The following is a 144,179-nucleotide window of genomic DNA, read 5'->3' on the forward strand; positions in this document are numbered from 1 at the left end:
AGTAAAGATGTATGGGCACAATTCAGTCAAAGCTAAGCTCTTTGAATTCCCATAGATTTAAATTAGAGTGGTTTGCTGCTCGATTCTGTATGTGTTTACTCCTACTGTGTGTAGGCATGTGTTACTCCTACTTTATATTTAAGTACTATTGTATGCATACCAGTCCTACTGATTTCAGTGGGAATTATCCCAGGTAACGTTGCATAGAATTCTAGCCTTAACTAAAACTACTTACTAGAACATTGAAATGCATTGGTCTTCAAATTTAGCTGGATAGTGCCTTGTGTTGTCATGTCTTGTTTGATTTTTTTCAGTTTGGAGCTTGGAAAGGATTAATTATCAGCAAAAATTATCACTCTTTTTTGCTCTTTTTTCAAAATCATCATGGATCTAAAAATTATGAACATAAGACTCTAGTATCCAGCAGGGCTGTTCTTATGTATGTCGTTGTGTGAGTCAAAAGCTGTGACAGCACATCAGATTCCCCCAGGAGGGGAATGTACTTGTTTACTTATTATGTGTAACATAAGGACTAACCAAACTGCAGAAGTGGCAAGGATTCTGAGAAACTACAAGCAGAGCCAGCAATGTGTTCAACAGAACAAACTTCCAATATGCTCCATTTTTGCACAGCAAATGGGTGTGGAGCAATAACAAAGATGTCTGACAAAGCAAATTCACTGATACTACATTGCCTCTGAGTTTTGCCTGGTGAGCAGTTACAAGGTAAATTGGGAGGTTCCTGCTCACTCAAAAAAATCCATGGGATCTTGAGGGAAACAGGAAAAGTGCTAATATTTATTTTATTTTATTTTATTTTTATACCACCCTTCCAAAATGGCTCAGGTGGTTTACAATTAAAACAGAAACTGTTAAAACCAATAACAATTAAAACAGAAATATAAATATAAACATTAATTAACAATTCAAACATCATAAAAAACAATTAAACAATCAGAACAATTAAAACCCTGAAAACCAGGTTACAATATTAAAACAAAAAACCCTGGAAGGCCAGGCCAAACAGATAGGTTTTAAGGGCTCTCCTGAAGGTCAACAAAGAGTTAAGATTGTGGATTTCTGTTGGGAGTGTATTCCACAGCCCAGGAGCAGCTACAGAGAAGGCCCGCCTCTGAGTCACCACCAAATGAACCAGTAGTAACTGGAGACCTCCTGAGATGACCATAACGTGTGGTGGGGAACATGTAGAAGAAGTAGAAGAATAAAATTTCCCAGAGTCGGGGAAGGTGGGTGTCCACATAATACTACCTGAGATCCTTTGAAAACATGAATGTGGATAAATAGCTTTGCTGTGCTATGGGTGTCATCTGACTATTGGTATCATTTCATGTGCTCTTGAGAATCCAGGGGCTGATAAAGATATTTCCAAGGCAGTGGGCCAAACTGATAACACATGAGGCTGGTTTTGACACCGAATATAGTCTAAAGTAAAGTTTTGAAGTCACTTTGGAGTAGTGGTGTGCATGGTTCGGTTCGGGGGCCATTGGGAAAGCCGCCGGACTGGTCCAGAATTCTGGTGGTTCGGAAGGGTGGGGGGTGTCTCTTTAAAGGGTGGTGGTAGTACCGCGCGCTCCGCCAGCTCTTCTTCATTTAAGGCATTGACGGACAATGACTGGGGCAGGGGCGGCAGGGAGGAACTCTGCTGCCCCAAGAAGATTCTTAAAAGCACCAGCGCCGGAGGGGGAAGAGCGGCGGCGGGGGGGGGGAAGTACTACCACCACCCCCTTAAAGAGACACCCCTGCAAGTGCCGGACCACTTCTGGTACTCTCCAAGTACTTCTGCCGGACCATGCACACCACTACTTTGGAGGAGCCTGTTTTGGGAAAAAATATCCAAGGGCTTTGGGGAAAAACAAAAATAGTTTAATAAGGCAAGAAATCCATCTCAGGGGAAGTTTTGCACCGCCCTAATCGGCACTGAAAAAGATGGTGTCTTTGGAATAGTTCACAGAGAAGCCTGCGTGAGCCTCTTGTTGCCACAGCTACTGTCTCTGATAATAGCTACTGCCCACCAGACAGCCCTCCTAAAAAGTGCTGCTACAGCTGCATCTTTCCTTTGCTGTTTCCCTCTTCTCCGCTCCCTTAAATAATCCAGGCACTGAGGAGAGTAGGCAAGCACTGCTAGCAGCACTGTTTTAAAAAAAAAAAGGAGTCAGGCCTCTCTGTGTGGCCATAACAACTGTCAAGGGCCTGTAACTGCTAGAGTTAGCCAGAGGCTTGTATACTTGTAGAGGCTGTTTGACAGGCTCCTCTGTGAATCCACTCTTAGAATAGGCATTAATTCTTTTCCCACCGCTGCCAGATAATATTCCCCTTCAGAACCTAGTTAGTGTTTAGTGTCATAATTTAATCCAAGTTCACATTCCATATTCAGTAAAACGGTTTCTCTTCAACAGTGGGATGAACTGATTCCATTCCTTCCACTCGAAGAGCACCAGGGGGAAAAAATATAATTGAACTACAGAAATTACAGTTCTGTAATCACTCTTCCATCTGAACTATCTCAGCTGTTTAATAATGCAAGATTCACACTATAGCATCCACTGCAGATCTGTGGCCAGAGGCTGTGAAACGTTACCGAAAATAAGTCATGTCTGTATCAAGGGACACCTTTTGTTCAAAATAACAAAAAAAGAGGATGCATTGTATCTACAGGTTGTCTCATAATCGCTTGAAGAGCTAGCCAACAAATCTTCTCCACACTGACAGGTACTGAGGCCAATCACACGAGCAGCCCTGCCCGGACTTGTGCAACCCTACTGGCATTTGGCTGCTCATGTGAAGAGCTGGGATTGTGGCTGCCCCCGGTGCTGCCCCACTGACTAGCCCAGGAAGCCCGTGCCCTTCTCCTGGGGATCCTAGCCGTGTGTCTGCTCCAGCTGCGCGCAGCCCGAGCAGACAAAGAGCCAGGTGCATAGAGTGCCCAGCTTGAGGGGGAATCCCACAATGCACCCTGCTCCTCACATGGTGCATGATGGGATTTCTAGAGGGCAGCGTATCCCTGGCCTTCAGAGCACTGTACCACTCACTGCAGCAGTGATTGTGTGCACAGTGCTGTGGCATGGCCAAGGGTTCCAGGAGATCATGTGGGGGAAGGTAAGTATGCTCTGTCCTCCCCCCAACCCTCTCTAGCCACCATGGATTTTGGTCAGGTGAACACCCTTACTGTGTTCAAACACTAAGAGGACATTTTCTGATCGCTAATCTAGAATAGTCATTTCTCGACCTCTGAGAAATATCATTCTGTGATTTGATCCTAAGTGAAGGCAACCACCAGAGACGCAAAGGAAGGTCTGGCTCTTGTGATTTATAACATGGGACATAGGAAGCTGCCTTATACTGAGTCAAACCTTTGGTCCAACTAGCTCAGTATTGTCTACACAGACTGGCAGAGGCTTCTCCAAGACTGCAGGTCTCTCTCATCCCTATCTTGGAGATGCCAGGGAGGAAAGTTGGAACTTTCTGTATGCAAGCATGCAGATGCTCTTCCCAGAGCGGCCCCACCCCCCAAGGGGATATCTTACAGTGCTCACATGTATTCTCCCATTCAAATGAAAACCAGGGCAGACCCTACTTAGCAAAGGGGACAATTCATGCTAGCTACCACAAGACCAGCTCTCTCTTTATTTATTTGAAATACTGAGAAACTACTTTTCTCAGGTGCAAGGCAGCTTACAGTACATAGAAATATCAGAAAATAAATGAAAATGAGAATTAGATCCCAAAACAATAAGACCATAACAAATCACAAAAAAACAATTAGACCCCACCCAAAGAGAAAGCAGTTCCCTAAAAGCCCCCTGAAAAAGTTGCATCTTACAAGGAATGGTATAAGGAACCCTGTGGAATGATATAACAGAGGAATTTAACAGGAATATAACAGACCATCATTGGGAAGACATTCCAGAACCTCTGGGCTCTTGCAAGGAAGAGGCTGTTGATGGTCCATTATCCTCATTAAATGAGATGAAACCATCAACAGCCGGCAGCAGACCTCCCTTTTTTTCAGGGGACTTTTCAGAAGCTGCTTTGATTTTCTTTCTCTTGTGGGGGAGGTATGCTGAGATTTTTGTGACTTGTTATTGTTTTGGGATCTAATTTTCATTTTTGGTTGTTTTCTGATATTCCCATGTAAGCTGCTTTGCACCTGAGAAAAGTAGCGTGAGTATCATAACCCCACACTGGTTAAAATGCTCACAGAGGGAGAGATAATCTCTTATACATGCTGATCCTAAGTCATGATGTCTTATAAGTACAAGCACCAGGATCCTGTATGAATTGAACCCAGAAGAGCACAGACCTTCAGTGGAACTGTGTTCCCCTCATTCATCAGCTGAGGCATTTTGCATCACCTGGAAGAGTATGCTGAGAGTGTCTTCAAGGGCAGCCCTACATTAAAGTCAACAAGCCTTGAGACTCCAAAAGTGTGGATAAACAGCATGGTGAGAGAGCTAGGGGCCAGGGCCAGTGTAATGAATGCAGCAGATAAACCGAACTCCTGGGCACTGCTGCTAATAGGAGGACCCCCAAGCTCAGAACCTGCTCTAATGTAGCATTTCCTCTTCCTTGGGAGTACTGGGATTGCTCACAAACATAAACTCCATTGTGTCTGGATTCTGTTTTGGTTTTTTTAGGCTCATTCATTTGCCCAGGGCTTTTAGACACTGTTCCAAGCTGAAATGCCCACCCTTTGATGCTTAGATAATGAACTAAAGCGCTGTGTGTCATCAGCATATTGATGAAGCCCCATTCCCAAGCTCCAGATGTTCACTCCTTGCAGCTTCATAGAGATAATCAGCAATGATACAGAGCCCTGAGGGACACCACAACAAGTCAATATTCATGGTGTTGAATTGCCTCCACAATGACCACATTCTGAATGTAATCAAATAAAAGTGATTTAAATTATTGGCCAGGCCAGTCTCCCCAACCAGATGATCTAAAAGAAGGATTTAAGATATCCAAGCTGTTAGGCTGTCTAACAGAATCCACAGGAGTTCTGTCAACACAGACACAGCTCATCTGCCAGAGTCACTAACTCAGTTTCCGATCCATAATCATGTCGAAACATTGATTTTAAATGACTGAAGAAAGCGGTTACATCCAGAAAAGATTGAAATAGCTCTGCTACCACATGCTTGATCACCATTCCTAAACCGCAGTCTAAAACATTAGGAAAATGTGAGCTGCAGCCTACTAATGGTGGAAGCAGGTATAGAAACTGAACTCCAACGGAACCCCAAATGCAATGCTGAAAAGGGATCTTATATACATGTTGCGTGAAGCTGAATTACATATTTCATTGTGCTAATTTATAATATTAGGAACAAAATGGTGCTTGGGTTAATTGTGGATACTCCTTAGTACCCCGTCCCACCTTGAAAGCAGAAACAATGGAGTGCAGGTCTTGGGAAAGGAAAAGAGAAAGGCAACCAATCTCTCTTTCTTTCTCCCCGCCCCGGACCTATCGGATGAACTGCTGGCTGTCCGTTGCAGACCTCATTAGAAGGTCTCTGGGAACTGAGCTGTCATTGGGCTGAGTCCTCTGAGATAGGATTGCTAAGTACTATGCTAGGACCCTGTTCTACAATTTCCATTTATTGAAATCAGAAAGGGGTGGATTTTTCCTTCCCTGAAGAAATCTCTATTGGGAAAGGAAGACTGAGAGCACAGGGGTGTATGGAGCTAAAATTGAATAAGCCTGGTGGGGACAAATGTCCTGGGGGGGGGAGGGGACCCCCACCAGGTGGTTGGGTGATGGCTCGTCCATTGCTCTGAAGAAGAAAGCAGTAGGGCAGGGGGCCCATCTTCACTGTTTGTCCTAGGGCCTACTCCAACCTTGCTATGCCCCTGGTTAAGCAACCTTAGGTGGTAGGCTTCTGATATAGGTATTGGCTGAAATCACAGTGGGCAGCCCTTTCCTTCCTTGCTGAAACCCTTGTTGAGAAAATGAAACCTTGAGCAACTGTAGCAGCTGGGATCCTACTCTGTGATTCCTATTGGCTAAACCTCTGAAGACCCAATTACAGAGACCTCCTGCCACCACCTGTTGGACTTGCTTTGCTGCAATATTGGGCTGGTTCGGATGATACTTTACCACAATTAGAAGGGTGACTTACTGCGAGTGCACCCATTGTGATATCTTTGAGATGTCCACCTGCATGTCCCTTTATTATTTATGGACGGGCTGCTCCTTTTAATGGCTGCTCCACATGTGCTCCAAATACTAGTTTAAATTAGCATTTGGAGCCCTAGTAGAGCTACATTGCCTTTGTTTCCGGATTGTCTGCTTGATTTAGGTGGATGATCCATATAATTATTTGAAGCAGTTATCCTGCAGTACAAGACAGTACTGATGACTTGCTGGAGAAGAGAGAAGGCACTTCCTGATATGCTGTTCAAATTAAACTTGCTTTCTTCTGGAATCTTTCTAAGGCTGGTATCAATTTTGAAGACATGCTGTATTCTTTTCTCTCTGCCAGTGCCTGCAAACGTTCCTTTATTACTTGGCCCAAGAGACCAAAAGCGAAGATGAGTACAGCTTTTTGGAAAGGTTTCCTTTAACAGAGTATAGTTCAACCCGTGCAAGCAACAGACTGATGGAATTCAAAATTGTTCTCAGTGCTATATATTGTTGTCACATCAAAGCAAAGGAGGTGACAAAAAAAATTAGAGTCTGAAGCAATTGCATCTCAAAGACAGGCAAATCCAGTCAGATTGTTATAAATTATGAAAAGGTATATACTGTGTGAGTATGATGCCTCAAACCCTCATCTGGCATACTATGTACAGAATGTGTAATGAAATGAAAACACTCTTTAAATTATGAAGCAAATCAATCAGTTCCAACTCTGCTTTGACTACAAAAAGAAGGATCAAAACATTTTTGATTTTATTATCTGAACAAGGTGATGCACTTCTGTAGCTGAAAAGTATGGCTATGATTCCCCAGAACATTCTCTTTCACAAGTGCCCTTGAAATGAAAAGGAGCAGCGAAAGAGCCCTCCCCTGCGATTGCACAGCTCCCATAGGGAGATTATGTAGAACTTCCCAGTAGATTGTGCCTACAAAAGCAGTGTGTAAGAATCACTGCTGCTATAAAAGTAGGGACCACAAACCTAACCCTGTTTACATAACTGGGAAGTTGATGGGAGCTACAGGATTCATTGATGCCAGTGAAACTCCCAGTCTGGATGGGAACTTCTCTGCCTCGGCCCAGCTATCACAATGCCAGGATGCTTCAAATGCCTCACATATGCATGGGAGGCTCTGAGGTCTCCTGCAACCTGCTCCTATCCTACTGTGGTAGGGACTCTCTCTGATACCCCTACAGTTCTGGCAGGAAATCTGTGAACTGGGTTTGGAGGTGGCAGTGAAATAACTAAAAATGCTCTAGAGGCAAAAGGCCAGGCCAGTTCAGAATGAGCCATTCTAAAAACAGACCATTAGCAACAGACCCATTGACATTTCAGACATCTAGCAGATACCTTCTTAATCTGTTTTTAACAGACCAATTACAAATTGGACTCAAAGTAGTCTACCCATCCATTGGCATATGGGTGCAATTGCTACGAGTTTAGGGTGCTTAGAGATTATGATGAGACACAGAGGGAAAAGATGGTCTTTTAGTTATCTTACAGGTATATTAATGGGCTGCTGCTTTATTGATTTCAGTTCCCTCCTGATGTCTCTTGACTTGGATTTCAGCTTCCATGCCTAATGCAGTGGGAACTGGCTCCTTTAATTCCTTTCTCTGATGCAGAAACTATTGATTCCCACCTTTTGTGGGAGATGTGGATGCATTTGTAATAAAATGAAGACACTCATTTAATTGTGAAACAAACCAGTCACTTCTGACTTGTGCTTTGACTATAAAAAGAAGTATCAACATATTTTCACTGAAGCCGGAGATAGTTCCTACCTGCTCTAATGTTCCCATACAGTACCCCCACTGGCTTATGAGACGAGATTTTGGATCCCCTAAAGGAGCAATCGTCCTATCATCATTATAAATCAACAGCTGATTATAACAATAGAAGTCATGCATTGTCCTAGTAGGTATATTGCCTGCTATACAAGACAACAAAGAGTTTCTTCTTGCCTACTATGCTAGTGGAATACTGAACATATCAAACCAGGACATGAAATTTAATTAGAAGAATCTTGATAACAACAACAGCCACCAGAACGAATACCAGCTGTTCGGAGTATCATAAAATAGGTGGCTTCTGCCAGCAGACTCTGTGCCACTTCTCTAGACAGCAGCAGGCCACCCATCACCCTACCATGGAAGGCCTGCAGAGGAAGGAAAGTGAAATGGCACTAAATTGCTTTCCTCATCTTCTATCGCCTTTTCTGCCAGAAAAGATTTGAAGAAAGAGATTTTAAGAAAAAGAAAAGGTGAAGTCATTCACCTCACCTACCCAGGTTTGGTGTCCTACCCAGGTTTGGAAGCTGTGTGCACTCCCAGTTTTTTGGTTGTGTGGGAGCAAACTACTAGGTAGGAGGAGAGAGAAGTGATTGTGTGGAATCAAGGTATGAGGAAAAGCTGTCCTACCTAGATTTTCCTCCTACCTTGATTCCATACAATCACTTCTCCCTCCTCCTACCTAGTTGTTTTTCTCCCACACAACCAAAACTGGGAGTGCATACAGCTCCCAAACCTGGGTAGGAAATTTGTCCTACCCAGTTTTTGGCTGTAAGATTGACTTCACTGTGTGCTTAAGAACATAAGAACAGCCCTGCTGGATCAGGCCCGGGGCAAGAATAGAAAGAAAGAAAGAAAAAGAGAAAGGAGAGGGAAAGGATAGGCCTTTTTAAAGAATAAAATCACACCCTTCTCTCCTTTCATCATTTGATTTAGCTCAGGCCTAGAAATGATGACCTTTTAAAAATTTGTAATGCCATTTAGTGCTCTGCCTCAGGCAACAAAATATTGTGGGTTGGCAGTATTGCTGCTGTTTTCTGCCAAATGCCTTATGGTCATGTTAGACCGTAAATAAGTCCTTTGGGTTGGTAAAACTGATCTTCCAAGTAGTGAGGTAAATCTGGTCTTGTACGGGGTCATGCTCCTTCTGAAAGACAAAGTCCACAACATGGGGTTGTTTCTGGACCTGACGCTGTCCTTAGAGGCAGAGGTGGCAGCAGTGTGCAGAGGAGCCTTTTATCAGCTATGGCTGGTATGCCAGCTGTGACCCTACTTGGAGAAGTCAGACATGACTCAGTTACTCATGCTTTGGTAACATCCAGATTGGACTACTGCAATGCACTCTACGTGGGACTGCCCTTGAAGACGTTGGAAGCTTCAGCTGGTCCAGAATGCTGTTGCAAGGAAGCTCATGAATGCAAGTTGCTTCATGAGTGTCACACCCAGTGGCGGACTGGGTTTAAAAATATTGGTTTCCAGAAGACAAAGGGGGCCCACCCACAACTATAAGGCTATCATTTACTTTTTATAAGAAATAAATAAAATTTTCAAAAATACATAAGTGGAAAAAAGGTACAATTAATTTTTGTGTGAAATAAATGTATATATTTTAGTAATTACAGTGTACATATATTGTACATATTACTGGCAGTATAGAGTACAGATTGGTATAATTGAATTTTAATTTTTTTTAAAAATGGTGGCTATTTTTAAATAGTTTGCTTGTACTGAACATTTTACACATTAACAGGTAGTTCAAAAGCATATTTCATGCAGTCTACTATATTAAGAGCAACTAGCCGACCCCTCACAGAGCATCTGTGTGCTCTTTGGGGCCAGCGGTTACCTCCCCCCCGCCCCAGTCTCTGCTTCCGGTCCTAGCCACCTCTCCTCCCCACTGCCACTTCTGCCCCCCCCTTTCTTTCCCCCCTCCTGGGCCTTGCCTCTGCGGCCCGGCCTGCCACCTCTGGCCTCCATGGCTGAGCCATGGCTGCAGCAACCAATCCTCCTGGGTGCGCCTCAGCCAATCAGGGCGTCCGCCATCAGCCAATCAGCTGGGCTCTGGGACACACATTCCAAAGCACACCCAGGAGAATTAATATAATAGAAGATAGTTTGAGTTCACTAGATGATTGTGCGAATCTGTCAATAATTGCTTCTGCATCCAATTCATCTAACAATTCCTTTTCAGTGGATAGCAACATGTATGATTCCAAGTTCTCCTCAGACAGTGAATTTCTTAGCCTTGTCTTTATGATCTTTAGCTTTGAAAATGTCCTCTCACATTGGACTTGAGTAACTGATAGTGTGCAGATGACTTTATAAAGTTCATAAAGATTATCATACGCCTGGTCATGAAGTCTGTTGGATGCCAGAATTTTTAGTACACACGATGGGCAAGTGCTACAAATTGTACACTTGTTGCAACTGGAATCCATATTCTCACCATCATTAAGCATTAGCTTTAATACATCAAAGTTCAAAGCAAAAGAAAACACTTGACCTGTTTTCCCTGTAAGGCACTTACACTGTAAGGCACAAGGGCACATGAGACATCAATGCCCAAAATACAACAAAGAAAAACCACAACTCAGCTAAAACAGTGAACTTCATTAACAGGGCTGAGAAAAGTCAAGCCACTGAACAAAGCTCCCCAGAGAACCCTGTCTCAGAGGGGACTTCACTTCCGGAAGGCCCAGCCAGGGTGTTACAGATTTGGAAGGTGCAGGAGGAATTGAACAGGGATTGTATGGAACCTGTGGGAGTGAATGATGAAGAAGAGGTGGTGGGCTGGAGGGGCAGAAGTCACCCTTATTAAGCCTGATCTGGTGCAAAAGGAGCAGTACTTGCCAGGCAGGACTTATAAGATCCAGGGATAAGAAGTAGGCCTCAGGCTTCTGAAGAGTAGACAGCACCTACAGAGCCCCAGCCCAGAGCAAACGATCCCAGAGACATCAATGCAGACAGTTTACTGCAAGGGGAGCATGCTGCAGAATTCCTTGCTGAACAAAAGCAGGATGAATCCTTGAAGGGATTGTGGCAGGAAGCAGTGAGGACCTCCGCGCAAGATGTCACCATAGAGCAGCCGTGCCTGTACAAGGTAATGGAGCAGACACTGTACCGGGTTGCAAGATTATAATTTTGACATAGTACATATAAAAGGGAAGGAGAACATCGTGGCTAATGCACTCTCCAGAAGGTTTACCTAAAGTTCAGGTAATGGGACGTGATGTCCATAAAATGTATTTCTGAATATAACTATGATATGTGTATTGATATTTCAAAGGTGATAACAAGTGTTTATTAACTGTTATAAGTGTAACTGGTAAAAGAAAAAGGTAAAGTATTAAATGTACTGTATATTAAAAACCACATGCTTCACCCATTGCCTAGGAGAGGTTTGGTTAAACCTCCCCTGAAGCAATGAGAGAAAGGGTGGGACATGTGACGGATCCCACAAATGGGAGTGAAAAGTAAAACCAGAAAAATGTTCTGTCTGTGTGTCACCCAGCAGAACCTGCCCAGAAAGTGTTAATGGCAGGCAGAATCAGAATCTGTGACTAGCAGCCAGAGACGGGGCGAGTCTGGAAGAGATACATCAGGCAAGTTCTGGAGTGAAAGAGAGAGTAATAATAGTAATAACAGTAATAATATTGAAACTTCTATTATATTTTCAAACTACTAAAAGGTCATTAACATTTTTAACATATTGTCTGATGTTTAAGGGGGCCTACTTCATCAGGGGCCCGCAGGGCCCACTTGCCATCAGGCAAGCTGACACCCTGGCCAGTCCGCCACTGGTCACACTCATCCTGTGGCAGCTTCATTGGTTACCTGTCTGCTTCTGGTCTAGATTCAAAGTGCTGGTCTTCAAAGTGCTGGTCTTTAAAGCTCTACATGGCGGGGCTGGGGTACCTGTTGGAGCGCATTTGCCCATACAAACCTGCTAGGGCTCTCCGTTCATCACCTCAGGCCCTGCTCATGGCCCCACCACTAACAGAGATCTGGCTGGCAGGGACTAGAGACAGGGCCTTTTCAGTTGTGGCCCCTTGGCTTTGGAATGCCCTCCCAAAGAGCTTTGCCATGCTCCCACTCTCAGTGTTTTAAAAAAACTATTAAAAGCACATCTTTTAAAAGAGGCTTGTATATACTTTATCTGCTGCTTAAATCTGGTAGGTTCTTTAGCTTTTATAGTTCTCATTTTTTTTAAGCTTTTAAAACAAAGTTTAATTTGAAACTTCTTAAAAATGTAATTTTAATTGTCATTCTCACTTGGGCTTTTAAGTTGTTTAACTTAACATGTTTAATTTTATTAGTCTCTTATTTTACATGGTATCTGTTTTATTAAAGTTGTGAGCCACCCCAGGCAGTAGTGTACTGGAGAAGCGGAGTATAAATATTGTAAATAAATAAATAAATAAATTTTCAACACAAGTTTCACTGCAGTTTACATAACAAAAGGAAAGAGAAAATGGTTCCTGTCCCAAAGGGACAAACACAAAGGAAACATAAGCAAATAGTTACTGGGACACTGTGCTGAGCTGAACTTGTACTCAGTTGTACTCCCCCTGCTAAATATAAAGCGTCATCTCTTTAAAAGAGGCAAAGGTGCCTCTTTACCTAGTTAGGAAGGCTCTGGGAACTCTGCAGCCTGGAGAGAGAGGAAGCTGATCATAGCAAAAATCCAGAGGTTTCCAGCTTTAAAACCATTCCTTCCAGAGACTCATGCCTTCCTTGCCTGTATGACGATAACTCCACAGCGAAAAAGCAACAGCTTAAAGTCAATAACACTGCTATTTGATCCCTTCATGTCTATATGATAAAAATAATCTTGAAAGATAGGTGCCATATATCTCTGAATATGAGATGTGAGACAAACAAAATGGGAAGGATATCATCTTATGTCCTTGTTTGTGACTTTACCAGACTTAGCCACTCGTTGGAAATGGAAGGTTAGACTAGTGACCTTGGACTGATACAGCAGACAATTCTTACATACTTATAATTTTTGCTGCAGTGCCCATAATGCAATTAAGCTGAAGATCTCGATATCTCTCTCTCTCTCTCTCTCTCATTTGTACACCATCCCACACTTCCTTCTCTGGGTGGTTTACAGGTTTACAGCAAAATAAAACAAATTAAAACCTTCAAACAATTTAAAACCACACGTCTAGTTAAAAAGCTTGGGTGAATGAATGATTCTTTAAACTTTCTGGATGGAATGTCTTTTCTTGGAATAAATTTTTTCTTGGTTTTTGTTCATCAAATGTAATTGCCTTGGGGATCTATCTATCTATCTAATCAGTTGATCTTAGTTACCATATTGTAAATAAAAAAATGACATCTGTATAAAGAAATGCCAAAGCAGTTAAACTGAAGTAAAGAAAAGATTTTCTGGAAATGGTAATATGCCACAGTGTGTGTGTGTGTGTGTGTGTGTGAGAGAGAGAGAGAGAGAGAGAGAGAGAGAGAGAGAGAGATCGAGATCTTGTAATTCAATGTTATTCAAGGGTTTAAATATTTATTCAACACCCTTTGCCCATGTTTGTCATTCTATTACTTTTTAAAAGTTAGAACCAATGCTAATAATAGGGCTTTGGTCAGATGATCAGCTGCTTGTGATTGGCTGTTGCTTTCTGCTGCATATACTTTACTGTTGTGTACTGTCTGTAAGAACCAAGCCAGAAGGCCTCAGGATGACACACAACAGTTTCAGAAGCCTGTGTGAGTGGTTGATCCTGTATGGTCTCAAGGGCCTAAACAGTATTACCTCCAGATGGACTAGAAATTAAACACTGTCGCCCGCTTAGTTGTGATTCTCCTCCACCCCAATCTGAGTTTTATGAACTGGACTTTTCCAGTGAGTTGTAAGCAATATATAGTTGACTAATATTTATAATATCTAATGTATTCATGCAAAACAGATACATATACATTCTCCACACATAATGGTATTTTATTTATTTATTTATTACACTTTTATACCGCCCCACACTCGTGTCTCTGGGCAGTTCACAATGATAAAACAGTTAAAAACACATATAAAAACACATAAAAACAATTAAAAACCTAACAATTTAAAAATCAATCACAGAATTAAAAAAAACCTATACATTATTAAGAAGCTGAAAAGGCCTGAGTAAAAAGATGGGTTTTTAAATATTTTTTAAAAATTGTCAGAGATAGGGAGGATCGGGAGCGCATTCCATAGTCCCGGGTCAGCAACCGAGAAGGCCCGTCTCTGTCTGGCTGCCAGACAAACTGGTGGCAATTGTAGACGGACCTCCAGAGACGACTGCAATGGATGGTGGGGCTCATAATGAAGACGTTCTCTCAAGTACCCTGGGCCTTCATGCTACATGCATATTTCCCTATATAGAAGTAATATGTGTGAGGGATGGGGGCTGTTGGGATTTCAAACACAGGCCCAGCACAGTGCCCTCCTCATACATCTATCCCTTACTAGACTTCAGCCTCCCACACTCAGTCAAGTTGTGAGGGAAATCCTTCTTGCCCAGCCACCTTCCCAGTTTTGAAGTGTGGTACATGCTCCTGACTCCTCCTTCCATTCCCAGGAGGTCTCCTGCTTTGGTAGCTGGATTGCACTCTGGGCTCATCACTTCACTCACAGTTTGCTGGCTTTGCTGTCATGAAGATAGTCTTGCCCAATGGGCTCATCTGCCCTTTGGTCTTGGTGGATCAGAGGCTCGCTCCACACAATGTACATGTAGGAAAATTTTCATGTGTGATAGCAGCCCTCTTATTTCTGCAAATGTCAGGAGCACAGAACATATCATCAGGGGCGTAACGAGGCTGTAGTGGGCCCAGAGACAAAATTTTTAAATGGGCCCCTCGCTGACACACACACACACACACACTTCACAATATATAGTCATGTGACTTGCCTCTGGGGGCCTCCTTGAGGCGTGGGGGCCCCCAGGCAGCTGCCTCCCCTTGCCTAATAGTAGTTACGCCCCTGCATATCATATATGTACATAAGACAGAGCACTTAGGAGAAGCAGAAAGGAGGGAAATTGAAAGTTCACTAATCAGGAACTGATAAACTATTGTGTGAGTGCTGTTTCTTCCCTTCTTAAATATATTGGCTCAGTTTGGGGATAATTTTGATGCTTTTGGAATATTTTTTGCACACATCCTTGGAGATCTTAACACGATTCATTTTCTTTTATCCAGAAATATGCTTGACAGATACTAGGGTCTGTGGTTTTGGTTTTTTAAAAAATGGAACATCCTATATGTGAAAACTAATCTGATTTTGATCTAACAAGGTAAAATAAAATTGTCTCAAAGTCTTGACAATCTCCCCCGCCCCAGCACACACACACCGTTGATCTTTGCACAGCTTATTAGAATCATACCCATGGGATACTGGGGGATGGAACCTTTCCCCTGTTTATTCCTGGATGTGATCCACAATCTTACACACATGCGTTTACACACACACACAAATACACATTCACACTCCATCATCATCACCACCCCCAATGAATTTACAATTGATTTACTTTTTTCATACTATCTGAAGGACCACTTGCTCCCATAGGGATCTGTTAGGGATCTGTTGTCAGGCCTGCCTAATGAGAACGGGGCCTTTTCAATGGTAGCACCACAGCTCTGGAATGTGACTTTTAGAGAGAGGTGATTGGATCCTTTTTTAAAACTGCTTTTAAATGACAATTAAAAACTCATTTTATTTCACAAGGCTGTTTAGATTGTCTTCATTTTTGTCAACTAAGAGCATTTCTAAACAACAATTTGAAGCACGTTTGGTGCTGATTTCAATGGATAATGTTGCTGCCTGTATAAATGCAGATATCCTCACATTTCTGCCACAATTGGCCCCCAAATCTGCACTAAAGGTAGAGCAAAAAAATTCACTTTTTTGGTGTTGAATGCTCCGCAGAACTTCCTTCTCCTGCTGCCGGCCACTTCAAGCACGCGCACTCTCTCTCTCTCTCTCTCTCTTCCCCTTCCACTGCCATTGTGGGTGTCACACAAACTATGAGTGTTCTCTCTGTCTTCCCTTCTTCTTTCCCCCCTCCTCATTCCCTGGACTCCCTGCGTGCTCTCTTTTCCCTCCTCCTCTCCCTTCTTTGCTGAGGCTGCACTCCTTGGTTTCTTCCTCCTGCCACTGCTGCCGGAAGAGCAAGATAGGCAAGTCAGGTGTTGACCCAGAGCAGAGGGGGCTAGTGCCAGCCTAAAGAAAAATGCATATACAGCCTACACTCATTCTGGATTAAAGAGTCTGGGGACCCATTGATTCTGCTGCAACAAACGCTCTTGTTTAGAACTGTAGTTTGTTTTTATGCTGCTGCTTTTATAAACTTTCAGCATTGTCCATTTTAGATTATGTTCTTTTTTAAATGTTATTGTTAGCCACTTTGGGCTGCATTTGCAGCAAACACAGGATAGAAATCCCCTAAAATGATAAATAAAAATAAATAAATATCATCAGTAACACAGCTACTGTGTATGGCCATTCCTGTTTCCTTTTTGGCTTTTTATGGCACTTCCATATTCATTGTAAGCTGTTCATCCTTGATAGCCAGTCGCTTTCATTTATGTTTTCCTTTTTAGTCTGCTATTTGGAAATGTTAACTAATGATGAGAAACCCTCAAAAGGTTAGAGAGGGTTGGTTCAATTTGGATTAGCACTCACAGGTCTGTGTGATTTTATCTGAAGAAGCGCTGTAACATTTTGCTGTAAATATCATGAGAAAACCTGCTCTTCTGAGATTTCCAGCTAAATGTTTCAGAATCAAGAGTTTCTCAGTAACCTTTATATAATCTTCTACACTATTAGATATTTATCTGAAAAAAAAATCCAACATCTAAATCGTTTGAGCTTTGCATTTTCCTTCTAGCACTAATGAGCTTTTGACAACTTAAGCCACAGTTACTAAAATGTAAACAGTTTCCTGAACGCTTGCCTGTGGGCTTCCCAGAGACATCTGATGGGTCACTGTGTGAAACAGGATGCTGGACTAGATAGGCCTTGGGCCTGATCCAGCAGGGCTGTTCTTATGTGTAGGGATATGCAGAATGTTTCTTTGGTGAAATGTTTTGACTCGAAATGAGCTGTTTAGAGTGTTTCAGGCTCAAAACAGAATATCTTGAAATAAAGTGCCTGTTTTGAGATCAGAGCAGAAGAACTCCATTTTGACTGAAATGTTTCAATGTTCCCAGCACCATTTTGGAGGCCTGTTTTCCCCTTGCTGATTGGTTTTCTTGCACTGGCTTCTGATCTCCTTGCTTCTTGGTTGGCTTGTTATCATACAAATCAAGTGTTGTCATGGGCAACTGTTGGGTGACACAAAAGGAGAGAATTTCAAAATGTATTCAAAGGTATTGGGAGGCAGCGAGAGCCCTTATAGTGTGCCTCTCTTGAAGAAGAGGATACACCAGGATAGGAGGAAGGAAGGTTTGATTTTGATTTTCTTTTCTCAGCACTGAGTATAATTTGAGGTGTTATTCCTGCTGTAACTTTTTGGTTTTGCTAGATCTCAGATTGCCAAAGGCAGAACTTGGGTGCCTTCCTTCCTTGAGTTGTGGTTTGTTTCATTTGTGAGATAGTGTATTGTGGCAAAAAAATGGACAGTGGAATCTCATTACAGATTGCTGTGATGAGCTTCATCTCTGGTCTTGAGACTAACTTGTGCTTCACTCACTGTTCTGGTCTGCTCTGCTCTTCAATCTGCATTGCAAGGTGTAAATCAAAATGTGGCTGAAGTTGCTCTAGTTTAGCTTATGGCTATGCTTGTTGCTGCTAAGTAAGGGTGCCACTGTGGCATCCGTTGCAATGCTAGGAAGTAATGTAAGGAGTCATAATTGTGTGTGAGAGAGCAACTTGTGTCAGTGATGTTACTGCATTGCTGTGGCTGGCAGTAGATTCTGTGTCAGTGGTTTTTCTTTTTTAAAGCCATTTGGACTGTGTTTGAAATGTGTGTTCTGTGTTGGGAAGAATTTGCTTTTTACTGTGTGCTTCTGCAGTGTTTTTCAATGCAGTGTTGCAAAATGCATTGCAAATTGCAATGCAAAACTGTTCCTGCCAGGGACACTAAAGTGGGTTGTGTGGTAGGGCATGATGGGTGCTACCTATCACCCAACCAAAAAAGAAATGGGCAATCAATTTTTTTAACCCTTTCCCCAAACTTCCATAGGATCCTATGGGTTGGCTGATAGGTAGAACCCATCATACCCTACCTCGTAACCCACTTTGGTGTCCCTAGGAGCCACCCATGGGGAAGAATGGGGTGTTTCAAGTTTCCCCATTGTTCCCTATGGCCAAAACACTAGAAACGTTTTGAGTTGTTTCATCAAAACAGCCAGCTTGGCTGCTGTTTTTGTTTTTGTTTGTGTGTGTGTGTTTTTTTAAGTTTTGGCCGTTTGTGTTTCATTTCAAGCTTGAAACAGAATGCAAAATCCGTTTTGTGCACATACCTACTATTGTGTGCTACACATCTTCAATTTGTGAAGCCTGCATTAACTGAGAGCAAGCAGAGGGGAAGCAGCTTATCAGACAATACTGATTGCAAAGTGTATTTTATACTCCCCATATGATTCATGTTGTTTTGCAGTATTCCCTCATAGATTGCTTTTGTCTTTGTTAATTGAAATTTCTTTGCTATTTAGCTCTACCAAAGACAAATTCCCACTTAATATTTTGTACTTGGCTATGGATACACTAATATAAAATCCACTTGCCTTTTGTTAAGTATGAAGAGAACTTGTGTTTAAAATTTGATGACTGTCCTTTAAAAATTTATAGAGACATGCACCACATTTTATACATGTGCCCTTCAGACTTGAAGCATACATATTTTGTACCTAAGCATCTGTACCTCAGTATTTGGCCCTAACTGTGCACCCGTCCAGGTCCAAACATATATGTCCCACATGTTGCTCCTCAAAGCAAAATAATTAGAAATCCTTATCACTTTCTTATTATATCAGGGGCAGAAACAATATGAACTCCCATCCCATCTGTGATGGGTGTATCACAGCTTCCTGTGCCCCTCGGCAAAAACAGAGCCAAAATAATACATCTGCCACTCTCCATCAAAGATGTGCAGCATTTATTTTCACATAGTAGCATTTGCAGTAACGATTGCTGAAGAAGTTTTAGTGGCAGAGAAAGAACTGCTTGAGGTAGAAGAGCTTGTGCAAGAGGTAGTACCATGTGTTGCGCAATAATCGGCTAACGTGCAAGGTGGTGCTACTGGTTGTGCAACCTCTTCAGCTAGCACAAGAACTAGCACTACTTCCTTCCACCATGCCCTTATGCCAGAGCAGAGGTAGGCAAGCTTGGCTCTCCAGATGTTGTTGAACTACAACTCCCATCATCCCCAGTGCAATAAATTGTGGTTCAACAACAGCTCTGCTCGAGCAACAAATTGTATGCTAGAACAAGGCTAGTTTAGATGTTGCTAAATGTTTTGGGTAGGCTGTCCACAGATTTATAATGAAAAAGTGAGCTTGTAATTTATTGTGTTCTTTTGGCTTCTTAGTTTTGGAAAGTCTGCATATTTGATGTTAGAGGTAGAAAGAGTGAGGCAGACTCTAATAACAGCACTTGCTCCCTATGCTATGCTGTGTAGGAGGATGAGAAGGCTTTTTCTTCTTTAAACCAAACACTGATTATAAAAACATGACAGGGAAATGTTGTGATAACGGGCAAAACTGTCACTCTTTCTATTTCTGCTGGCAACAGGCGCTGGATGTCTCTTTGGAAACTTGTTTTACTTGCACTCCCAGCAATGAAGCTGATATTTGAATTTTTATTTTTTTATTAAAAAAAATCAATAGAATCAGATAATTGTAGGTAAAATATATTTTAAAAAATGAGATCAGTCTCTTTCTGCATTGTTTCTAGGCCAGTATCCTACCCTACCTATGACCCCATTCTATGTAGTACCATTCCAGCATCTGCTGCAACCTGGTGAGTGTGTTCCTTTGTGAGAAGAAATTGTTTCTAAAAAGCTACATTTTGCAGATATATAAATGTGCATGTATTTATTTCTTTATTAAAAGTCTTTGGTTTAATTAATCTATAATTATCTATCTCTATATTTATAACGCTTTGGTGAGACATGGGACATGGCTATGTGGAACATTGGAGGTGCCTGAGGAGGAGGTGGGACGAGTGACAGAGCAGGGCGGAGCAAGGCGGCTGCCTCATTAAATGCAGCCCCACAAATAGGGACACACACCCACACCCTGCTTGCCCTTCCACTCCCCCTTTGAGGTAAGACTGGTTCCAACAGTGGCTGCGGTGGCTCCCTTTGTTCAGGGAAGGCTCCCAGAGAACACCGGCCCCCCCCATGCCCCAAGCAGCTCCTCGACTCTTGCTGCTGCACTCCAGAGGCGACACAGCCTTGGGAAGGGCGCCTCGGTGGCAGTTCCCTACCTGATGTTAGAGAGAAATGAAAAAAGAAGGCGGGGGGAAGAGAGAGGAAAGGAAAGAGAGAGAGAAAGAAAGGAGAGGAAGAGAGAAAGAAAGAAGGGAGAGGAAGAAAGAGTGGGGGGAGAGAGAGAGAGAGCCTTCAGACTGTGTGAAAGTTTGAGGACAGGGAGGAATGTTGAGTCATGTCAGATGTTAACCGAAAGGACAGGCTTCATCGCCCCACAGGTTGTCTGAGGACATCTCCTTCCTCCAGTTTTTAGTCATGGTCATCTTAATATAGGTCTCTCATGAGTAAGATGATTTGACTCACTAGCTATTGTATCAGCAAATCAAGAGATTGAAATATATATAAAGAAATTTATGACACTGGGCAATACAGCAGGGGGTGTGGCAGAGGGCAAGGAGTGCAATAAAGTACTAGTTGCTCAGATGCATGGGTAAAGCTAGTATAGATTAATTTATTAAAACTATTTACATTTATTCTTATTGTAGATTAATTTATTAAAAGTCTTTGCATCAACTACAAAATCAGGGCGATTATTTTTTAAAAAATATTCTTTTTAATACAAGAACTTCAAAAAATTTTCAACGGCAGGTGCCATCTCTGAAGGCTCTTTCTTCCTTCCTTTCCCCACATGAATGAGGAGATGCTTAGTCTAAGATAGTGCTTGCTGCAAAACATGCATGGGTCACCTAAAAACAAAGGAAGGGTACTTTCCTAGTGCTGTGCTGCATGAGCACTTTTGTTGGAAGTTCATGTGTTTGGGGGGCTCAAAGAGTATTTGGGGTTTGAAACCCGATCACTTTCATGGTGTGATCCACAACAGTTTTGATAATTTGGGAGGCAAGGGTGAGTGACTTATCTGTGGTTGCTGCAGAGGCATTTTCTTGGCTTTGGATGAAAAGGCTACCATCTTTGTGAACAGTGGCAGCAGTTCTAGGAGCACCAGCGCTTGTCTTTCTAATGACCTGACTATGCCATGCCATGGAATGATGCTCCATCATGACATAGTATCATTCCCACTGCATTCCAAAAGGGGGTGGGAGGCAGCTTTCTGTACTCATCGGTGGCCACCATTTTTCCCCTACCAGAAATGCTCCAGGGAATTATGCTACAACATTGATTAAATATAATTATACAACGTTTGTATAATTTTATGCAACAGTTGTTTTATACTTTTATTTTATACTATTTATATAATATTTTACAACTTTTGTGTTATAAATGCAGCTTTAAGGTAATATTTGAAGTGGAGGTATGTGAGTGGACAAAACATTTCCCATGTGACTAGTATGCCGGAAGGGAGAAGGGCATGTGTGCTCATGGTATGCATTAGTCTGATTGCATGTGCTCAGGCACTTCTGGTTGCATGTGCTCAGGCTATTGGACAAGTATCATTCAAACCAGCTCTAGAACTGTCCAGCAAAACAACAAAAGGAAAAACCAACCACAATCCCTCAAGTAGGGGTGTGCAAACCAGTTTGACTTGAACCAGACTGCACCCAGTTTGAACAGATTCATCCCAAACCAGTTTGGGGCAATGCTTGTAAAGGGGAATTTACTGAGCATGACCCTTTACAAGCTAAGAGGGATTTCCAAAGGGCCAGGGGGTGAGAGGGGAACTTACCTTCCTGGCTGCAGCAAGTTGTTAGCAGCGGGGGCTCCTCTACCCCCCCCCCAAATTTGGGCATCCCCCTCTGCTTGTAAATGGGAATCCTCAGTGAATTCCCCTTTACAAGCATTGCTCTGAACAGGTTCTGACCAGTTCTGTTCAAACTGGAGCCAGTCAGGTTCAAACTCAGACCAGTCAAAACTCCGTGGCTCTGTGCACAGTTGAACTTTTGAGCTTCCATGCAGTAACTGCAGAGCTCAAAGCAGGCCTCAGCGCACACATGGAGGCCATTAGAATAGATAGCCTAGTGCTCTTGTGCAAGAGCACCAGTTTCTCTTGTGCTATCTAGTGACTTCTGCATGTGCCTGGAGGCCTGCTGTGAGCTCTGCAGTTACCGCACAGAGGCTCAAACTGGGCCACTGTCACAGGCCTGCTATTGGGGAGGCTGGTGGGAGGTTTAGAGGAGCCCCCCCCCCACTGTCCCGCCACCACGGTCTCACCACTGCCAGGAATGTAAGTTCCTCTTTTGGGAACCCTCCCCCTCAAACTTGTTCGGCCTGGTTTAGCTGGAACTGGACCTGGTCAGGTCAGTTTGAATTTAATTCAAATTCAAACCGTACTGGCCATCCCAGTTCTGTGCACATCCCTACCCTCAAGGGTTCTGAAGGTTTGCGGGGAAAGGGCCATATAGGCCTCCCTAGAAAGGGCGTTCCACCAAGTCATTGCTCACATAGAAAACGTATTGTTTCTTATAGAAACCCACTGAACTTCACTCAGCAGTGGAACATGGAACAGCCTCAGAGGTTGGCTGGAACCTGGGTGTTCATGGTAGGCCGCCTTTGGACATAGCATGGAACCTCAGGTAGATGAACTTTTTGTTAATATGTGAGCCCGGGAATGTTTCCCCAGATGATTGTTGAACCGCGGAGTCGCAGCCTCCAGCTTGTGGGTAGAGGGCCCCTCCCTGCTCTGCTAAGGCTGCATCCCAGCAAGTTCTGTAGTGCTTGCACTGCTAGACTGTGGGCAAGGCATCAGGATGTTGGTAGAGCAGCAAACATTTGCCACAATCTTCAAGGGGGTGTGCCCAGTATGATCATGCCTTTTCAACATCGATCAGCTGCCCTTGGCGGGGAATTGAAATCCATTCCTAACACCACTCACGCCACTATCCTTGCAAGGGCCCCACACAATCCCCCAAAGTAAGGGGTGTTTGCTAATTCACCAGAAACAGTACCATTAACAGTCCATGGCTGCATGTTTGCACCAAGAGGAAAGGGCTGGGCCTCCCTTCCCCTAAAAACTGATACAAAAAACAGAACAGAAGTACTTAGAATCTCCCACCAACTCTATACCGCTGGTGGGAGCAGCACTGTCCATGGGAACCAATAATACAGGCACTGCCCAGGCATCCAGAGAAATCAATGCCCTGCTGACCAACCACACTCCACACCTTAGAAAGGATGTCTTGCTGGGCAGTTGCTCAGGTGCATTGTTAATGAAGGGGTTCCTTGTGCATATGCCCTCTCAGAAGCTGTCAAAACATCTTGTATGGAAACTGCAATTAAAGGTCCTGCATGCCAGGCAACGTACCAAGATGTGCACTGCAAGTTGCTCAGTTAACACAAGCAAATGGACAGATACAGACAGGAGATTTGTGGGGATACATGTTTCTTTCTTTAAATGACTGGAGAATAGGAAAGTTTCCACGGACAAGATTTCTGCAGGTTTCTGCACCGGGTCAGCACATTGGTATTTCTGCTCAGCAATGTGGTGTCACTCCCCTGGTATGTGTGATCTTTGTTGGGGGAAAACTGAGTTGCCCAGTTCCTGGTGTCAATAGGTGTTTGTGCACATACTTCAGTAGCCCTTTATTGCCCCAAATGTACTTCAAGGAATATTTCTGGAAGACTAGTAGCAAAATATGCCAAAAATATACCAGGTTTTAATACCTATTTCTAATTATAATGAAAAGTGGCTCAGATGGAACTCCTTCTCTAAAGCTCTGAAATACAGTAAACACTATTTCTCTATCTCCCCCTCTCTGTCTTTCAAGGTCTTCAAAGGAAAGAAACCACATATAATCTTATCAGATCCCAGAGATGAAAAATCTTTGACATTTTCTTCCTTGGCTTTTGGCAAGGACAGGATAAAGAAGCAAAAAGATAGAATAATAGAAGCAGTTCTGTGTCTGCATCTGTATTTTGCAAAAGGAAAAAAAAGACTTCAAGAAGTTAAGGGTTGGTGGTGATAAACATTTCCAGCAGCTCTGTACCGTTTATTAACTTTGCCTTTTCTGATAAGATCAGAACATTACAGCAAGAAACTGGAAAGATATTTCTTGAAGCAAGGAGAAAAATCTAATCAGTGGTTACTATCACATTACTGCCATTACTGAGATGGCATGTTTTGATTTCAGAAACTCATATGAACTTTGGTTGTCTTCTGAATGTTTCAGAGGCAATAGTAAAATCAGGGACTAATATCTGGTGTGGCCAGGTACTACTGTATATAATTAGTGCAGATTATTATATTGCCTTGTAGCTGTTGCAGACTTCTGTGACTGTGTCCCAGTACTTAACTAAAGGATAGACAGAGCTAGGGATTAAGCGGAGTGAGGTCTCCTTCCATTTTCCCACTCCTGTCACAAGGAAATCCCAGCGTCTTCTGAAAGCATGAATTCCTTACAAATTTGTGTTGCTCTTTTCATAGTATTAGAGCCAGTTCAGACATTGGAGAAAGCATATGGTGCAGTTGTCATGGTAGTACAGCACCTCCCCAGATAACACAGGGGAGTTATATATTTGAATATGTGCCCCATGTCAAAGGCTCCCTGCAGGGGCATCATTAGGGGTGGCACATGGGGCACAGGCTCCCAGTGAATTTCTCAGGAAGGGAGTGCAGCATGGAGACACCTGTACAGCGCATGGAGGAGAGCTCTTAGCTTCACCTAGCTCTCTGCTACTTCTACCTTCATCGGTGCTTTATTATAATATTAGAGAGTTTTTAAAATATGCATAATTATATGGGGGGGGGAGATTCTCAGATGTGATTGACTGCAATTCCCAGCATCCTCAGCTGCAATGACCTTTGGCTGGGGCTTGTCGGAGTTGTAGTCCACCACATCTGGGAATCTCTTTTGCAGGGAACACTGTGAGGGGTATGATTATGTTTAAATATCAAAAAGGGGCTGTGGACCCAAGGCCTGGACCTTTTAAGACCCTAGCAATACCCCTGGCTCCTGAAACATACAAAGCTATACATGAAGAAGGTTTCTGTTTTCTAACGATACCAAATATTCTGCTCAGCTTCTAAATCAGCTCCCAGATAAATGATAATGGCTGAATTCATACATGATCCATAGTGGAGAAACTTGAATGCTCTCAGGGTCTCACCACAGCTACAATGTCACGTGTCCCATTTGTGTACTAATTTGTAAACTCCTTTGCCTCTTATTGAGGTCTACAGAAGACAATCTGATCCCACACCACAAATCCAAACGGCATCATTATGGCTATACACATGGAGTATGCTAAATTAGCATATCTCATTTGTATGATTTGTAACAGGTGTCTTATCCACTTTACCAGCCAAGTATCAGAGGCAATTAAGAGTGGCGCCATAGAAAAGCTTCCTATCTTCTTTCTTCCCCCACTTCAGTTTCAGATCATCAAACATGTTTATACTAGCTCGGTTTCTCAATGAAACAGAAATAAATGCTGGAAAAAGAAGAGCCTCCCATTGCCTCTACTTGTCCATTTGTTTCACATTGCCATCTCTAGTCCTACTTGTTTGGCTAACGTAAGGAGAAAACGTGCTTGAGAGCATACAATATACTAATAAAATTATCCTGATATTCTATTAAGAATCCAAGTTAAAAATGTCTAGCAAATGTTTAGTGCATAACCACAAAGAGGAGGTGGAAGCTCCGAAGCAGACACCCCATTCCAACTCAGAAATGAGGGGTTACACATGCAAGGCTAAACCAAGAAAACTGGCTACTTTCTCTTGCACAGTAAATCCATGAGATTGGAGTAAAGTTCACAGGTGTCCATCTTGGCTCCAGTGAGGCAAGGGAGCCTGGGTAGGTAGCTGGGCAAGCAGGCAAGCAGGTAGCAGCTTGAGCTCTAGCCAAGTGGAGTTTGAGAAGGAAGCCACTGCACCAGCCCAAACGGACAGGCTAGGATGAGAACCAGGAGCTCTGCCCCTTCCTGGAACTGTAAAATGACCCTGACTTCAGACAACTGTTTGAATTAGTTTTCCTCTGCTTGCAAGTACACCCATTGGGGGATAGGCCTCGGGCTGCTAGGCAGGTAATTCACCTCTGGTGCTGGAGTTCTGCTTGGGCCCTGAGTTGTCTCTGCTTCTGGAGCTGGTAAGGTGGGCTGTTAAGGTGGGTTCCCAGCAATGGGATCTGAGTCTCAATGTGGGGTGTTGGGTCCTCAGCATCTCCAGATTTTGCTGGAAAGAAGACAGGCTGTTGGTGGAGTGGGCTCTAGTGGGTACACATTTGTGGGACCTGGGGGGACTCCCATTGGGGCTGAAGGTCTTGGCTGTCACAGTCCTCCTTCTCCTACATGACAGCCTTGTCAGAGCTCAGGAGGGTCCTGACGAGAGGACTGTGAGAACTATTAGAGCAATGTGCAGAGCTCAAACAACTGCAGCAACAATTTAGAGAAACATTTCCCTCACAGCTGAGATGCAGTTGACTGAATATCTATGGAAAGAGTGCATAAGGTACTTGCATTTTTCAGATGAGAGGCATGTTAAATAATACTTTGCAAAGGGAAACAAACAGGATTGTAATTGGTGTCTGCCAATTGGCTGAAAAGGCCCTCAGAGAATGACACTTTGTGCAAGCTGAAGATGGGTAACATTAATTATATAACATATTGGGATTGTGTAAAGAAGCAAAGAGATACCATGTCATAACATGTACCGTTTCAGAGAATGCATGGCCGAGCAAAATCACTGTTATAATTAGCGAGGAAGGATGAGCAGAAAGTTACATTCCTGCTCCTTCATTTGGCAATATAAAGGGTAGGATTGTTTTGGTCTAAGACCATAAATAAAATTTGAACTTGAACTTGAAAGGGTAGGAATGTGACACTTCATTGATGCTTCTTGCCTTGATCAGTCATACCATTTCTTTTTTCATTTGCCAAAACAAAAAGTGGATAGGAAAAAGGATATGGATTACATTTTATAGGTTTTATCAGGAAACCTATAATGGTTTTAAGCTTACCTTTCTGTTCCCTGTATGGGAGCATATAAGTACACAGATTCTATTTTGGTCAGCTTTACAATTCAGATGATAAACATTGTTAACAAAAATGATTAAAGGTGAAAGGAAGAAGCAAAAATTAAAACAGACTATTGGCTTTTTTAAAAAAATGATGAAAAATGACGATAATGTGGATGGCCCTCCCACATCAATACGACTCAGCTTATTGATTGTTCCTCAATGGGTTGACTAGGGTGATGAATTGGCCACAGCAAACAAATAAGGGAGGAGAATGGGTGTGCATGTCTCCCCCAAAAGCCAGTGCACCACCTCTTAATTACATAGGGGGACAGTGCAACTGAACAGGACATGTGCAATTACAAAGTGACACACCTGCTCCAGGTAGAGGGAGATCTGCCCCACACTTCTCTTCCACTTATTCATGGTGGTCAGTTCAGAATATGTTTGAAACTGACCCATAACTGATTGTAGAACCTGCTAAGTAATGTGAGTAAAAAGTACAAATACTGTGACACATACCATATATAAAGGTTGGGAAAATGTGTATTTCAGAATCCATGGCTGTTTTTCTTAAGAGTTAAGTTCAATTTTCCGGTGATTCTAAAATAAACAAATGACAATCACGCTCTGTCTTGAATCAGTGCACACTCATCACCAAGGAGGGGAAATGACTGATTCTTCTTCATAAATCAAAGCTCAGCTTCATTGCATTCTTTACCCTCAGGAGCTCATTAGTTGCTATGGAGAACCTCTACACAAATATTGTATATGCAGCAATCCAGGACTGTAGCTAACCAAAAACTCCAGGACAAATCAAACACTTCAGTGCAGATCGGAAGGAAATTCTAGATTGGCTTGATTGATAACTTAATATCATGTGCACAAACATGACATTTTAAAGAAGGCTCATGGGAAACTCATTTTGCAGGTGACATCTGCTGTTACTGGTTGGAAATGTTATTTATATTAGAGAGCTTGGAGGGGGGATTTCTTTATCTACCCCAGCTGCAGCTAACGTGCACAGGTAAGGAGAGCACTGCTAATTAATATTGTCTGGAGATGCTGAGACACTGTGTTACCTAATTACTCCCATGGTCCCATGGAATCCGTCAGGGCACGTGGGGAGTGTGATGTCCCTCCTTTGGGCTTCCTCTTTCCCATGACAGGGATGCAGGTGAGACAGAACTGGGCCTTTCGGTTCCTGGAGGAGCTGAACAAGTGGGGCAGAGGGGGCTGCCCGGAACAATGCCAGTAGGGCCACCATGTCAGCGGAAATAAGCAGGAAGTGAGACCTGGGAGGGGTCAGGTTTAGAGTGGGCTTTAAGCCCTATCAGCTCTGTACCGGAGCATTTAAAGCCAAGGCAGCCAATGATAAGAGCTGCTTTTGGGAAAGGGGGCTGGAGCTCTTGGAGAGGGAGCCAGCCAGAAGTAGCAAGCCAGTAGGAGGACTGGGGTGATTAAGCAACCCCCTCCACTGGACAACTCTGAGGCTGCCATTAGCCTGGAACCTGAGTCTAGAAAAGGGACTGGAGCAAATCCGTTTCCTTATGGAAAGGGACAGGATACATTGAGGTGGGTCTCACGATCGGCGAGACCCGCCATAACGGGGTTTGCGGGGAGAGTGGGCTTAGCCCACTCTCCCTGCAGACGATCCCTGTTGCAGCCCTGGGCGGCCGGCTTGGCTGCCCATGCAACTGCCGGCTCCATCACAGAGCCAGCCGGGGCTGTGGGGATTGGGGGCTGCATGGCCTCCGGAAGTTCCAGCATGTTCTGCATGAGCACGCAGAGCATGCTGGAGAGACCCCCGAGCTGGGAGGCTGCTTTTTAGCTTCCGGGTCAGGGGTCTCTCCATGAGTTGCCGCAGCATGGAGCCGCGTCATGGCAACACCTGATCCGAAAGCCCGGGTTAGTGGAGTTAAAAAAAACTCTAGTGAAAGCCCGGGTTAGCGAGCGCTTTGCTAACCTGGGCTTAGGGGAGGGGTAGTTAAGTGGGTGACCCACTTAAGAGAAACCGGGCTCATCTGTGAGCCCGGTGGGTCTCATGGTCTGGCAAAATTGGGCTAGGCTCCCTTAGCCCAATTTTGGCAGACCGTGAGAATAGCCTCATTGAGTTAAAGTTCTAAATAAAGTAGTTTATTTAAGAAATCCATCAGGGAGATAGATAAGGCCTATCTATTATTCCTTCCTACTAACTATGTATAGGAAGAGGGGAGGGAAAGGAAGGAAATCTCTCTCTCCATGTGAGAGAATGTAATCTGAGACTATCAGTCTAACAAAAGGGGATGTAGAGTAGAGAAAATGTAGTCAGAGGTGAGCAAGATAGCCTTGCTATCTACCTCTACCCCTAGTTCCCCTGGTGGTCAATAGGGTTGCTGGTGCTAAGAGGTGATGCTCTCAGGAGCTGCATCTCCAACAATCTATGCAAATAACCAGCATATAAAAATGCTGACAATAATACACACCAACCTTGGTTGAATTACAGAATAAACTAAACAGAGGTGTCAAACATAACATCCAGGGGTCTTATCAGACTATTTAAAGGTCCTCAATGTGCCTCTCAACATCATAAAGAGCACCTTCCTTATGAGGCAAGGCTACAGCATCTGGGGCTTTTTAGTTTGGAAAAGAAGTTATTATGGGGAAACATGATCGAAGTGTATAAAATTATGCATGGAGTAGAGAGAGTGGACAGAAAGAATTTTTTCTCCTTCTCTCACAACAATGGAACCAGGGGTCATTCCATGAAACTGAAGGCCAGGAATTTTAGGACAGACAAAAGGAAGTACTTTTTCACACAATGCGTAATTAATTCTCTGCCATGGGATGTGTGATGGCCACTAGCTTGGATGGCTTTAAAAAGGGCTTAGGCAAATTCATGGAGGACAGATCTATCAATGGCTACTAGTCTAGTGGCTATAGGCCACCTCCAGCCTCAGAGGCAAGATGCCTATAAATACCAGTTACAGGGGAGCAACAGTAAGAGAGAGAGAGCATGCCTTCAGCTCTTGCCTGTGGGCTTCTCAGGGGCATCTGGTGGGTCACTGTGTGAAACAGGATGTTAGACTGGATGGGCCTTGGGCCTGATCCAGCAGGGCCGTTCTTCTGTACATTTCCAGATGTACAGAATGATTCTGCACTGAATCATTTTCAAGACGAGGAAACTGCAACCTTTATTACATGCATTATCTGTGAATACATAAGGTTTTTAAAATAACCAATAACTTTTATCAGATGTTCAAAAACCAAAGACAGATTGAAAAATAACTTAAAGAGAAAGAAGATTTTCAAGATTAAAAAGGATAAATGTATATTGGTCCAAAGCTGACACAAAAGCATTCATGTAGTTAAAAGGTTTAATATTGTAATTAAAAGACTATAAACACATTCAAATTACAACCCACCAAGCACTGTTTTTGTAAAGATATTGTAGAAACTGGCATTGTCCTTCAACAGAGGTGAGTGAGTGCATGGAACATTTTTTAAAGGGGGGAAGGAAAAGGGATGAATACTCTGTGAGATTTACTTTATCACCTGTGGAGCAGATTGAATAAAAAGTGATTGAGCAGATGGACCAGATGTGTGTGTTGGGGAATGGGTGGGTGAATTTGGGGGCATATTAAGGTAATTGAAACTGAAATTGAAATTTCTAAAAAAGCCACCCCTCTGGCAGTGTCACTGCAGGAGGGAAATATCCGCAACACAGTTCAGCTGCTGGGCACCATCAGGGGCAGTGGGGGACCAAACAAGCTGTGTAGACCTACTAGTTTGACCTCGATGGCACCCAGCACTGAGGAAATTATCCAGGTGGTGGTTCTGCTTCTCTTCAGCCCTGCCACTCTGGAGAACATCTATCAGGAGAATATCTATCAGCCAGTTGGTTTTCTTGCACTGTATGCTCTTGGGGGAAGTGGTGGAACATCATTTCTGTGCAATCACTGGTGCTCTCTTCCACCCAATGATGCCAGTGATGGGAAAGATAACTGGGCAGATGAGCCACAGTGATGGCACTGAATGAGAAGCACATCTGTCAGTTGGTTAACGTTTTCAGCGTTGGGCACTATTGGAGAGAGGAACAGGAAAACTCTGGGCATGCCAGGTATGCCTGCTGGTCTCCCACTGTCCCTAACAATGGCTGGTGCCGGAAAGCCAGCTCGGCACCACTGGCGGGTAGAAAGCAGCATGTGCTATGTGGGACAAGGCTAGTGCACCATTGGGAGGACCAGCACAGGGCTTTGCCTGCAGTTACCCCACTATCTGACACCAGCTGTGGGCGTGTCAGCTGCTGTCTGTTTGGACCATTAGCTGACCTATATCCTCAGCTTAAAAAAAAAAAAGGAAAGAGGGAAAAATGCTTCTAGCCCTCTTACAAGCTAAGCTAGGAAGCAAAATATGCAGGCAGTATTCTACCCAATTACTTAGTGTGAAATTAGCCTTCTCCTGCCTTCATGGTTTTTAACCAAGGAGAAAAGTCAGTTATGATTGATATTTAGGGAAGCACACTATCGATAGAGAAAAAGAAAAGAGACTAGAATAACACGCCATTATCTAGGGAAGGACTTTCTGGTTCATTTTGAAGCAATGTTTTTGTTGTTTTTCCTGAGGCAGAAGTAACAGTCACCCATAACAAATAAAGGAGAAATTCAGGACTTGGGTGCAGTTGTAATTGGACAGCAGCTTAGCCATATAGGCTGAGCGGGGGAGGACTGAGGAAGAGAGGAGTATGACAACCAATTCTAATATTTGGTGATTTATTTATTTATTTTAGGAATAAGGGAAGCTCTTAAGATTCAGAAGTTTACAATGTCTCCTAGTTATCAGAATGATTTCTGCACTCTTGAAAAAATGTCTAGCATCTTTACTTTACTCCACCATCAAATTCATTCCTGCTCATTTAAATGTATTTCTGCTTTTATTTAGCTGGCTGGATGAGGCCTGCAGCCTTGCTCGACCAGCTGCCACCACCCAATCATGTTTTTATTGCAGCTCTCCAGCTGCTGCTACCTTTCTTTCCTCCCTCCTGCCATGTCCTCCCTCTACAGAACAGTTTTGTCAGGGGCGTATCTAGGGTGGGGCAAGCAGGGCACATGCCCTGGGCGCCACTTGAAGACGGGTGCCATTTTGTAAAATTATTTTTTTTTAAAGGCTGCAGAAAACAAAATGGCCACCACACATGCTCAGATGGCTTCTGTGAGGCCCTAGGCCATGCCAGGCCTTGCAGAGGTCATTTGAGCATGTATGGTGGCCATTTTGTTTTCAGCGGCCATTTTTTAAAAAAAGATTATTTTTAAAAATGGCCACCGCACATGCTCAAATGGTCCCTGCGAGGCCTTAGAGGCCAGCGGGGGGATGGCAGACCCCCCACAGCCTTTAGAAAGCCCCCCACAGCCTTTAGGAAGCCCCCTGAAGTAATTTTTTTTAAAAAAAATAATATAATATAAGACACTGTACACATATTCAGATTGGTACTATGTACAGAGAATCAGGGCTTGTGAATAATGAGCTGAAGTTTATGAGCTAGGATTGTATTCATTTGCTCTTACTTTGCTTCTTGTGATGTGAGTTAAATGTGATGTCTTAATAATATGGATATTAATGGTGAGTTTGTCTTTCAATCAGTGTGAGATCTGTAGTATTAAGGCTCACTGTGAGTTTCTTGCTCTTTTTCTCTCATTTTAACTGTCTTTCTGAAATACTAGAATATATTCCAAGCAGTGACACAGTTTACTCTGCATATCCTTTAATTATTTTCAGAGTATCTGGGAAAAGTCAAATTCTCCATTGATTTTTAAAACTTCTGTAATGGTGATGCTACAGTGCATAGTAGAGAATTAGACAGGCACTTCTGTTTAGTTTTCCAAGTACACCTCCAAATAGTATTTGGGTATTTCATGAGCCCCAGCATACTGAAATTTGTAGTTCTCCAGCATTTTTTGGTCTAGCTACGCTCACTGCTAAATAGTTTTTGAAATATTAAAAGATTAACAAGCTTGACCTGTATTTTTGAGCTGATATTATGGTAAAGTTATCTGAAAGATGAGTGTGAGATGTTTGTACAGGGGGCACAATTTCAGTGTTTGCCCTAGGTGCTATTTTCCCTAGATACACCTCTGAGTTCTGTGCATGTTTGCTTAGAAGTAAGGTCTGTCCAAAAGTTCTAGAGGCAGTCTACAGTACCAATGCTCTGAAAGAGTCTGTAACTTTGAGCTGCCTTCATCATGCTTCTGCTTCATTTTGCCAGTCATCTCAATTCTGCCTACAAGCCCTTCTGATTGCAGACGTGTTATCGGCTGTGTTTACAATGTGGATGAGTTCTAGTTAAGCTAATATGTACTGGTCTGGATCATTATGTTGTGAGGCAGTATATGCTTCAGTGCCAGTTAACTTTTTGTTGGAAGAAAAGGCACTTTGCACTTTGCAAATTACCACTTGCAGCTGGCCACTCTCAAACACAGTGGAAAGCTATTTTAAACTAATGCTAAGTCTTGAGTGCTGAGCCTCAGGTCCCCTTGCCTGCTTCCTGCACACTTGAGAAAACTGGCCTCCTGACTCTTTCCTGAAGAATCAGGCCCATATCACCTGATAGAGGGTGAGTCTATAGCCAGTTTTTCTGTGAAGAGAAGGCAGGGGCTTAGAGGCTATTGAGCAAGGGGAGATGATTGTCCCCAGGCCCCAAGGGTCTGCCCCCCCAAGGCTCCCCCTCCCCCTCGGCCAGAGTGCCCCCTTTCCCCCTCCTGCACCTAGCAGTGAGCAAAGTGCTCGCTGGCTGGGAGCGTGAGGCATTCCCTTCTCCTCTCCAGCCAGCTTTTCACACTGGCTGGGGAGGGATGGACTCTCCTCTTCCCACCGGGCATTGGCCTCTCCCTTGCATCTGATGTCAGATGCAAGAGGGTGCAGTCAGTGAGAGAACGGGGCTGTGAAGCCCCAGCACAGCTTCATTTCCTCATTTCCCCTCTCAGTGGTTGGTGGAATTGCTGAAAGGGAACTCCTTCCCAGGGAAAGGATTCCACCAACCGCTGACAGGGGAAATGAAACTATGCCACGGCTGTGACAAGTTCTCTGTACTGACCCTGCTCCCCCTGCATCTGACATCAATGTAGGGGGTGTGGCTTGGGGTGTTAAATTAAGGTTAAATTAATAACTTTGCTTTGCACATGGAAAAGAACACTCAGGGGGCAGGGGAGCTGCTGGTTAGACTTTGTCCCTCGCAAAGTTCCCTACTCCCCTGAGAGAAGGACTTTAAATTGGCTTTTAAAAAATTTGGGTAGGGCCTAGGTGAAGAAATAACTGCTTTTGTTCTTTAAAATGGTGTTGTGTTGTAGCAGCAAATGAGTGGTTGGTTTTGTGTTTTAGAGCCCAGACCAATGGAATTACAATGGTTTATGTCATGTGAATGTGAGTTTTATGTCATGTGCATTTTGACCCTTAAATGCTAAAACTAGATTTCTCACCTAGCCTTAAGTATTTGGAGATGTGAAACCTTTTGCTACCTTATTAATACTATAAGTGATTAACAAACAAGAAAATATTATTTTGTTTTTCTAATTTTAGATAGAAATTTAATTAATGAAAACCAGGTAGAATTGACAGTTTGGCAACATATTCAAAGGAATTAACTTTTGGGGTGAAAATTATAGATGTAGTACCCAGGACTCTGCTGTGTGGAGAATGTGATCTTCTAACCTATTTTAGTTTGTTACTCCTGATCTAAACTGTCAACTAAAAAGCAATATAAATTATGCTACCTAATGTTAGCATGAAATACCTCAGTATCAGTTTGTAACAGGGGCTTGAAATTAAACAGCAACAAAACTTCTATGAAAATAGTTTGCCTTTAGTTACTATGACCTTTCTCCTAACTTTCAACCTCATTTGCATGAAGCAAGCTTATTTTATTGATATATATTTCAAAGGTTTCCCACTAGCCAAGCAGCTCAACATATGGAGTGCTAAATTCCAATAATTTCAAGGCAAGCCCAAGTCTGAACTCTCCACAGTCCAATTAGAACTAAATGCTAATCATGCTAAGCCCAACTGTTCAACACAAGAATTGTAATCATTTTTGTAGACGAATAGTACAATCAGATTAGCCACAATGACTTTTTGCAAAATTAATAACCCCCTTCTGAAAAGGCGGTTATTTTTATAAAGATGGTTCTTTTTATGGGTGTGTGTGTGTGATGGTTTTCATTGTTTAACTGATTTTAAAGTTTTAAATGTGATTTTTTAAAAATGGGGTTTTACTGTATTATAACTTTTATAAACCACGTTGGGATGCCTTATGAAGGTGGTATAAAAACTGAAGAAACACGTAAACAAATAATAGTTCTAGCATGAGCTAGAACTATATACCGCAATGGGTAAACACAGGAGGTTTTGTCATGACAAACAATGAATCCACTCTCAATTGCTACCAGAGAATCTACTCTCAGAACACCTCAGAAACAACAAAACACAGTACCCCATGGGCTTGTGGGTATGGGAGTGATTGGCACCCTATGTACACTACACCACTGCTTGCTACCCACCGCTCTGGGCCACCCCGGTGCCCATTGGGGCACTACCACCTGGCCCACTCTTCTGCCCCCAAAACCCCCTTTCTACCCCAAATTTGCCCCAAAGACGTCAACTTCAAAACTCCTTTAAAAATCAGTCCTTTGCCCAATTCCTTTGAAATATGGGTGGTAGCTTCCTTGCACCCATTGGGCACTACAACCCACCACACCCTGCTCTGGGCCACCCTGGTGCCCACCACATGGAGCTATAAGGTTGTTGAAATCCCCATTATTCCCTAAAGGAAAAAGCTTAAAGACACATAAACTTCAAAAATTCTTTTAAAATCACCCTTTTGCCCAATTTCTTTGAAATTTGGGTGGTAGCTTCCACCCATTGGGCACTACCACCACCCCACTCTTTTGGCCCCAGGACCCTTTTTTATCCAAATCAATTCAGATTCAAACAATCTGAACATCCCTAGCATTTCCACTCAGGGTTTTAGTATTTCTCAGGTCCACCTCATATATTATCTTGATAATGTGGCTGTCACAAGGAGCTCAGACTGGATAGGTCCCTTCCTGTATAGTTAGCTGCCTGTATAAAACACTGCCTTGTGGCCTGGACCAACTTTAACCATGTCAGGGGCAGCATTTGGGGAGGGGAAGGGTTGACATTAAAATCAGTCTGCATCGCACAAGTGGTCAGTGATGGAGAAAGGTACTTGTGCAGCTTGGATTCCAAATCCTAGTAGTAACCATACAACTAAGATACAATAAGACAGCCCATGCAGCAGGCCTCAGTCTTCACAACCTGGCCAGACAACCATGAAAGGCCAGACAACTGTTGTGAACAAGTTCTGTTTGCCCACCCCCTCCTACTCTTCTCTTCAAAAGAGAGGGAGAAAGAGCGAACAAGCCTGTCCCCAACAAGCCAAAACACTGGCTAGTTTCTTTTCATTGTTGATGTCATGTGCAATCTGGATTTGGAGAGGGAAAGAGATGTCACACAATTCTATATTTTAACAAGCTTTATTTCTGGCAATTGGTTACTTAGTCAATAATATGAATCAATCAATGCAAGCAAATCAATCAGTTTCCCAGTGTAGTGTAGACTAATCAGTTGCAACTAAAATAGTTCCTTCAGCTATAATTGGTGTGGTGTGTGCGTTATCTTTGCAGCTGCTCTAGCTAAGCAAAAACATTCCAAAACATCAATGCAAGCTGGAAGAGGGAGAAAGAAAAGCAACTGGAGAAGGAGAGGGGTGGACAAGGAGGGGGAATGCCAGTTCAGGCTAGAGCGAAACAGTAGAAAGAGAGTGAAAGAGGGAGGAGGGGTGAGCATGTGTGTGTCTGAGAGCTGGATCACAGAGAGGCTGACAGGCAATGACAGAGAGTGAAATAATCACTGGAGATTGGGGAAAGGAGGGGGAAAGAAGGTGAAGGGGGTATTGAGCAGAGATCGAGTTAGACAGAGGGAGCAGGACCATAGACAGTGTTTGCTGTTGGAGAGTCATAATGGCCAAGTTCCTGTAGGTCAGTTTCGAGGTGGACGATCTAGAGTACAAGGCTAAGGTGGTTCAGGTAGAGTAAATGGATTAGGAATGGAAGTCCTTCCAATCTCGGGGATTGGAACAACTTCCAGTTGATCAAGAGGAGATCCCCTTGCCCAAATTCCGCAGCCTTGGCAACATGGGCAAGGGTAGACGGCCTGCTTGCTAGGCACGGGTTGTCTTCACAGGACAAGGGTCACATGCTACTCCTCCTCTTGGAGTGTGAGCATGTCTTCCCTCCAGGGTCCCCTGGTTTGTTGCCTTGTTGGTTCCTGTAACGATCAGCCAATACCAGCCTTTCATTTCCTCTTAAGAGTGAACTGGAAGTGTACCCTGTCCTGAATGGCAGGCTAGGGATCAGCCACTCAGCACATTGTGGGCGGGACCTTGAGGACCATGAGAGAGGAAGAAAAGGGTTTCTTTGTTCAGAAGGAGCTAGGCAGGAGATGAGAGAGGATGGGTGGAAGGCTTAGTGATCAGCAAGGGAGTTTTGCTGCCTCATGGTTAACAGCTAGCCTTGAGAATTCTCTCATGGAAGGACATCTGCAAATCCTCGAGAGACAGTATTGCATGAAGATTGAATTCTCTCCTGGAGTTTGGGATGAGTTCAAGGGGGAAGGAAGCCAGGGCTATTGGCTTCTGAGGGTTTAGCCAGGGAACAGTTTGTTAGTTACCTCGTGTGGTTACTTTCTTTTGGTGTGTTTTGCAAATCCTTACAATTGTTCTAAGTTTATTTGTAACGTAGAAATGCTAAACCTGTGCCCAAGTCCATCCAGGGCACTGCAAAGTCTCTGTGATCTAAAGGGGCATTTAAAGGTTCCTATATCCCTGTTCTTTGCAGCTGGGATGCTTTTTGAAGTATTCTTGCAACTACTGAATGTTTCTTTTACCTATAACTAAGAGCTGAGAAAGCCTCAGGCGGAAGCAGTTTGTGGTATTTTGAATAACGCTTTTCTCTTTTTGTTCTTTGTATTTTACCTGCCTTTGAGTGAATTTTTAACTCACGAAAAGGGGTTTTACTCTGGTGCAAACATGCCTCAAGTTTGATTGCTCAGCAACTCACTACCACGTTTTCTCACCACGTGGATGCTGCACGTGGAGGGCTTTTTGTACTTTCCACTGGCAAAGAGAAGGAGTGTTTCCCTGGAATTTTGCCCACACTGGGGGTGGGTGGGTGATAAACTCTGTAAAAAAAAGTGGGCATGGTGGCAGCACTACTGAAGAAGTAGTTTAAGTTCAAAGGAACAGCACTTGTTGAGGAAACATGAATGATTCAGCATTTTTCTCCCCCCGCCCCCATGTGGGCTTGCTTTGAAACAAAGGCTGGGTTAAATTCATTACAGTTCCATATTGAGGGGCTTCCCTCTTTTTATACCTTAACAGGTCCCTTAATCTGAATCTTGTATCAGAGGTAGACGTATTATTTTCTTCATGTCTCCAGTAGAAGTGTCAACAGTCTCTCTTGACTGGATGCTCTCTGCCCATATTTGATCAGAGGATCTGGACGCCCAGGCTGTATCCTGACACTGTTTACTGAATTGAACAGAACTGTGTCTTGAACAGAACTGTGTCATCCCTGTCTGTCTCAAGAGTGACAGGCCTGTGGTCAGCTTAAGGCAGACTTAGGGTGCCAAGAAAGTGTTAGTAAGATAAGATGCTTAGAATTCGGCAATTAATTCATGTGTATATGATGTACCCCTAAAATATGCAGGTACAGTTATCTATGTGTTTCTTCCTTAAGGCCTTCTAAATGTGATTACTCTGAACATTTGTAGTTTCAAAAGTGGATAGCATTATTCACTTAGCATAGCACAATGCATAAACATATTTTAGAGAAGAGATGGGCAACTTCTCCCCCTCTGTCAAGCCTTGAACAGAGAATAAAAAATTTCATTCAGCTTCCAGTGCTCAGCAAAGTTACATTCACCCTTCAATTACTGATTGACCTCTCAAATATGGCAGGCCCAGACACTGGCCTAAGCTTTGCCTTTTGAGCTGGGCTGAATTCGGCAAGGGTGCTCACAGCACAACCATGAAATGTACAATTAGGTTATTTTCACCCTAGTTGTAAATTTCCATAATGGTTTTCAATGAAGCCTGTTGGTTTGCACTGACTGAATACTTCTGTGCATTTGCCTGTGTCCATGAAGTATCCTACTTTGGACACATGAAATGTAAGTACAGAGTGGTATATGATTGTAAATTAATAATTATTACTGCTTATGTAAAAGTTGAGTATGCTTTGAATTTGACAGCTTGGATCTCTATATCATACTTTGTTTCAAACTATTTTGCCCTCTCTCCTTCCCTTGCACTCATTTAATTTAAAGTTCAAATTCTTCTTGAAGAAGTTAATGTATCAAGTAAAAGATGATGCCAGAATCCCAGGTGGACCGCAGTGACACAATATAGTACAGGAATCCCACAATTTTATTTTGTTTTTTTTTACAAATCTTCTATGTTCTCATAAGGGCTAACCTAATTAATATACAACTGGAATTCAAACCCCCTCCCCCCCAAGACTGGCCAAAAATCATTTAGTTGTATGCATGTTGCCAGGCAATAGATTTAAATAATTTAATGCTGTGAAGATGAGACATATGGCCTGCTAGGCTCATTAGCCCATCAAATATGGCTCCCTACACACTCCATACTGTGGATAGGAATATTCAGTTCATTTGCTGTTAGGAGGGTCGCTTTAGGAATAATTTGTGGTTTTTACCTCTCCAAACAATTGAGAAGCCAGGATCCAATTAGAGAATAATTCAGTTGTATTTCTTTTCCTCCACTAAGAAGGAACATCGGAATTGCCTCAAGCTGCAAATGCTGGAAGTAAATAATATTATAATTGTACCCCACATTTCAATTAGAAACATGGAGCAGCTTCCCCCCATCACTCCTTCTCAGTTGGTCATCATAGTTGGCAGCTGTCCTCTGAGCCAGCGGACAACAAGGGGGCCACAGCTGACACCGAGCGCTGCTATCTTTGTTAGGCCTTGTGCAAATTTCAGACACATATGAAGCCTAGGAAACAGTAACGATACATTCTTGCTCTCTTTTTCCCCGGGTAACTTCCAGGAAGGCAGCCAATATGCACGGGGGTGGCGGGTGGTATTATTATGGTGAATTATGAGTGGTGTTTTTAAATGCCCTGCTTGTTCCTCAGAAGGGAGACAGTAGGGAGGAGATATGACCCCTGGACTGAACAGCCAGCTCTTCTGCAGCCACAATTCCAGGCTCTGCTAAGGCTTTGAGTCACATTGCTTGCCTGCCTTCCCTCCCCTTTTGAGGGCAGACTCAATTCATGGGATGGCTGGGAGAAAAAAAATGGTCAAACTGCCATGAAGAAACAGGTTAAGCAAACTTCTTGCTTCGCAGGGCCTTTGAGGACTTCAGAAGCTTAGTGATACCTCAAGCCGCATTCTATTATGAGGCACTCATAGAGAATCCTGCCATATGCAATAATTTTATTTCTGTAGTCTCAGTAATATTTTATGTTTGTAGGTGCCTAAGATTTCTTCTTTGCTCACTATCTAGTTAGACATAATTAATGGCTGAAACTCTTGTAAAGCCAGGAAGCCTTTTCTCATTTTCATCTGAGGTTGTCAAATTTCATTTTGGAAATGGATGGTACTCAAGTCTAATTTGCTTCAGATTCCTTGTCCTGAACTTTCTTAACTCTGCTGTTTATAGGAACTCATAAAAATGTGTCTAGCGTAAGACAGTCTTTATCAGACTACTATTTCCCATTTAATGGGTGCACATTGCCATTTCAGTTGCCACGTTAAGTAATGAATCATTGTGATCAGAATTTTCTTTGCCTGATAGAGATAATTTCTGAAATGGGAATACAAATGTTCATGCTCTTATGCTTCCATATAAGGAAGGCAGGATGGCATCGGGGCCCACTGCTGATTTCTGAGACCTCTTTTGTGACCATATGCTTCATGTGGTATATGCTTCATATACCGCCCTGAGCCATTTTTGGAAGGGCAGTATAGAAATGAAATGAAATGAAATGAAATGAATGAATGAATGAATCAATCAATCAATGCGGGGGTGCTAGAGTGACACATTTGGGGCTCACTCAGGTAAGAGGGGACCCATGGAAATCAAATATGTGAAGTGCCTCCTGAAAACTGGAGCCGTTCCTGTGTGTGGAGTGGCAGCAGTGCTCTTAACCCTGGACTTCCAGGACAAAGTCCAGGGCCTCCACACCCCCTGGGGGCCCCCAAATCATCTTTAGCCTGTCCCAGGTGGTGTGGGTGCCACACTGCGCTGCCAGCCAACGCCCACTGGATGGCCAAGCATGACTGTAATCTGTGTCGGGTGACTGAGCGTGACCTCTGTTTTAGAGACAACGTGGGGGAGTGGGGGGGGGGAAATATGTGGGATGGGAATATGTTAAGTTGCGTGTTGAAATGTTTCTGCTAATGCATATTTGCACATATGTTCCTATTTTATATTCTTACATGCTTCTGAGTTCAGTTGCTGTTTGTTCCCTAAACAACCCATGCGTTAAAAATACTGCATGTGTCATGCTGTGTGTGTGTGTGTGTGTGTAGGGGGATGATGCAGCAGGGGAGGGGAGGGGGGCCCTCCAAACGCCTTTCAGTCCAGGCTCCAAAATTACCTAGGTGCATCTCTGGTTACAGTATGTGTTAAGGCTGTTGAAACCAGGACCTGGAAGAAACTGTAGGTTCTCCAGGTCACAACCAGGTGAGGCAGCTCTGGCTTCTTTCCCTTTCCTCCTCCAGGTTTTTTGTTTGTTTTTTTTGGCTCCATCCCCCACTTGCTGGAGAGCATATTTGGAGTCTTGCTCAGCACAAATGTGGGAAGAGGTGGATGAGAAAGCAGGGGGAAGCAGACATAATAGAAGAAGCTGTGCCTGACTCTGCTCCAATTCAGCAGTGAAAATTGTATTGCAAAATACAAGTGGAATAGTTTGGTTGCAGTATGGCAACTCTATTGTTTGTCTGATTTTATTTATTTTAGGAATTTCTATCCTGTCTTGCACATGGGCCTTTTTTGCATAAATAACAACAATAGCACTAATAATGAGTATAATAACAATAAAAGATTACAAGCAATAACAAATGAACCAGCAGATTAAAAACATCAGTGAGCCAGTAACTCAAAACTCTCAGAACAGCAATCAATGCAGGGGAAGGGTGGTCATCTGAAAAGCCGTCATCAACCATTAAAGGTTTGAGGGAAGAGGATGAACTTTGCCTGGCATCTAAGATAAGGTGGCATCAAGAAAACAAACCTAGAGAGGGAGTTTCACAATTTGGACATCCTAAAAGCCATCTCTTTGGTAGTCAGCCACCCACCTAACCCCTGAACTCTAGTGATCTCCATGGATAGGTCATGGCAGGGGTGTTAGGGATGTGCACAGAACCGGTTTGGAGACCCTTTATGGGCCCCCGAACCGATACAAATGACCGGCTGTTCTGCCGGTTCGAAGGTCAGGAGGATGACTTTAAGGTCTTGTCCTCTCGTCAGACTGGAAGCGGAAGTACCCGGCGCATATGTGCACATCGGCACGTGTGCACGCACTTTGCATATGTGCATGACATGTGCGAGAGTGAGCACAACTTGCATATGCACACCAGGTGCATCTGCTTACTTCCAGTCCGATGTGGGGATGGGGTGGCAGGGATGTATGCCGCCACCCCGCCGAACTGGTTTACAATGGAACGCCGGCGAGGGCTAAGTGGCAGGAGTGGGAGGTGCACCCTTCCGTTAAAGGCCCTTAAAGCCACCCCCCACCTTCGAACTTCCCCGCACCAGTTCCGTGCACATCCCTAAGGGGAATAGGGAACACAACAGGAGGATGTAGTCCTGCTGGCAGCTCCCCCACTGCCTGTGACTGTCAAGCACGCACGTGCCCACTCCCTGCATCTGGCATCAAATGCAGGGGGCATGGTCGGTACCAGGGATGGGGCCATTCGGCCCCTACAGAGCTTTTCCAGTCAGTAGTTCATTGAATCTCTGACTGGGAGCTCCTTTCCCTGCCTGCTTAGGAGGTAGGGAATCACTGACTGGGAAAGCTCTGCAGAGACCAATCGGCCCCATCCCTGGTCCTGGTCATGCCCCCTGCATCTGATGTGGCCACTGCCCCGGGAGAGGGTCTGTTCAAACCCTCTCCCATCCTCCCCAGTCAGTGTTTCATTGAAACGCTAGCTGTCTGGGCTCCCCCTCCCCCGCCCAGCCAGCATTTCAGTGAAACACCAGCGGAGAGGGGCATGCCTCACGCTCCCAGCCAGTGAACACTATGTTTGCTGGCTGGGTACAGGGTCAAGGTGAGTACAGGGGCAAAGTGGTGCCCTGGCTGAGGGCGAAGAGGTGCCTCGGTGGCCTCCACAGACCCTGACAGCTAGTGTACGGTCATCTTCCCTTGCTCCATGGTCCCTACACCCTTGGGGCATGGTAAAAAGTAGACCTCTGGATACCACAAGAGGAGAAATGCAGGGTCCTGGTTGACCACACTGAGCTGCCCGCTGGCTAGTGGGAGGGAGCTGTACATCATTGCTTTGAATAGTCCCTCCATCCTTGCCCGCTGTACCCAGAGCAGCAAAGTTGTGCCTAGATAACTAGATAACTCTTTAACAAACAGGACAGTGTTTCTTTTAAACATCAGTCTAATTAAATCTGTTTTTACATCCAACTTTAGACGGTTTGTCACAATCAAGGTCAGAGTAATTATGTAACAATTATGTTAGAATTAGAAGCAGATACTGTGGCTTCTATTCTTTAATTGGTAAGGGAATGTAGAACCCAAATTTTAATATTTATAGTCTCTTTCTTATTCACACCTTGCATTCACCTGACAATGCTTTAATTATTGTCACCTGCTACTCTTTGCATATTGTATTTATTTTTACTGTGCAATCAATGTTCATCTACAGAGCTGAGAGATATATTGAGAAAATCTGCTTGGATGCAGCTGAGAGCTACTAAACAGAGAACTACAAGATTTTGATTTCCAAGTGGAATAAATGTGGGTGAGTATATTCTAAAGCACTATTATTTACGGCAATATGTAAAGAGGGAGGGCTGATGATATTTCTCTATATTGAAAGGAAGGAAGGAAGGAAGGAAGGGAAGGAAGAAGGAAGGAAGGAAGGAAGGAGAAAGCAAGCTTTGCATGGTAAACTGATTTGCTCATCAAAATATACTCATACTGGTATATAAAACCAATATTACTTTTCTCTGTTTAACGGGCTTGAACAACAGCCTTATTCTGCTGCTGCACAAGAGCAATAAAATTATATGTTCTCTGCTAAAAACAAACTTTGAAATCCTGGAAGCACTAAAAGGGAGCTATCAAATGCCTTAATGCAGATTATGGTAAATCAGCCCAGCTGCTTTAGTCATGAGTATCAGATTTGTTTACACTCCCAAGTTCACTGAAAGGGAAAATAATGCATTTTGGTGGAAGAAAACTTGTAGCTCATGCAACATTAGACACGTCTGGAATAAATTTCATTTGACACAGCTACCTCATATTGGCATAGCCCAGTGTGAAATCTGCCCACCGTATTAATAATCAAAGGAAATGCAGATATGTTCAAAGCAAATCAGGTTTGCAAGTTACTTCCAGCAACAAAGCGTCCATAAGCCAACCAGATGCTGCAGAATGAATTATTCAGAAAAAGGAGTTTTGACTTAATTCTGTGAAATTACATTTTAGATTCTATATGAAGCAAAGGCACTGGATTTGCAATGAGAAAACAAGAAAAACAAATCAGTGTTTCTATCCTCAACTCATTTCATTGGCTGGCCTTTCCTGAAAAGGTCAGAGTTTGCTGTGTTTTGGATTGTGGCATCATTACAAATCTTTACTCATTTGTATGATTCAATATGATAAATAGACAGTGGTCATAATCCAGATAAAGTGTCTAACAAGGCATAATCTAGCACATCAAGACCATTCTATTCATAATGTACATATCACAAGAAACCCAAGCCTTTCAGATTGCAAATAGCACAATGGTTTCAGATCACACACACTGGACCACATAGTGAGGATTACAGGTTTCACAGTCGAGTTGAAATTATGATCCATAGGTTGTCTGCCTTCACTGCTTTTTCTTGATTTGCACCTGAAGATATTTATGAATACCACCTAATGGCACAGTGGGGAAGCAACTTGCCTAGGCAGCAAGAGGCTGTCAGTTCAAATCCCCGCTGGTATGTTTCCCAGACAATGGGAAACACCTATATCGGGCAGCAGCAATATCGGAAGGTGCTGAAAAGTATCATCTCATACTGCACAGGAGGAGGCAATGGTAAAACCCTACTGTATTCTACCAAGAAAACCACATGGCTCTGTGGTTGCCAGGAGTTGTGCAGTTCTCATATCATGCAGTCCTCTGTTTGATTTTGGGCTATCTAGTGTAAATAAAAGCAAAAAAAAAAAGTAGATGAGGACTCAGCCAAAACCAAACAGGTCTATCCTCAAATTTCTCCTTGCTGTTATTGACTGGCAAAGTATTTATTAGATTTGGTATATTCAACTGATACTTTTTAATAACAGGAAAAATGCCGTTCATTCCTTATGGTTCTAGTGCTTGTAAAGCACATAGTCTAGTTATATTAGTTTCTATAGATGGATCACAGGAATGTTTATCTCCCCTGTCAGTGGGTTCCTTCGAGTAAGGGAAATCCAGAATTAACCGAATGAACTTGCTTACTGTTGTGCTTTTGAGAACTATTTACAGATATTGAGGCCATTCTTGCTACCAGCCCTACCCGGGTAGGAAAGCTGTAGCCTGGTTAAGGCTAGTCATGAGGAGCACCAGGGTCACTCCCAATCCCAGCACACCTCCTACCTCACACCCGGTCTGTATGGAAGCTGGGGCTCCTGTCAGAGCTGGGGAAAGGAGCAGCCCTGCAGTGGGAAATCCTCCAAATGTGTGTGGTGGGATCCCAGGAGGCCTGGTTCCCTTCCCTTCCCTCCCAGCTTGCTGTGCCACTTGTCACCCCTGTGGTCAAGTGGGTGGTGGAGCCCTAGTCAGGCTCAGGATCATCTGGGGGAGAGGTAGCGCCTGCCTTCTCCCCGACCCTCCCTAACTAAAGAAGGTATGCTTGTGAATGAGATTATTGCGTTTTATTTATGAACCTATACATTGACCTTCAGACCTTCATTTTATTTTATAGCATCGTGTTATTATGTAGTATGTTCTATGCATTTTGCATATAGAGGGGATTTTTTGTGTGTGCAATATTTCATCACCATTTATTGTCGTTATCAATAGTCTTATAGACTATGAATAAAATTCTGTTGTGCTCTGTTTGGTTTTTCATGTTTCTTTCTTGGATGGTAATGATGGTAAACTACTTCTTGTTTTAAAGCATTCCAGCTCACACGCTGTGGGTAACAATCATGTAACACTCAGTTGCACAAATGATTTTTCATATTTTCTCCTTTTAATCTAAAGCAGCCATGGGAATGCTGTTCTTTCTCATCTGGAGAGGAAGATGCTTATGCTTTCTTTGAGATCTATTCCCCAAGTTACCCATCCAGCTGCTTTTCTCAATGTGGAAGAAAAGAGATAGCTATCACCCTCTATTTCCCAACATTTCTTGTGATCAAGTGAGAGTGCTATCTTAACTTTACTAAATGTGTGCTAAACTAATACAATACAAAAAAGCATGTCAAGAGCCATTATCAATGGTTGTTCAACAACCATTGAATTCCCATCTAACTATCTACATTTTTAAGCTCGCTGGACAGCCACAAGGACTAGAAAATTGTCTTCATATGAACATCAAAAACCTACATTTTGCAGAATGCCATCTTTTATGCCAGATACTGCATGCAAATCTAGAAACTGGCAGAATGCACACAACTATCATTATGGAGAGTGTTGAGCACTCATAAACAACTGTCTTCATGGTACTATTATGGTTCTGTGTGTCCAGAAGGCCTTGAGTCTTTAGTGGAAGATTGCAATGTGTGTTTTTTTTTAAATTTCAAACCATCTGTTTTCACTAGAAAACCAGAAGTTACCATCTTTCAACTGGAAAATCATGTTAATGATTTTCATATGAAATGTCTATTTGATATGAACATATCAGTAGCAGAAGAGGCAAAGTATTGGGACATATTAGTAGGAATGTACCAAGGTTGCTATGTGAAGCTACTGGCAGTACTTGCCAACTATCTGAGACTATCCTGGATCAAGATTTCCCACAAAAGAAATCCTATATGAGCCAATAGCTACCTAGAGAGATGGTCGTTGGCTTCTGGGATTGCTATTCAATGAATAGGAATGCTAAACATTTCTGGGAGCAGAACAAAGGAGCCCATCACAGCCCATGCTTGGTACATTCTTTCATGTGTTGAGGGCACATGAAGTTTGATATATTAACCACATTTCAACATTGCTGGCTGGATATGGATTTGGACAATATGAAACAGGACATAACTATCCTTTGATTTACCTTGATAGCCACGCGATTATGAGGTCTCCCTTGCTGGTGGTGGTGGTGGGCTTTTTTTTAAGATAGGAAGAACCAGTAAATCTGGCAAGAAATTTCTGAAGGAAAACAGAATGTTTTGAGATTTCCATTCAGGTGTCATACAAGTGTTATAGGTTAGGGTGAAACAGCTTGATTTGGGAGATTCTTTATCTGATCTCCCAATTATTTCTTCACTTTAAAGAAGGCATGGAGTCTAGTATTGATCAGAGCTATGGTAATTATGGTAATGTTGAATCCTTCCCACTCCATAGGGGGATAGATCCATGTCAAAATGGCCCTTGCACTCAATTAACTGAGCGGATATCCAGAAACATGTAGGCGCGTGCACATACATACGCCTTATAGGGAACACTGGTACCTATCCTGATCCAGGCTGCATCATTTTCCTTTCCTTGATTAAATAATTACCCAAATCTGCTATTAGTCCCACAATGGAAAAACTTTCTGTTTTCCCCTGCAAGTCTAATAGCAACTTGGATGTGGGAATAGGATTTTGATCAGAGAAACAGTGATCTAAACAGTCTTTCTCTAGCACTACTAAGTGTGTGCTAGGGAAGTCGAAAGTGTGCCATCAAGTAAATTTTGACTCCTGGCACCCACATAGCCCTGTGGTTGTCTTTGGTAGAATACAGGAGGGGTTTACCATTGCCATCTCCTGTGCAGTATGAGATGATGCCAGTCAGTATCTTCCTATATTGCTGCTGCCCGATACTGGTGTTTCCCATAGTCTGGGAAACATACCAGCAGGGATTCGAACCAGCAACCTCTGGCTTGCTAATCAAGTCATTTCCTCACTGTGCCATTAGGTGGCTACTTGGATCAAAATATGAACTTCCTCACAGGTTCTTTAAAATCAGCACAAAAAGTAGGGAGAACCAATAATGGATCCCCATATCGCACATCTATTTTAATACTCGGGATTGTTGGCAGGATTCTATTCTGACACAAACAGAAGCTGTATGGAAGAATTTATATTTTTATTACCAGCCACCATAAGTATGTCTTATCACTGAAAGGTGGGAAATATATGTAAAAATAAATAAAATGAAGGATTCCGGAAAAATAAATTTGAAGTGGTTACAATCTTTGTTTGCACTGAGGGAGCTGAGCACTTAAATTTTCTGAATCAAAGAGAAATGGAATTGATCATGCAATTCCCAGACAAGAAGTACCTTCTCCTTAGCTAAGTTTTAATGAACTAGATTCTCAATTATTAAACTCTGCTGTGATCTAAATTCAGATGTGATCTAAATTCACAATAAAAATGATAAAGCATTTTGTGTAGGGCTGCCGTATGGAAAAGAGGGCAGGTTTCCTGTGCCTTTAATAGATACACAGAAGAAGGAATATTGGTCCATACCTATTAAGAGGTGGGCCACTGCATTCTATACTAGTTGAAGTGTCCAAACTTTCTTTAAAGGGAGTCCCCTGTAGAGCACAGGGACATACTTTCTGTCTCTAATTCTGAGGCCATCTAAGGAATGACTGACAGCATCCAGGTGTCCAGCAACAGTCATAGCCACTGTATCATCCAACGCTGCTAAAAGGTATTCTGGGCCATAGCTGTAGGGGAAGCATGGCAGTTCAGTCCCCAAATAGCAAAGCAAAACCAGTTTGGTAAGAAAGCAGCAAAGCAAGAGATCTTGACTTGAGACAGTTCTTTAGTGTTGAAGAACTACAATGATTTATTTAAAGAAAAGGTTACAAATAAATGTGAAAAAGCCTGCAGCTTAATTTCAGTTGTAGCCTATGATTGAAGAGAGAGACCAAAACAAACAGCCATCCCTGGAGAGAAAAAATGGAGACAAACACTGGAAGAAAAAAGAGGGGAGGAGTCCAGCACTATTATCAATGACCCTAACCCCCACCCCACCAGTGGCCACTATGACAAATTGCAGCTGAGAGCTGATACTGCCAGGGTCCTAGCTCCAACAATAGCTGCCACTCCGGAACCCATGAGCCATGCTGGGCCCAAGCTATAGACCTGGTTTATAGGGTATGATTCCAGCCAGGATCAACAATCCTTCTGTGGTGAAGTGCAAGAACTTCAGCCTGGGGTACTATCACAGGGGTAAAAAAGCTTTCAAGTTCTGAACTTGCCCTACCCATCCAAGCTGGCAATTGGCTCCTTCTCAACAGGAAGGGCTATAAAGTCCTTCCTGTTTGGTCTAGGGCTTTGCCTGACAACTTTGTCTCCTAACTTTGTCTCCTAAGTTCTGATATGTTTTTGATGTATGTATCTCCTAGCCTGACTCCTAAGGTTTGGTTCCTGGCTTACTTCTTCTAGACTTCTGGCTTGGTTTCTTGGTCCTGAATTGTGGGTTCACTTCTTATCCCCCCCCCCACACAATCCTGACTTCTGATTCCTGACTCTCCTGTTGTTGCTGCCTGTGGCCCAGCCCGGACACCAGATAATCTAGTCTCCCACCATCATCAGTTCTGTGTTGTCTGGATTGAAGTTGTTTATTCACCCTCATCCAGTACAACATACATGATTTCAGGCACAAATCATATACAGCTCTTTGCTTATTTGGCCTAACTTTGGCTCAGGTTATATTTTGTAATCGGAGATTTGTTTTGTTTTATTTAAAAATATGGATTTAATATATTTATATTTCAGCATTTCACTTTGCTTTTTGTGCTCACCAGCTGACCTGCCATCATGGTTCCAGTGTTTGGTTTTTAAGACAAGCACTGCTGGAACCATGAGCCATGCAGGGGAGAACATAAGCACAGCCCTGCTGGATCAGGCACAAGGCCCATCTAGTCCAGCATCCTGTTTCACACAGTGGCCCACCAGATGCCTCTGGGGAGCTCACAGGCAAGAGGTATGTGCATGCCCTCTCTCCTGCTGTTGCTCCCCTGCAAATGATATTGAGAGGCATCATGCCTCTGAGGCTGGAGATGGCCTACAGCCATTGATAGTAGCCATTGATAGACCTGTCCTCCATGAATCTGGCTAAGCCCCTTTTAAAGCCATCAAAGCTGGTGGCCATCACCACATTCCATGGCAAAGAATTCCACAGATTAATTATGCGCTGTGTGAAGAAGTACTTCCTCCTCTTGTCAGTCCTAATTTCCCTAACCTTCAGTTACTTGGGGTGGTCCCTGGTTCTAGTGTTGTGAGAAAGGGAGAAAAATTTCTCTCTGTCCAGCCTTTCTGCTGCATGCATCATTTTATACACTTCGATCATGTCTCCCCTTAGTCACCTCATTTCCAAGGTAAAGACCCACAAATGCTGAAGCCTAGTCTCATAAGGAAGGTGCTCCAGACCCCTGATCATTTTGGTTGCCCTCTTCTGCACTTTTTCCAGTTCTGCAATATCCTTCTTAAGATAAAGTGACCAAAGCTGTACGCACTACTCCAGATGTGGCCGCACCATAGATTTGTATAAGGGCATTATAATATTAGCCGTTTTATTTTCAATCCCCCTCCTAATGATTCCTAGCATGGAATGAGCCTTTTTCACAGCTGCAGTGCACTGAGACGGCACTTCCAATGAGCTGTCCACCATAACTAAAAGATCTCTCTCCTGGTCAGTCACCGACAGCTCAGATCCCATCAGAGTATATGTGAAGTTGGGGTTTTTTACCCCAATGTGCATCACTTTACACTTGTTTACATTGAACCACATTTGCCATTTTGTCGCCCAGTCCCCCAGTTTGGAGAGGTTTTTTGGGAATTCTTCACAATTCATTGTGGATTTCACTACCCTAAATAGTTTAGTGTCATCTGCAAATTTGCCCACTCCACTGGTCACCCCAACTTCTAGCTCGTTTATGAACAAGTTAAAGAGCATGGGTCCCAGTAGCGATCCCTATGGGACCCCTCTTCCTACCTCCCTCCATTGTGAAAACTGTTCATTTATTCCTACTCTCTGTTTCCTGTCCTTCAACTAGTTACCGATCGACACATGAACCTGTCCCCTTATCCCATGACTGCTAAGTTTACTCAAGAGCCTTTTGTGGGGAACTTTATGAAAAGCTTTTTGGAAGTCCAGGTATACTATGTCAACTGGATCACCTTGATCCACATGCCTGTTGAGACTCTCAAAGAACTCCACAAGGTTAGTGAGGCAAGACTTTCCCTTACAGAAGCCATCCTGGTTCTCCTTTAACAAGACCTTTTCTTCTATATGCTTAACAATTTTGTCCTTAAGTATGCTTTCCATCAATTTACCTGGCACAGAACTTAAGCTGACGGACTTGTAATTTCCTGGATCCCCCGGATCCCTTTTTGAAAATTGGAGGCACATTGGCTACTTTCCAGTCCTCTGGTACAGAGCCTGATTGTAGAAACAAGTTATATATTTTTGCAAGGAGATCGGCAATTTCACATTTGAGTTCCATCAGAACTCTTGGGTGGATGCCATCTGGCCCTGGCGATTTGTTAATTTTTAGCTTTTCAAGACAGTCTTCCCTTGTCACCTCAAATTAGCCCAGTTCCTCAACCGCTAAACCTGAAGCTCAATTGTTTCTCAATGCAACTCACCAAGAAGGTACTCAATTCACTGGGACTAGCGGCATGATCTGAGAGGCTATGAGTATAGCCTCTCTTTTAAGTATGTCTGAATAAGACTGTTATGTTCAGCACATCTAGAGTAATACTTCTTATCTGAACCCTGCATTTAAAGAGACCTCTACCCAGATTCACTTTTGAAATGAATGTACACACAGTCATTTGCAGAAAAGCATGAACAGGTGAAACTCGGAAAATTAGAATATCGTGCAAAAGTCCATTAATTTCAGTAATGCAAATTAAAAGGTGAAACTGATATATGAGACAGACGCATTACATGCAAAGCGAGATAAGTCAAGCCTTAATTTGTTATAATTGTGATGATCATGGCGTACAGCTCATGAAAACCCCAAATCCACAATCCCAGAAAATTAGAATATTACATGGAACCAAGAAGACAAGGATTGTAGAATAGAACAATATCGGACCTCTGAAAAGTATACAGTGTACTGTGCTTGATTGGCCAGCAAACTCGCCTGACCTGACCCCATAGAGAATCTACAGGGCATTGCCAAGAGAAGGATGAGAGACATGAGACCAAACAATGCGGAAGAGCTGCATTGCCACTAATGAAGCATCCTGGTCTTCCATAACAGCTCATCAGTGCCACAGGCTGATAGCATCCATGCCACGCCGCATTGAGGCAGTAATTGCTGCAAAAGGGGCCCAAACCAAGTACTGAATACATATGCATGCTTATACTTTTCAGAGGTCATTTGACTGACAGACTGATTGACTGCCCTTCCAAAATGGCTCAAAATGGTAGTTTACAACAGAATAAAAACAATTAAAATCAATTAACAATTAAAATAAAAATTATAAAAACAGAATAAAACAAATTAAACATTCAAACAGTTAAAAACCCTGGAAAACCAGGGCAAACATTTAAAACAATTTACAATGGTTTAAAAACCCTGGAAGGCCAGGGCAAACAGAGAGGTTTTAAGGGCTCTCCTGAAAGACAGTAATGAACTCAAATTACGGATTTCTGCCGGGAGTGCATTCCACAGCCCAGTAGCAGCTACAGAAAAGGCCCACCTCTGAGTTGCCACCAGATGTGCTGGTTGTAAATGAAGATGGACCTCCTCAGATGACCTTAAAATGTGGTGGGAATCATGCAGAAGAAGGCACTCTCTAAGATAACCCGGACCTAAACCGTTCAGGGCTTTAAAGGTAATAACCAGCACTTTTTATTTTGCCCAGAAACATAACGACAGCCAGTGCAGCTGGTTCAAAATAGGCATAATATGGCCTATTCGAGTTGCCCCGGAGACCAGCCTTGCTGCTGTATTTTGAACTAACTGAAGTTTCCGAACTACGTACAAAGGCAACCCTATATAGAACGCATTGCGATAGTCAAGCCTGGAGGTTACCAGCTGATGCACAACTGTTTTGAGGGCATCCTCTTCAAGGAATGGATGCAGCTGTCGAATCAGCTGAAGCTGATAGAAAGCACTCCTGGCCGTGGTCTGCACCTGAGATACCAGGGTGAGGCCTGGGTCCAGGAATACTCCCAAGCTGCGCACCTGCTCCTTCTGTGGGAATGTAACCCCATCCAGCACAGGAAGATCTAACTCACCCCTCAGAGTCTGAGCCCCCACAAGGAGCACCTCCATCTTGCTTGGATTCAGCTTCAATTTGTTATCCCCTGTCCAGCCCATTGCTGCCTGTAGGCAGGCATTTAGAGAATGAGTGCCATTTCCTGAAGATGAAAAGGAGAAGTAGATTTGGGGGTCATTAATATACTGATAACACTCAGCACCAAACCTCATGACTTCACCCAGCAGTTTCATGTAGATATTGAAAAGCATTGGTGACAGAATGGAACCCTGAGGGACTCCATATAACAGCTCCTGTTTTGAGGAGCAACTGTCACCAAGCTCCACCATCTGGAATCTAACTGAGAGATAGGAGCAGAACCACTGCAAAGCAGTGCTCCCTATCCCCAACTCCCTCAGGCAATCCAGAAGGATACCATGGTCGATGTTATCGAATGCCACCCAGAGATCCAGAAGAACCAGCAGAGTCACACTCCCTCTGTCGGTTCCCAGTAAAGGTAATCCATCAGGCCAACCAAGGTCGTCTCAACCTCATAGCCAGCTCTAAAGCCAGTCTGAAATGGGTCTAGATAATAACCCATTTCAATCCATTTATGACCAATGGATTATAATGATGGGATTATAATGATGGCATGAAGATTTTACACCTTGAGGTCATTCACACATTGGGTGGGTGGGTCAGTGGGCAGATGGGGGCGGGGTGGCTGGTTAAACTTATCTTTCCCCCAGATGAGTGAGTGCATGTTTCTGAGAACATGCTTCCCGTAGATCCATGCTGCACACATCATGGATCCATGCTGCACACAGCATGGCACTCCAGAGGCTGGGATGATGTGCCTTGGCCTCTGGATATCCCACAATGCATTGCACAATATGCTCAATTCATTGGAGGGTTCCTCCAGCAGTTGGGCGCTCTAGGCGCCTGTCTCTGTGTCTGCTGTGTGCCTCAGTGAGCACACAATCCCAGAGCCTGGGTTAAGGGCTTGCTCGAGTTCTTAACTCCAGCTGGCGGGGTGTATGGCCCGGGGCAAATCAGCCAGTATGGGGGCCCCTTCCAATTAATTCTAATGGGGGTTAATAGAGCGGGGCCCTGGGTGGTTGCCCTGCTTGCCATACCCTAAGGACAGCCTTGCAGGCACATCCTAACCCAGGCTGGGCTTCTGTTCTCATGAATATCCTGAGTTAGGGTGCATGTGAGAACAGCTTCCTTATCTTAATGATTCCAGCACTGTGTCTGTAAAATGTTTCTGGGAGTTAGGGTAGCAGCTATATTATTCAAGATAAAGAACTAAATACACATATACAATACTTGCTTAAATAAAGTAAGCTACTGAAGTTAATCGAGTTGTTCCAATAGTTTGAGTATAGTTGCTCAATCGGTTATTATCAAGGAGAAGCAAAGCTACTCTGCAGCTTTGCAGATGATTATACAAATTCTGATAGTGCTGGATAAAGTGCACTTGTTCTTTGCAAATATTTAAAAATGTCTGCAGTGAATGAAGATTAGGGAATAGACAAATACAAAGAGAAGAAAAGGGAAGTGCGTAGAGATGAAAGTGGCATAAATGAGAATGCAAGAGATGGTCTGCCAGTGAACTTCATTGGCTGAGTACTGATTTTGATCTATATTTAATCTATATTTAATAGATTTTTATCCTGCTTTTCAGGCACAATGTCTCACAAAACACTCACCAAAAAGGATAATGCTCAATAGCCAAAATAATAAAATAATAATAATAATAACTAGACAAGTGTGCTGCATTAATAATGAACAGAGGAAAAATAAGAAAAACAGAAGGAATAGAACTGCCCAATGGAAGCAACATCAGTAACCTGGAAGAGAAAAAACATTACAAATACGTGGGTATTCTCCCGGCTGATAACATTGCACACGCTGAAGTTAAAAGAAAAATTGGAAGTGAATACATCAGGAGAGTTAGAAAAATCCTAAAGTCCAAACTCAATGGTGGGAACACCTTACAAGCCATAAACACCTGGGCTATACCTATTATCAGATACAGTGCAGGAATCATAGACTGGACTCAGGCAGAGCTAGAGACGCTAGAACGTAAGACCAGGAAAATCATGACCATCAATGGTCATTATGCTCTGCACCCCCGCAGTGATGTAGATAGGCTCTACCTCCCTCGCAGCTCAGGTGGAAGAGGAATGCTGCAAGTCCATCAAACAGTAGAGGAGAAGAAAAGAGGCCTTGAAGACAGGACAGTGAAGAAGACAGTGAAGGACAGTAAAGGACAGTGAAGAAGATGCACTTAAAATGGTCAATAACAAGCAACTTTTCAACACCAATGAAACAAAGCAGGACTACAAGAAAGAACAAGTCAAGAACCAAGCAGAAAAATTGAAAAATAAGCCACTACATGGTCAATATTTGCACAAAATAAGTGGAAAATCAGACATCACCAAGACCTGGCAATGGCTTAAGAATGGCAACTTGGGGTTATATCTGCAGTCAACAGAGAATTTGTGTTGCTTCATTTCAAAACAGCTTGAGCCACAACTCCCTGCCTGTTTATCTTTGTAGATGAGCTTTAAGCATGGAGCAATATTGTCATGATTCTATTTTTCAAGCGGGGGCCACTTTGGCAAACAACAACAACAAAAACCTTCAATGTAAGATCCATTTCCCACTGTGCTGTCCTCCACAGTGCCCTCTCTTAAGAGCTCTAAAGGGAAAGCACTGGGAAGGCCATACTTCCTAGCACTTTGTTCATACCTTCCAAGATGATGCAGGGGCTCAAGAGCAGTGTTCCCTCTAACAGGGATTCCCAGATGTTGTTGACTCCAACTCCCATAATCCCCCCACAAAAGTCATCACAGCTGGGGATTATGGGAGTTGCGGTCAACAACATCTGGGAATCCCTGTTAGAGGAAATACTACTCAAGAGGGCTCTGTTTCTCTTAAAAGGATCCTCTGGCCAGTGCTGGGCACTGCACAGTGGGAATGGTTGTCTCTTCATAGTGCCAGGTGACTCTGTAGCAATTCAGCTTTGGCCAAAGCTTCAAACAAGCCTAATAAACAATTAGTCAGGGCTGCACTTAGGGTCGGCCCTTCCAATGAAGACTGCTGATATAAGCAATACCACTACCAATAGGTGGTGCTGGTCCATGTTCTTACTGTAGTTAAGGGTCTGTATCTTATCTTACCTGCTTGTTGTTAGTTGGTAAAGATTTTCCTTCCAAGCACAGATCTGTGCTGGTGGCCTGGGTTATGTGTTACTGGCCAATTCCTAATACAGTTTGGTCTTTCCACCGAGTCTTACAACAATATATTAAGCTGCTTAGTTGTTAATGATTCACAAATCCCTTTGACTCCAGCTCCTGATTTACTGCACATGAGTTTCATGGACATAACCAAAGGTCAAGGGCAATGTCTGTGGTTTTCGCACCCAGTTTTAAATTTTCATTTTGTTTATAATGAACCTGAATACCTCAAAAGCCAAGGTCAGCATCTCAATGATTGATTAGAAGGTTAAAATAGACAGTATCAGCAGATGGAGGGAAAGAAAAAGCTGCAGGGCTGAGCTGCGCTAGGACATGAACTCCCCACAAATACAAAAGACACCTCACTGGGGATAATGCACTTTAGTGATGAAGATCAATGATGTGCATCTGAATGCTATTAGCCATCCTCTGACAATCCATCTTGGATGCATGTATAGATAGTGCAAGCTATTAACTCCTGGAGTGCAGCTTTGCTTGCCCATTAGAACTCAACACAAAGGCTTTTGTTCCATCTTCCACGGGACTGTATTTTATAAAAATTGTTAGCAATTTAACTGATCGAGCTTGGCAGAGTTGGGCGACACTCATTCTCCTTACAAAGAGCAGACCACAGAGGTCTCATGTATGTCATAATGCTCTATACATACATAAAGTAATCATGGAATGTTATTGGAACCTGCCTGATGTGTGAGCTCTTATTGGTATTTGCAGACATAATCACAATAGCAGAGGCCAGACATACAGCCTTGGGCTAGCATAGCATAAGGAGGGTTATGGTACCATGGACATGTGAATCTTTAGGTTGTTTTTCTTGAAACATTACTCAAGATATATAAGAAGGTGCTAGAACTGAGCAGGGGCAGAGGTGCACCTAGGTAATGTTGGAGCCTGGACCTAAAGGCCTTTGGAGCGCGCGCGCACACACACACACACACACGCACACACACACACACACACACACTGTGACACACACAGAATTTTTAACATGTGGGTTCTTAAGGGCACAAACAGCAACTGAACTCACAGAAATGTAAGAATATAAAAGAGGTATACCCACCAGATGCCACTGGAAGCCACAGGCAGGAGTTGAGGGTATGCCCTCTCTCCTGCTGTTACTCCCCTGCAACTGGTACTCAGAGGCATCCTGCCTTTGAGGCTGGAGGTGGCCCACAGCCATCCAAATAGTAGGCGATGATAGACCTTTCCTCCATGAAGTTATCCAAACCCCTCTTAAAGCTACCCAGGGTGTTGGCTGTCACAACATCTTGTGGGAGAGAATTCCACAAGTTGATTATGAGTTGTGTGAAAAAGTACTTCTGTTTGTTGGTCCTAGATTTCCTGGCAATCAATTTCATGGGATGACCCCTGGTCCTAGTGTTATGTGAGAGGGAGAAGAATTTATCTCTCTCCACTTTCTCCACACCATGCATGATTTTATAGACCTCTATCATGTCTCCCCACGGTCGTCTTTTTTCTAAAGTAAAAAGCCCCAGGTGTTGTAGCCTTGTCTCATAAGAAAGTTCCTCTAGGCCCCAATCATCTTGATTGCCCTCTTCTGCATCTTTTCCAGTTTTACAATGTCCTTTTTTAGATGTGGTGACCAGAATTGTATGCAGTACTCCAGGTGTGGCCGCACCATAGTTTTGTTTAAGGGCATTATAATATTATGATCCCTAGCATGGAATTGGAATTTTTCACAGCTGCCGCACAGTGAGTCGACACGTTCAACAAGCTGTGCACCATGACCCCAAGATCCCTCTCCTGGTCAGTCACTGACAGCTCAGATCCCATCAGCGTATATATGAAGTTGGGGTTCTTCGTCCCAATGTGTATCACTTTACACTTGCCAACATTGAACCTCATTTGCCAATTTGTTGCCCACTCACTCAGTTTGGAGAGATACTTTTGGAGCTCCTCACAATCGGTTTTGGATTTCACTACCCGAAAGAGTTTGGTATCATCTGCAAATTTGGCCACCTCGCTGCTTACCCCTGCTTCTAGATAATGTATGAATAAATTAAAAAGCACCGGTCCCTGTACAGATCCTTGGGGGACCCCACTTCTTACTTCCCTCCATTGTGAAAACTCTCCATTTATACCTACCCTCTGTTTCCTGTCTTTCAACCAGTTAGCAATCCACACATGTTCTTGTCCCCTTATCCCATGACTACTAAGTTTCCTCAGGAGTCTTTGATGAGGAACTTTGTCAAAAGCTTTTTGGAAGTCCAGGTATACTGTGTCAACTGGATCACTTTGATCCACACACTTGTTGAAATATGCATTAACAGAAACATTTCAACATGCAACTTAACATATTCCTATCCCACATATTTCTTTCCCCACTCTCTGCTCTATCTCTAAAGCACCTGGCACAGGTCACAAACACATTTGGCTACCTGGCACAGTGCAAGCTGGTGGCGTGTGGCGAGCACACCACCCAGGACAGACTCAAAAGGATTTGGGGGTCCCTAGAGGGTGTAGAGGCCCTGGACTTCAGCCCCGAAGTCCAGGGGTAAGAGCACCTCTGACCAGGACCACACAACAGTGATAGCCAGTGCTCATTGATGTAAACACAAACCTTTCCAAATTACCTTGCATCTATTTTTTTCAGTACATGCAGGCAAATTATTATTTTTTCATGACTTCATGGTTACTGCCTCTGAAGCACTTAGTGTTGCCTTTTGTCAGTGATATGGAAGGGCAAAGGTTTTATTTATGATGCAGCCCATGTGCTTTCACATGTAAGCATTCAATAACCCCTAGTCATGTTAAAGTGTACTTGCATATGCATTGATCCATTTACGTTTGTTAGCATGCCAGAGGCACCTCCTGGCTCATCAGTCACTAGTATGCTAACATTACTGTATAGTACATGAAAATAGGCCAGAGCATGTGATAAGTGCATGTAAACATGACTGGGCAGAGATGAAATGCGTATATGGGCTTTTCTTATGGCCCATGTCCCGTACAAGTTACTGACAGAAAAGCGAATGTTCAGTTACAGCTGTAGGGTATATATAACCATAATTCACTTTATGTATTTTGCAGATTGGTAAGTTTCTGAGTTTTGGTGAATTAGTCTCTGAAAGCTGTAAACCTCCAGACTTCTAAGTTCCTTTAATGTCCTAGAAATCAATAGTTTCCCCCCAAAAGGGTTTGCTGCCAGAACATCATCTTAAACCATGAAAATGAACAGTGTGCTAAATCTGTTTCATAGGCAACATAAACATTCACCTTAGAAAGCAAAAGTGCTTTCAAAATAATTTACTTGGAATTTACCTCCAAGTAAGTTTGTCTAGGATTGAAGTAACTGACACAGAGGCTGCATTCGCACTAACGCAGAAGTGCAATTGAATAGGCCCGTGGTCCCAAAGACATTATGTCCAAATGTGGGGAGCCACAGTCGGGCGCAGTGATGAAATTGAGGGTTCAGGATTGGAACTCCAATTTGAACTCTTGGGTTGTAATGAGTTTCATCACCACAACCCAAAGTTCCAGGCAGCCTGTAGTATGTCCGGATTCAGAACTGCAGGCTGCTGGCCCTGGAACTGGAGTTGAAGGAGGAAGCTCCTCCCTCAACTCCAGCGTGATTCGCTGTGTCCTTCTGTAAAGAAGGAAGCCTGCACAGGAAGCTCTCCCACTTCTCTGCAGTCTCACTGACTGCAGAGACACAACTCTCCTGAATGTTCAAATTTGGACAGGAGAGTGGGGGTGGGGCAGTGGGTGGGAGGGGACATGGACCTGCAGGTCCATTGGGCCCCCAATTCCATGTTACATGTGAATGTGGTCACTAACAAAGAGAGAGAGAGAGAGAGAGAGAGAGATTTGCTAGACTTTTGTGATATATAGAGCAGCTAGAATGTGTCACTATTGTACGGCCAGCCCACCAAAGAAAATGCAAAGTTTATTCATTACAAACTGTGCTTGATCTGTCCATGCAAACAAATTGTCTAAGAGTACTGGTGCCTAGTTGACTGTTGGCTAGGTATCAGTACACTCACAGACATTTCAGTTGGGAGGACACAGTATAGTTTCTATACCATTTTATTTAGTGTGCATGTTTGTAACATATTTGCACATTCTAACTAATCCCAATATCACAAACGCTTAATTAATAGCTTCAATTTTTTTTGTATGTTGTTTGTCTACAAGGAATGGATAGTTTCCCAAATATGACCTCTTATTAGACTTTGAACTTAGTGCTGTGCATCTGTAATTCTCATATGGAAACAGGTTTCTGTATAATGACTCACACTCTGAATTGTAAGTGGCTAAAATGACTCTTGTATTCAGCAAGTAGCCCTTGGTCCTGTGCCTAATCTAGAAATCAACGCCTTCTTTCCTGTTGAAGAGGAAGAAAGAAGTTCTCTTCCACCCTCCACCTAATCATCTCCTTGGGAAGGGGAAATAAGAGAGCAATCATCAAGTGTTACAAATATCTGTATTCTGAGTTAGTTATTTTTATAATAAATCTGTATCCCACTTTTCAAGTATAATGCCTTGAAAGACAGTGAAAAACACAATCAATCGCAGTATATGCAATAAAGCATTTACAATGCTTTAAACTGAATATATATATATACACACACACACACACACACGCATACGCATCCCAGATAAGCAGATTCTAAGAGCAAAGGCAATTACAATACAACACAATTTAAAAAGATACTAGGCTTGTACACACAACCACCAGCAGGGTAGGAGAAGCACTCAGCCAAGAAGGCTCCTGATATCTGGTTGTGTGCTTGCAAACATTAAGGTAGGAGGTGAGAAGAATGATTGTGTGCAAGCCTGTAGCTGAGTAGGATGAGTTAGCCCTATCCAGATGTTGTCCCCAACGTTTTACTGAGGTAGGAGGAAAAGCTGTCCTATCCAGCTATCACCTTACACAAAATCATTCCTTCCACTTCTTATTGTAATGCTAGAAAGCAATGACCAAAAATTGGGAGCATACCTAGCTCTCTTACCCAGGCTGGATGCTTCTCCTACCTGGCTGGCAGTTGTGTGAACAAGTGTATTAAGAACTATACAGGGGGTATAAAATATATTCCTGCTAAAATACCCCTGCTAACTTTGCAAAGAGGCACCTTTTAACGTGGTGATTCTCTATATTTAGCAGGGGGAGAGTAACTGGCCCTATCCACCCCCAGCACAGTACCTCCAGTTACTGTTGCTGGTGTCTATCTTATGTTTCTTTTTAGATTGTGAACTCTTCGGGGACAGGGAGCCATCTTATTTATTTGTTATTTCTCTGTGTAAACTGCCCTGAGCCATTTTTGGAAGGGCGGTATAGAAATCAAGTGAATGAATGAATGAATGAATTCATCTGAAACCTTCATGGCAGGAAAGGGTCTTCAGAACATGTCAGAGTATCAGAGTTCAGAGTTATTTACTCTAACATGTTCTGAAGACCCTTCCCTTCCATGTTAGAGTATTACCAGAGATTAAGCCTAACATTTCTCCCCAGGGAGGGCTTTCCTGAGGTGCGGCTACCACCGAGAAAGCCCTGTCTCTTGTCACCACCATATGAATTGGGGATAATGGCAAACCAGTGGACAGAGCTTGTGAAGAAGATCTAACAGCCCAGGCAGGTTCTTATGGGAATGATGCAATAATGGCTGCTTTTAGTATGTTAGTAAATATTAAACACACACATGCATATCTGTGTTCTGATTGTATATACCTATCAATCTAAAAAACCTGTTGTTATGTTGATGGTTATTTCTTTAATATCCTTGAAAGAGAACCCTTAAAAATACCCAGGTTGTATCCTGAAGGTTCTGGTTCTGAAGCCAATGGAAGTCCTATGGGGGAATCTTATTAGTTGAGGTTTATCCATGTAGATGACCTCCCCACTCATCCCCGCCCAGAAATCTTCCAGAAATCTGACTTATGCTTTTGGTTCATCTACATAGATGATGGGTATTCTGTTCAACTCCAGAGCCAAAGTGGCACCTTCTCACACACAAAAAGGGCTAACTGCTCAGAGTAGGAAGAGTATCTATAATATTTTTTTAAAATTGTATCGCATTTTATTATTAAGCACAGACATATCACATTATTCAGAATTGTGATGGAAGAGAAAAGTAGGAAGGTCTCTGTTCTCCAGCATCTGAGGAGCACCATAGCCATTTTTTAAGTAAAGCAGGATAGAAGTAGCAGTGCTTTAATTGCCATAGTGATATTTGCAGAGCAATTCCTTCTCCCCCGCCGCCCCCCAGCTCCACTACTGCAGGACTCTTAAACTTTGATGAGCATGTACTTATCTGCCTGTGTGAATGGACAACACTTACAGCTCCCCACATTCCAGCAGGTTGGGCCATTTCTGCAAATTACCTTGAACATAATGCCTTAAATAAAGATATTAAAAGAAAAGAGCATTCATGTGCTGCATGAATTCAGAAAAACCAATATCTTTCCCTGTAATTTTCTTAAAGAAAAATTCCCAATCCTATGCATATTTACTTGGAAGTAAGTCTCCAATTAAATGTAGCTTACAGCCATGTAAGAACATATAGGATTGCACTTAGTAATGCATTGGGGTTTTTCCCCCCTCAACTAGTACTGAATTATTTATTTGGAATTTGCAAAACAGCTCATAGTACCTGATCTGAAAGGCCAAGGAAGGGGACATCATAATAAGTATAGTAGAACTCAATTTGTCAACACTGCTTCCTGTATGTGACCTTGTAACATTAAGCTAATCTTTGTGTCTTACTGTTTTGTATGTACACTCATTTTTCAAGGCCAGCCAAAAAGGTCAACATTAGACTTACCCTGTACAATAGTGCAGTTGATATAAAACTGTACAAATGTAATTCTCTCTCTTCCATCCATCTCATATTTTATCCATCTCTCTGCCTCTTCTTTCGGTATCAATTTTTAAAAATTTTAAAATTTAAATGTGTTATTAATGTGTTTTTATCTATTATGATTGTATCTTTCTATGAATTTTAAATGTGTTATGTTTTATGTTTTTAATTCTGTACACCGCCTAGAGATTTTTATACTAGACAGAATATTGAATGAATGAATGAATGAATGAATAAATAAATAAATAAATAAATAAATAGGTTGTTTCAATTAAAGCAGAAGCCTGTAATAAATCCAAATCAGATACCAAGGTTTTCTGTTGTAATAACTGGGAGAATGGTTTTATCTGCTTCCTTTTGCAGGCAACTCCTCACAGCCTGATGGTCAGGCCAGATACACAAATCCAAAACTCCTATGGCCAGAGGAAACAAGGGCCATTTTTTAATTTGGTAAAATAATAATGTCTGGGGGACCATACTGCCATCTGGCTGCACTTAATGGATTATTTAGCACTTAGGAGAGGAGAGCTGGTCTTGTGGTAGCAAGCATGACTTGTCCCCATAGCTAAGCAGGGTCTGCCCTGGTTGCATATGAAGGGAAGACTAGCAGTGTGAGCACTGTAAGATATTCCCCTCAGGGGATGGAGCTGCTCTGGGAAGAGCAGAAGGTTTCAAGTTCCCTCCCTGGCTTCTCCAAGCTAGGGCTGAGAGAGATTCCTGCCTGCAACCTTGGAGAAGCTGCTGCCAGTCTGTGAAGACAATACTGAGCTAGATAGACCAATGGTCTGACTCAGTATTTGGCAGTTTCCTATGTTCCACTTGTTAAAGAGGCTCCATTTGACTTTCCATTCATCCCCACCCCCACCCCCGCTTGCCCAGCAATGGATTTTGCCCTTTAAACTGCCCTTTGGAACAGGTGCAGGAGGTTTATATAGTGTATGTCGTTTGTTGTACACCATGGCTATCATGACATTTTCTTCTTTGGCCCTAAAGATCAGGGATCTGCAGATCCCAAATAAATCATTCAGTACCAGTTGAGAAAAACAAATTTTATTTATGTTTGTGCTCACAGAAACAGAGCCTAAAATGATAAACTGTTGCTATAAAAGATAATTCCTAATACACACTGTAACAATGTAACAAAGTTACATTTTACAGAGCGGATTTTCATTTAGTGATCATTAATCTCAAAGCTGTAGTGAACAGTATAATTAGAGAAGGGATGAACCATGCCCTTTATATTACAAATGAATCTGCAGAATAATCCTCTATATTTCATTCTTTTCCATTTTCACGAGAATCATCTGGGATTTCTGGGTTTTTATGAGACTTTTACAAAGTGTACGCTAATGGCATCTTTGCATTTTTTTGACATGAGAACAGATTTCATGCTTGCATGAATTCTGTCCCATTCTGCTTTGTTGAACAAAATGATTATAGACTTTTATATACCATATCAGAGGTTTACAAAGTGCCAGGTTTCATTCAGAAACAAATTCCAACAGATGGGTTTTGCTTGCATGTCCATCTTGCTGCCAATCAACAAGTGGACATTTAACAAAGTTTCCCTTGTAAGCAGATATCAATCTTTAACACACGGTTGTGGAATCCAAAGCATTGACTGGTACTTCTTGGACAGAGCATTCTCTGGCACTTGGCAAAACTATATTTGCAGAAGTGTCATTTGGTAAAGTTTTCATGGGACTGTATTACTTCATAATATAAGTGGGTGATGACATTCACCATTTAAAACATCCTTACAGATATAAAATGAGCATGTTGGGGTCAATGTTAGGTTAGAACCCCTCTTTGCGGAATGCCAGCTTTTCGCAAGCAAGGAGACAATGGTGTGTGGGAGGATTCGAACATGTGATCTTACACTTGAAGTAGTACAATTCAGGAAAGTACATAGCCAGTTAAAACAAATTGCTTGCCTTTTGTCAGCCCTGGGGCAAGATTTCTGTAGCCCCTGGCCTGCCTACACCAGGATGCTGCTCCTTTCCCCTGCTGTTGCTCTTGTGAGACAAAGAAGAGCCTCCTAGTGGGTGGAGCTAATAATCTGCCCAGATGGGATAGGAAGGGAGGGAAAGGATCACAGAAGCAGAAAGGCTAGAAGGATGTATCGCCCGAACTTCTGGTAGAAACTGAAAGTCCACCTCTGGTGCAAAGAGATAGAAAAGGTCTAGAGTAGCCCACTGTTTGAACTCATGGGTTCAGTATACTTTTTTATTTGCTACCCTGTGGCAAGAGTGAGTTTACCATTGAGAGGGAGTGGGTGACAGGAGACTCCTGGGCATCAGCAGCCCATGTGCAGCTGCACCACCAACCCATATTGTAGCTATGCACCTGAGGCACAATAGTTGTTCAAAAAGAAAACTCTTTTGGTGCATGCACACCATTTTTTCATTAATTTCTTGTTGAACAGTTCTTGTACCTGATCATCAACCTCTTTTTGAACTTATGATGCAGTATGTCATCACTCAGAGAGGGCTGTCATCTGAATGTGAAACTCTAGTAAAACAAAAAAATCAGATGGTCTCTCTGGATCCTGGTTTATGAACAGGAGAAGAAGAGATGCTGTACTAGGTCGTGAAATCTGCTGGCAGTGGCACTGCTTTCCATATATAATGTGCAGTTTTAGGAAGAAGCATAGTGCTGGATGTCCAATTTCACCTAGCCTATTATTCTTTCAGTCACAGCAAAATGAAAAGTACATAAGGCAAATCTATTCAGTTTTAATCCAAATGTTTTTGAGCCAGCAAGTTTATGGTTGGCCATGATTTCTGAACATCTGGGGCAGGCAGAGCAGCTCCTTGATTCTCTGCTTTGCAAAGGCTGCTAATAATCAATACTCATTTTGTGATACATTTACAGAAACATGCATTCTGCTCCCTAGATTTGTACTGAGTCAGGTAAGGAATTTTAGTATTATTATATTTAAGCAACAATGACATGGAATGAAATAATAACCCAGACTTTGGAGAGAAAACAGAGCCCCCTCAGGAATTCTTTGTTGAAATTCGCAGCCTTTCTTTTGCTCAGATGAGGCAGCCTCACAAAACCTTTGATAGTTGCAATTTGTGATATAGACCTGCTAGTCCTGAAGAGTTTGGAATAACAGCAAGAATAAAAGCATGGCTGGTGCATTCCTTTCACCTTCATAGATGCCATTTGGAATTTGCTGTTAGATTTTCACATTTCCTGTGCCTTCCTCTCTAATTCTCAGATTGAAAACGCATAGATACTAGAAATGACAAATGACATCTTTGCTTGCTTCTGCACAAAAGCAGAACAGAAAAAGCTTGCTGCAGACTAATTATCCAAAAATAAGTTTTGGGTTGCAGCAGACATGAGGAAGAGCTGCACAAAATAATGAGCAGCTATAGTCCTCCGTGAACTGAGAACTCAGAGCAAACCTAAGGGCTTTATATCCTGAAGGCTCAGTACTTATGCATGCATTAGGAATCTTCCCACAAGCCATAACATCTTCCCACAGCAAAGCCATAACAACCATTTAAATTGTCTTCCCCAAACAGCTCTGTTGCTGCATCAGTATATTGTAAAGAGACTATAAACAGGGAAGAAAGGTAAGCACTTCTTTACATGGTTTCTTTTCGCTCCCTCTGTACCCGTATCTAATAAAAGAAGGAAAGCAGGAATAAATAAATATTCAGACTGCATTCCTGGAGGCTCAGCTCTGGCCTTTCTGACCAGACTTGCCTGGCTCTGCACTCTCATGGAAATAAAAGTTCAGAACTCTTCGTGATAGAGGATAGTTGTGCAGATAACATTAAATGAAGTTCCATTGTAATTTGCCAAGGCCCAAGGGAAAGATGTCTAAATGAATTTTAAAAAATAAGAATAAATAAGAATTTTTTCATCCCAATGCTAATTTTAGATATTTTTTTTATTTTTTTTAAATAGCATTCAAACTCTTTCTTTTTTGTATTTTCACTGACATTTGACTTTATTTATTTTTGGAAGAAAAAAATTGTCCAGATTTGTAAAGTTTGTGATCATTTATTCCTGTCATTATTTTTATTTATCTATTCCCCACCCGCCACTCCTATCCCCACTGCTGCCACTTTTTGTTAAGGGTTTTGTGAATTTTGAAAGGCATTTGATGAATCACAGAGGCTGCTTAATACTAATAGCGATGATCTTTGTATTGTTGAAACTGGCTTATTTCAGTACCAGCTGCTGGCTTTATGATGCCAAGTTTGTTTCTATTAGCAGAAGAAAACTGTACACATAAAGAATAAGGGAGACATAGACTAGGATTGGCCTGGACAGTTCAGGAACCGGACATCCTGTCCAGGATGCAGGAGAAGTGTTTTATTTATTTATTTATTTATTTATTTATTTATTTATTTAAATTGCTTAATTTCTGTACTGCCTTTCATAATTCATCTCAAGGCGGTATGTTGACCTGTTGACCTGACATTTCAAATTTGAATGGTAAGACTGCTTTAACGAATCTCACCAAGTTTTCGGGTGCTCCTCTCCAGGCACAGTAGCCACATCGTGCCAATATTTAAAAGCCCCATATTCTTATCCTTTTTCTGGTGGCACTGCAGCCTTCTGGCTAGGTTGGTTCTCTATATTAAATTAAAGGGGGGGGGGATTTGGTTTATAGCATGGCTGTCAAGAAGAGCCCACCAGCTATTGTTGGCCTACACGTCCCATCATCCTGGGCTACTGGTCACAGTGACTGGGGATAATGGGAGCTGTAGGCTAACAACAGCTGGAGGGCTGCAGTTTGACACCCCTGGTTAATAGGGATAGTGATGGGTGTAGCAGTTCCAACTGAGCTCCAAAAAGCTAGTAAATTTGATGGCCCAAGATGTTAACTCCATGGGAGTATGAGATCTCATGTCCAGTCTTCTGAGTTATTGTACTGGCCTACAAAATCATGACCACAGGAACTTGGCTAGGTCCTCCATACTCCAGTGCACTACCTGTGTGGGCTTGTGACAACAGCAAAAGCTGGGGATTGGTATATACAGCTATATTTAAGAAGAATTTGGTGACGTGCCTCTCAGCATATTGCGAGTGCTGTTACCTCAGAAGACAGCAACTACGATCAGCACAATTAGTAAAAGAGGACCAGATAAAGGATGGATGTGTGTAGTGGTGGCTGCTTCTTCTTGAGGCTGGGGTGGGGGAAGGAGGGGTGCCAGGGTAACCATAGGCGGCGCTAATAGTAGGCAGGCCCAACCCTAAGTTAAAAAGAAGTGAATCATCAGCCCATGGTTTTCTCCATCTGTACAGTTCTTTACTTGTCTCAGTCAAAATCTCCATCATTCACACCAACACTCAGCAGCTGGCTATTTAGTACTTAATTCACCCCTTGGCTGGCTGTGAGTAAAGGAATCCTGCCTTTAGAGTGGTTCATGGTAGGCGTCAGTGTGGAAAGTAGCAATGCGCTCTTTCTTTCAAGTCTCCATGCCTCTTCTTCCCCTCAGTAGCTCCATCCCTTCTTCTATCAGCATTGCCTCCACTTCTGCCCCTCCTTGCAATCTCAGCCCTCTCCTCCTCACCCCTTGCAGGATTAGGCTAAGAAGATCAACTGAAGTGGAGAGAAGCAGGGCTGGATTAATACATGCTGAGACCCTAAGCTATGTCAAGCTTTAAAGGCCCCATAACATTACAAAATGGGTCAGAAGTCCCACCCCAGCATGTCATTCACTCCAGTCCCCCCGCCCCGTGCCCCACTTGCCCCACTGTTCATGGTTACAGCACCGATCATCGGAAGAGGCAAGTGCTTCCTGTAACCATAATGGTGGATGTTGGTCTAAACCGGGTCCTGGTCTAATAAAATCTCAATATACTTTACAGTTATGAATGAATGAATAAATGAATGAATCTTTTTTACGGTCAGTGACTCATAACAGAAACATAACAATACAATTCGTTCGACAGAATACATAAGGGGGTGTGTGTCATTCTAATACCATTTACTCAAACAGTTTAGATCTAATCTTGACTGCTGATGCACAAAGTCTAGCCACGTTAAGTGTTATACATTCACTACAGTCTGCTAACAGAAAAGAAACATACTCATCCTCAGTTCTACCAGGGATATTCAATAAAAGAGGGTAAATCAGTTCAGAACAAATATCCTTATAAAACAAACAATACAGCAAAACATGAGTCACTGTTTCTACACTTGGCCACAAGGACAAATCTGATTGTTAATGGGAGTTTTCTTATATCTGCCCTCTACTACAGCTGATGGTAGTACATTAAATTGTGCAAGGGAGAAGGCTCTTCTCTGAGACTTGGTAACTAAATTAAATAAATATTGAGCAGGTTCTGGATAATTTGTGGAGCTACCTAAGAAATTACCTACAGAAATTTGTGCAAGATCACTTCATTTTTCAATATCTGCTATACGCTGCTTAATAAACCTCTTAGCATTATCAGGACCCAAAGATCTTAATAGCTGCACTGAGAGACCATACTTGCCTAGCATATCATGTATGCGATCTCCCCAAGTAGATCTGAAACTATCTTCCAGCACGAGGGAGGACAGACCTTTAGGGAAAAACACGATTTTACACCAAAAATTTAATACACACCTCCAGGTTTTGGCCTCTACTCTTATTAGGCCAGCCTAAAGTCGCAAAATAACATTTGATACACAGTGAGACACAGAGAATAAGGAACGCACAAACTTAGATTCAACCAGCTCCCTTGGCCGATTGTGGACTACAAATCGCAATGTCATACAACAACTGCGCAAGAACTTTGGCTTCATATATCTTAACTGCCACAGGAATACTTTACAGTTATTTCTACACAGATTTATAAACTCAATATGAGAAATAATTGTTTTACCCATACAAGTATAATTTTTTCTTATCAGAATAATAATGTATGTTTTTGAGGCTTTCCCCACTTTTCCCTTGTTTTTCAACCCGATTATGTAGAACTAGAAATTCAGTTTTTTCCCCTTCTTTTTTCTTTTGGTATTCAGAGGCCCCTCAGAATGTGAGGCCCTAAACTGCAGCTTACTTAGCTTGTACCTACATCTGGCACTTTGGGTTGGGGGAAGGTTTTGAATCTTGAGTGCCTGTTTGCCGGTAGCTCCTGCATACACTAGGGATGTGCAAACAGGTTCGACGTTGAACTATGGTTGTTTCGACTGTTTGTTTCGGGGTCGAAACAAACACCTCCTGTTGGGGGTGACCACACAGGGGCCAATTATGCAGGTGTGGTGGCCTCCAAAATGGCCACCACACCGGAGGGGGAAGGAAATTGTCTTGCAAATTGTCTCTCTTTCCCATAGGCAAAGGGGGAAAGAGAAGAGTTTCCTGTGCCTAAGAGTGGGTATAGAGATGGAGCATCCTCGTGGAACCTGGGTCTATCTGTGTAGGAATGTTTTATGTGTGAGTGTCTGCTCTGTGCTTGCAAAACTCCTGAACTCTGCAAAAAAAGCAAAAGCGTGAGGGAAGCTGGAAGATGGGAGAAAATGCCTTCCATCCAAGCACTCAGCTATTATTATTATTATTATTATTATTATTATTATTATTATTATTATTATTTTACATTTATATCCCACTCTTTTCTCCAAGGAGCCCAGAGCGGTGTACTACATACTTGAGTTTCTTTTTCACAACAACCCTGTGAAGTAGGTTAGGCTGAGAGAGAAGTGACTGGCCCAGAGTCACCCAGCTAGTTTCATGGCTGAATGGGGATTTGAACTCGGGTCTCCCCGGTCCTAGTCCAGCACTCTAACCATTACATCTCTATGCCAGGAGAGACTGCAAGGGGGAGAGAGAGAGAGGTGAGGGAGTAATCTTTTCTTCAGTCACATTTATTGCAACACTGCAAGAGCAAAAAACAGCTCCAACTTCTTGCCTGCTTTTCTGAATGGTGAATCCTCTTTCCCACCCAGCCCCTCAGTTGCATTAAAAACCAAATAAAAAAATAAAAAAAAATCCCAAGGGCTCCCCCTCCTACTAAAAAGAAAAGAAATCACCTTTTTCAAAAACAGCTTTACATTCTTCAAATTCAGTTGCTTAAATATTAGATCCTTTAGAGACAGAGGGTGTAGTGGGTAAAGAAATATGTGGATATGTGGGATTGGGATATGTTAAGTTGTGTGTCGAAACATTTCTGGAAGTGCATATTTGCATATATATACTTGTTTTGTATTATTACATTCTTGTGAGTTCATTTGCTGTTTGTGCCCTCAAAAACCCAGGTGTTAAAAATACTGCATGTGTCGTGTGTGTGTGTGTGTGTGTGTGTGTGTGTGTGTGTGTGTGTGTGTAGAGGGATAATGCTTAATTTGCCACAGGGCGCAGGGGCCTCCAACAGGTTGTGTGTGTGTGTCCTCCAAAGGCCTTTAGGTCCAGGCTCCAAAATTATCTAGGTGCACCACTGAGCACGAGGCTTTGGAATATAGGAATATAGGAAGCTCTTCCTAGGGTTCCTACCTGTTCTGAACTCATGTGTTCACTGCGGCTATGTTCAGCACCAGTGGACACAGCGACAGGCACCTAAAGTGCCCATCTCTGGGGGAATCCCTCAATGCACTGCACATGTCACGTGGTGCATTGTGGGATATCCGGAGGCTGGGACACGTTGTCCGGGCCTCTGGAGCTCTGTGCTATACCACGCATTTAGTCAGGCCCTCATCTGGGGGGGAAGGTGAGTTGCATGCACCTGCCTTCTGCCCACCTTCCTTCCTTATGTTAATCTGTCAATATACTGTCAGAAATGTCCCATGCATACCTCTTACACTTTTACTCTGACAATAACTTAGCGCACCAGATACCTTTCTGAGATTCCTTAAAGAGAGAGTGAGAGGTGTGAATGATGATTACAATTTCACACATTCACAAAGGAATTACCCGGGTAAAAACAATAGCTGTTTCTTGGGAAGTAAAGTGATAAGTTTTTGCTGTGAAATTCACATTTCTTTTTCTTAGAGAGGGAGCAAAAAAGCTTAAGGTGTGTGAATTAAGCAAACTAAAAATAACTGGATGTGCTATTTATTCCATGAATTGTTTTTAAGTGGCTTTGCATGCATCATCCACTAGTCATATTATCCGTCGTATTTATTTAAATGCCAACAGTCTGATTTATCCTTAGATTGCTTTGTGCAGGGCAGTAATATACTGCAATGATAGCTATAGAAAGATTTTGAATTTCAGAATGTGAATGACTTCAGTCTAGTGATTTCATCAGCTGAAACACTTGGCCAATAAATAGTATTTTAACTTTATGAACTTGCTGTGATGGCCAATTACTAAGAAATATCTTATGGTGCTTTCTCAGGTTTTTTTTTAAAATTGACAATTGCTTCACTGTCGCTATGGGTATAAGGCATTTATCATTTGATATCTTAGACATTTTGTCTGCTATCCATGCTTGGAAAATGTATTTCATCACAGAGCTGTCCAGCCAAATGGATGGTATTTCTCTGCACTAAATTTATGGTTCAATTACAATCAATCTTATACTATCAGCTCCCAGTGCATGTATACAATTAATAGCAACAAAATGGAGAATCATCACTTTGGTTGCCACACTGCAAAAAGAAGAAATATTAAATCAATGTGCCATCTTAACAGACAATTGGCTTCAGCATATGATCTTATGCTGAACTGCAATTTTCACCTGTACAAGACAGGTACAATAGGGAAAAGTATTATTCTTAATGGTAAATGAATAATTTATTGTAGCTTTGCAAGTTCTGCAGCTAACATCTACAAAGAGCTTGCAGAAGCGGAAGGTTAAATGTTGCTTTTTCTAGCATAAGCTCAGGAATTTGAATTGATCGAAGGCTAGTCCAATTATGAAGTCAATGGGACTGACCTCCAAATACTTCTTTTCTCAGAAAATGTCTCCACAGCGTAAAAAAAACCCCAAAACATTTGTATTTTCCCCTGCAAAACAATTCTTGCAAAAATATTCACTTATTCTTTTACACTGCCCTCTTTTTCCTCTTTCTCACTTGACTGCATTTGCCCTCATCTGATTGGCTGCTAAATGTAATAATGCCATTCTGTTAATTGGCTTCGATTGGCTGGGATCATCCTTATGACCAATTTAGGAAGAAGAAAGAAATAATTGGTAACCAGGAGAAGGAGGAAAATGATAGGAAAGCAACAGCAAATAGGAGAAGCATAGGACTGAAGAGGACTGTAAAGGTGAATATTCTCAGTATCAAATCGTCTTCGGGGAAATATTTCTATCTTCCTGAAACTGTCCTATTGAGCTCAAAAATCAAAATGAGATAATCTTCAGTAGTGCCCTAGAATTCAAGACCTACCTGCCGCCCCCAATTGCTTTTTGTATGAATACAGTGGAATGACTGAAATGTGCAATAATTCACAGGAGGAATTTCCACAAGTGCTCAAGAAAGTTGATATCTGTAGAATCCAGAGGAAAGAGTTGTGGTATGCAAGAAAAAGACAGTGGAGTTGAATCAGGAATAATAACAGTTTAATGAGAGAGATATTATTTACCGAGAACCAAGTGCCAGCTGTTTTTTAGTGCTCTTGCTGCTGGCAGGGGCAGATTAAATTTTTTGCCACCACAAGGCAAAAAAGATTTGCCCTCCCGGCTTAAGGGCTTGTGGTGGGGGCGGGGGGATCAGGGCAAGTTAAATCTTTTTAAAAAACTTTTTTCAACCACCACTGCATGGCTGGGATGGTAGCAGAGATGGGGGACAGCTGGCGGGGTGCGGACACTTGCGGAGGTGAGGGGAGACCGAGGCAGAGCAGATGGAGGCAGTGGCAAGAGTTCTTTCCCTGAGCCCGCCTGTCACCCAAATGACAGGTTGGGCTGTTTTCGGCCCATTTCAGGGCTCTCTGCGCACACGCATGCCTTACCTGGAAGATTCAGGCAGAAAGTTTGTTTGACCAGAAAATGTGATTGAAATTTATTTTCGTTTTTGTGATTGCCCTCTGCAAATGGGAGTTTGCCTCAGGAGTAAGTTAGCTTTTGAAAGACGGAAGCCAGAAGGAGAAAAACAAGTGATCGGTTTCAGCCTGATACTAGTTTTTAATCATTTATTGTGAGTAACATGTAACATGCCTATATGAAGCTATGTGTTCTGGGCAAATGCAAAATCTTTTTCGCTTACCAATGAATAACCATTGTCAAGCACTTCTCCTCTAGGCAGGAATCATTCCCCTTTTTGTGTTCCCAAAATAAATGGAGCTGATTTGAATGTTCCAATCAAAAACTTGAAAAACCTTGAGGGCGGTTTTCTCATGTGTTTGATGAAACATTCAAATCAACCAGGACAAGGCTCCCATCATTTGCAGCTGGGAATCATGACTCAAGAAAGCCCCCTAAACAGGGTTATCTTAATGCTCAATTAAAACATTTGAATCAGTCTGAACCAGGATAAGCCCTGTTGTCAGTGCCAAGACTGCAAATAGATAAGAATCCTGGGAACCTGCAGAGTGCTTTGTCCTCAGGAATCATAGTCCTCAGGAATCATACTTTGTACTCAGGAAGCATATTCCTGAGGATAAAGCAGAGTGCTTTGTCCTCAGGAATCATAGGAATCTACTTGGCTCACAGGAACCATACTCACCTACCAACTTGTTATGTATGTATGTATGTATGTATGTATGTATATACCACCCTTCCTAAAGTGGTTCAGAGCAGTTTACACTAAAACAAAAAATACATAACAATTAAAATAAAAAAACAAAGTAAAAAGAGATTAAAATTACAATTAAAACTAGATATCATTAAAAGCCCAGTTAAAAAGATGTGTCTTTAAGGCTCCCCTGAAGGCCTCCAAGTAACCCTAACAATCTCAAACAGCTCTGCTGGACAAAAACTTGCAGACACAATTGGTTGATTGATTAAGTGCCATCAAGTTGGTGTCGACTCATAGTGAACACAAAGATAGATTCTCTCCAGGATGATCTGTTTTCAACTTGGCCTTTTAGGTCTCTCAGTGGTGCAGTCATTGCTGTCGTAATCGAGTCCATCTGCCTTGCTGCTGGTTGTCCTCTTCTTCTCTTTCCTCTAACTTTCCCCAGCATTATGGACTTCTCAAGGGAGCTGGGTTTTCACATAATGTGTCCGAAGTATGATAGTTTGAGCCTGGTCATTTGTGCCTCGAGTGAAAATTCTGGATTGATTTGTTCTATGATCCACTTGTTTGTTTTCCTGGCTGTCCATGGTATCCTCAAAAGTCTTCTCCAGCACCAAAGTTCAAAAATGTCAATACTTTTCCAATCCTGCTTCTTGAAAGTCCAGCTTTTGCATCAATAAAGTGTCACAGGAAAAACCATTGTCCAAACAATTCTAATCTTTGTTATAGACACGTCTTGACATCTAAATATCCTTTCCAAGGCCTGCATTGCAACCCTACTAAGTGCTAGTCTGCAGCATATTTACAAATCTCTTCCTTGGATCCTCCTCCTCATTATGGGATGATTTCCTAGGATAGAGAAGGAATGTGTAGAATTCCGCCATTTATCGTTTTAGTAACTAAAGCACTGGTTAATTGCCATCTTCCTTCCCTGCCATGTCTTTCTGCAATATGGCTTTGAATCTTATCCCCGCCTACCCCCAGTTCTTCCAAATATTTAGAAATGTTTCAGTTACCAACCACGTCACTGGATAAATAATTCCTATTGACACTAATAAGGTCACAGTTTCATGTTTGTGACAAGGGCAGCTCCTCCATGAGGCGAACTGAGGCAATTGCCCCAGTTGTTCCTTTGTGGGGCTTTGGGGGGGGGGTGGCAGCAGAATGTGCTCCATCACTTCCTTCCTCCCACCCAGGTAGTTGATGGCCCAGGTGGGCTGAAGCCGACATAACCGCACCCTGTTTCCCAAGCCCAGGTGCTGCTCTTAGAATTTGTCACTGCGCACCCAGCAGGAGGATCCCAGGCTTCTCCACGCTGTTTTGGTAGCCAGTGGCAGCAGCAGTCTCTGACCCTTAATTCCAAGCAAGGACCAAAGGATGTCACTGCCACCATCTCAAAATAGCTCAGAGAAGCCTGGGCAACCTCCTGCTGGGTGTGCAGCAGTGGCGACATGTACTGAAAATGGCACCCAGGCGTAGGATGTGAAATGGAGCCAATGAGTCAAAAAGGTTAAGTCAGCTCTGGTCCTATGGTGGGGCCAGTGATGGGAGGAAGTGACTTTTTTGTTGATGGCCTCAGGCACAAGCAAGCATGGGGCACTAGCTTGTGAAGTACAAAAATTTTAATCATAGGTTTTTGCTGTTTCACACCAACTAACAATGTGTATAGTGTATAGTTAGGTCCTTCACCATAACACTTCTGGCTCTTGACTTGTATAGCTTCCTATAAAGCCGTACAATCACTCAGTTGTGAGAAATGCCTACATCCCATAATGTAAGGATTATTTGGCCTCACTCACTCAACGGTATGGAGCATTTGACCTCACTGTCTCAGTAGTAAGCGTTATTTGACCTAAGTCACTCAGTAGTTACAAATGTGCTACACAAAACCTACAACAATGATTCCTGGCTGAAAGGATGGCATTTATAAATCTCAAAACCAAACAGCTTTAAATTCCTTCTTTCCAGAAAACATTCTTGCCAGATTGTTTAGGTCTCTCTTGTTTTGAATTACTTTCTCTTTCACTTGGATGGCCCCAAAACTCTAGTATCTTTCTTTTTACAGGAGAAGTTCATAACATTCGATTTTATTGATTCCATCCATATTTGACAAAAATGCATTAGAATCTAGGGCTAAGGAGCCTTCAGGGTTTTAGACCCGATTCACATTCTTCTTCCAACACAAAAATTAATCTCCATGTGGCCCTCGATCCCCCCCACCCCTGCCAGCTCCGTGACGGAGCCGACAGTCGTGTGGGTGGCCAATATGGCTGCCCATCTATGAGCGGCTGCTTGTCTTTGGGGAAAGCGGGTTAAGCCCGCTCTCCCTGCAATTTGCCCCAAAGCCCTTCTCACTGATTGTGAGAAGAACTTCAACCTGTTCACCTATTTTCAGTTAGCAGCTCCAACTCATAAAATTATTGTGTGAGAGTTTTAGAAGATAAAACTGGCCATGAAAGAGTTGAAATGTATATGGAAACAGAGCTTTGGATCAGATGGACCTTGCCTAATGAGTAGAATAAAGACACAGACACAGACAGACAGACACACACACACATACACACTTACTTGTTGCTATCTGATGCATTTGGACAATCCATATTGTCCCTCAACAAGTGCTGAAAACATGGGGGAGGGGGAACCTTTGCAGAGGGGGAACATAGTGCCAGTGGGGGAGGGGGAACCTTTGCAGACCTCCCCCCACAGCCTTTAGGAAGCCCCCGGAAAGGGCTACTGTACAGGTAATTAAAAAAAATTAATATAATATAATATAAGTCACTGTACACATATTCAAATTGACACTATGTACAGAGAATCAGGGCTTGTGAATACTGAGCTGAAGCTTATGAGCTAGGATTGTATTCATTTGCTCTTACTTTGCTTCTTGTGATCAGTGAGTTAAATGTGATGTCTTAATAATATGGATATTAATGGAGTTTGTCTTTGAATCAGTGTGAAATCCTTAGTATTAAGGCCACTGGGAGTTTCTTTCTCTCATTTTAACTGTCTTTCTGAAATACTAGAATATATTCCAAGCAGTGACACAGTTTACTCTGCATATCCTTTAATTATTTTCAGAGTATCTGGGAAAAGTCAAATTTTCCATTTATTTTTAAAATGTATGTAATAGTGATGCTACAATGCATAGTAGAGAATTAGACAGGAACTTCTGTTTAGTTTGCCAAGTACACCTCCACATAGTATTTGGGTATTTCATGAGCCCTAGCATACTGAAATTTGTCATTTTCCAGCATTTTTTGGTCTGGCTACATCCACTGCTAAATAGTTTTTGAAATATTATTATTATTATTATTATTACATTTATATCCCACTCTTCCTCCAAGGAGCCCAGAGCGGTGTACTACATACTTGAGTTTCTTTTTCACAACAACCCTGTGAAATAGGTTAGGCTGAAAGAGAAGTGACTGGCCCAGAGTCACCCAGCTAGTTTCATGGCTGAATGGAGATTTGAACCCGGGTCTCCCCGGTCCTAGTCCAGCACTCTAACCACTACACCATGCTGGCTCTCTCTTTTAAAATATTAAAAGATTAACGAGCTTGACTTATATTTTTCAGCTGATATTATGGTAAAGTTATCTGAAAGATAGGTGTCAGATGTTTGGACAGGGGGCGCAATTTCAGTGCTTGCCCAAGGCACTATTTTCCCTAGATACGTCTCTGCACTTGCTTGCTGAACAGCCATTTACAATATTTCTGTTAGCTGGTTATAGCATACAGTATATGAGTATGCAAATAGTTGTGAGAGGAGGTGAGGTATTGGTCTACTATCTCCTACTTTGGATAGCTTTAGTGTGTTTTCTCCCACTGTAATTCCTAGAGGGAAATGGTATTTTGGGGCTTTTTCCCAAGTAAAAAGTCAGACAATCCAAAACAGTCTTCCCTTTCCTCTCGGCTTTCCAATGGTCCCTTTCACACTGCACCAAATTAGGCTACAAAGTCTTGCAAAATGTGTGTATTCAACATCACAATGCTTTACAAAGTCCATAAAATATTCCACAAATCTTGCATCAAATACAGTATTGCAGAGCAAGACCAAGTACCACTAGGTCAAATTTAGACTTACAAATCACAAGTCTGCTTTCACTAGAGTAATAAAAAAAACATTAGTTATGCGCCTAGTATATAATTACCTAGATAGACATTTTATCTTTCAGTTAATTGATTTTTCCATATTTGTGCTTAATGCTTTGTTTAACACAGCTTTCCCAATGAATATATTGATCTGCTATTCTGAAACACTGAGGACCAGTAAGTACAGCCACTTATATGCATATTTAATTGTACATGAAAGAGGCCTACCGATTATGTAAGCAATATAACATGGTGAGGGAACCTGCATCAACTTCTGAGAGCAAAGATTTCTCTTTCTGGAAAATTACTTCTCTTATGGAAGTTGATTGACTGTGTGTGTATATATGTCTGTTCCCTCTGGTTACCCTGCTTGTGAAGGCAGACCACTCTCTTGAGCTGTTCAATGCTGCTTTAAAAATTTTTTTTAACTGCTCTGCTTTGTTGCTGTTGTTTTATTACTGTTTTTATGTTTATGCTGATTTTTTAAATTTTAATGTTCCTGGCTCACATCCTGACCAGTGCTGTGGAGGTGCTGCATGTAAGCACAGCGTTTGCACAGGAAGTCACGGGTTGGGGGAGCACAACCCTCAGGAACAATATTTAAACAAGTGGATAGGGTGTCTGGAGGAAGGCAAGAGACACAAATGTCAGTCCCCCTCCACACCCAGTCCGCTGCACAAAGAGGCCTTCAGCACAAGGACACGGAAGGCTTCTTGCAGACCCACAGCCCTACATCCATCTCTGAGAAGCTGTGGAACATGTTAGCGGAAATGTTTAGGATCAGGATATCAGACAGGTAAAACATAACCAGACTCAAACAAGCCACAGATTATCAACAAGCAGTTTAATCAGGAAAATTATCTCTTTGAAGCAAACTACACGTCCAACTCTTCAAGTATTTTTTCAGCTTTAAGGATTGCACCTCAGGGCACAAGCCTGGGCAGTGGAGCCCTGCACACTCTCTGGAGGGTGGCCCCCTGCCACCCAGCACTCCTGACACCGAGTCCCTGTCAGCGGCAGCCAGCCACAACTCACACTTGGCTGGGGACAGGGAGGACTCACGTCCCCATCCCTGGCTAAGCACAATGGGGATGGAGAGAAGCTGAGTGCATATTGTGGTTGGCTGTTGCCACTGGCTGGACAAGACTTGGCATTGGGTGGATTTGGAGGTGTGTGATTGGCAGGGGCTCCTCAAGGGATGGGTGTGTATGTATGTATGTATGTATGTATGTATGTATGTATGTATGTATGTATTTCCTTCCCTCCCTCCCTTCCCCCTTCCCTCCCTCCGTGTTCTCTCTCCCTCCCTCTCTCTTATATTTCCCCCTCTCTTCCCTCTTCCCTCCCTTCCACCCCCTATACCCCCTCTCTTCCCCTCCCCTCCCTCCCTCCTCTTTGTTTTATTTTCTCTCCCATCTTTCTTTCATCTGCCCATAACCCTCCTTCATGTATGTATGCTTGGCAGGAAAGTTGCCCTACCAAAAAACCCAAAAGCCTTTATACCTCCAGTGCCTCCATAAGACATTGGGTCCAGACTCTGGAATAGCCTAGGTTCACCACTGAGTACATTATAAACTGAGAAGTGAGAATACAAGAAAATGATAATTTGGTTATATGGTGAATCCTCTGGATATTATTAGCAGTTCCCAAACTACTTATTCCAGAAGTGAGGTCTTGCTAAGTATTTCCCACTAAGGCTAATGGACCAGCACCGACTGAAGTATTAGACACTGGGAACAAAGTTTATTCTAGTTAGAACATAAGAACAGCCCTGCTGAATCAGGCCCAAGGCCTATCTAGTCCAGCATCTGGTTTAACATCCTGGCCCACCAGATACCTCTGAGAAGCTCACAGGCAATTGCTGAGGGCATGCCCTCTCTCCTGCTGTTGCTTCCCTGCAATTGGTATTTAGAGGCATCTTTCATCTGAGGCTTAAGTTGGCAAACAGCCACCAAGGAGTACCCATTGATAGACCTGTCTAAAAAGCCCCTTTTAAAGCCACCCAAGTTAATGGCCACATCCCGTGGCAGAGAATTCCATAGATTAATTATGCACTGTGTGGAAAAAGTACTTCCTTTTGTCAGTCCTAAATTTCCCAGCTTTCAGTTTCATGAGATGACCCCCGGTCCTAGTGTTGTGAGAGGGGAAGAAAAAAATTCTCTCTATCCACTCTCTCAACACCATGCATCATTTTATACACCTCTATCATGTATCTCCATAGGTGAGACTTTTCCAAACTAAAAAGCCCCAGATGCTGTAGCATTGCCTCATAGGAGTGGGACAACATCCCTCCTGGGTTGTGTGCAAACCTGGTGGCCAACTACGTCTGACCTCTATGATTGCCAACAAGGGTTTTGCCACCAAGTACTAAGACATCTTTTGTGAAGGGATCAAATACTTATTTCCCTCACTACAATGCAAATCCATCCCTGACTTTTGGGCACTGGGCTTTTGAGGGTTTGTTTGTTGTTATTCTGTCTCTCACAGCTACAATAAACCTACCATTCCAATTATAGCCTGGTCATTTCTGTGTCAGAGGGCAAACGGACAAAATCAGCAGGGGATCAAATACTTATTTCCCTCACTGTAGATGTGGAAGCATGATGATTCCTGGGAGTACAGAGCCCCATGTTCAAGCCACTCAGAGATAGCTACGTCAGCCACCGAGAGAAGCCACTGAGAGGAGAGTTAGTCTTGTGACAGCAAGCATGACTTGTCCCCTTAGCTAAGCAGGGTCCACCCTGGTTGCATATGAATGGGAGACTTGGTGTGTGAGCACTGTAAGATATTCCCCTCAGGGGATGGAGCCGTTCTGGGAATGAGCAGAAGGTTCCAAGTTCCCTCCCTGGCTTCTCCAAGATAGGACACAGAGAGATTCCTGCCTGCAACCTTGAAGAAGCTGTTGCAAGTCTGTGAAGACAATACTGAGCTAGATGGACCTATGCTCTGACTCAGTATATGGCAGCTTCATATGTTCTTCCTGTGCATATCTCCACACTGGTGGATGGGTTGGCAGGGCCCAGTGTTTGACTGTGGCTTTGTGGTGGTCACAAAGCAGTTGCCCGAGTGTCCATCCCCGCAGCTCTCCTGTGTGGCGCATCCTCCCTTGCTCCCCTTAATCTGCCACTCTGCACAAACCACGGGCTTGTGCCCTGCTGCCGTTGTTGACCATCCATGAGTAACAGCTGGCCCTGCCACAGCACTTCCTTGCCCAGTTTGTTCTAGTTCCCCACAGACGGTTCTTCTCATTAGCGATATTTAGGGAGCGTACATCCACCCTGCCTTCCCGCCCCTTGCTTGTTAAAAAATAGAACCTTGCTGCTCTGAAATCTGTTCAGGGGTCTGCCTTCATACCCCTCAAATGGTCCCCCCGCCCAGCAACTGGCATGGAGTGGACCTTTCCAGCCATTATAAATTCCTGGGCAGGGACCATCGTTCCAGTGTATGTAGATGAGCTACTGCAGGGCACCCTGGATGCAGGTAGAATGCATTTCCAGCCATCCCTGCCAAGCTGCAGGGCGGTGCTGGGCAGAGAAACCTGTGCATATGTGCTGTGAGGCAACCTGGTTGCCAGGTGAGTGGTTGTGATCCTGATGTCTGACACCCCCCAAGACTGGGAAAGGTGTTGATGGGGTACCCTTCCCAGGGCTTGCAGGGACATAGTATCCCGCCTGTGTGCCACCACGGCCTGTCACTCTCATGAGAGATCAGTCCTGGTCTGTAAAGGCAGGCACTATATGGAGGCCACACAAGCATCACATGAGAGTTCTGGTCACTTCCCTCAATGGTTCTTCTCATGAGTATGAGTTAGGGAACAAACACCCCCCTTCGGAAGGGGCTGGGCTCCTCTTCCCCACTCTTTTTTGTTGTTGTTAAAAAACAGAATGGACCCCCCCAGAAACCTCCCAACCCTCCTCCCCTGTTTGGACCTGAAAGGATCCGGAAGGCATCCAGTTGCCCCCATGCCCTATCCCTGGCAAGTGCACGGTGCAGCTGGAGGGATGAATCAAGCCATGAACCTTTCTGACCATTCAGGACTCCTGGCTCCCAGACCACACTGTTGCCATATGCAGACCTGCAGGTGCAGAGGTGAACAGGAGAAGGGAGCCCCACCCGCTCTCTGGACAGTGTTGCAGTGGGTGGTTGCTGCTCCAGGGGGCTGGAAAGGGTACACACATGCACAAGGACATTCGTGTAGAAAGGGGACACGGTGTCACGGCAGCTTGCCCGTGGTTCCCAAGACTAGGACTGTGTTCCTTGGAATAGCAGTCCCCCTGGCCATGAGCCAGAAACTATCCTCACTCTGTTCAGAGCACTCATGGCCTGACGTGCTCGTGAGTGAGGTGTTAGGTGGAGAAGGGGGAGTGTTTTGCTGTCTGGCATCATGGCAGATTTGCCAGGCCAGCTGATTTCTCTCCTCTACACTCTGATGATCCCTCTCATGAGATGTCTGGGGGTATCCCCTTGGCCTGTCACTCTCATGCCTGGACACTGAGCCCTGGGTTGGGCGGAGGTTTCCTTGAAGAAAGATCTCAGCTGACCCAAGGCTCTCCTCAATTACCTGTAGGGATGTGCAAACCAGTTTGAATTTGAACCAGCCAGCATTGCAGTGTATTTAGATGTGGAGTAGAGAGCCCCATGTTCAAGCAACCCAGAGACGTCTGTGTTCACCACCAGGGCCAGCGGATAGTGTGCACATTTTCACATTGGTTGGTGGGTTGTCAAGGTGCAGGGTCTGACAGTGGCTTGGCAGCGGTCCCCAAGACCAGGAAAGCATATGTCCGAGTGCCTGTCCCTGCAAATTTCCTGCATGGAGCATCCTCCCTTGCTCCCCCTATTCTGCCACTCTCGTGAGAGAGCATCCCGTGGGATAATGGGCCAATATTGCATTCTAGTCCAGGCACAGCACACCCTCGTACTGTCTGCATCGGTACTGAACAGTTGGTTCCGCTCATGAGTTAGATTTAGGAAGCAAACATCCCCCCTGGAAGGGGCTGGGGCCCCCTTCTCCACCCTCTCTGTGTGAAGAATAATACTTGGCAACTGCAGCTTCCCTTCTTGGGCCTGCCTTGGGGCTCCTCCCAGCGCCATGATGGGGTGCTTGTGCTTGTGAACAACTGCGCCTGTTGCCCCCAGGAGGCTGAGCAACTTGACAGGTTTGGCCAGTCCAGGATGGGGTATGTTGGCTTCCATGTAGCCTGGCAACTCCATAGCCGCTTGGCTAGCAGAAGGGGCAGGGCTGGTTTTCTGAGCAGCTGCCAGCAAGAAGTGCCAAAAACCTGGAGCAGCCACGTCCTTGGGTGGGTCTGTACTGCCACCTCTATGATTGGAATTATGAACTGGGCACTTAACTGTGGTTAGGGACATGTCAGGGCTCAGGTGTAAGGCTTCCATGGCATAACCTCAGTTATCGGCGGTGAACCATGGGGAAAATCTCAGGTTCAAATTGGAGTTAGTCAGGGCAGAGTTATCTTTTTAGGCTTGACTGGAGTTTTCTTTCTTCGGGCAAACTGCAGTTACAAACACAGTTGGCTTTAACTGCAGTTAAAATGTACATCCGAACTGGGCCTACGTCAACCAGATCACCTTTATCTACATGCCTGGTGACAATCCCAAAGAACTCCAAAAGGTTAGTCAGGCAAGACTTGCCCTTGTAGAAGCCATGCTGGTTCTCCTTCAACAAGGCCTGTTCTTCTATATGCTTAACAATTTTGTCCTTAATTTACCAGGCACATCCATTGACCCAGCACAGAAGCGAAACTAAACAGCCTGTAGTTTTCCAGATTCCCCCTGGATCCTTTTTTGAAAACTGGTGTTACATTAGCTACTTTCTAGTTCTCTGGTACAGAGCCTGATTGTCAGGACAAGTTATATTTTTGCTAGGAGATCAGCAATTTCACATTTGAGTTACTTCAGAATTCTTGGGTGGGTGCCATCTGGCCGTGTAAGTAAGTATGTATGTTTTACTAAGTATTGGTGTATGACCGCAATAAAGGACTGACTGGCTGTGGCGATCTGTTAATTTTTCGTTTTTCAAGACAGAACATCCTCTTTCATCACCGCAAATTGGCCAAGTTCTTCAGCATCTGAGCCTGAGAAGCTCAGTTCTGCAGAGGGTATATGGTCAGTATTGTCCGCTGTGAAGACAGATGCAAAGAACTCATTCAACTTCTCTGCAATCTGCTTATCCTCCATAATAATCTCTTCCATGCCCTCATCATCTAAGGGTCCAGCCTCCTCCCTGGAAGGTTTTCTGCTTCTGATATGTTTAAAGAAGTTTTTGTTATTCCCCTTGACACTTCTAGCAATATGCTGCTCCTCAAACTCTCTCTTTGAATCCTTTATTGTCTCCTTGTATTTCCTTTGCCAGAGTTTATGTTCTTTTCAATCTTCATTTGGGCAGGGCTTCTATTTCCTGAAGGAAGTCTTCTTTCCTTTTATTGCTCCCCTGACTATTTTTTAGCCCTATTGACATCCTCCTGAACTTGGTGGTACCTTTCCTCCCTCTTGGTGTAGAAGTTACAACTGAGTTTCTATTATTGTGGTTTTAAATAAGTCCCATGCTTTCTGGAGTGATTTGACCCTCCTGACTTTCCCTTTCAGCTTCCTTTTTACCAGTCCCCTCATTTTTGAGGTTTCCTCTTCTGAAGTTGTATTAAAGTAGTCAGTAACACTTTGTTGAATATTATCCCTGAGGCTAGTTCAGCTACTCTGGAGTACATGCCTTGAGAACTTTGACAATTAAGCATACATTAACTGATTTTTAAAGCACCTTTAAGCCTAAATGTGCATTAAGTTTTTTTTTTTCAATATACTGCAGTATACTTCAAGCCCAGTTTAATGTTTTGCTGCTACTATTTATTTATATAAGGATCACTGTGAATTTTTGAGACCTACTTCATCACAATTTAGCTAGTGCACTTAAATCTGATTCATGTGAGTGGCAAGAAATAAAGACTCTGTTTTCAGAAATTTGCTGCATTCATAAATTTTCATCAGCTTTCCATATTTTATATCCTCTGTTCATTTTAAAATAGCAGATGTTAGGTACTAGTTGATGACCAGAGGTTGAAGTAAATTGCCTGAAAGGACTAAAATAAGTTAGTAATAAAATAGGGATCCAGCAACATGATTTGTAGGTTAAAATAGCACTAGTTTTCTTCATCTAACTGTTTCAGAGACTGATTTTCCTGTTGCCACACTCCATTCCATTGCATGGTCAATACAGAAGAGTCAGTGCATTAAATACATTAATCATATTAGAATAACAAAGGATGCAATTCAACAAGCAAGAAAAACTGCTGTATAGTCTTCCTTTATTTTCATGGGACTTATGCAGAAACTGCCCACAAGCCCATCAGAAGTAAAAGGAGTAGTGCGTGCTGGATTGACCCCAGGATTCTCAGCTTCTTGCATTTGCATTGCCTGATGTGTGTGCACTTGTATTATATGTGCATGGATAAGAGCTAGACACCATGGCCCACATGATAGGCAGGGCCTCTGGGGTTGTGCAAGAGTACAGTTGTGTAACAACTTAAAACAGTGGGCCCACAGCTGCACAGCACTACTTCCACTGAAAACAATGTAAGCAGTTTAAATAGTAAGCATGCACTATTTAAGTAGTTGTGCATTTGCAGTCCTGCGCAACAACACCAGGGCTGGTCCCCATGTGCTCACCAGCGCTTGTCAACCAGGAACACCAGCATTGCCTTGTGTATCATACAGGCCAATAACTGAGCATGTTGGCCAAAATGTTTTTGAAAAGTCATCTCAAGGGATGACTAAACTTTGCTTAGATCCTTGATTATTTCCATGATCCCATTACTGGTTAGACTTTGGTGGGACCATCTCCTCCCACTCCCTCCTCTGACCATGACAGCTAACAGTCCTTGCAGCTCTAGGTTGCCTTCTCTGAACCTATCAAACACCTTGAGCTATCAGATCCCATAAATCAAGAGCCAACTCTGGACCCACTGCTTTAGCCTGATGATGTTTGCATGGAGTACAATTAGACGGTTTGCTCCAAACCAGTAATGGAAAAACACACACCCCAGCCTCCTAAAGTTATTCCTCTGTTGTAGGCTGGCTGAGTGTGGAGGGTGATTCACTTTTCTTCATCTCACCTCCATACACCCAAAGGGAACAAAGAACTACTCTTAAAGAATGTCATAGAAACATGAGCCAACCTATAATGTAATTGGTGCTTTCTATAATGAATGCAGGGAATTCTGATTCTCATATATAGATATCAAAGTTTTATGGATTTCCCCAGCTGGTGTATATAATATGTGAAAACTTTAACACATCTGCCTTCTTATGTGTCCTCCTTCCCTCTTCACTTTTGCATTTATTTAGTACTAACAATGCAATAGGAACTGGGCAGGACACAGAAGTGTGACAGCCCTTATTGAAAGGATAAGAGTGGGGACACAGGTCAGTGATCATGAGTTCAGGGATGGGATAAAAAGTGGCATTAAAGAGCACTAACTAATTGCTATCAGGCATTCTTGCCTTATTGTCTAGATCTGGGAATCCCAACTTTGGAATCCCAGATGTTGTTGGACCAACTCATAGGAACATAGGAAGCTACCTTACACTGCGTCAGACCATTGGTCCATCTATCTCAGTATTGTCTACCTATACTGGCAGTGGCTTCAAGGTTGTAGGCAGGAGTCTCTCTCAGCCCTGTCTTGAAGATGCCCATGCTAGGGAGCTTGGAACCTTCTGCATTCAAACATGATGCAGGTGCTCTTCCCAGAGCAGCACAATATCTTACAGTGTTCACACATGTCTCCCATTCAAATGCAAACCAGGGCAGAACCTACTTAGCAAAGGGGACAATTCATGCTTGCTACCACAAACCAGCTGTCCTCCCTGCCATCATCTCCAACCACAAAGGCCAAAAGGGATGATGGGAGTTGTAGTCTAACAACATCTGGGGACCCCACATTGGGAACCTATAGTCTAGATCCCACTTCCGCAGCCCATGCACTGCTTTGTATCAAGCTCAATATGTGACCCAGTCAAAAATGAATGCTATCAAGTCGCATGGATTTTAATGAGACAATTACTTAAGTCTTACTCACTGAAATAAAGTAGGCTTCAAAAAATGCTTCACTTTGGCTAAATTGTTTCCTCATTATGACCACCTTTTCTCTCTCTTCTTCAACAGATGTTTTTAAGTGAGACGTCAATGGGAGGAATTGAGAATACTGAATAGGATATCGTCCTTCATATACACGTTGCCCCCTGAACTATGATAGAAACAAGGCCACAAAACATGAGACCTCTGTTGTAGACAAAAATGTAGATATTTATATTTTAGAGAATGGTTCATCTTTAGTAACTATAAAAAGGACAATTCACTTGGCCCCTATGAAGGATTCCAGTTGTCTTGTCAATTCCATAGCCTGCTTTATCCTTTTTCTGAGTTTCAGTGGTAACACCTACATCACATCAAACCTGTGATGTGGACATGCATTCCATAAATCAATGATGACTATTCCTATTCTAAACTGCAACTCTGCTGCTTTAGCTTCTGTTTACTATTGCATGTTCAAGTCGGGCAGCTTTAGAGCATTTATCATTAGGGAGAGGCTAGACAGCGGGAGCTGGTTAATGCTTTCTAATTACCAAACTATTAATCAAATGTAAAAGTAATCCATGCTCTTCTGAGTAAACAAGAAAGCATTATTAGACCTTTTAAACAACTGCTACCTTGTGTAAAAATAGATTATCAACATTTTCAAAGTCCTGTAGTCATTAAAACTGCCACATAGCCTGAGGACTGTGCTGCATTTGGGATGGCAAAATAGAGTTCAATGTCAGCTTTACAATACCAGACTGAATGAATTTCAATGGGAAGAAAGCGCGTCAATGTCTCAGCTTTGTCACAGATTTAGCCTGAGGAACTAGCTGTTCATCATCCTTTAAATAATTGTGGTCACCAGCCTGCCACTTCAAATACTTAATGCTTCCATGACTGGCTGAGACAGCTAATTAGCTAAACGACAGAATAAATCTCTGGTTAATAGAAGATAGCTGGTTGCTGTATCATCCATGTTGCTACACGTACTACAAAGCAAGGGGAAGAACTAGCCAAAGTTAAGCACCTTCAAATCTATTGATTTCAATAGGAGATCCTTAAGCACGTTCTTAACTCTCCCACTGAAATCGATGTTTGAAAATGTTTCACTTTGCCTGGATTGTGCACTAAGCTAAAGTAATGAGGACTTTTTACAGCATCTGCAGATAATGCTTATCTTTGAACATTTGTTCATATGTAACAGTCTGGGGGTAGAGTCCATTTCAGTTTCTGTGAACACTCCATACTGTAAAGCCTCTTAGTATAACAAACACTTTTTTCCTACATGGACACTACAGAGATGGGAGAAAAAGCATGCCATTTGCATGCATTCCACTGTTCATGTGTGCGTTCCACTGCATGTATATGTGACAAAAAGCTAGGGATGTGCTGAAATGCAATTTGGCATCCAAATTGCTTGTACATCCCTTTAAAAATGAGGGCCTACACAGCCCCTTTAAAGCAGAGGACAGCTGGTCCATACCTGCTCCTTCTCAGATTGCTGCCATTGCTGTAATCCCAACCCTATCCCCAGCTATGCCGGCAGGGTGTCTTCCAGCTGCCCCCCCCCATGACCCTAGCATGCATATAGCCTCTGCGCATATGCAGTGGCCATTTGTGTGGTCAGCTTGGCTGCTTAAGCCCAAGTTTGGCTGCTCATGAGAACAGCCAGTAGTTTAGGTGGCATACCAGCTGTCAAAAACCATGCACATTTGTGTACAAACAGAAGCACGTGGCTTTGGAATGACATCATGGTGCATGTTAGCGTTGCGCAGGGTGAGGTCGCCCCATGTGACACTGGCATACACATGGCCTCCATGCAGGCACGGCGGCCATATGCGTAGTCAGCACTGACCATGCAAATGGCTGCTGTGCATGCATGGAGGCCATGTGTATGCGGAGGCAGCTGGGGGAGAGTGCTGCGAGCGTGCACTGATAGCTGGAGAGAGTGCCACAAGTTCAACAGTGGTAGTAAGTGGAAGAGGAGTAGGCTCTCCTCCACTTTAATGGGCTGTGTAAGCCCTCATTTTAAAAGGGATGTGCCCATGATTCAGATGCCAATTCGCATTTCAAGCACATTTCTGCAAAAAAGCTACTATTGATTGTACAGAATAGACATTCATGCAGTTGCTACACATGTTGAAATATATGGAATGTGGGTATGTTCTGGTATGGACCTACTGAGGGATATTGCAGGTTACATTGATACAGATTGTGGGGGAGGGGAAATACAACAAATAATACTTTCAAGATTTAGGAAGTTAGATCCTTACACCCAAAATTTTGAAATGTGCATAAATGTACTAAATTCAGGGCAATATAATGTAAATATAATGTAATGTACATAAAGGTGATTTTCTTACTGTCTATAGCAATGAATGTGCCTTCATTTTGATTAAGAGGAACAATTATACAACAAGATGTTAATCTCACCTGTGTAAACAAAACAGATAATCAAAATTAATGTCCAGGCAGAATGTTATCACGAAGTATTGCTTTACTATTTTGATCTTGAATACCTTATAGCCCTTTTCAGCTGTAAAAAAGAACACCCATTAAACGAATGTGAGTACAGCATCTTGAGAACACACCCTGAAGACCTGCCCCAGTGCTGATGCGCTCAGAAGGCCCACCCACCCACTGTCCATGCTTACAGCTTTTGTCTGAAGAGACAAACACGATAACTGTGAACAAATTGTTTCTGTGATTGGAAGGCTGGGGTGACATTGGCCAGGCCACAGTCTCCTAGAGCTTCCGTTAGTAACATAGGGATGATCCTAGTGAAAGTGATCTGCCTGACAAAGTTGAAGGAATCATGGACACAGTCTAGGCCTGTATTTGCATTTTACAGCCAAACTCGAGGCAGCCCAGATTAGATTACAAATCTGAATATGCTCCCCAAACAAGTTGTGAGGTGCCCTCTGTCCCAGAGCAAGGTCTACGGGCACACGATACAGCTCCCTGCTGGACTGAAGCGGGTCTTGACGTGTTCAGTGCCTCGATGTGAAACCCATGTATGCCACTTTGGAGATGAGCTGCCACTCAGTGGTAGAGCATGCAGATGGTCCCAGGTTCAATCCCTAGCATCTCCACAGGTAGGGCTTGGAAAGACTCCTTGGAAAAGCTGCTGCCAGTCAGTGTAGGCAATACTGAGCTCGATGGACCCATGGTCTGTCTCGGTGTAAGGCAGCTTCCTATGTTCCTTTGTAGACTCCAGTTCCCTTTCCTACATGTCTTGCTGTCATTGCATGCGTATCCAGTACAAAAACGTTGAAACTGAACAGAAGTGTCTTTCTAATTTTTAAGAGGACTTGTACACCAGAAAAACAGAGCTCTGTCAATAAGTGATGTCTAATCATTTCTTTCAAATTACACCACTGGAGGGCTGGTCTGTATTATGTCATTGCCACCAGAAGCGATCTCTACAGAATGATCTATGTTATTTATATAAGTGAAATTTATATTTATAATAATTTCTCTTAAAAAATGAAGGCAAACTTGAAACTATCAGATCATTAAGATGCCCCATAGCAAGCAGAAGCAGGTAAAGGCATAAAGAAAAGGGACAGCAATGCAGTGGAGTGGGTTCCTTAAATTTGTAAATACAAATGTGATTAAAATACATATGTGATTAAGATAAACCTGAATACATATTGAGGCTGTAGTGGTTTAGATGACATACGAGCATTAAAGAAGGGGGAAACACCTATCATGGTAGCATGCTGTAAAAGAGATCCCACTTGGGAATATTTTAATGAAGTTCCTGTACCTGTGGGTAAGACAAACAAGTGTGCAAAATGCAAACAGTGCAACAACAAAATGCAAGGCCCGGCTGCCTGAATGAAAGCATTATGAGAAGTATGTACCTATTATAATGTGTACCTACCTTTCAAAAAATGAAATCTACAGTTTGTGTATATGTATATGTAGAATATGTATTAAGGGTATATTAGACAACAAGAATTTACTTTTTACTAGAAAATGATGATTATTAAATAGAATCTTCTTGTGATTTAAATCATTAAAATTGAGTCCTTCTGTGAAATGATTTAAATCATGATTTAAATTGATTTGATTTAAATCATATCAGCCCTGCTTGCAGCTATTTTATACAGTTTCCAAATAAAGCCTTAATGAACTCATGGGGGCTTTCTCCCAAGTAACTGTTGTGTGCATAGGATTGCAACCTAAGGATATATCCCAGAAATGTTTATATTGAGAGGGGGAAAGCCTTGCTTTAAAAAAAAGTTAGCATGTGTGTATTTGGGAGAAAAAAGGAAACTAGTGGGCTATGGTGGAAACGTCACATCATCAGAACTTGTGCTAATATAATGCTTTCTCTGGCTAAGTTTTACAATTGAAAGTGGCACACTTGGCTCCAAGGATCTCTCGTGGGACCCCATAATTGCACAAACTGTGACTTTGCAAAAGCTCAGAGAGCTGAGGTCTATTCTGGGAGGCCCCAAGTGGTGGGGCTTTTTCGTAGAGCGGGGTCACTTGACCCTGCTTTGGGCTATAAAGTTACACAAAATGGCCAACACCCCATTATCATGCCTGTGTCATCGAGCCTTTCCGGGTTCTGAAACCTGTTCCTATTGGTCCAGGGTAGTGAGACATGTTCGTAGAGGGGTCACATGCTCACCTTTAGGACATGCCCTGACATAGTTTGGGGTGGGTGTGGAGGGTGGGGGTGAACTTCTGGGGTGAGGGCATACTCCTGGTTCTGACCCTTTCCTGTGATGTAAGCCCCTCCTTTGACCTTTTCCTGTGACTTAAGGACCTTCTGACAGCTCCCTGTCATGAAAGCAGCCACGTGGTCATCATGATGTCATTCCAAAGCCATGTCCTTCTGTTTGTACACAAAAGAACATGGTTTTTGACAGCTGGTATATCACCTAAACTACTCATGAGTAGCCAAACCCAGGCTTAAGCAGCCAAGCCTGGGTTTGGCTGCCTGTGAGAACTGCCGGGATCCATGTCGATCCCGGTGGTGGTTCATGTATGAGTGTGAGGTGTTTGCAAGCTGAAACAAAGTTGGGCACTTAGAGTGCCCATCCCCTGGGGAATCCCCCAGTGTGCTGTGCTTGGTGTGCAGTGCACTGTGGTATTCACAGAGCCTGGGACAATGAGTCCCAGCCTCTGTTTACCAGTGCTTATGGGAACAGCGTGGAGAGTTATCCGCACTGCTCCCGGCAGTGCTGGTCGTGTGGGAACGTGGCTTGTGTGCCACCCGTGTTGTGAATGGTCATCTGGGGAAGGTGGGTTGAACCCTGTCCTCCCCTCTGCCTACTATCCACCTGCAATCGTGTGAACACCCCCATTTTATACTACTCCCCATGTACAAGACTAATGTGGACATTAAAGCACATTCTAGATCTTTTTGCCAAAAAAATCTGAAGCTTACTTCCAACTAATAGGAAATAAATATGGGATTGGTGGAGAAAAATCCAGAAAGGATTTTTAGAAAGAAAGGGCGGGGAGAAATTGGGCAAGTCCGAGAAGGTTGGGGGATTGAGGAGTAAGACGGTGGAGAGACCGCTCACAGGATGTTTGGATACTGCCACTTCATGGGATGTGTGTGAAGTGAATGTTGTCTTGAATGAACATGCAGACATCCTGAGGGAAATGGCACAAGCATTTCCTGGTATTCCCCCCCCCCCCCATATCCCTGTATGCACAACAGAGAATGCAGGAATCTGGTTCTGAAAATATCCTAAATAATTTCATTCTAACGTTTATTGTGAGTGGGAGCATACCTGAAAAGGTTCTATAGCTAGATTTAAGGGATTTTCCAACACGGCTGATCTTGGTTCTTCATAGCAGAGAACAGGAGTACGTTTCTGTTTGCCTGTCCCCAGACTGTGGCTAGCATGAACCATACAGGACCATTTTGACTGGGAAGAGTGAGCGCTAGAAATATAATAACTTGTTCATTACAGATCAAGCAGACATCATTGGAAGCACAAAATGAAGCAAAAGCACATGGCGAGAAGTACTGGTTCCAAAAGCAACATCTACACCCAATAATTTCCAAAACTACTACTGCCAGCCAAATCCAAGGCTATTTTTATCTAGGTCTTCTATTTTCCTGACTAAAATTTGTAGGACCCCTCCCTGGCAAGTGTATGTTGCTTACATTCCAGGTGCTTGGAACAGCCAGTTACCCATTAGGGTGTAAAGAGTCAGCAGGGGTGGCTTTTCAATGAGGCAAGACAAGACATAAGAACATAAGAACAGCCCTGCTGGATCAGGCCCAAGGCCCAATATCCTGTTTCACACAGTTGCCCACCAGATGCCTCTGGGGAGCCCACAGGCAAGAGGTGAGGGCATGCCCTCTTTCCTGTTGTTGCAGGGGAGCAATAACAGAGAGAGGCATCGTGCCTCTGAGGCTGGAGGTGGCCCACAGCCACCAGACTAGTAGCCATTGATAGACCTGTCCTCCATGAATTTGTCCAAGCCCCTTTTAAAGCCATCCAAACTAGTGTCCATCACCACATCCCGTGGCAGAGAATTCCATAGATAAATTATATGCTGCGTGGAAAAGTACTTCCTCTTGTTGGTCCTAAATTTCCCGACCTTCCGTTTCATGCTATGACCCCTGGTGCTAGTGCTGTGAGGGAGGGAGGAAAATTTCTCTCTGTCCACTCGCTCCACTCCATGCATACCTTTATACACTAATGATTAATAATCACATAATTTTAAATGATCATGTCTCCCCTCAATCATGGCTGAGACAGTGGCCTCAGGTGGCACCTGTGCCCTGGGCCAGAAAGAACTGGCATTCAGCCCTGCCCCCACTACCCTCAGGCATTGCCTCATCTGCTCCTGCTACTGCCACCCAGCTCTTCACTGCTCTGAACATCTCCTGGCTGTTTAAACCTCTGGGCAGACAGACTGGAGATTGGTGGGGAGCCATCTGCAGTTTAACAACCTGGCTGCCCAGAAAGTTATTCATCGGGGAGATTCATGCAAGAGGGAGATGGGGAGGAAGGGAACAGAGAGAGTGAAGCTGGGTGCTTTCTCTCTCGCTCTCTTCTGCCCCCATGCCTTCCATCTATCTAAATCAGGGCTGCACAACTTTGACCCGCCTGCAGATGTTGGACTACAACTCCCAGAATCTCTGACTATTGGCCCCTGTGGCTGGGGATGTTGGGAGCAGGGCCAATGAGGCGGGGGAAGCCAGTACAAATGACCAGGGCCCAGTGGTCCGGAAGGCTCCCTGGGGCCTGACTATGTTGCATATGTTTTTGTCTTGCCTCCTGCCTCTACCCCACGCCTGCCCCCAGGGGAGTAGCTATAATTGAGCGAAAGGGTTCAAAGAACACGGGGCCCCAGCTCCTGAGGGCCCTACAGCTCCATCCCTCCCTATTTTCTTCATTATCTCCCTCACTCTTAGGGGCCGCCAGAGAGAGGGATGAACAGGGGCCCCCTCTCCCCTAGCTACGCCCCTGCCTGCCCCGCCACTGCCATGAGGCTGAACCACCGAGCTTTAAAATAATTCTAGCCGCTAAGCAGCCCTTGAGAACTGTGAAGTGCTCTAGCACGCATGTGCAGTTTGAATAGAGCATGTGGTCTATGTGGGCCCTCAGTGGCCCTGGTTGGGAGCCCCAAAACAGCTGGAGGGTCAAAGTTGTGCAGCCCTGATCTAGATGGTCATTTATAGATGGACGGTGTTGAGGGGAGAAAATCTCTGGTATAACATAGCCCAGCTGCCTAGGAGGTTAAGCAGCCGGAGCCCTATGTGAGAGGGGCAGGGCTGCCCCCACTGATGCAGGAAGCATGGCAGAATCACCTTGGGTGATTCCCTGCTTGAACTGGTGCTGATTGTCAGTGTCCAAGCCACAGCAAGGACAAGTAGGCTTTCACAATAGCCCTGAAAAATGAGTTGTTCTGGGCCTAGCTTATTAGGGAGCTACATAACTGTTAGAAGTACACTTACCACTTCGTTATCCCATTTTATGATGAATGTGCTTTTTCTGAAAAACAAGTCAGATCTCAACAGTATGGCAGAAAAATGCTTTGGGACAGGAGATCTGTGTTTGTACTGCTGTTGCTTTTGCATCCACCTAGTGTTTCCAGCTCAGGATCACCAAGTTGAAGTTGAATATCATCAGTAAAGATGCCGGTGGTAGGCACTAGATACTGAGCTTAATAAATGTCATTTCAAGAGTCTAGATTTCACAGTACTAAATCTCAGCTATATCACTGCTTATATCCTACTATTTTGTACAATTATGAATAGCAAAGAAAAGTCTTTTCAGTTGGAAGCCTTGAAGGGAAGAAAATAAATACTAAGCAAAATAGTTCACTAATTTTTGTATATGAAGATACTGGCAAGCTGTGTCAAAAAGCTGCAAAGGCATACCATGCAACAGATGATCTGCAGTTTATCTGCTTCCCCCCATCCTATGTTGTTTTAACCATGACATTTATTAAGGAAATTAGTAGTTTTTTTAAAAAAAGCAAAGCAAAATAAAAATCTGGCAGTGTTTTTTAAGAAGCCTCTATAACTAATGAAAAATGGGATGAATTAAGCATTAGAACTTTGTTTCAACTCTAAATGTACAATATTTGGGATTCAAAATATGAGCAGATGCTTGCCATTTTATGGTGCTTCATATCTGTTCATTTGAAAACCTTGCTCAATATCTGTTGTTAGTGGATTAATTTGGACATGAGTTGGCAGTAAGTTCCCTGATCCTCTAATTTTCTCTTAGCTGCAATACAAACAATGCAAACAGTGGCTGACATCCTCACCTAGGAGGCACATGTGCATTTGCTGCATTCCAGAGTAAAGCAAGCATGGACAGTTGCACAGGGGTGTGTGTGGTTTTCATCAGTCTCCCCATTCCTCTCAAGTGCTTGGTGATCCCCGAAAATATATCCATGACAGCCACACAGCCCTCAGGGACATATTTTCAGGGGCGACAAAGTGTTTCAGAAGGAAGGAGAGATAGAAGGAAGGAGAGAAACTCACTGCCCCTTCTCAGCCCACCCCCCTGTGCAATTCATGCTGCTTAACCCTGCAAATGTTCGTGATCTTTCCTTGCTGTATGCATGCTTTGCAAGTCAGGATGTTGGCCACTGGCTTGTCCTTTGGAATTCGCAGTGTGATTCTTGTACCACTGCATTTTAAAAAGTGACAGACAACCAGTGCAATCTTTGGAGAGAGGAGCAGGTGCTGTGCCCTAGCACAGAAACTGCTTCAGAGCTCATCAAGTGTGTTGCTGAGTTGCAGAGTGTGCATGCAGAAGGAAGGGAAAATAATTGTTGCTGCTTTCCCCTCCCTCTAAAATTATTATTTTTGGCTGCTAGTAATATGTCCCTGGCCACCTAATGGCACAGCGGGGAAGTAACTTGCCTAGGGAGCAAGGGGTTGCTGGTTCGAATCCCCGCTGGTATGTTTCCCAGACTATGGGAAATACCTATATCGGGCAGCAGCTAAAAGGCATCATCTCATACTGTATGGGAGATGGCAATGGTAAATCCCTCCTGTATTCTGCCAAAGAAAACCACATGGCTCTTTGGTTGCCAGGAGTTGACGCCAACTTGATGGCACAACTTCACCTTTAATATGTCCCTGTGGGTAGTGCAGCACTTTTGGAGGAAGAGGAGAGCAGTGAATATCATTCCCTGTTCCCCTTTGCACATGATTTGCTACTCAGCAACACACTGCCTGAGCTTTGAAGCAGCATCTCTGCAAGAGCACAGCTCCTGCTCTCCCCTTCTAATACTGTGCTGGATACCAGTCAGTTTTTCTTAGGAATATGAAACCTCCTCTTCTGATCCCATCTTGCTTCCAAAACCTTGGAGGTGTTCGAGTACTCTGTTAAATATATGTATTTAAAATGGGTGAAGATTCCCATCTCATTCCCCTGTCCCTCTGAACCCCTTATCTTTTCTAAGGGGAATGGGGTAACTGGTGGCAAGATGGATAATTAAACAGGGAAAGGCTCATGAGGGGCCTAAAATCTAATGGTTTTAGATATGAGGTAGGTGTGTGTGTGTGTGTGTGTGTGTGTGTGTGTGTGAGAGAGAGAGAGAGAGAGAGAGAGAGAGAGAGAGAGAGATGTCCCCAAGGTCTTCTGTGCCTGTCCTTAGATGGAAATTATTTTTCTAAGACATTTCTTGCAGGGGATCAGGGAATTTGTAGATTTTTCTGACTCCTGAATTGAATCAAGAGGTGGAAAAAACTATGATCCCATGCTTCTCAACAATCATTACCTACTGGGGTGCATGCAACTGTAGTAGTTTTCTCTGCTTCTGAGGTCAATTCAGGAGGCAGAGAAAACTTTAAATCCCATGACCCCCGGCAGGAAATAACCTAGGATCATCATTCCTGCACGGCTTCTCTGGAGACTTCTGAGCTCTCCCTGCATAGTTATCCTCTTCCCCTTAAAGGTAAGGGGTTTCTTTTGCTTGGGAAGGAAGTGGGAACTAGCTGGGGAGAGGGCAGGGCTGTCTACTGGCAGTGACGGGTGAATCCCATTTCAAGCTGCACCCAAACTCCAAGCAGTCTGAGCCCAACTCTAATTTCTGAATTGCCTCAGGAGTTGCCATGAAATATGCAAAACACAAAGGCAGAGTCCTTTTTAAAAAAAAGAAGTATATATTTTTTTTCTCAGATGCAAAAGTATGGAGATTTAATCAATCAATTAACTGACTAACCTCATATAATCAATCAAGAAAGATGTCTTTAGTTCATTGACAAATAGCCCATGGGGATTTTTCTTTTCTTTTTTTAAAAAAAATTAAAGTAAGTATTCAGCATTTATCAACTTCCTGGCAAACATTTATGTATCACCTTTATAAGAACTATGGCCAGGGAGTTTTCTCTTTAAGTAGCTTTAAGTAGCTCTAAAAAAAAAAGAAAAAGAAAATAGTGCCCACACAGCTTTCTCATAAACTCATGGACTACTTGAACCTCATTTATAAAAAAGTGCATCATAAGAACTGCTCAGTCAGAACAGGCTGCATTAACAGTTGATGAAACTAGGAGTTCAGCAGCATTTTTCTAGCCATCAACCATCTCACAAAGAGGCACTGCATTTCCACGGACTTCTGCCATACTTTTAATAACCCCTTGCTGAATCAATGCAAGGGATAAGCTTGATGCTGACATTTTTAAGCTTGGACTCCTGCTTTTGCCACTTTATAATTACTTGCCGTGCACATTTATATTCTTGTACTAGAAAGAGCAGAAAATCTGATTTTTGATTTTTAATAATGAAGGCCCTGTGAACTGCAACTCTTAAGTTTAGGTTGACCACATATAGTTGTCTGGGCAAGCCCAAAGCCCCGCTCCAGGCACCAAAGGTGATGTGACATGATTTTGCCTCCAGAAGCGGCTAATGAAGGCAGCACCAGGAGGGCGGCAAGAAGCACCTTTAAAAACAGGCCAGCAGGTGCTTATCATGTCAGGATGCCTCTGAGTACCAGTTGCAGGGGAGTAACAGCAGGAGGGAGGGCACACCCTCAACTCCTGCCTGTAGGCTTCCAGAGGCATCTGGTGGGCCACCATGTGAAACAGGATGCTGGAGTAGATGGGCCTTGGGCCTGATCCAGCAAGGCTGTTCTTCGGTTCTTATGTCAAGCATGTCTCTTACCTGGTGGTGCTGCTGCTGCCCTCCTCTTTTTCCCACTTTGTGGGAGAGGAAAGGAAGATGAAGTTAGGGCATCAGGGCAGCACCTGCAGTTAGGGCATTAGGGCAGCACCTGCAAGCTGCCTGAAGCAGTGGACCTCCACCTGGCATCCCATGCGGGGCAGCAGTGCTCCACGCAGCATCCTGGTAGGGTAGGAACATGGCCCTGGCCTCTACACATGCAAGGGATTCCAGGAGGAGCACTGCTGCTTGAGGCCGTTTGCAGGTGCTGCCCTAATGCTGGTAAGCACCTGCTGATTTATTTTTAAAAGTGCCTCTCGCTGACCTGTTCCCTGCCCCCCTGCCCAGCATTGCCCTCTCTGGCCACTACTGGTTGCCCCTTCTTGAGTGGTGCCTTGCCGCATCAATTGGGCTCCTCTACCCAGAGGTGCCTGCTCCCAATTCATACTAGCATGAATTGCCACCAACACTGCCCTCCCCACTGTACCCGGCTTCATACCTGTCACTTCACTTCCTAGTCTGACTATTTTAAAAAGAATGGAAAAGGCCGGAAGATGGAGAGAACATCTGGAGTGTGAGATCCACTCCAGTCCTCCACTCTCCTCTCCTTCATACTTCATCTTCCTTTCCTCTCCCACAAAGTGGAAAAAAAGAAGAGGAGGGCAGCGGCAGCACCAGGTAAGCGACATGCTTGGCATGATAAAAGACATGCTGGGGGAGCCCAGTCGGCAGATGTGGGCAGGTGAGGGGCCTCTTCTGCATCCCCACCCACCTATCTGCTGCTTGAGGATACTGGAAGCATGAGCAGCCCAACAAGGATATCTTGTTGATATCCTCTATCCGGATGATTTTTCACGCATTTGTATCATGCTGAAACACAGGATTTTGACCAGCATTGGCTACCTGCCTAAAATACAAGGACATATTTGAATGCCTTTATGTCACCATATGTCACTAATATTAGCCCCCCCCCCCCAAAAAAAAGGAGCCAGGGATATTGTGACATAGAATTGCTTAGCAGTTTCCTAACAAGGCTAGGGCCCACCCCAGCGGTATTATCTGTTGGATGATAGAACATATTGTGGGTTGGGCTATTATTAGGGCTGTCCAATTCTGACAGTGCCATTTGCTGGCCCCACCTACCACGTGATGGAGAATGATGATGTGCACGCCCCGCCCTCCCATCCAGCATGCTGTTCTGCTCCACTCACTCATGTAGGGGCTAGAATGTGCCAAGTGCTCTCCACATGTTTATGCTGAGTGGAATGGCACAGCAGATGAGGGCACAAGAGAAGAACACTCCTGTTCTTAATCATGTAGTGGCTGCTGTCGGCACACAGTATTGTCCAAACTGGGCCAGTTTGGACAATACTGGTGAACACTACTGACATAGGTTATGGATGAGGAAATATATTACATGCTGGCCCCAACTCAGATCAGGTCCAGGTATGTATGGGAAACTTTCCAGAGAGATGCCAATTCCACTGGCAATTGCAGTGTATAGACCAGCATTAGATGTACAGGTGGAATGAACTGGCTCTGATCCTCATTAGTGCCATTGGCCTTAAGCCTTCCCTCTGTCCTATAAATGGCCAGTACTGGAGAATCATTTCTCTGGGCCTGGTTCAAACTTAGAACACAGGCTCCCTCCCCCCCCCTCCACCACCCTCACAAAAGACCTTAGTCCTGTCCATTTTCATAACTTTGGTTCCATATTGCATGAAAGAACCCTCCTTTGTATTTAGTGCTGCCATTGTCAGACAAGCCCTGAACACAAGGACCCCTGGAGACATGGTCAGTAGTATGTTGGCTTGAGGGGCATGGCTCGTCTGGTAGCAACTCAGAGGCGGGCCTTCTCTATAGCTGCTCTGGGGCTGTGGAATGTGCTTCCTGCGGAAATCCGTAATTTGAATTCTCTACTAGCCTTCAGGAGAGCCCTTAAAATGTATCTGTTTGGCCTGGCTTTCCAGGGTTTTTAAATCAGTTTTAATATTTTAACCCGGTTTGAGGGTTTTTAATTACTGCGATCGTTTAATTGTTGTTTTAAAATGTTTTTACATTGTTAATTGTTGTTATATTGTTTTTTAATTTTTGGTTTAGCTCTTTACTGTTTTAATGGTTTGTTTTAATTGTAAACTGCCCTGAGCCATTTTGGAAGGGGGGTATAAAAATCAAATAAACAAATACATAAACAAACAGTGCACTTCCATTCCTCCCCCAACAAGCACTGAAAGAGGACTCTTGTCTATTTTAAAACAATGGAGGATAGGATCTTTATTTAAGCTCCTTAGGGTCCTGGCTGCCTGATTTGTATTTGTAACCAGACAAAGCAGTAGCACATGTATATGTATTTATTATGTGCAGGTAATAAATGCCTTAAAAAGAGAAGGGAAAGCCTCATTACATCACAGCTGCCCTCTGGCCACGAGGGGGAAGGAGGTGGGGCAAATGGCATTCCAGCCATTTTGAGCAAGTGACCATAGTGGGCTGTGCGGAGTGGCACATCACAGCTACAGTTCTATCTAACATGGCTGCCAGGACCTGAAAACACAGCAGAAAGTGGACACACAATCAACAACCCCAGGTAACAGGGGCCCTGCCATTCATTAACTTAACACATTCCCTAAGTTAACCCATGCACTAACTTAACTCTTGTGAAAGTTAGAAGCAGGGTCATCCAGATTCGGACTACAAGGGCTTGGGGCATTTGCCATGGTTCACATGAGCATGCAAGCCTGGGTTAGGGAAAGATAACCCAGGTTTAGATGCTTGTGTGAATTGTTTTATGTTTCAGCACATTTTAATATAGGAGCTCCATTTTTAATTTTGTGTAATTAGCTGCGTGCAGTACTGAGATGGATTTCTCACCAGCTACAGACTACTACCCCACTTCATTTTCCAATACCTAAATATGCTATTTATTAGTGAAGATAGATACCCAATCAAAGCTTATGCTGAGAAGCAGCGCTGAGTGCATTTTCATCACCACTAAATTCTCCATTTGCCCCTACAAACTGGCACTGGGGATCAAGGCTTTCAGTGTGCTTAAGGCTTGTCATCATTTACATCCTGAGATCAGCACATAAAATGGAACACCAAAATGACTCATTTTGATTTAGAATACTTTAATGTATCCCATTCATAGCACAACTGTGAAAACTGTCACATAAAAATAACCCCTAACAGCAGAACTCAAGAACATGGATTATGAGTGCCTGTTTAAGCACTCTTGAAAAGTATTGTCTCTTTTATGTTGAAGGAAATGCAGCTTATGAGCAAACAGTCAAGAGCAAATTCTCTGTCCTTTCCCCTGTCCTGCCACAAAGGCTGGAAAAGAGCAGGCGGGAAGGATAATGCATGGTAGCTTACAGCAAAATTTAAATACACACACACACTCTAATATATATGGAAAATACATTGGCTGAATTCAGACATGGCACAAAACTGGAGGCTGGCGAACCCACAGTTTCAGTTCTAAACTGTAAATAGCACCACAGTCATCAAACCACAGCCTGCCAGCCTCCATTTCCAGGAGAGGGTAGCCCCACATATCTGCCAGCACAGGGACTCACAGGAGAGGGAAGCCCCAATTTCCAGCCACCCTGGGAGAGCAGGGTCACTGTTTGGGGGCACAAGCAAGGGTTCACATGACCACATGACAGCAGATAGGCTGTCAAGGGGCACGCTTTGACAGCTACTTGGAGCAGTCGCCAAGACAGGGAGAGTAGTCACCAGGGTACCTGTCCCCGTAGCTTTCCTCCATACAGCAACCTGGTTCAATAGAGAGCCCCAATGGCCTGGCACTCCCATAAGAGAATGGTCCTTGGGAGAAAGGGATCTTTTGTCATCAAGCACACGTTATTAGAGATCCTGCTTGGCAATTCTCTCCCCTCCCCTCTGATGGTTCTTCTCATGAGTTGTCGGGGACCTGGCACTCCCTATGTCCCCCTGTGGCCTGGCACTCTCCTTACGAACGCGGTCCACCTTGGGTCAGCATCCGTCGGCATCACATTTGTCAAATTGCACCTTTGACAGGAGCGCTGCTCATCCTGCTGACTGGCCCTTCTCAAAGGGGAAGAGGATGGGTCCTTTTTCAGCTTTCTGTGAAAAAATTGAACTTGGCTCCTTGAGAATTCCTGGTTGGCGCTGCCTTTTAAACCCAACTGCCCGTGCCCCCAGCAGCTATATATTCTCCTCCTGGCTCTGTGATGGGGTGCCCTGCTTATGTTGCCACCTGGAATGTTTGTGCTTGTGAACATACATCATTGTCGCTTCCTTCTCGGGGAGCAAAGAACTTAGAGCCCATCCCGTCATCCCATCCCCTTTCCCTCCTGCTTGCCTTCTGGGTGAAGCAAGGGACAGAGTGGTAAGAGGGAATGTCCCCTGTGTGACTGTGCCACTTTGGAGACTGACAAGTCTGGGATGAGACTTGACGGTGTCCCTGTTGCTGGACAACTCCATAGCTGGATAGGTGACAGGATGGGTGTAGGTAGTGCTTGGAGAAGCAGACGGTGAGAATCACCACAGCCATGGAGTGGCCATGATTTCGGGCACATCTGTGCTGCCGCCTCTATGACTGCAGTTTGAAAATTGGCATGAAACTGCACTTATGGCAGCGTCTGGGATCAGATGTAGCACTTTGGCGACCAACGTAGAGGTCTTGGCAGCAAACCTTTGTGCAAATCAAAGGTTCAAACTGGAGTTTGGCGAGGCAAACCACAGGTTGCTTTTCGCTTGGAACCACAGTTTCATGAATTCAGACGTAATGGAGTTCCAACCTTTGCCACGTTTAATTCTGTTTTCATGCTATGTCTGAGTCTGGCCATTATGACTACACAAAGTTTGACATATTAATAGCAGCAGTAGAACAAACAAACACACACACACACACACACACCCCTTTTCAATTTAGCTTGCAGTCCTATACACACTTACCTGGGAGAAAGCCTTACTCCCGATAGCTTCACAATGCTATTATTCATGTCTTATTTTCTGTGCAATCACCTGTCGTGTGGATTTGGTTTTTGTTTGGGGGTTTTAAGGCTATTTTAAAGTGATAGGAAAATGTGCTCTAGAATAAACTCCTGAATTAGCCTCAACCTTTTTCTTCTTCTGTTTCAGGCACCACAGGGAATGTGCATTCTGTTCAGTTTTAGATCTTAATTGGCTTTTTATTCTTGTTCATATTCCTATTATTTGAGGTATACTGCATCCATAATCAGCTAATAAGAAGCCATAGCTGTGACATATAACAGAAAAAATGCAACTGAGACCACTAATATGACTCCCAGCTTAATTATTATTGTTTTGTACTTGCTAGACTACTACAGTTCTGCCACTCATTTTCTCCTAAGAGTCTTCAGTACTAATTATTTGGCTGGCATGATCTCATTTACTGAGATCTGAACTTCAGATAATTCATAAATTCTTGTAATGTCACTTGCTTCAGGGGCTAAGTAGATTACACATGCTCACATGTGTAACAAAAGCCAAAGAGCTGCTTTTCTTAAGGAGTGGGCATGTAGGAAGGATGCTTAACCCTTTCCCTGACTGCAGCTTTTGTGCTCAGATCTAAACTGCTTACCCTACCCATAGGGTTCCAAAATATGTCTTCAAGGACGTGCTGGAAAACACAATCTTGCAGCTAGGGGAAAAAAAAAAAGTATCTTCAAGGGTCTAGCTCCCAAGCATACCTTGTATATTAGTTAATGATGCACATTAAAATAATTAAGGATAAATGGATCATTTCAAATTACAAAGTATTTCTCTGGGCAGTCTTCGTGACAAAACTCTCTCTCTCTCTCCCTCCCTCTCTCTCTCTCTCTCTCTCTCTCTCCAAGCAGTACACCCTGCTTGTCTTGCATGCAGACCAAAGTGCAAGTAACAATAAAAAAAAATTTTTCAAGGAAAATATAAGTCCATTAAAACAATATAACCAAGAAGGCAAGGGCCTGGTTTTGATGATGATGTCTGACTAGCCTCGCTTCCATGCAGGATGTGAGCAGTGCTTTTTTGTGATGGGAAACACCTATATCGGGAAGCAGCGATATAGAAAGATGCGAAAAGGCATCATCTCACACTGTGCGGGACAAGGCAATGGTAAATCCCTCCTATGTTCTACCAGAGACAATGACAGGGCTCTGTGGGTGCCAGGAGTTGACACCAACTCGATGGCACCCTACCTTTATGCACCAGTACACACAACCAGAACCTACTGGCAGCCTGTCCCACCTGGGATTGCAGCAACAGGAGCTGCCGCTGCAATCCCAGGTGGGGAGAGTTCCCAAGCGTGGCCTTGGGTAATTTCAGAGCTTGGCCATGCCCCCAAGCTCCGAAAACACCAGCGGCCACGATCTGGAACTGACTCCCCACCCAGGGATCACAGTGAGAGGGAGAGGCCCTCCCTCTCGCTGTGATCCCATGTTGGGGAGACAGTTTCCGAGCGCTGCCTTGGGTGTTTTCAGAGCTGGCTACACCCTATGCATCAAAATCTCCTGTTCGTCTGCTGCGGCATGAGCAATTGCATGTCATACACACAGGGGCCACAGCCAAGGTCTGAAAGTCCCTGTGGCCATGCTCAGGAACTGACTCCCTAATCAGGATCACAGCAAGAGGGAGATCTTTGCCTTTGTCCCTGAAGGCAAAGCCCTCCCTGCCACTGCAATCCCAGGCAGGGAGTCAGTTTCTGAGCATGGCGCCAGGTGCTTTTGGAGCTTGGCCCAGAGGCGTAACTATAGGGGGGGCAGGGGGGGCACGTGCCCCGGGCGCCATCTTTTCTGGTCACGTGGGGGGCGCCACCATGACAAAAAAAATTTTTTTTATTTTTTTTTAATTTTTTGTTAATACAAATGTTTCCTGCTCAGTGCAGCAGCGCTGCAGCAGTCAAGGGAGCGCATCGGTGCCCCCTCCCCCACAAGCGGTCCCTTCCGCGCCGCCCGCGCCCCCCCCCCATTGCTTTGCTGGCGCCTGGCGGCCAGTCAGTGGCCTGGCTTGGCGGCTGCGGCGGGCGCTTGTGAGGAAAAACCTAAGTATAATGTAGTATGTTGGGGGGGCGGGGGGGCACCATTTCAGTGATTGCCCCGGGCGCCATTTTCCCTAGTTATGCCTCTGGCTTGGCCCCGCCCCATGCATAGCCCTGCCCCCTGTGTGGCCCCACCCCCTGTGCATGGCCAGGTGTGCTCCCACATGGCAGTAAGTACCAGCTCCTTTTAAAAATAAAAGCACTGGATGTGAGCATGATGTGAGTGTGCTCCTCCCACCACCCCTTTCCCGCAGCACGTTGGGGCACTGATGATGTGGATGGATGCAATTCATTTGAACCACATGCCCACATGCAATTTAAATCCTACTTTTAAGTAGCATGTATACCACATATGGAAGGGCAGCCTGATGAGTGGGAGAGGGGCTGATGAGATAGTTTTGTCTGAACCAGTCCAAAGAGAACAGCAGAAGACAAGAGGAAGAAAAGACTAAGAGTAGATTAAATGGATCAATACAAAAGGCAGTGGGGAAAGCAGGATTAGCAGAAATCAAGTCCCCCCTCATCAAGGGCCATATAAAAAAGCTGGTGTTTTTTTTACCAAACCACGAACAAATAATGAAACGAAACAGTGTTGAAGCCAGGAGGGCTGGACATGGTGTAGTAGGGCATGGCAAATGGAAGCAGTTTCTCTTTTTAGTCTTCTCTCTTTGCTATTGATTGTTGCTGCATTTATATCTATCTATATTTATATAAAGCTGCTTGGGCTCAGTTACTCATTCACTGATATGAAACTCCCACACCAAAGCACAAATGACAGAAACATGTCATTTTACAGGTAAGTTCCAGACTTTTGATAATCCTGGAAAAAATGATTAATTTGCCATGAAATAGGGAAAAGCATGGGGAATGATACCTTCTGACAAATTTTGGCAGTTTTCTTGGGTACTTTTCAAGACAAAGACTGGACTTTCATGGAATTATGAAGCTATGAACAAGTAATATTTTTTTCAGTTCACTGCATTTCAGTCCATGTCGGATTTGCATGAAAATTGTTTTAAAAATTTGAAAGCAGGAGAAAGCTGAAGTACGGGAGATATAAATACATTTTTCTAAGCACATAAACCCTTCTGCATGTCATCTAGCAATGAATGAAGGGAGAGTGCATGGTCATTTTGTGGTTCAGGAGGAATGCTTGCAAACTGCAAGCCTGTTTTCCTAGTAACAATGTAAGCTCTTTCAAATGAGTTTGTAAACAAAGCCACTGTAAGTGTTAGCCTTATGTGTCCTGTGCAAAATAAATGTGAGTGTGCATGTTTATGCCGATGCCCTAATTCAATTTGTAAGGTGGGTTGCCCTTGGAAGTCATCCCATGGTGATAGCCACATGGCAAGTGAAACACACATGGCTTAGGCCCCACCAAATCTGATTTTTGAGACTTGAATTGATGGTGTCCTGTGTTTTAAATGGACTCAGCTTGCGACCTCAGAGAACCCTCCTCACACCCTTTTTAGCACACAATTGAAAGTGGGTGCAAGCAATCAAGGGGAAAGTGGTATAACATAGAGCAAGAAATCTTCCCCCAACAGTGTACCTCCCCCTGTACAGTTTGTTTACCCTGCATGGGAGTCCTGGATTATTTACTGGGTGGATTGAAAGGGTATCAGGGCTGGACATGTGTAGACAGTCCACATCTTTCAGGCACACAGATGAGCACATCTAAAACTTGTAGACCAAGAGACCCTAACAAAAGTAATAGAGAGACCCTTAAGCACACACATGTTCTTCTGCATGTACACTGTAGTACTCCCCATCTTTGAGTTTTGAGGATGGATTGCTGGGCAGAGACTGAAGGGGGTCTTTAAAGTTCTCTGCACATGAGAATCTCAATATGCACACAACAGAGAAGGCTTTGGTAGCAGCCAAATTTAGTTTCCTTAATCTAATAAATAACACTTTCTTCACATTTACATTTTCCCTTCTCTCCTTGTTTATTTTCACTAAATTCTTCTGCTTCCTGCTGTGATTCTCAAGTTTTCTCCCTTATCCATTCAGTCATCTTATATGTATGCTTTATGAATAGTGTTTGTAAAGCTCATGTAAATTCTAACCACTTTATGGTAGAGGTCATGAAATATTGAAAGGTTTTACCCCAGCTGTGAGATAAATAAGCATTTCTCCCACAGGCTTAAGAACCAACATGTTCATACACTACTCAGGTTCCTCTGTCATATAGGGACAAACTGTGCCCTGCTGTTTGGAATTAAACAGGAAAAAAGAAGAAAAAGACTGCATACAGTAGATGTCTGTGACTGTGTACAAGGGCACATCAACCTTTCCAGATGTTTTAAAATTACCTAAGTCATAAAATGCAAGGAAAAGCAAATTAACAATCTTATATTCTTTAAATGACAATTAGTTTTTCTAGTTAAAGTCAATTGATAGGTCGCAACTCCACTTGCTTATTTTCCCCCAGTAAAGTTCACAGCAGAATATAAATGAGGCTTGTTGAAATGGAAACTTTTCACTCTGCATAATTAGCATAAATGAAACGTGCACCCATTTTCAATGTGATTATTTTAGTTCTGTTATATATAGTTTAAAACAGTATGAATAAAATAAAAGGGGCAATCATTGGTGTGGGAAGGAATTGGAACTTTGAAGACAATGTTTTCCATAAGAATAGCTAAGACCTTTTCATACAATGAAACACCACCACTCCAATCCATAAAGGCAGTCACGTGCTGAACTGATGTGGATATACATCCAGATAAAGATGCACATCTACATCACAGAGCTCATGACAGCCTCTTCCACAGTGCAGATGTGCCAGTGATGGCAAGTACCCTGAAAGAGGAAGAGAAACTAGGTGGATTGTGTGGAGGGCAATACTATACATGATAGACGGAAGAGGACTACATTCTTAGCAGAGATAAATAAACCTCCCCTTAGAGTATTACTATAGCTAGAGGCATCAGGCTGCAGGATCCAATTTGTTCCAACTCTCCACCTCCTCAAGGGGGTCTTGCAGCATCTACAAAACCACTGTTCCCTGTGAGATCCTTCATTTTAGAAACTATCTGCTTAACAAGCTGAAGCACATAGAAGCAGGTTTCTCTAATCAAAAAGCATTTTTGTGGTCAGTAGCCATTAACCATGCAAATAAAATAAAATAAAATGGAGACGGCTCTAGAGTACTTTTAATCTGTAAGTGACACATCACAGAGTAAATGTTTAATAAGTGCACCTTTTACATCAGGGAATTATCTTAAGGCCTTTCCAGATGAAGCAGAATTCCCCAGCCCGAGCTCAAAAGTGAAGGACTGGCACCAGTTGAAAAAAACAGATTTATTGCCAGGCAATTAGATCTCGGTGGAAATAGATTCCAAAGCCCGAGATACCAGATTACATCGTGCTTCCAGCTTTATATACAACTCAGTTACATTCAGTAGATATAATCCTCATTGGTCAGTATCATTTAATCGTCATATTACAAATATTATAATCATTGCTAATTAGACAAAATTCCTCTATTACAACCGAGCCTTTTCTACTACCTATTGATAAGCAAGCTATCTTTACTCTTGTCCAGCTGTGCCCTTGAAAATGTTAGTTTGCAGGCTTGGCTATCAGGAGATACAAGAAGAGGGGCCTCTTTTCACATTCCAGCCAGGCTAGCAAGATTTATGACCTTAGCAAGCTACAATTAACAACTTGTAGACTCTTTAACCATTTCTTGACCAGCGCAAGCCTGAGTTCTGCCTCACAGAGGCCTACACAGTTTGTGATTCACCAAGCTGAATACAACTCATCAGGATTCTGTTCATAAGTAGATGAATGATCCCTACGTCATTCAAGCCCTGTTAGTCAACACCTCTACTATGTTCCCAGTGCCAGTAAGCTTACAGGTCATGTCTTCCCAGCAGTCATGCGTTCTGTGTTTGTTCACAAGGGACCAAGATAAGGGGACCAAGCTGAGGGTTAGGGTTACTCTATGCAATTCAGCTCCCAGCACATGGGCGGAGGGGGGGGTGATATAGTTTACATGGGGCTTCAATGGAATAGGTATTCATGCAACAGATTGCATGTGGCCAACATCCACAGTGGCCTAACGCAGCATGGATGAGCCAGGAACACATGTCTGCACTGTAGAGTGTACACAGTGTCAGGTGTGCAGTGGGGAGGGAGATCAAATTTTGATCATGTGCTCAGCCTCCAGCAATGCCCTACACTACCTGAACATATGTCCCTGAGGGTTGTGTAGCCCTCAGGAACATATTTTCAGGTGGTGTAGGGAACTTCGAAAGGCAGAGCAAATCACTGAAATTTGCTCGCAAGTGCATGTGCTACTAGGGAAGTGATAGCAGGGAAGCTCTCTGCAGCATGGATGCATCTTCTGGGTGCATCCATGCAGGGTTAGGATGTCAGCTAATGACTCCTGTGCTGTTACCATTCTATGTGCAAGTTATTTCATTAACCTGTTTCTGACTTTAAAACAGGCTTCTGATATGAATTATCAATTTTTAAATCAATCATGTTTTACTTGTTACTTTTTTCACATTACTGAATATCATTTTCTGCATTCAGTTATGTGTTGTGTTTAATTGACACTGATTATAATCATTATTGTTTTAATTACAGCACTGCCTAGTTTAGGGAGCTATTATATTAAGTTGTGTATGCAAAACAGGGAAATAATGGCTCATTTGTCACAGGTCTTAAATGCTAATGTCAGGAGTAAGAAATGATGAAAGAAGGACATACAAATAATCACTATTATCTTGGTTTAACTGCTGAGGAAGTATGATGCAGTGAGATTGTGTGCTTTGTCCAAATTCATACTGGAAAATCCTTAGAATATTTTATGAGTCCCAGCTTAACGCTTTAATTACGAAGCTCTCAAGATCAATTCCCAGATTCTTCATTTGACAGAAATGACAAGCAGTTGGGGCAAAAGAAATGATCTAGCCTGAATTCCTTCCAAAAATAAGTCACTCCCAAAAGACAGTTAACATGATTGAACAGCTCAAAGAACCCTATTGAATCAACTTGGTGTTGCCCTTCTGATGCATTTTGTGGCTCTACCAGAGGTAAGGGACATAACTGAGGCTGTAACCTGTTCCTTTCCACTTCGACATTTAAAGAAGAAGTAGAAATTGACCTGCAGAAAGTCTCACAGTGCTCAGATGTAGCCAAACTGTTGCTTCCAGGCCTCAAATGACTCACAGAAACTTCAGCTATTGCCTTGGCTATTCAAAATAGGAAGTTAAAGCAAAATTACATGAAGACATGCCTGGTATGCTAAGAACAACTTGCTTTTCCTACCTGAATGTATTCATTCCTTTTGTTTAAAAAGGGGAATAACATAACAATCAATCAGTTTTATTGGCTTGTAGCCAACGGCCATTGCAATATTTATTTATTTACTATTTATTTATTTGTTCGATTTTTAGACCGCCCTTACAAAATAGCTCAGGGCCGTTCACAAACATCATAAAACAGTTAAAATCAATCAATGACCAGGCATAAAAAAATTTAAAATACAATAAAGCAGCTAAAAAATAAAACAATTCAAAACCTTATAAAAACCCGATACATTAAAGACCCTTTAAAACAATTTAAGAGCACTGGAAGGCCAGGCCAAACAGGTAGGTCTTTAGGGCTCTCCTAAATTTCAATAAAGAATTCAAATTACGGATGTCTACAGGGAGTGCATTCCACAGTCCAGGAGTGGCTACAGAGACGGCCCACCTCTGGGTCGCCACCAGACGAGCCAGTGGCATCTGGAACCGGACCTTCTCAGATGATCTTAGCATGCGGTGGGGATCAGACCGAAGAAGGCGCTCTCTAAGGTAACCTGGACCTAAGCTGTTCAGGGCTTTAAAGGTAATAACCAGCACTTTGTATTTTGCTTGGAAACATATCGGCAGCCAGTGCAGCTGTTTCAAAACAGGCATAATATGGCCTATTCGAGTTGCCCCAGAGACCAGCCTTGCTGCTGCATTTTGAACTAACTGAAGTTTCCGAACTACATACAAAGGCAGCCCCATGTAAAGTGCATTACAGTAGTCAAACCTGGAGGTTACCAGCTGGTACACCACTGTTGAGGTAATCCTCCTTTAGGAATGGAAGCAACTGTTGAATCAGCCTAAGCTGATAAAAAGCACTCCTGGCCACAGCCTCCACCTGAGATACCAGAGTGAGGCCTGGATCCAGGAGTACCCTCAAGCTGTGTACCTGCTCCTTCCGGGGGAGTGTAACCCCATACAGCACAGGGAGATCTAACTCATCCCTCAGATTCTGAGCCCTACAATGAGCATCTCCGTCTTGCTTGGATTCAGCTTCAATTTGTTATCCCTCATTCAGCCCATTACTGCCTGTAGTCAGGCATTTAGGGAATGAACGCCATTTCCTGATGAAGAAAGAGAGAAGTAGATTTGGGTGTCATCAGCATACTGATAACACCCGGCACCAAATCTCCTGATGACTTCACCCAGCGGTTTCATGTAAATATTGGAAAGCATTGGTGACAGAATGGAGCCCTGAGGGACTCCATATAATAGCTCCCATTTTGAAGAGGAACTGTCACCAAGCTCCACCATCTGGAATCTCCCCCGAGAGATAGGAGCAGAACCACTGCAGAGCAGTGCCTCCTATCCCCAACTTCACCAGGCGACCCAGAAGGACACCATGGTCGATGCTATCGAATGCCGCCGAGAGATCCAAGAGAACCAGCAGAGTCACACTCCCTCTGTCGATTCCCCATTATAGGTCATCCATCAGGCTGACCAAGGCTGTCTCAACCCCATAGCCCGCTCTAAAGCCAGTTTGAAATGGGTCTAGATAATCAGTTTCTTCCAAAACCTCCTGGAGCTCGTCGGCCACCACCCTCTCGATCACCTTGCCCAACCAAGGGAGATTAGAGATTGGCCTATAACTAACCATCGCCTAGGGATCTAGGGAAGGCTTCTTAAGAAATGGTCTAATTACTGCCTCCTTCAAGCATGGAGGCACCTTACCCTCCCTCAGCGATGCATTTATGATATTCATCAGGCCTCCTCGAATAATCTCCCTGCTAGATCAAAGCAGCCAAGTTGGGCAAGGGTCCAGAGAACAAGTGGTGGCCTGCACCGCTCCAAGCAGCTTGTCCACATCCTCAGGGATCACAGATTGAAACTGATCCGACCTAATACTGCAAGAAGGATTGCTGGACACCTGCTTTGTAGGCCCTGCAGAAAAAGTGGAATCCAAGTTGGCCCAAATACAGGAGATTTTCTCCACAGAGAACCCACTGAGGGCATCACAGCAGAGCACCTCCAGGAGCCAATTAGAAACAGAAGGAGTAGAAATTAGACTCCTCACTACCCGGGATAACTCCGCCGAACGTGAATCCACAGAAGCAATGCGAACCGACCAGAACTTCTTTTTTGCCATACGCGCCGCCTCCGCATAAGCCCTCAAGTGGGTCACATGCTTCATCCTGTCAAATTTGAGCCGGGTTCTCCTCCACCTGCGCTCCAGTCACCTACCCAGCTGCTTCAACCCTTGCAACTCCTTGGTATACCAGGGAGCCGACTTTGAAGCGGGTCTGGAGGGACGCTTAGGAGCAATAATGTCTCCTGCTCTGGCAAGTTCCTAATTCCATGTTCCCACCAGGGCATCGACAGGATCACCCGCAGCACCAACTTTGAAACCCTCCATGGATACAATAAAGGATATAATTGAAATAAAATCCATGTGTGTGCATACGTGTCACACAACAGGCATTAAAAGAAGGCACTACACTAAGCCATTAAAAACAAAAAAACAAAAAAACTCCTATGAGGTAATTCAACATATTGAATTTCTCTTTATGCAAATAAACATGTGAATACTTTCAGATACTATCAGGTTATCAAATACTACCAAGGTGCCAACTGTGCTCATCACACTTGCAGTCCACTGCCATCTTGATCAGATAACCAACACATAATTTCCTAGCAGCCACAGCAAACATTGCAACCTGATGAAGAGTTTTCACCTACCAAAAATGTAATGACTATTTCATCTATTGTGAGTTTGTTCTATTGTTGAATTAAATGAGACAACAATTTATCACTGCTGAGACATTTTAGAAAAAGAGCATGTCGGGATTCTTCCCAAGGAGAAACAGCTAAGAATATTCTCAAATGGTTTTGACAGTTTCTGCACAATCTATTCTGAGGTCAGCATACAACCTGCAGGTTATTTGTATAAATATGAATAAGACAAATATGTGAGGTACCTTCATAATGAAGGTACCATCAAATAATGTGAGATACCTTCAACAGCCTCACTTATGCAAATACACTTGTGGGTTATCAATGGGGTACTAAAACTACAAGGGACTAGGCATTAAAAATGCAAATATGTCAGTGAAAAAATGGTATAACTGGTCAAAAACTGTGTAATCTGTAAGCCCCCAAGGTAGAAGACTCCTGGAAACAATATTGTCACTGTGGATGCTGTAATTCTTGTGAGGTTGGTAAGGCAATGGTTTTCACTATTTTTAAAGTGGGGGCCACTTTGGCAAGTCTAATAAACAATTGGGTGCCACACTTAGGATCTATGGGAGACACCACTGGCTCCTGGGCATTGCAATGAAGAATACTGTGTGGAGGAGTTGTAGTGGGTAAACAGAGCTTCCATATTCATGCACATGCAGCTGTATGGATTTGTGCAAGAAATAAGATGCATCTGTTAACCACTTAATTTCTACAAACTTTGAGGAAGCAGTTAATTCTGAAAAATGACATCCACAAAATTTTAACAAAGTCTGTTGACCAGCTGGTCCTATCTTCTCTTTCACGGAGAATGAAATTGCATGAGAGTGTGCAAACAATTTTTCTCCCTCTCTCACAACACTAGAACCAGGGGTCATCCCATGAAACTGAATGTCAGGAAATTTAGGACCAACAAAAGAAAGTACTTTTTCGCACAACGCATAATTAAGCTATGGAATTCTCTGCCATGGTATGTGGTGATGGCCACTAGATTGGATGGCTTAGACAAATTCACAGAGGATAGGTCTATCAATTCAAGATGTGAAGAATTGTTTACTATTGGAACATTCAGACTGTGAACCAGGCCATTTTGAGTGTTCTGAGCTCGGAACAGAACGCCCATCAAATGAAGAGCCTGTTCTGAGCTCAGAACAGAATGACCCTGATCTGAGCACCATTTTGGAGTCCAAAATGGTGCTCTTCTGGCCTCTGCACATGCATGGCAGCCATTTGCATGGTCAGCACCACCACACTCAGAATGTTCCAACACTTGCAACTTTCTGACTCAGACAGGGTCGTTCTAAGCTTGACCAGTTGTCCCAGCTTGATCGGTTGTTCTGATGGGACATTCTGTGGACTTTGAATTCCATTCCAAGCTTGGAACAGAACACAAAATCCATTTGGTATGCATCCTTACTGTTAGTGGCTACTAGTCTGATAGCTATAGGCCAGCTTCTGCCTCAGAGGCAAGATATCCCTAAATAGCAGTTGCAGGGGAACAACAGCAGGAGAGAGGGCATGCCCTCACCTCTTGCCTGTGTGGTTCTCAGAGGCATCTGGTGGGCCACTGTGGGAAACAGGATGTTTGTCTGAGTCAAGTGGATTCCTTGTTCAGTATTGGAACTTCTAGTGTAGACAGGATGCTGGAATGGATAGGCCTTGGTTCTGACCCAGCAGGGCTGTTCTTATGATCTTATGATCTATAAGGACTACTGAGCTCAATCAACCAACTCCTTTCTGTTGCCATCCTGACACCTTGTCAGTGGGGGGGAAATCCCTATGATGCTTTTCCTTATTTTATATTTATACTGTTCTCTCCTTGTACCTTTCTGCTGTTACTACAAAGTAACCTTTTTTTGTTAGTGTGGTGTGACTTTAGTCACAGGGGATCTACAAACCAGAAATCTACACCAATTTTAAAACAAACCAGGTTTTACTATGTTGTTAACAGTATAAATGGTTCATCTAATAATAATATACTAGCCGGCCCGCACAGAGCATCTGTGAGCTCTTTGAGGCTGGCTGTTCCCCCTCTCTCCTGCCCCACTCTTTCCTGCCACCCTCCTGACCCTCCCCTCCCTACTGCCCCACTCTCTCTTGCCTTCCCTCCCTCGCCCTCCCACCCAACTCTGTCTCTCACCCTCCCTCTCCCTCCTACCCCTCTCTCTCAGCCTCCTTCCCCCTCCTGCCCCACTCTCTGTTGCCTGCCCCCCTTCCCCCGCACTGAGCATTTTACGGTGGCAGGCAGTGGGCAGCGGGCAGCCACTTTCGGCCAGACCTCACCCCTGCCACAGGCCCTCCTTACCAGGCAGTGGGTGGTCAAAAAGGGCCCTACTGCCGCCGTTCCTCCTCTTGGGCAGCGAACAGGGAAGTCCTGCTGCCTGTTTCTCTCCCGTCCCGGCCTCCAATGGGTGCCTCACCTCCGGTCGGGCCCACCTCCGCTGTTGGACCCGCTGGCAACCAATCCTCCTGGGTGTGCCTCAGCTAATCAGGCGCCTCTGCCGCCTGGCCAATCAGCTGGGCGCCGGGATACACATTCCAAGGCACACCCAGGAGAATTATATATATAGATGGAACATGTGTCCTGGCCATGCAACAAACCATCTGTGTGCTCTTTGGGGCCGGTGGTTACCTCTCCCTCCCCCCCTTCTGCCCCAGTCTCTGCTTCCGGGCCCAGCCGCCTCTTCTCCCCACCGTCACTTCTGCCCCCCCCCCTTTCTTTCCCCCGTCCTGGGCCTTGCCTCCGCGGCCGGGCCTGCCACCTCTGGTCACCATGGCCGGGCCGTGGCGGCGGCAAACAATTCTTCTGGGTGTGCCTCAGCCGATCAGGTGCGTCCGCAGCCCAGCCAATTAGCTGGGCGCAGGGACACACATTCCAAGGCACACCCAGGAGAATTAATATAATAGATACAAATACTAGTGTAACAGGTTTGCAGTTTTTAAGCATTCCTCCTGCACCACATAATGACCATGCACTCTCCCTTCACTCGTTGGTAGCTGATTGGTCCACCCTAACCCTAAATTAGAGTGGATTCATGGTGTTTCATTGAAAATTTCATTAGCTATCATAGAATCCACACTCAGAATATCTCTGAAACAACAGAGCCCTGAAACAACAGAACCCTGTACCCCATGGGTTAGAAACCCATGGGGGTGGTTGGCACCCTATGTGCACTACACTACCACTCGCTCTGGGCCACCCCAGCACCCCCCAAGTGCACTTATGGGGCTGCTGAAAGCTCCATGTATACCCTATGAAGAAAAACCTTAAAGATGCGTAAACTTTAACAATTCCCCCAAAATCAGCCCTCTGCCCAAATCCTTTGAAAAAATTCAGGTAGCTTCCTTGCCCCTACCTGGCACTACCACCAACCCCACACTGCTCTAGGCCACCCCTTTGCCCCCCGCGTGAAGCTATAAATTTGCTGACACCTCAATGCTTCTCTATGGGGAAAAACCTTAAAGACGTGTAAACTTCAACAATTCCCCAAAAATCAGCCCTCTGCCCAATCACTCTGAAATTGGGGGGGTAGCATCCACACATTAGGCACTACCACCCCACCCCACTCTTTTTGCCCAGATCTCATGCTATGCCCCCAATCTGCCCCAAAGACACTAAAACTTCAAAAATTCCCCCAAAGTCAGCCCTTTGCCCAATTCCCCTGAAATGTGGGTGGTAGCCTCCAACCATTGGGCACTACCACCCCACCCCACTATTTTGCCCCTGGGACCCATTTTTCTTACCCGAATCGATTCAGATTCAGATTTAATCCGAATCCGAACCGAATCAGGGGTGATTTGGATAGCCCAGATTTGGGCACAGAACAGAACGGGGGTGATTCGGTTCGGGTCCCAAACCGAATCACCGAAAACCTGAATTGCACACCCCTAATACTAGATCCTGATATTATGAGCTAGAGTTAGTATATGCCTGGATTTTTCTTTCTTGTTCATTTTGTGTGTGTCCTGCCCAGCAAAAATGGAGCTTCCTCCGCCACTGCAAATAAAAGAGTTTATTTGTTCTGGAACATGGGGCCCAATACAAAACCCTTTGTGTAATTTTTGGTCTCCTATCCATGACATACACCATTTTATTTACACGAGAAGCTAGTTTAGGTGCTTTGCAACAGGGCAGAAAATATGGTATTCAGCAATTCCCCTCACACACTTCCTAATTTTTTTTGGGGGGGAGGTTGCACTATAAGGAGCATTATTTTGTTATGAAGAATGAAAAATGCTACTCTTGCAGTATTTACTCTTTCATCTAGATGCATAGAAAGAATAATTTGCTGGGCTGCATATGACTGTCAGTATCAGAAATGTGAAAAACAATGTTATTAATTTTTGTCCCACATTAATTTTGGCTTTTGGTTTTTAAACAATACAAATCAGCTATTTTTAGAATGCAGGCATTATTTTATTTTGTCTGCCAAATATGTTCATTTCAAACAAAGCAATCTGTTACATTTAAACATTTGTTTGAAGCGAGTATAAGGCAGAACTAGTCCCATGGCAAATAGTATTATTTGTATATATTTTCATGTTCAAATTCATCTCAGATATATGGGATTTAGCTTTCTCACCCTGTGTGGTTAACACGGATGGCTGTACTATAAGCAAACAAAGTATCTGGAGCTGACTTTTCCATGCTTTAGGGAAAACTCTGCCCAAGTCTTTGTGCATTAATGTCGTTATCATTCCTCTTTCAGCCTTTTATACCCTGCTGACCCTGAGCAAAATCTGTTGTAGCAAGATGGTCATCTAACTTTACAAACTAGGACAGATTAGTCAACACATGAAAGGGGACAACCAAAGACTGGAATAAAAATTCTAAAACACCAGGAGCAAAAATAAATGAGGAAAGATAAGGCCATGCTAATGCAAACTGAAAAGAGTGAAATTAGGATTGCAAAAGTCTGTGGGCTTCCCCTACATGGCCACCACCACAGTAAGAGCAATGACAAGAAACTATAGAACCATGACAGCAGAACTGTGGAGTTTGTCTCACTGTTAGTGGTGCATACTGCACTCTACTTTCACCCCTACTTTCAACCATTGCTCTGTCCAAACAATAGAGAGGAAGGGACTCAGTTGATCCTTGACCTTTTCCCCACAGTCTTCTACCAGTTGCTTTTACAATGCCTCAATTAATTGTCTTTTTTCCTTCTCTGCATGTCATCCTAATAGCAATAGCACTTAGCAATAGCACTTACATTTATATACCGCTCTATAGCCGGGGCTCTCTAAGCGGTTTACAATGATTTAGCATATTGCCCCCAACATTCTGGGTACTAATGACATCACCAGCTGGCTCTAGGGGTGGAGTTGCAAATTCAGAAGTCCAGGTGCTCACCATGCCAACCCACAGAGACACACCCACCACAGCAGCCCCGCCCCATAGCCATACCCCAATGCAAAATAACAAAAACAAAACCATCAAGCAAATGACCACTTTATGTTATTTGTATTCTTAAAATGCAGTTGCATTGTTTTCTGTGCAAACATGCAATCTAGGTTGGGGGACCCCTTTCTAAAAGAAATCTGTCCGAAGTATACTGGCCTATTTTAGCACCACCAATCATTAATATCCTGAGAGAACGAGATGGTGATAAAAACAGCACTATACAGTTGGGTGGACACCCATAGTACAAGTGGCCACAGAGGCCAATAATCAGGAATAATGAGTTGTAGTCCAACATCGGCAGGAGGGCCAAAGTTGTGCAGCCCTGGTCTATACTGACTGGCAGCAGGACTCCAAATTTTCAGACTTTCCCAGCCCTACCTGGAAATGCCAGGATTGAATCTGGGACCTTCTTCATGCAAGGATGCAGATGCTGTCGCTATGAGCTACGGCCCCATCCCCTAAGGGGAATATCTTACAGCTGACAGTGCTCACTTGTAGTCACCCATCCAAGTGCAAACCAGGATGGGCCCTGCTTAGGAAAGGGGGCAATTCATACTTGCTACTGCAAGACCAGCTCTCTTCCCCTGAGCTCTACTCACCCTGGTACTACCTGATGGTGAGGAGTGGAAAAGAGAAGTGGGGTGTGTGTGTTGTGGACAGGGAGCTGTTATGAGAGAAGTCATCCCACTTCTTTGCAACATGCTTGAGAATCCTGCAGCTCCCTGGACTTCTGCAAGTGCCCCACCTTGCCAACTATTAGAATTAGGATTCCCAGTTGAGCAGAAAAAAATGCCCTGCCTGCTCCTGTGCCCTGAGCAGCAGCATGGTCTGTAGAAATCACTGACATGGAGATTAGTATGCTCTCCTGATGATGCCTGCAGACTGAGCTGCTGTTCAAGGTACAGGAGCAGGGGCTGGCAAAAAAGTTGACAATCCTAGTTTGCTCCAGCCAGGCAATACCAGTAAACCTGTTAGAAAACTGTCTGAGGCCAGTATGGCCTCAGTAGAAAGGCGGGCTACGGGAACAAGGAATCCTTCTAACTTCAGGGGCTGATGGTGCCCGCTCACAACTCCAGAGATAACCATGCAACTTTTGGGACACTCTAAACAGCCCTCTAGAGCAGGGATTCTCAACGTTGGGTCCCCAGATGTTATTGGACTTCAACTCCCAGAATCCCCAGCTCCAATGGCCTTTGGTTGGGGATTATGGGAGTTGAAGTCCAATAACATGTGGGGACCCAACGTTGAGAATCCCTGCTCTAGACAGTGGCTATGGATTCTTAACCCAAAGAAACCCTTCAGGCACAGGCTGAGAAGGCAGCTGGAGGCTGGGGGCTGAGACACTTCTGAAGCTCACCCTGTGTCCAGGAAGCTTAATATAGTAATTGGTCCTCAATGGGAATGAAGCTGTTCCCATTCATTTGCAAGATGCTATCACAATGTGCTCTGGGAGCCACAGCCTGTCAGATACAATCCACATTCTTGACAGGCTTCTCAGAATGTCATTGTCTTGCAATTAATTTCCGTGTTTCTTTTTCCTAAAGAAAAGCAAACAAAGACAAAGTGCTTTCCTGGGAGAGGGGCATCCGTCCCTCAATCTAACTTGCTGCTTCCCAGGTGAGTAAGGTTACATGTATCTTAATTTTTACTCCATCTCCATAGCCCTTGGGAGTTCTGTTAACACAAGAACCACACTCTAGCACTTGTGTGTGAAGCAATCAAGAATGTCTAGAAAGTAAATGCTGAATGCTGGAGGACACGCAAGTTCCCAGTCTGTCACATTATGAGTGACTAGAACAACCAGGATGTTTTTCCATAAAGAATGTATAACAGAGTTATTACAAGATTTTGAATGGTATGAGGAAAGGGAATAAACTCAATTTAATAAATTTGTTCATCAGTATAAGAGAAAACACGGGGGGATTTGATTAGGTTTCTGATTAGGTTTTTAAGTGCACACACAACACTTTTTGCAAACAACTAAAATAGCCTGTGGAACATGAAAGATTATAAAGACTAACCAATTCACTAAGCATTGTGCCTAGTGGTTATAACTGTACCCTCATTTTCAGGGGTCAGGTTTCCCATTAGCAGAAAGGGGACAGGGAAGGAACTGGACCACAACTGGCTTCTATAGCGTAGTATATCACACACTTGTGCCAGTGTTGCTGGGGCTAACTACTGCCACAGATCAGCTAGCACGCTTCCTCTGATACTGCTGGTGCTAACCACACATAAGCTAACAGCAAACCCCTTCCCCTGACCCAAGAAAAGTTTTGATCAACAGAAGAAATATTGTTAACCAAAACAGTCATAGTCTCCCATTTTATGTGAAGAGCACAATTTTTGCAACATTGAATTTTAATGTATTTTCCTCATGGAACTGCAAAACACAATTTGTACCTCAGATATCACCTCCTAGAACCCCAGCACATTTCAAAAGCATCACTGTAAAATTTACCTTTTAAAGCTTCTGATACTGTTCTTCAGGAAGCTTTTCACGTGGGGCTTTTAGCTCACATCTTCTCTGGAATGGAGGGGGTGCATTTACATATCAGCTAGATTTATCCTGAAGTCCCTGCAATTTCTCAGGGAGGAGTTCACACACAATTTGGGTTTTTCACTGTGCATTAGAATGTAACCTGAGTTATATTCGGGTAAAAATATATATTGGAGTAAAAATATTCCACTATTTTTGTCTTTTGGGGGGACAACTTCGAGTTTGCAGTAAAGCCTCCCCGTAAACCCATGGTAAAACCTGCTAAAATACTTCCCACTGACCTGCAGCTATCACATTTTGCATGGACAATCCTGCCACTTAAATTTGCTGAATGCACTCCTTTTCAGAATATGCTCAGGGAAAGATTGGAATTTACTTTATTTTATTTTTGTATTTTTTAGAAGAAATTCTGAATAAAATACTTCCTACTGACCTGCAGCTAGTTCTCGCTGCCACTGCCACCATGTTCCTTCCTCCCTTCCCTCCACCCTGCCACCTGCGCTCTGATTTTTGCACCGCAAGAGCGGCATGCAATTTTGTTAAGAATGTGGCTGGCTGCCCACTGTTCTCTGGCCGCTGCCCACTGCCACTGTTGCTGCCTTTGTGGCATGCCCATCATCCAATCTGGTGCATGTCTTGGTCTGGCCTCCAGCCATGGCAAGCCAGTGTGGTGCGCCTCACCTCAGTATGCACTTTGGCCCAGGCTCCAGCCAGCTGGCATTCCCTGCCATCTGCCCTGCACCCAGGGTTCAGACAGCCTCCACACATGCACAGAGGCTATCTGAGCCCTGGGGGTGGGGCAGCTGGCAGGGAATGCTGGCTGGCCAGGGATGGGGGTCAGGTGAGGTGCTCTGCACTACATCAGACAGCAGCAGGGGCAGCAGGCAGTGGAGAAGTTGGCCACCAAGCAGGGGCGTAACGAGGCTGGAGTGGGCCCAGAGACAAAATTTTTAAATGGGCCCCTCGCTGATACACACACACTCACTTCACATGTGACTTGCCTCTGGGGGGGGCCCTGGAGGTGTGGGGGGCCCCAGGCAGCCGCCTCCCCTTGCCTAATGGTAGTTACGCCCCTGCCACCAAGCTACATAATTGAGAAAATTGTGCACCACCTGGTTGGCACAGGTGACCTGTCGGTGGCATAGGTGGATGATGGTGACCCAGAAGTGGCATGGGTGGGTGGGGGTGACCTGGCAGCATCCCAGCAGCAGGAGAAGTGCTGGGCTGGTGATCCGCCCTGTCCCACACGACAACACCAGTGACTGGCTCATTATTGATTCTAGCTGGCCTCCTGCTGGCCTCTCCCCAGATGCCTGCTGCCCATCATTCTCAGTCGAGGGGGATACTCCAAGGATCAGGGTCAGGAATTGCCATATTGGAATCCATGTGCTATAAATTGTCCATTGTACAAGTTTTATGGCTCTGTTTTTAAGAATGAACATAACCAATGACGTTTTTTAAAGAAATGTTTCATCTGTTTCTTTGAAACACAATTTCATTTTTGCACAGGTATTGAACTGTGCAAAAATTACATTTTGCAGTCATAGATTTTTCATAAGTATTAACAGCCATAAAATGAATACTTGCTACAGGGCTGAATCTCTCCTTAAAATTAAATCTTTGTGGATGAGACAATGGGAACCACTAAACGATTTGTGTAGCTCACCCAGAAAGGTTTAAGAACTGGAGCATAAAAGGTTTAAAACAAACACTGGAGAAACTTAAATGAGCCTTCCCCAGGGAATTAGACCATTCATTTAATCAACAGTGCTCTCTCAACAGCCGTCCAAATTAAAGGTGTGATCAGGGTCTTATGCTTTTTAAGAAAATGAAATAATGCATTTTAAAAATATATCTTAATATAAATAGAGCCTTGCTATACATCTCATATCTTTAGGAAGTGAAGTCTTTGGTTGCTTGGAGCATGAAATAGTAAAAACAATTATTAAAAATGTAAAGCATACACCATTAAACACTAAAAATAAATTGGCTTAAAAATCATAAATCATTTTTGGCTTAAATCATAATCCAAATCATAAATTGGCTTTAAAAATCATAAATCATTCCAGACTTTGGAATGCTTTCCTGGCTGGCATCCTCTCCTCAACTTCCACCACAGTTTTTAGAAAACATGCAGAGATGTGGTTCTATCTTCACACAGGCTTTTAAGTGGGATTGGTTTTTTTACAAACGTTTTTACTGCTGTTGCTCTGTGTTTTTTGTATTATTGTTTTATAGAGGTTTACAAAATAAATAGAGATTATTTTTATATTTCTATTAATAGCTCCACTTTTTGTATTTTAACTGTGTATTTTAACTATACAGTATTGTAAACCGCTTTGAGATAATTTTAATGAAAAGCAGTATATAAATAAACAAACAAATAACATACAAACACAACACATTTCCTATATTATAGACTCCTGTGGTTAAAGGCAAGATATATCCAAAGTCCTATCTCATCAATATCAGAAAGGAAGTAGTTCATTGAAGTAGGAAGGAGAAAGAATATCCAGAAAGCAGTCCACAATATGAAAAGTTATGCTCAGCAATTTGTCAATCCAAAGGCAGGATGCCTCTGATTACCAGTTGCAGGGGAGTAACAGCAGGAGAGAGGGCATGTCCTCAACTCCTGCCTGTGGCTTCCAGTGGCATCTGGTGGGCCACTGTGTAAAACAGGATGCTGGACTAGATGGACCTTGGGCCTGATCCAGCAGGGCTGTTCTTATGTTCTTATGTTCAAAGAAAATGAAGCCATGTAGACCTTCCTACAAATATTCAAAATAATGATAGATTCCAAGACCAAGTTCCTTCATATAGCCTAGAGACACCAAAAGTGTTTTGACCAAAACCAATCTTCTTCAGTCATTTATATTTTATACTTCAGATATCCTCAGGATGTTTTATAATCTAATACATAAAATCTAATCAGTAAAAAATTGATATAGATGCCACCACCAAAAAGCTAGTAAACTCAGTTTCTATTCATAGTGTCCATGAAGTAAGCTAGGAATTACAAATGTGTATATCTATGTGTCTATCAGAAGGAGGCACTGGTAAACCACTCCTACCAAGAAAATAACATGGAATGTGATCGCTAGGAGTTGACACCAACTTGACAGCACAATCACAATATCTATATGTAGAATACTCTACATCCCACTTCCAAAGGGTAATAGACTTTTCTGTACATACAAACAGGGTATGTCTGTATATATACATAAGGAGTAAATGGTAACCAAGCATAATCCATATCAATTAGGGATCTGCATGAAACATTTTGGGCAGGCAGGAGCGGGAGAGCGGTAACTTTAGCAGGTGGTAACTTTAACAAGCAGGTAAACAAGCAGAGCGGTAACTTTAACAAACAGAGCGGTAACTTTAACAAGCAGATAACTTGTGTTTTATTTATTTAACATATTTTTATTCTTTGAAACATGTCTAAAATATGTATTAAAAAGATAACTTTAATAAGCAGGTACTTACCTGCTCCCCCTCCACCCGACCACCATTCCAGTCGTGGCGCTGTGCTGCTCAAAAATCCATGCGTGGCTGCTTCCCTGTTCCCAGCAGCCTGCGCACAGCATCAGCCTGCACATGGTGTCTGCACATGTGTGGATGCCATGTATATGGTCAGCATGGTGTTGCTGACCAGGCAAACGGTGCCTGCACCTGCATGGACGCCGTGTGCGTGCCGATGCCATGCACAGGCTGCTGGGAACAAGGAAACAGCCTCGCGTGATCTTTTGAGCAGCACAGCGCCGTGACCAGAACAGCGGCGGGGGAGTGGAGGAACAGGTAAAGACCTGCACACCTGTTCCTTAAAGCTGCTGCTTGCCCCTCAGCAAAACGTTTAGGCTGTGGCAAACCAAATCGTTTTGGTGCCTCTCTAATGAGGCGCTGAAACATTTCATGCACATCCCTAATATCGTTATATATACAGACCACCAATGATAGCTGGTGGACTATACTTTTATCCCTAATATCTATAAAACAAGCTTGATAGTGCAGGTGAGTATATCAATGTAGAATAATTCACATTTATCTCCTAAAGTATAATAGACATTTCTATGCATATAAGCAAATTTATATGAAAACATAGAGAAAAGCTTGTAATGAAGAACAATTTAAATCTTACTGTACAATATTACCTACTTAATTTTTGCCATACTCCATTGTAGAATCATTGCCAATCCCAATTACTCCAAATGTGATTACATATATTTCCAATAGTATTGTTCGTTCCTTTTCTTCTTAGTCCTTATCAGTATTCTCTTGTACCCTATTATGCAGATTGAAGGGGCAGTCTATCTATTCGTACTAAAAAATCTTTTAACTATTGTCTAACTTTATTAGAATTGCCCCCTATATCTCAATATTTCTCTAGGTTCTATGTTTAAATGCGATTTTCCGTGTCACGTATTTAGCCCATATTATTCTACTCCTATATCCATTATTCAAAGAACCCAAGAATAGCTAGCACTGTATATGGTTCTCTATAACATATTACCCATTTAGTAGAAGCTAAAGATTGTACTCCAACAACTCTCTTGGTTCTTACTTTCTCTAGAGCAGGGATCCTCAATGTGGGTCCCCAGCTGTTATTGGACTGCAACTCCCATAATCCCCAGCCCCAGTGGCCTTTGGTTGGGGATTATGGGAGCTGAAGTCCAATAACATGTAGGAACCCAACATTGAGAATCCCTGCTCTAGAGCTAGAAATGGGTTACCCTACAGATTTAGACAATTGCATCATGTGTTAATAGTTGCCTAAATGAGATCTCAATAAAGCAAATACTTAAAGTGCCACATATACTAATTCTGCAAACATTTAGTCTTGCTCTTTACAAGATACACTTAACTGTAGTTCAAAAGAACTTACAATGGCCAGAAATCAGGTTCTCTTGGCTATAAAAGACCAGTTGATCTCTTCATTTAAACCTAGGGGTGTCCATGTTCTAAGACTATAAATCCAGAATCTCTATAGTAAATATCTCTTTTTAATCATATTTTATCTTTTTCAGTGCACCAGAATCTCTTCTGCCTTGTGGTAATTATCTAAAAAATGTCTTACTAAGGGTGCGTGTAATTTTTTTGTGCGAATGCAACTCTTGTGTTCTGATTTTAACTTTTGAATTACAAATTAATTGTTTTGTACAGATGTAGCTCTTGTGTTCTGATTCTATTTGATTTAGTCATCATACTCATATACAGCAAAGAGCATGGACACCTGATGATATAGACTACTCATTTAGTAAAAAGGTAAAGTGTGCCATACTACAGGTAAATTGGTTTCTAAGCTGCTACTATCTAGAATCTAAAGACTTCACAATTTTTATTTAGTTTGATGCAATTGGTACAGACAGAACAGTTAGCATAGGTTAATTGATCCACAGGTCTATCTAAGGTATTGGTCATTGTCACCTCGGTGTCCCTCATACATACCACTATGTACCAATACATCTTGGATATTATAACTTCACCTGTGTGTGTGTGAATGTGGTGCCGTTTATCACACTTGGGTACATTCTGCAATAGGTACCAGTATTTGTGAATAATTTGTTTGATCTTATGGGAGTACATATCCCAACTAATATCCTGGATAGAATGATCATTCACATTTTCCAGTTACTTATGATACATAGGCGTCAAGACAAAACCTTTATATTCTGCTAAGTCTTCCAGCTTTAGCTGCATTTGTTTGCATAATTTTGTGTTTAGCCTTGTTCTAACTACACAGAGTCTGCCATCTTCCCCACCCCCAGTTTTTATAATCTCAACTACATGTTGGGATTATAAAAGAACTCTACTCACTCTTCAAGATGTTTCTGCTGTTGTATTTTATTTTTAGATGTTATTGTTAAAAACTATGTTGAGTGACTTGTATTTGAAAGGTGGAAACTGAAGTTCCAGAACATACACATGTAGGTATTTATCTCCCAATCAGTCCTGATGGATATACAGATATGGTGCCAACTATACAGACACCATATACACTGTACTCCTGGATACCAGATGGTGAGGACAAATAAAAGGGGAAAGTTATCATCTTCATATTCTTCTTGTAAGCATCCGGAGGCATCTGGGTTGCTGCCATTGGAAACAGAATGTTGCCCTAGATAGAGCTTGGTCTGGTCCATCAAGGCAATCCCTGTGTCAAGACTATAGCATTGTGATTGGCTTTGTAGGTCTAAAGCTGTGTTAACTCCAAATTGGTTACTTTCTGGTTTCCTGAAGTGAATGGAAGAATAGCATGACAACAGAACTGCAAAAGATTTCCTCTTTCAAAAAATCTGTTGTGACTCTTACCCCCAATCCCCACACTATGGCATCTTCCACGTACTGAAAATTCAGGAAAGCATAAGAAATAACATGGGTGCCCGGCCCGCATGAGACCAGTTGGGAAGTTTTGACCTGGCTGGCAAGATCCAAAGTCTGATTGGTCTGGGAGCTCTGTTTAATTAAGTTCCAATTCCCAGGCAATGGAGAGACTGAGATTAAAGGGAAGATCTCTGGTATTTACTCCAATGAAAAGAACATGGCTGTGGATATAGCTTCTAGAAGGAGGAAAACTGCATGCATTGGTATTCGTTCAGACAGGAACATTTTGGTTGTTGGTGAAAAAAGTTTCGGATGGATTATACAGCCTGATAAATCCAATCATCTCATGCATTTGTATTATTAGACTGGAAAGTTTGAGGTGATGCATGAGGCAAATAATGTAAAGCACAATGGAAAGCGTAGAAGTATGAAAGAGAGGAGATCAGAGAGTACAGTTAACAGTTGGCAGCTGCCCCTCATGAATTTTGAGAGGCTGACACATAGAAAAAACCTTTTTTGATTTCATCCTGGTAGAAATGTTTATACTATGCATATCTCCAGAAGGAAAAAGCAAAAGTGTTACACGAAAGACAACCTGATTTCATGGATGAGTTGTGATTTCTGCTCCTATAATTAAAATGGGTGCACTTGAAAAATAATTGTTTTCAAAATTTTATTCATCTGAAGAGATCCCACAAGAAAAAGTCACCCTGTTTACATGTGCTGTCTCAGGATGTATCGTTTCTACATGCTTCTGAGCATGAATTATACTAGCTAATTTTGGAATATGAATTTTCACCTACAGTGGATCTGAGTTATGAACAATACAGTGCTGGCTGCTGTTAACAATGGGATTAGATGGGAAGGGATTATTATCTAATTAACATGATTTGGCACGAACATTCCATTATTATTGTACTTTTCCTTTCCTTACTGTCTTCCTTTTCTATACATTTTCTTCAGCTCTCCTGTTCTTAAAGTCCCTTAGTTTATGATCATTGTGCTCCCTTTGGAAGATTTTTAACCCTCTAGGTTGCCAAGAATTTACTTTCCTAGTTAGGAGAGGCTCCGGAATTGCCACTTTCTAAATGCTTGAGAGCTCAAAGCACCTTTAATGGGAAGAGTCACCACTCTAGTTTTACAGGTTGGAGATCCACTTTCAGTTTGAAGAATGAAATAATTAATTCAACCCAGATCAGGGCTGCAGGCCTCTAGCTGTTGCTGAACTACAACTCCCATCATCCCAGCCACTGGTAGTTTGGGATGATGGGAACTGTAGTCCAACAACAGCTGGAAGGCTGAAGCCATGTAGCCCTGATCTAGATTTTGAATTGTGGCACTGGACAAACAGTTTTGTACGTATGACATTTGAATTCAGTACTGTAATGTTTGGAAATGCTGGATTCTGAATTACTGGAGAAAGATATAGGTCGTGCTCAAATTGTGAGAGCAAAGGTAGGGGGCTTTAATGAAACCCACAAGCCCTAGCCCTGACTCCTCAAAGTTTAGTCAAATTATGCCTCCATACTGGCTCACAAATTGCACAGTGTACCACCGATTTAAGCAACAGGTGCACTTGCTGTGTCAGAGTCCCTTAAAACTGTCCAATGTGATTTGCAAGGATGGGGAGGCTCCATGGCTACGAAAGAGTATGACGCACTCCCATTGCTACTCACATTGGGAATGATTAGAGTAGCAGTGGATGTTCAGGGACGTACTTCTTAGGAGCCATGGAGCCTCCTCGCCTTTGCAAGCTGTGCTGGTGGGGTTTGGATGCAATGAGTGTGCCTGTCGCTTAGACTGGCAGCTCTCTGTGCAGTAAGTAAGCCAGTTATTCTTTTTAAAAAAAAAATAGCACAGAGGACAGCACAAAAGGTATACAAATGCTACATCATCTCTGCTCCCACCACCCCATAGTTCGAGCACTTGACATATGCCAAGGTTCCAAAGAAACCTAATGCAGACCTATGCAACCTTCCATATCTGGGAAAGGAATTCCTCGGCATCTTGCTGCTTCCTTGCCTTCTTCCCTTTCCCACTCATAGTCTGTTTCTGCATTTCTGTTGCCATTGTTGTATGGAAGATACATTGTTGTATCTTTTTGATATGTTTACTGAGGAGGAGCATTTCAGCATGGCATCATTTCCACTAATTATTCATTAAAAGAATTCTCACTTTTCAAAGCCACAAAAGTCCTTGAAATATCGAATTTCTGGTAAAAATGCTACTGTGTGAAGGTGGATTGATTTGGATATTTCGCATCGATTAGCTGTTTAGATCTGTGATAGCAGTCTGAGTGACATTTATAGTCTAGCTGAAGCTAAAATTGATTCACACTTTTCCTGAAAAGAAACTGGAAACTGTAATGCTCATCAAGAGAAATCAAGTCATTTCATGAATTGATTACTAAAGTCTTCAAAATATGAAGAATTGAAAAATAAAAATAGATGTCGTGAAAGCAAAGAAAACTTCCTGGTTGAGGGTGAATGACCTGGACAGATATTTAAAAAGGTTGACCACCAGATTCAAAACGGCCCAATTCTGGTTTTTGCACTTGTACTTGTTTGTACTTGTTTACACTCTACACTTGTCGTATGAGTGTTCAACATAACGTGAATGGGCCTATCTATGGCCTCTCTCCATTCCCCTCAAATGTCTCCTGTAGTTGTCAGAGGTTCAGCTTGAAGGAGCTGTTTTGAGGCAACCCCTTTCCTTCTTATGAACCAAAAAGCCAGAGAAGTCTGTCAAATGTTGGGGGTGTAGGCTTTACCCTTTTCTAATTCATGCTTGCATTTCTAGGCAAAATACAAGTTGTTTCATGGCACAATGCTTCAAGGCTGCATTACTTTATTGCAAACTACATCTGACAATTAGCCAAAGTCATATTTTACCTTACCCTGCTACACTCAAGCCAAAGGAATTAATTGTGCCATTCTGACTGTTTTTTCATGCTCTAGCATCATCCTCTAAATGCCTTTGACTCATAAACAGTGAATACTGACAGCGGTATTGGTTAACAAGGAAGTCAATATAATTTTAAGGTAAGCCATCTGGACACTACAAGTGGACAGCATGAGAACAGCTCCCCTGCACAAAAGGTTGTGAGCTGTAAATCTAGGCAATAATTCTCAGATAGTCCTCTGATGTTGTTTAAATTGGCAACATTATTATTACCTTGTATATCTTGCTTTCCGTCCATGCTGGAGCTCAGTGGGATTCCCAAGAGATCGCCCATCCAAGATCCAGACCTACTTAGCCTCAGCATACCATGCCTGGGAGCAAATTGAGCTTCTTTAACACATCAGCAGCAACAGCAGCTGTATTAAGTGAAAACAGATCTCAGTGATGTGCTGTCCCCATTACTGCAGTATTGTACAAAATGCACATTTTTCTCATAGCGACTAAAGTGCATGCTTCATATGATGACCTAACCTAGTTTTGCACATCACTGGTCTTTGAGTGGAAGTAATATTTTGCTTCTCTTGCCTTTGAGGAATTGCATTTCCTCTGATAGCGAAGCAATTTGAAAAACATTTTTGAGTATTATTATTATTACTTGTTATCACCTGCTAAGACAAAGCCTTTGACTGTATATACAATGTAGTTGAATATGTGCACAGGCACACATACCCCCACCTCCCAGATTTTTGGAATCAAAGCATTCAGTTTCTAAAAGCTCCCTCCCTCCCACCCGCATGCGCGCGCGCACACACACACACACACACACACACACACACACACACACACGATTTCCTTGTTGGCAAAGTATTTGTCTTTATGTGGATATTGTACATTCTCATTAGAAATGGGCAGACCTGCTTGATTCTGCTCTGGAAAGACAGAGAAGCAGATTTCCCCCCTAGATTCCTCTGATCTTACGGAATGCTATCTAGAATCTTGTTTGGATTCCAAAATCCCAATTGTGCCAGTGAGCTTACTGGGACTTGACAGACTGTGCTGGAATAAGGAGATGAGACAAGTGACTACACTGAAGAAGGGCCACAATTTTATTAACTATTTTCAAAGGATCTAACCGTCTAACTCCAACCCCCAGCTCTCAGCTCCACAAATGCATTGACCAGGCCTGCCTAAGTCAGCTGCTCAGGTGAACCACCCACCCAGTACCTATGGAGCAAAGCAGGCATGCCCCAAGGATGTTCTGGTCCCTGTCTGCTGAGCCATTTAGCCCTGAGATGATGGTCTCGGGAAGCATCCTTCACCCTCTGATGCATACTGCAAGGCATGTTCCCATGAACCTATCAAATTCCAGTACGCTCACGGGCACAGCTGGGATTTTGGAATCCAAACACAATTCTAGATAGCATCCCCATGTCTCTCCCACCCCCATCTTTCTTACCCATTCTAATCTTCCATATCTTTTTTTAACCCACAGTGACCCTGTAACTATGACCGAAAAGGAACATCCACCCTAATGATCACAACACAATGTAGTGGTGATCCCCAATACTACAATGTAGAGTGGGCAATATTTATGCATTATTTATTTTTCTTTGTAAACCGCTTTGTGAACTTTGGTTGAAGAGCAGTATATAAGTAGCAGTAGCAGTAGTAGTAGTAGTAGTAGTAGTAGTAGTAGTAACCTGTGGCATATTTCTGTGACACACAGCTCTCCTTAGTTACCTGATTTATTCTTGAAGAAAGATTAGAACACTCTTATCCCCTTCCCTGTACTCCAGTTCAAATATACATATTCATAATGGTTGTTGTCCTTATCAGCAAGCAACTGTGTGTGTGTGTGTGTGTGTGTGTGTGTGTGTGTGTGTGTGTGTTGTAATTGCATACGTTGTGAAAGACTGGTGGTTTTCTTTAAAAAGTGGTAGGCTGACAACAATAGAGTTACAAATACTAGGGCAACAATTTTAAAAATGTGGATAGCCCTATAACGTGCAGACAATTTTTGGATGTTGATTGTGGTTTTACCTTGCTCTATTTTAGCCCTCACACAACAGAATACAATCTCAAGAAAACATAATATAATATGGTTCCTCCTGTCTTTGTCTTTCCTCCTGTCTTTGCTTTGCTTTTACTGCAGACCAACCGGGGGAATATAAAGCTAAAAAGGTGGCTGTTAGCTGAAAGAGAACTGTGCTGTGCCCCCACATCAGCAGGAGGTTCATCTTGGATAGAACAAAAATGTTCCCAAAAGGAACCTGGAGAGCTCTGTAATGAAAATGAGGCAGTAATTCTCAACTAGGCTACCCTCTGTAGTCGCTTTTGAAGCGCAATACAATAGAGCCAGCCAAGGAACAAAGCAAAGTGTGAATGCCTGTGTCCAATGTGTATGATTCTCATGAAGGCATTTTCATTTCTCGTTTTTAAAATATAATGCTGCACCGCTTTACATGGTCTGAGGCTAAGTGCCGCAGTTTGCTGACATGAGCAATGGAGTCTGTAAACTTTACTTTTGCAATGGCAGGTAATGGCTATAGGGAATTTGATCGATAAATCAGCTCTTTCATCTCTATTGCCGAACAAGTCCACCACCAAATGACTCTGTTTAATGCTGTAAATGTGGCCAATTCTAGTTTGTAATTCAGGAAGAAAAAGCCATTGGATATGAAAGCCACAAGCCTGCAGACAACCGCACACTGTAACTATTTCCCTGGAGATCTATCAAACGGTTTGTGGATAACCATAGAGGCAAGAGATGCTATCCGCCAGTCTATAATCTGCAGAAAGATTGAAGGGCAAAACGAAAAGGTGTTAGAGGTAGAGATTGTGTGTGTCAACACAGAAAGTTAACTGTTTCCCCTCTGAATGGAAAAAAGTTGCAAGCAACAGTCTGATGGAAACTTTGACCATAGGGAATGCTTGCATTAGGGCCAGAACGGATGGTTCTTATTCTCTTGCAGGCACTTTGATTGCAACCATTTCCAGAGATTGAGCGAATTCATCTGCTGTGTGGATAGGGCGAATGGCTTCTGGCCTTAGTGGCTTTTCAGATGCTTCCAAGTTCCATTTTTATGGTTCTGTCTGCTGTCACTGACTAGTTGGAATGTACGCTATTTATCATACATACATCAGGCCCTTTCTGCAAATTGATCATCATAACCAACCAGTGATAGGTACTTTAGGCTGAGAGATAGTGATGACTTGCTTAATGACACTGAAAGAACATGGCTGAGCAGGACTCTGGTCTCTCTGGTTCATATCTATCCACTATTTTGCCTCTGCTCTCTTCATCCTATTTTTACTGAAGTGACTTGCCCAAAGTTGCATTCTGGGACAGAGAAGGGAGCTGAGCTAATGGTGCTCACAATGCCAGTTAAACTGTGTGTAAGGACCGGCAATCCACCCCGCTTCCATTGGTCAGGGTCACTTCCATTCTGTACCTCAGAAGAATGGGGAGGAGGTTAAACCACCCATTTTCTTCTCCTCCACTGGCCAGGGAGAAGGAATGTCTGACTCCTCACCAGGAGACTGAATTGTGGTCAATGGCTACTGCAGTCTCCATCAGGCGTCATGCCTGGTTACGTTCCTCAATACTGCAAAATAATGTGAAGGACCGCATTGAAAATCTGCCATTCGATGGCAAGGGTCTCTTTAGTGCTCCCCTTCCCGTAAGCACACCTGCTGAGCCCCCACACTTTCTTTTCTAATACTGAGGAGCAATAACCCAAAGGTCTCGACGCATCAGCTGTCGGGGTGGGGAGAATATGATGGCATACTTCTCCCAGGGCCAACCCACATTGGTGCAGGGCTTGTTCAGACACTCAGCCCTGACGAATGGTGGGTTGGTGGGGCTGGCTCAACACACAGTATCCTGGCTATGCCCAGCAGAGCAGGCTCCCCACCCAGATGACAGAGCGCTGCCTGACGGAATTTCAGAATGGAGGGGGTTCATTGGGCCTTAGTGGGGGAGGTGGGGTCCATGGAAAAGCTCCATGGGCCACCAGGGAAATTGAATATTGGAGGAATGGGACGGGGGTGGAGCAGGAAGGGGCATGCCACAGATGCCCCAGGCTATTTAGAGGGACTTGCACCTCAGATGAGGAAGGTCAGTGGAGAGAGGCTGGGTGCAAGCCTGGTGAATGAGAAGGGGAGCCCTTTCACCATTGGGGTGAGTACTGGATACCATGATCCATCAACCTATTCCCTTTCTAGTGATAGTGGCCCTGTAGAGATGGCTTCAGTTAGATGGCTGGAGGTACAAAGGTTTGCATTTTATTCTAGAGCAGGGATGGGCAATAGGCAGACCCCAAGCTAGATCTTTGACCCTGATGGACTTTTTGCTCCCTTGGCAGTTCTGCCAATTTCAAATTATGCTATGGCATCCCCCACCTATCCCCCACCCCCCAAGATAATCGTTTATAAAGAAATTAGAACAATGGCTTGTATTTTTTTAAAAAGTCAGCAGAATGAGGAAAGAATTAATGCTGTTTTGTGAGCCCTTGCACTGTTCAAGTGGTAGTGGAAGATTTCCCATAATGCAGAGTCACCTACATTACTACAATTAAAAAGACATGATGAATAAATATGATACAGGTGTAGCATCAGGGCTGCTCAACTTCGGCCCTCCTGCAGATGTTGGCCTACAATTCCCATAGCCCCTGGCTATTGGCCACTGTGGCTGGGGATTATGGGAGTTGTAATTCAAAAATTGCTGGAGGGCCTAAGTTGAGCAGGCTTGACCTAAACCCTAGTGAACCATTTAAAGAGTTGCACAAGTCTTTGCAAAAAATTTGTGCAAAGACCTGCGCAAGAGCTTGAGCAAACAGAGAAACTCCCTCTGGATTTGGGTGTCACATTTTGAACACAACCCTCTTTCATTAGCAAAAGATGCTTTCTGCTAGCTGATGGGCACCTTTGGACCCAAATCACTATTTTCAACTTGTAAAAAATGAAGAGATTCCATACTTTAGCAGGAGAGACCACTCTCTGTTTTTGATGTGTGTGACATGGGTGTAATACATAACCTATCGGCCTGAGCACCTGTGTTCTACAGCAGGGAAGCAGTTACTGCTAGATCCCATCACCTTTATTCTAAAGCCTTACCACATGTGAGGGGTTCTACTTGTGCAGCAGAAAACATTTCCAACCCTCGGGAAAGAAGAGTAGCTCTGTGAATACAGAAGCTGGATTTTTGCCTGGACTCATGAAGACATGAGACATTGTTAAGTGGTAAATAAGGGCCAACACCTTGGCTACAGGCAGCCCTATTGCCCCTGTGGTGGAGAACATAAGAACGTAAGAACAGCACTGTTGGATCAGGCTCAAGGCCCATCTAGTCCAGCATCCCGTTTCGCACAGTGGCCGACCAGATGCCTCTGGAAGCCACAGGCAGGAGTTGAGGGCATGCCCTCTCTCCTGCTGTTACTCCCCCGCAACTGGTACCCAGAGGCACCCCGCCCCTGAGGCTGGAGGTGGCCTACAGCCCTCCAACTAGTAGCCGTCAATAGATCTTTCCTCCATGAAGTTATCCAAACCCCTCTTAAAGCCATCCAGGTTGTTGGCTGTCACCACATCTTGTGGCAGAGAATTCCATAAGTTGATTATGCGTTGTGTGAAAAAGTACTTCCGTTTGCTGGTCCTAGATTTCCTGGCAATCAATTTCATGGGATGACCCCTGGTTTTCGTGTTATGGGAGAGGGAGAAGAATTTCTTTCTCTCCACTTTCATAAGAACATAAGAACATGTTCTTATGTTGGAGGCCGCCCTTCTTAGCTGACCTAAGGTCAGGCTTTTGTTCACAGCCTCACCCCGCCCCCTCTGAAGCCACAGAGCCTTTCAGAGAGGTGATGGTTGACAGAGTAGAGTGAGTCAAGAGCAAGTTCCCTGAGCAGTTGAGCATCAAGCGGCTGACCCAAGCTCCTCTGTTGCCAAATGTATGCCTAAGGTGATCACCAATCCTGCTCTGTTGTTGAACCCACACTGTACCCGCTGTTGTGACCATGAAACCCAACTATCTAGAAAAGGTACAGCTAAACAGGTGAGATGCCAAAAAAAATTCCTGCCTGGCCCCAAATGGTAGCCAGCAAAGCCCAAACTGTACCCAGGTGTGTGTGTGTGTGTGCTGCTCTTGGCCAAACTGAAGGAGCGAAGATGCTGAAGGCTAACTGCCTTTGCTTCCCCGCCCCTCTAAACACCCAGGAGCCAATGAGCTCCCTTCTCCCGCTCCATTCTAGGAGCTGGGGCAAATAAGCCATGCCACAAATTTTGTGCAGTGAGCTTCTGGAATCCCTGCTCTACAGCAAAACTACCATAAACCACAGCTTAAACCAAGAGTAAAGTCACATTTTATGATGAAGAATCATAACATGATTTCACTTTGTTAAACATTGGGCAAGATCCAGAGTAAGTTAATTATAGTTAAGCGCCACTGAAATAAATGAGACAAGAGCATCATGACTAACTTAAATCTATTAATTTCAATGGGACTTAATCGTTGTGAGAGAGACGAGAGAGAGTTTTACTGAAGTTGAACAAGAAATGCATGGGCGGGGCAGAGGGCTGAAAGAAAGGCACTCGAGATCACATTTTGCAACCCTTCGGATGGTGGCTGCTCAAAACACTAACTGCAGAAGCTGCAAGGGGTCATGACCTAGCTACATAGGGGCCCATTGCATATGCATGGCAGCCTCCAAAATGGCCACCGCAACAGGGGAAAGGCCCAAAGACCGCCTGAACCAGGTGATTTAAGGCATAACGGTAGCTGGCAGGGGAAGAGGGAACCTCCACGGATTCCTCACAGCCTTGGAGAAGCCCCGTAGGGGGTAAGTAAAAAACAAACGAACTTTGAAACATGCGAACAGGTTGAGTGGTTCAGTTCAACATTGAACCCACCCCCCACAAACCAGGGATATTCGACTCGACATTGAGCCTTTGAACCAAACCAGTTCGATATCAAACTGGTTCAATATCGAACCAGTTTGCTTATCCCTACTCCCAGCCTTGTTTTTAACAGAGTGACAGATTACCCAGATTAGCTGGTCAGGTGGACGAGGGTAAGAAATCCAAACCCAGGCTAGCCAAAAGCAATTAACTACACTTTGAAACCCAAAGAGCACTGGACTAACCTGGGTTAGCTGGTTGTATTACCACCAGCAGCCAAAAACCCTGAGCAGATGCAGCCCCTATCCCCAACCTTGGTAGGGCACCATAGAGTCCCATGGCAGGAGCAGACAGTGGGCTGCCCAGCAACTCATCATGTCACACATGCCAGCCATGCCACCCACACACTTGCCACTTTGTGCCACCTGTCTGTTGGCATTCATTCATTCACTCACTCATTATTTATTTATTTACTTAACTTATTTTTATTCCGCTCAAAACTTACATCTCTGGGAGGTTTACAACAAAACAAAATAAATGACAATAGAAAAGTTAAAACATTAGTTAACAAAATAAATTACAACAGAAAAAATTAAAACATTAGTTAAAATAAATGATAGCAGAAAAGTTTAAAAATTACTCTTTAAAATTTTAAAACAATATTTTTTTAAAATGTTAAAACTATTAAGACAGTGTTTAATTAAAAGTCTGGGTTAACAGCTGCATCTTTAAAGGTTTTTTTTTTAAAAAAAATTCAGAGATGGAGAGGCTCCTATTTCAGCAGGGAACTCATTCCAAAGCTTCAGGGCAGAAGTGGAGAAGGCCCGTCCCCAAGTAGCCACCAGATAAGCCGGTGGCAACTGCAGATGGACCTCTCCTGATGATTTCAATAGGTGGTGGGCTTCATGACAAAGAAGATGTTCTCTTAAATAACCAGGGCCCAAGCTGTTTAGGGCTGTATATGTTACTAGCTAATCCTGCACAGAGCATCTGTGCGGCAGTACACTCCCCCCAACCTTCAGCCCCAGTCCCCTCCCCACAAGCCTTCTGCCCCAGCTTGATCCCTCCTCCATTTCCCCCTCTTTCTCTCTCTCTTTCTCTCTCTCATTCGTGCTCCCCTCCGCCGCTTTTTAGCCTGCTTGTGTTTTCCCCACTGGCCGTTGCCACCTCCTCCTTCCTCCAGTCCCTGGTGCGTCGGGCAGCCAAGCATTCAGCCGGCTCCTTCCTGCATGGCCCTCCCTCTAGCGAGCATCTTCCGAAGCAGCCAGCCGTTTTTCTCTGCCCAGCCAGGCTCTGCCGTTTTCTCTCCCCACAGCTTCCCCCCTCCCTTCTGCCCCAGTCCGTTCAGTTCTCCTCTCCGCTTGCCCGCTTTCCTTCCTTTCCTTTCCTCCTCAAGCGGCCACTTCCCTACATGGCCAACCGCTGCCCAGCCAATCCGGCGCCTCCACTGCCCATCCAATCCGCTGGGTTGCCGGGACGCATCCCCACAGACGCACGTCTATGAGAATTAATATAATAGATAACCAGCACCTTGTATATTGCCCGAAAACATATCCACAGCCAGTGTAGCTACTTCAATACAGGAGCAATATGGTCTCTCCAAGATGACCCAGAGACCAACTTGGCTGCCACATTCTGGACCAGCTGTAGTTTTTGGACTACATACATGGCAGCTCCAGATAGAGCACATTACAGTAATCCAGTCTGGGGGTTACCAGCATGTGTACCACCATTCTGAGGTCATTTATGTAGGCACCTTTGGCCACTGCCTCAACCTGGGACACCAACCAGGGAGAGGCTTAGATCCAGAAGCAGCCCCAGACTGCCTACCTATTCCTTCCAGGGAAATGTGACCCCATCCAGAACAGGCATTTCAAGTATTGACCCCACACAATGAATACCTCCAACTTATCTGGATTCAGTCTCAGTTTGTTATCCCTCATCCAGCCCATCACCACCTCCAGGCAGACATGTAGGAAGATTATGCCGTCTCCCAATGATGTTGACATGGAGAAATATATGTGAGTGTAATCAGCATACTAATAGCACCCTGCATCAAATTGCCTGATGATCTCTCCCAGCGGTTTCATGTAGATGTTAAACAACATTGAAGACAATACAGAGCTTGAGGGATAGCATACAAAAGTTCAGATTTTGAAGAACAACAGTCTCCAAGGGACACCATCTGGGACCTAACTGAAAGGTAGGAGCAGAAACACTGCAAAGCAGTGCCCCCCACTCCCAAACCCCTCAGATGCTCTAGAAGGATACTATGGTTGATAGTATCAAAAACCGCTGAGAGATCCAAAAGGACCAACAGAGTCACACTTCCCCTGTAAATTTCCAATTTGAGATCATCCATGGGCAGTCTCTCCACTCCATAGCCCACCCAAAAGCCAGTCTGAAATGGGTCTAGATAATCAGTTTCCTCCAAGACTGTCTGGAGCTGGGAGGCCACCACCCTCTAAATTTCCTTGCCCAGCCATGGAAGGTTGGAGACAGGCCTGTAGTTACTCAGCTCTGAAGGGTCCCAGGCTTCAAAACTTCCAGCTTTCTTCAAAAGTAGTCTAATTGCCTCCTTAAGATAAGGAGGCATCCTGCCCTCCCTCGGAGAAGGAATTATGATCTCTACCAGGCCTTCTACATCAACCCCGCTGCCAGATAGTATAAGCCATGTTGGGCAAGGGTCAAGAAAACAGGTGGTAGACCACACCGCTCCAAGCAGCCACATCTTCAGGAGCCACAAACTGGAACTGATTCAACCTAACCACTCAAGAGGAGTTACTGGACACCTCTACATCAGACAGTGAAGTAATTGTGGAGATTGAGTCTAAGTTCACCCAGACATTTAACACATAGGTTCTTGAGGGCACAAACCACATCACCCAGAACAGACTATATATGATTTGGGGGCACCCAAGGGGTGTGGAAAAGGCCTGTTAGAAACGGAATTCTGTACAATATTTCTCTTAGTGAACATATGACTCATTTCTGTTTACTCAACTGCCCGAAATTTGTTTTATGAATGAATTGGTGGGCCATCTGGTGAGCCACTCTGTGAAACAGGATGCTGGACTAGACAGGCCTTCAGCCTGATCCAGCTGGGCTGTTCTTATGTTCTTATTATCAGTATTTGGAGCCAATAACGCTATCAAAGGAAAGGCTCTGTATTTCTCAGAACAACATCAGCACAGTTGTCATATGTCTTTTCAGTTCTACATTTTGCATTATTCTGTACTTTCTTTCGACGATGATGACAAATATTTATAAACCACTTTTCAACAGCAGAAGCTCCCAAAGTGGTTTACATAGATATAAATAAATTTTTTAAATGGCTCCCTGTCCCCAAAGAGCTCACAATCTAAAAAAAGAAACATAAGATAGACAGCAGCAACAGCCACTGGAGGGATGCTCTGCTGGGGATGGATAGGGCCAGTTGCTCTGCCCCTGAAAAGTAAAGAGAATCGCCACTCTAAAAAGCTGCCTTTTTCTTCAGTTAGCAGGGGACAACAGCACTTGGAAGAACTATCCTCTTTTTCCTCTTGAATAACTGTAGTGCTTCTTATGACCTGAACACTAGCACTTGTCAGGGGAACATGACTCTTCCATTTCCTTCCAAAAATAATGGTTTGTGTATTTGCAGAAATTCAGAAATAATAGAAATGACATTGCTTTAAAATAAATGCTTTTGTCCCCGGGCACTGTGTCCAGATATATCGCATCTGAGTGTTTGTCAGGGCCAATATTAGAGAGGCTAATGCTACAGTCAAATGCAATTTTTTCTAATCGGTGACTTCCTTATTGCCTTTAACACATACATCTGCATGGCACGCTGTTTTCTAAGGCATAGACCAACTGCAGGAGATGCTTTAGCTTCTGTATAGCAATGGAACAAACATACTTTGTAAACATCTGTTAAAATAATCTTGGGGGTGCATAATTAACAGTATATCTCTGAAGTCTCCTACAAAGCATAGGAACATAGGAAGCTGTCTTCTATGGAGTCAGGCCATAGGTCCATCTAGCTCAGTATTGTCTACACAGACTGGCAGCGGCTAGGGATGTGTGAGCAGGTTCGTCCCTGAACCTGTTCGAGGTTGAACTGATTCAGTTTGACCATTCAGGGAAGAATCGACCCCCCCCACTTCAGTCTGACCTCGGATCGAAACGCACACCCCCAACAGTTCGGGGGGTTCATGATTTTTTTAAAAAATAAAAAAAAATTTTATTTACCTCTAGCCCCTTCGGGGGGCTTCCTAAAGACTGGGGGGGGGGTCCATGAAGGTTTTCCCCTCCCCCCGCCAGCCTCAGTAATCACCACCGCAGCCTGTTCAGCCACACTTCCTGGCCCGTTCGGGCCTCTATATACTGGCACGGTGGCCATTTTGCCTGCTGCCGCACATGCACAAATGACCTCTGCGAGGCCTGGCATGGCCCAGTGCCTTGCAGAGGCCATTTGTGCACGTGCGGTGGCCATTTCTTTTTAAAAAGTGGGGCTGAACGAGGGGGGTTCAATGGGGGGGGGGGCTGGACCGAACTGGTCCGGTCAGGTTGGATGCAGTTCACATTCGAACCGAACTAGCCCAGCTGGTTCCGTGCACACCCCTAGCAGTGGCTTCTCCAAGGTTGCAGGCAGGAATCTCTCTCAGCCCTATCTTGGAGAAGCCAGGGAGGGAACTTGGAACCTTCCGCATGCAAACATGCAGATGCTCTTCCGAGAGTGGCTCCATCCCCCCTGAGGGGAATATCTTGCAGTGCTCACACTTCTAGTCTCCCATTCAAATGCAACCAGGGTGGACCCTGCTTAGCAAAGGGGACAAGTCATACTTGCTACCTCAAGACCAGCTCTCCTTCCCGTACAGCTCTCCTCCAATTAAGATTTTTCTAGAACAGGCCTGGAAATAGTTTAT

At 43.5% G+C, this 144,179-nt stretch overlaps 1 long non-coding RNA gene across 5 annotated transcripts; it reads left to right on the forward strand.

The window, feature by feature from the left end:
* The first annotated feature begins 10,538 nt into the window (after positions 1-10,538).
* Positions 10,539-91,016, forward strand: LOC128352464 (uncharacterized). Of its 5 annotated transcripts, XR_008320430.1 has the most exons (8): positions 10,539-11,049; positions 19,843-19,908; positions 22,742-22,848; positions 44,182-44,277; positions 44,356-44,423; positions 79,694-79,741; positions 85,603-85,687; positions 88,737-91,016. It is a non-coding gene; the product is annotated as an uncharacterized LOC128352464 (long non-coding RNA). The 5 variants fall into 5 exon arrangements; XR_008320426.1 differs by lacking the exons at positions 19,843-19,908; positions 22,742-22,848; XR_008320428.1 differs by lacking the exons at positions 19,843-19,908; positions 22,742-22,848; positions 85,603-85,687.
* Positions 91,017-144,179: the final 53,163 nt, after the last annotated feature.

This window comes from Hemicordylus capensis, chromosome 3, assembly GCF_027244095.1.
Source record: "Hemicordylus capensis ecotype Gifberg chromosome 3, rHemCap1.1.pri, whole genome shotgun sequence".
NCBI classification, from domain to species: domain Eukaryota; kingdom Metazoa; phylum Chordata; class Lepidosauria; order Squamata; family Cordylidae; genus Hemicordylus; species Hemicordylus capensis.